Source organism: Eucyclogobius newberryi, unplaced genomic scaffold (assembly GCF_026437365.1).
Source record: "Eucyclogobius newberryi isolate DKJ021-1_F unplaced genomic scaffold, fEucNew1.0.hap1 SCAF_17, whole genome shotgun sequence".
Lineage (NCBI taxonomy): Eukaryota > Metazoa > Chordata > Actinopteri > Gobiiformes > Gobiidae > Eucyclogobius > Eucyclogobius newberryi.
The window spans coordinates 21,771,270-21,891,463 of record NW_027315801.1 but is presented as its reverse complement, the minus strand read 5'-3'; the positions used below and the strand labels follow the sequence as shown (position 1 = coordinate 21,891,463).

At 40.9% G+C, this 120,194-nt stretch overlaps 3 protein-coding genes across 6 annotated transcripts; 2 read left to right on the top strand and 1 right to left on the bottom strand.

Moving 5' to 3' along the window:
• Positions 1-9,344: 9,344 nt before the first annotated feature.
• Positions 9,345-30,097, bottom strand: gripap1 (GRIP1 associated protein 1). Of its 3 annotated transcripts, XM_072449432.1 has the most exons (30): positions 29,940-30,097; positions 27,873-27,939; positions 27,525-27,586; positions 27,417-27,443; positions 27,173-27,280; positions 26,753-26,915; positions 26,517-26,641; positions 26,347-26,386; positions 26,137-26,207; positions 25,971-26,018; positions 25,862-25,893; positions 25,687-25,734; positions 25,507-25,606; positions 24,997-25,074; positions 23,023-23,103; positions 20,654-20,695; positions 20,295-20,429; positions 19,906-20,001; positions 19,691-19,801; positions 19,045-19,146; positions 18,844-18,957; positions 18,377-18,454; positions 16,237-16,332; positions 16,049-16,105; positions 15,617-15,713; positions 15,258-15,385; positions 13,932-14,048; positions 13,729-13,822; positions 10,985-11,160; positions 9,345-10,047 (listed from the first exon to the last, which is right to left on the bottom strand). In XM_072449432.1, exons 1-30 carry the CDS (start codon positions 29,985-29,987, stop codon positions 9,979-9,981), a joined length of 2,610 nt encoding a protein of 869 aa, XP_072305533.1. In that variant the 5' UTR covers positions 29,988-30,097; the 3' UTR covers positions 9,345-9,978. The 3 variants fall into 3 exon arrangements, with proteins under 3 accessions (XP_072305533.1, XP_072305534.1, XP_072305535.1); XM_072449433.1 differs by lacking the exon at positions 20,654-20,695 and having other exon boundaries at positions 9,346-10,047; XM_072449434.1 differs by lacking the exons at positions 20,654-20,695; positions 23,023-23,103 and having other exon boundaries at positions 9,346-10,047.
• Positions 30,098-30,606: 509 nt separating this feature from the next.
• ptpn18 (protein tyrosine phosphatase non-receptor type 18) lies at positions 30,607-42,541 on the top strand. 2 transcript variants are annotated; one of them, XM_072449453.1, is made up of 17 exons: positions 30,607-31,024; positions 31,386-31,484; positions 33,591-33,693; positions 33,822-33,898; positions 34,000-34,089; positions 35,138-35,176; positions 35,402-35,470; positions 35,590-35,649; positions 36,917-37,095; positions 37,854-37,920; positions 38,005-38,082; positions 38,488-38,583; positions 40,172-40,218; positions 41,275-41,355; positions 41,534-41,700; positions 41,879-41,974; positions 42,399-42,541. In XM_072449453.1, the coding sequence occupies exons 2-17, from the start codon at positions 31,404-31,406 to the stop codon at positions 42,470-42,472; spliced, it is 1,404 nt and encodes a 467-aa protein (XP_072305554.1). In that variant the 5' UTR covers positions 30,607-31,024; positions 31,386-31,403; the 3' UTR covers positions 42,473-42,541. The 2 variants fall into 2 exon arrangements, with proteins under 2 accessions (XP_072305554.1, XP_072305553.1); XM_072449452.1 differs by having other exon boundaries at positions 30,610-31,024; positions 35,587-35,649.
• Positions 42,542-47,724: 5,183 nt separating this feature from the next.
• On the top strand, positions 47,725-107,105 carry plxna3 (plexin A3). The gene is made up of 38 exons (XM_072449428.1): positions 47,725-47,776; positions 61,477-61,863; positions 62,690-62,880; positions 65,446-65,993; positions 67,112-67,276; positions 68,911-69,093; positions 84,428-84,565; positions 85,642-85,742; positions 86,385-86,508; positions 87,332-87,476; positions 87,788-87,887; positions 88,183-88,297; positions 89,468-89,668; positions 92,371-92,467; positions 92,703-92,893; positions 93,679-93,827; positions 94,116-94,236; positions 94,650-94,786; positions 94,879-95,049; positions 95,126-95,219; positions 95,317-95,436; positions 95,548-95,667; positions 96,412-96,555; positions 97,404-97,638; positions 97,922-98,064; positions 98,135-98,290; positions 98,437-98,537; positions 98,948-99,014; positions 99,116-99,262; positions 99,692-99,851; positions 101,006-101,109; positions 101,276-101,372; positions 103,433-103,510; positions 103,722-103,834; positions 103,951-104,120; positions 104,304-104,516; positions 104,742-104,892; positions 104,973-107,105. Exons 2-38 carry the CDS (start codon positions 61,541-61,543, stop codon positions 105,066-105,068), a joined length of 5,709 nt encoding a protein of 1,902 aa, XP_072305529.1. The 5' UTR covers positions 47,725-47,776; positions 61,477-61,540; the 3' UTR covers positions 105,069-107,105.
• The last annotated feature ends 13,089 nt before the right edge of the window (positions 107,106-120,194 follow it).

Genomic DNA, 120,194 nt, shown 5'->3' with positions numbered 1-120,194 from the left:
GTTAGAGTGGTCTTCAGGGTTGGAGTGGTCCTCAGGGTTAGAGTGGTCTTCAGGGTTAGAGTGGTCTTCAGGGTTGGAGTGGTCCTCAGGGTTAGAGTGGTCTTCAGGGTTAGAGTGGTCCTCAGGGTTAGAGTGGTCTTCAGGGTTAGAGTGGTCCTCAGGGTTAGAGTGGTCTTCAGGGTTAGAGTGGTCTTCAGGGTTAGAGTGGTCCTCAGGGTTAGAGTGGTCTTCAGGGTTAGAGTGGTCCTCAGGGTTAGAGTGGTCTTCAGGGTTAGAGTGGTCCTCAGGGTTAGAGTGGTCCTCTGGGTTAGAGTGGTCCTCAGGGTTAGAGTGGTCTTCAGGGTTAGAGTGGTCTTCAGGGTTAGAGTGGTCCTCAGGGTTAGAGTGGTCTTCAGGGTTGGAGTGGTCCTCAGGGTTAGAGTGGTCTTCAGGGTTAGAGTGGTCCTCAGGGTTAGAGTGGTCTTCAGGGTTAGAGTGGTCTTCAGGGTTAGAGTGGTCCTCAGGGTTAGAGTGGTCTTCAGGGTTAGAGTGGTCCTCAGGGTTAGAGTGGTCTTCAGGGTTAGAGTGGTCTTCAGGGTTAGAGTGGTCCTCAGGGTTAGAGTGGTCTTCAGGGTTAGAGTGGTTTTCAGGGTTGAGGTGGTCTTCAGGGTTAGAGTGGTCTTCAGGGTTAGAGTGGTCCTCAGGGTTAGAGTGGTCTTCAGGGTTAGAGTGGTCTTCAGGGTTAGAGTGGTCCTCAGGGTTAGAGTGGTCCTCTGGGTTAGAGTGGTCCTCAGGGTTAGAGTGGTCCTCAGGGTTGGAGTGGTCCTCAGGGTTAGAGTGGTCCTCAGGGTTAGAGTGGTCCTCAGGGTTGGAGTGGTTCTCCGGGTTAGAGTGGTCCTCAGGGTTGGAGTGGTCCTCAGGGTTAGAGTGGTCTTCAGGGTTAGAGTGGTCCTCAGGGTTAGAGTGGTCCTCAGGGTTAGAGTGGTCCTCAGGGTTGGAGTGGTTCTCCGGGTTAGAGTGGTCCTCAGGGTTAGAGTGGTCCTCAGGGTTAGAGTGGTCCTCAGGGTTAGAGTGGTCTTCAGGGTTGGAGTGGTCCTCAGGGTTAGAGTGGTCTTCAGGGTTGAGGTGGTCTTCAGGGTTAGAGTGGTCTTCAGGTTTAGAGTGGTCCTCAGGGTTAGAGTGGTCTTCAGGGTTGGAGTGGTCCTCAGGGTTAGAGTGGTCTTCAGGGTTGGAGTGGTCCTCAGGGTTAGAGTGGTCCTCAGGGTTGGAGTGGTCCTCAGGGTTGGAGTGGTTCTCCGGGTTAGACTGGTCCTCAGGGTTAGAGTGGTCTTCAGGGTTGGAGTGGTCCTCAGGGTTAGAGTGGTCCTCAGGGTTAGAGTGGTCTTCAGGGTTGGAGTGGTCCTCAGGGTTGGAGTGGTCCTCAGGGTTAGAGTGGTCCTCAGGGTTAGAGTGGTCTTCAGGGTTGGAGTGGTCCTCAGGGTTAGAGTGGTCCTCGGGGTTAGAGTGGTCCTCAGGGTTAGAGTGGTCTTCAGGGTTGGAGTGGTCCTCAGGGTTGGAGTGGTCTTCAGGGTTGGAGTGGTCCTCAGGGTTGGAGTGGTCCTCAGGGTTAGAGTGGTCCTCAGGGTTAGAGTGGTCTTCAGGGTTGGAGTGGTCCTCAGGGTTAGAGTGGTCCTCAGGGTTAGAGTGGTCCTCAGGGTTAGAGTGGTCTTCAGGGTTGGAGTGGTTGAGGGATTAGTCCTCCGGGTGTTGGTGGTTCTCAGAGTGTTGGATTTGAGTGGTCCTCAGGGTGTGTTTTTTATTTACTCGAAAGTCCCTTGAGATCAGAGCCTCTTTTGGAGGGAGGATTAGAGTCATCCTCAGAGGGTAAAAGGGTGCAGCGTACGAGTGGTCTTTAGAGTGTGGGGTCAGTGTGGTCTTTGGGGTGTAGATGGAGTATGTTTTAGTGCAGCGTGGAAATGGGAGGAGACAGCAGAGAGAGAGAGCGAGAGAGAAGAGGAAGTACAGCTCTGACCCAGCCTTTATTATTTAAGACTGATTAAATATTTACTCTGCACTCATACACAAACACTGACTCGACTGAAGCTGCCGCACAGAGGAACGACTGGGCCAAAAAACAACCATGAGAGGACAGAAGGTCAAAAATAAGGGAGAAAAAAGGATATAATCATAGAAACAAACATGTTGCTCTTGATTGTGGACAGAAATGAAGTCCCGTCCGTGTATTCTTGTGTTTATGTGGTGTTCCAAATGAAATATTCTCCTAATTCTGGAAGTTCGTCTGGACGCTGCCATCCAACGTAATCCTCCTTCCAGTTTTATTAATTTACGTCTGACCTAGAGAGAAAATAAGTTCTACACAGACTAAAAAGTAATTTTAAGGCCGTCCAGGGAATCGGTGCAGTGTTGACTTGTTGGTCACGTGAACATTTTAAATTTAAATTTACTTTATAGCATATTATAGTGGGGAGACTTTTGTGCTGATCCATGGCAAAAAGAAGTCAAAGTGGGCGGGGCGGAAGACGGTGAATACATTTAATCCCGTAAGTCCCTTCAACATTGATTCTATTTAACAAAATATTAAAAACAAGCTTCAGCAAGGGCTTTGTGCACAGCAGAGCGTTGGCTAGCTAACAGTTTCTCACAGCTAATGCTAACTTTTCGTAAAACTTAAAATATAAAAAAAACAACCAATTAAAATTTAAAGTAAAGACTACCTGAATGTGTTTATTTATAAATTTCTTCAGTTTTGTTCTGTTTTTTTATTTAAAAGGCCTCATTAGCTAGCATTAGCATTAGCATTGACCCACAATCACTTCCCTTTCCAAACAGAAGTATCCGCCGGTGAAGTCTTCAACTCATTTGTAAAGTCTTTGACATGTCGTCAGTGACATCTCTGCCAAGTGCCTGATCTTGAAGTATTTATTAATTTCAGAGAACTCCATAGAGAAAGAATTGGACAGGAAGCAGTGACGCTAACACTGAGCTAGCTTGACGCTATTGTTCAGTGCCCATTATGTACTTTTTACCTGTTTTTGCTTGCATAGACAAAAGGGGAAACAATGGGGGGAATCTACAGACAAGTTATAAAGTGCACGTTTAAGTTAATTTAGAGCCAATAGATCTTTATTTTGACCCAATAAGTTGCAGCAGACTCTGGACGTGAACTGCTGGAGAGCTTGGGTCAGGGCCGGAGAGCAGAGCTTGTATCGATCTAGAGACCAGAGATTTTCTTCTGGGGCTGATGGGAAACCACATCCTCTCTCCCTCAGGGGTGAATCCTCTTTCTTCAAACTTGGCTCGGAGTGGAGTCGGATCATTTTGGTTGGAACACTAATCAATCTTGAAAAAGTCGACCAATCGCGCCTCAAACCTGACAACAAATCCCGGCTCTGAACAAGAGTGATGTCATTTTTGGCCCCTCCTCTTTCTGCAGGAATCCCCCTCTGTTTAGATAGTGGCTCTGCAAAGGTGAACCCAGGTAAATGTGTCGTTCATCCTATTTCAATGTATGGAATTCACACACACAGTAAAGCATCTGCCCCCTAATGTTTAGTTACTCTCATTAAATTTACATCATACTATTATCCAGGCTTGGAGCTGACACAAACAGGATGGACAGTTTGTAGTTTATGCTCTATAATTATGTTAAAACGTTGTAATAGACCCTCTGTAATGAACTCAATTTGAAATATAATGCCTTTAACCTCAATTTAAAATGACTGGCTGTGTCCAGTTTCTTCTTTTTAAACTTGCTCGTCTCATATGCAGAATAATTACCACGGTAACAGTCAAGTCTGATTGGTTTACAGATAAACCAGTAGATACAAGTGTGCGATGACAGGTGAACAATGGAAACACATGGAACAGGAGGTGCACCTGAACGCCTCGTGACACACAGATGAAACACAGAGGAAACAACATGCTGCTGATGTACAGTGTGATGTCAGACAAGGGAAGTGTCATTCTGTGGTGGAAGTAGGACTCAGTTTTGTTACAGAGCATATATATTACTCAAGTATCACATTTTAAAAAATATTGAAGTACTCCTTTAAATAAACTATATTTAAAGTGAAAATGTTAAAAATATTTTAAGTCAAATAGGGATTTTGATCAACAACGCAGCAAATGGTGTGTGATCATTTTGAAGTTTGTATGTCATAAAACCAGTGAAGGAAGTAAGTGTCTTAATTATCCGAGAAACAGCACATCTGTTTTCCTTGTTTTCCGTTTGAAGGATGCTCTGCTGTCTCACAGAGCAGGACGCAGCATGTTTTGGTGAAGTGGTCTTTTCACAGTCAGAATCCTGAAGGGAAATCCATAAATGTGGAATCTGATCATTTCTATTAGTGACAAAAAGGTCATTTATCCTCCTCTGTTTATTCAACCAAAACACAAAGTCCACCAACTGTCCCCAATAATAATGTAGGAATAAAGAATCTTTTAGGATTCTAGATTCTTAAAAATAAAGTAGATGTTGTGCTCACTGGTGGTGTAGTGGTTTAAGGCATTATGGACAATGTTTTGTGGGTTCACATCCCGTTCTCGATTGTTTGCTGAATGTCTCTCTCTCCCCATTTCACACTGTATATTTCTCTTGTCTAATATCTTCATGTCAGAAAAATCTTTAAAAAATATGAAAAGAAAACAATGCAGAGTAAAGTTTTGAAATACGGTTCATTAATACACTATTTAGAAGGCATTAATAAGCACTTATTTGTTTATAAGCGCTTCATAAGGCATGAACTAGCATTTACCATTTAATTTAAAGACATTTTTTTTTTTGCTTTACTAAGGCTCTTAATTAACAATTTGTACATGTACATGTGTTTACTTACACACACATGTTTTTGGTGAATGGCTTATTAACATTTATAAGGTGTTATAAGCCACTTACAATTGTCTAAATGCTTATAAACAAAACTAGTGCTTATTAATGGCTACTAAATACTTTATTAGGTGTTACCTAATGCATTTGCTGGGAGAAACAACTTTGGAACGTGTGAATATGTTACAACATTACCATAAATCTATATCCATAACTTAAACAAATCAAATTAAATCCAACAAGACTTCAGTCTTACTCACCTTGAACTTATTTCAGTGACTCAGACTTAACCTCTCCCCAAACGGGCCTAAAGCTGGAGTTCAGAGCTCATGCATTAGTGATGAGGCTTTCACAGACACAGGTCAGATTTCTATCCAGACAGGTGTAGGTTCAGGTGATGTGAGCAGAGCAGGTGACACGTAGGTGAGAAGAGCAGATCCTCCTCCCGTACGTACAGGCAGAACAGAGGAAAAGAGTTATGTGTCCATGGCGATTGAACCTGTGGGCCTCATTATCCCTGTCAGGACTCAGAGTACCCAGCGAAACAGAGTCAGGTGAACTCTGGGTGAAAGCAGTGCACTCCGTCCCTATGTCTTACCGTCTCTTAACATCAATACGGCTTTGGCTGTTGGGTTCATGTGACATACTAATACTGAGCTGGAGGTCAGGGTTCTATGACGTTTAATTGTCAGGTTGCAGATTTGTTGACCTAGTTTATAGTTCATATCTCTGTAAATAATGTATGGACCAAAGGCACAGCATTTTCTCTGTCAGCATAAATAAAGACTTGATGGTTGTCAGTTGAAAGGACTTTTAAGTAATACGATTGATATGTAAAATGTATGGCACCAATCCCAAAATGATAATATGGTTTGACGTTTGTGCATTTCTATTTTGGATATTTATTTCAATACGAGGCAAACCTAGAATGTGAACGTAGCCGTTTAGACCTGGTTTAACTCTGTTAATGCAGCGTTTCTCAGATTCTGATCCAGTATCCATGGAAACTCCCCACAACAAACCGATATCACTGGAAACTGTATGGTAACCATGGATTCCAATTCTTGGTTTAGTTTAGATAATAAGTCTCATTTTGGTTCCCGGAAAACCTTAAACCGACACAGAATGATGTGTTTGGGCTTCCTGTTTATAAGTGACATTTTGAGGACTTTTGACTATTGAAACGGTTTTGAATTGCTGAGCGCCATGGCAACCATTGCTAATTACAGTGAAACCCATTAATAACCCTCGACGTAATCATATACCTTCAGCAGTAACAGAAGCTCCAAACTTCTCCAACTCGCTTGCAGTTCTCAACCTGGTCCACTCTTTTGTAAAATGGAGCTTCTTCTTTTCTTTGGTCAATATTTAACATCCAAACGACAGTAAAGGGCTCCGATATGACTTCAGAGGAGAACATTGGGATCTCTGAGTGTATTGATGACAGAATAGTGCGTTATGTAAGATCTCGTGACAGCTGGCGTCCGTTGTGTGGTTTTAAATAAGCGTAAGAAATTAGCCCTGATCAATAATTCACAAGCATATAGAAGGTACAGTATATACCAAGTCTTTAAACATTCAGCCTGTTAACTTCGAGTCGAGTGAGGTGAAGAGACAAGAGCTGCGTCAGCACGGGAGAAGGCTGACCCAGCTACTATGGGCCTGAGGTGGGGTACAGTGTTACGCTTAAATATGTCCCTGGGTCACTTCTTGTAAGGTGTATCTTTGTGTCTGGGCGAGTTTCCTCCAGTTTATAACACGCACAATACTTATGACCATTTAAAATTGTACAGTACACTATTATGGACTGAAATCTAACATCATTTGCAAAGAACGGTTAAATTGTGACTGTAAAGAAATATAATGAAATGGAATGATCGAAAACCGTGGTATTGTACCGTATTTTCCGGACTATAAGTCGCACTGGAGTATAAGTCAAAAAATGCATAATAGAGAAGAAAAAAACATTTAATTCAAATTGGAACGGAAATGCGGTTGCAAGTGTGAAAAAAAAACAAATATATATTTATACTGCGGAGCAACTTAAATGTGATAAGTATAAGTCGCACCCCGGCCGAAACTATGAAAAAAGGTGCGACTTATAGTCCGGAAAATACGGTACTTGAAATGTCATTGTTTTTTTAATTGCAATGGACCGAGGAAGATTAGTCGATTGCACTGCTTTCAGCTAAAGGGATCCATTTAAATAAACCAATCAACAATCACCAATCACCTGATGTTCACAACACGCAGTCATCAAAGTGTCATGCCCAAGGACACAAGAGCAGTAAGAAATGGGGAGAGCGCGATCGGAAATACCAACTTCCTGGACAACAAAATTCTGGTAAATATGTTTGACGTGATTTAAAGCTAGGGAGTTGATTTAACAGAATATTAGGAGTTATTTGAATTATTATAATATTTGAACTAAAGTTTGTGCCAATGTTTCACACAATCTCATCGCTCAGAGGGAGGTTGGTGAGTTCCTGGAGGTCCTCAGAGGGGCCCGGACTAACTCTCAGGTTTAACGAGTTGGACCTGATTAAAGCAGGGTTAATGGAAGAAATGACGCAGAGCAAAAGATTAATTAATGTTGGAAAGATTAAGAACATAATATAAAATTATCACGCAAACTGAGAGTGGCTATGAATGTAGCTTTAAAAACATGTTCAGGACAAAAATCATGTTGTATTACTCAATAACAGACGCATCACTAGTTTATTTTAATCTCGGAAAAAAGTGAATTATTATTACGTGATACGAGGTGGCCATAAATGTTGTATGAGCGCGCTGTTGCCGAGGTGACATACACAGGTAGAACACGAAACTGGACAAGTGCCTTGACTTACTGTAAATGCCAGTGACAGAAATAAAAAGAGCATAAGACATGAAGGTAGAGACAAATTTAGTTTCGATTACAACAGTTAGCGTCATAATCATGTTCATAAATAATGATCAATAGATTTTTCACACGGATACAGTCATGTGACCCATCATGTGACAGCGTTATGTACAAATCAACAGGCCTCAAATAAAACACTTTTAAAAAAACAGACATAAACAGCAGGAAGAGCCGCCTGCAGCAATTAGACCGAGCCCAGTCCATACGTTTTTATACAGTCCGCCACAAATAACCTGTTACAACTTCTTAAGGTTTGGACAGAACAGAACGGAATAAAACCAGACGTTATCAACAATTTAGCAAATATATATATCAGAGCATTTACCTATGTCTATGTCTTTACCATTGCAAAATACAATAAGGGTTGGAGTTCTTGTTGATAATCCTGGCTTGGTCCATACGTTCATCTATAAACCTTTCGTTTTTGATGCAATGAAACCGTTTATGTGGAAGCCCTGAGAGGCAAACTAAATAAATAATATTGGCCAATTATCTATGTAAAAACATTTTCCCTCAATTTTAAGCTTGCAGGTAAAACAAAACTGTTAAGATTAAAAAGATATTAAGTATTTAAATGTGACTGGCTGGAGGTCAAACTCCTGTCAGACTGGGGAGCGATCTGATTGGACCTGCAAGCTCAAACTGGAGCGAAAATATTTAGAATTTGAAAATTGAGTGCCATAATTTTAATTATATATATTTTCACTTGCCTCACAAGGCTTCAGTTCCTTTTTTAAGCAGTTTAAGACAAAAAGCAGCAGCAGAAAATACAAACTTTTACCAGAGATATTTTACAAACAAAAACAAACAAAGCTTTTAAATCAGTTCACACCAAATCAGAAGGAAAAAAATACAGTTGATATGTATAAAAATAATAACAGTAAAAAAGTTTAAATGTATCGGACTGTATCACATTTTGTCAAGGCAGGAATTTATATACTATGTGTGATATATATATATATATATTCATATATGAATATATATATATATATATTCATATATGAATATATATATATATATATATTCATATATGAATATATATATACATTCATATATGAATATATATACATTCATATATGAATATATATATATACATTCATATATGAATATATATATATATATTCATATATGAATATATATATACATTCATATATGAATATATATATACATTCATATATGAATATATATATATATATATATATATATGTGTATATATATATATGTGTATATATATATATGTGTATATATATATATGTGTATATATACATATATATACATATATATATATATATATACACATATATATATGTATATATATATATATATATATATATGTGTATATATATATATATATGTGTATATATATATATGTGTATATATACATATATATATATATATACACATATATATATGTATATATATATATATGTATATATATACATATATACGTATATATATATATATGTATATATATACATATATATATACATATATATATATATATACATATTATATATATATATATATATATATACACATATATATATATATATATATATATATATATATATATATATATATATATATATATATATATATATATATATATATATATATATATATATGCTTGTGTGTTGGATGTTTGGTAGAAAAAGTCAGATTCACATTGTGTTTGGAGCGGTGCAGAGGAGAGAGGGTGAACGTACAGAAGGAAACCGAGGCCAGAGCTGCCATGAACCAAGAGGCCCGGAGGAAGACTGAAGAGGACACTTACAGATGTAGAGACGACGGACATGACGTCTGTTAGCTGAATGTGTTTGGTGTGAACTAGTTTAAAAACAATACATTCAAAAATACAGGCTCCGCTCACACTTGAAATAGTTTTTCACAGGATTTTACAGAGAGCCAATGTCAACATGCACTATTATGAGTGTTAAGAGGTGCACAATCTGGACTCACTCTCAAAGACATTCATTCTCTAATGTCTCACGTTCATCTGGACATGCATGTTTTTGGACAGAAGGAGAGAGAACATTCACACTCCATTCAAGAGATTCAGAATCCAACCCTCAACCTCCTTACAAACCTCTGCCTTTGTGCACCACTTTAGAATCATGTTAGCATATAATTCACATAATATTAAACCGATACTTTCTTATTTACAGCCCTCTCTGAAACCGCTGGGAAAGTGCGGACGGAGCCTGTTTGGTCAAAAAACAAAAATCCAGTCTGTTACAGTTTGAAAAAAACAAAACAAAAGGAAGAATCAGCTTCATCCTGAGGTGGAACTAGAACCGTCTTTACCGACCCGGACCAGCTCCTGGGAGAGAACCTCCAAGTCCTAAAGAAGAGAAAAGAAATGCGTCAAGTCCACCTTAAACTCACACCATCCCTCTAGACCCGATCCAAATCCACCTTAAACCTATTCAGGCCAAATAAGCTTGTCACAATAGAAAAAGTATGACATATTGCTACATACAGGTCAATTCACACCACTGACACAATAAGGCAGGATAATACATGTAAACCCTTTTCTAAATACACAATATTGTTAAAAACCTGAGCTGCGGGACATAAATAGCAAAATGAAACACTTGCATAGTTAGTGTCTAAAATGAGTCGTATTATACATTTATTCAATCCTCTGCACAGCTCAAATATCATCTAAAAAAGTAAATAATCTCCCTACGTTTGCAAAGAAAATTTACATCCAGAAATATTGTTCCATCTCTCATTTACTGAACAATAAGTTGATATAGTAATTATGTACATGACTGTTCTGTTTTTCTAATGACTTAGTATAGCGCCTGTGGTAAATATTTATCATAGTTTTACTTCTATTAAGTTGCATTAGGTGAAGACATTTTGAAAAATAAGAGTTTAAAATTACAGGAAGTAGCCGAGAACTAAAACAGAATCTCTGTGATGTCATCAATATGCGACGCGTCATTGAAAACACAATAGAGACAATTTACACTTAACGGATACGCTTTTGCTGACAGTTTACATGATCATTCAACAAAATAAAGGTGTTATGCTGTATTATTGTTTGTTAAATCATAACTATTGTGTAATTTATATGGATTTTGGCTCTCGTCTTCAATATGGTTGCTAGGTAACAGTTGTAGAATTACCTCTACCGATGACATATTTGCTGTTCATGTATAAACTGGGGACAAATAGGCTAAATGTTTGGTCAAATCTAACTGCGTCGTGTATAAACCTGTCACAGTGAGTGTCAGTAGACCTGTGTAACCCGGTGGAGCTGCTGCTTGTACCTTCTGTAAGTGCATGTTCTTGGTCAGCTGCTCCTCCAACATGTTCTGGAGCTTCTTGTTCATCTCTCGGAGGTTGTCGTCTCCAGGTTTGACCAGATCTCGCAGGACGGAGCCCAGTTTGCCTCGGTCCGTGTGAGGCGTGCTGTGAGCTGCTCCAGCGCCAGGACCCGACACGTCTGATGGAAACGGGCAAAATGTTAGACTATCAAGAACAAAATACATAACCTTGATGTGGTATTCGAAACGGTAAATGTCTGTCTTGGAACTGGCTGGGAATCGGTTTATTATCAGTCACTCCCATTATCGCGCTGGCATAACATTCTGCCCTGGCATAGCAAGTGTTAAAGACCAAGTTCACCATTTAATCCTGGGTTGCTCTGGTTAAGACCCGTTTTCAAGCTGTATTGGTCAGTTAGAAAATAAAACTAAAATGACAAAAAAAAAAAAAGAAAAGAGAATTGACAAAAAGACTGAACTAGACCTTTGCGCTGACAAACATATAAAAGAATCCCATGCATTTCAGAACGGGTTTGTACAGGTCGAGGCCACAGGGTTGGCAGTTTTGATGCAGAATAAAACCGAATAATTGTGTTGTTTGTGGAGGAAATTGTTGTAATAAAAAAATAATGCAGCTTTTGCGATTTGCTAATTGTGTTCAACTGCAAACTTGCTTCAGAGCAGAATCCTACTTTAACATAAAGACAAATCTTATCACAATTTCAAACCTAAAGCCGAGACAAGATGGATCTGAGCGGCTTAGGGAAATTAGAATATTCAGACATGAGGTTACAGAAGTCTATGAGGGTGTGAGGCCATTAAATTGGAGAGAATATGAAGGAAAGGTGAGGATTTAACACAGAGCTGAGCATGTGAAGCTGAGAGGCAGAGGAGAGGAAACCAGCGAGTCGTGAAATTAAGAATGAACCAAGAAGCGTGCAGTGGACATGTAAGAGCCAGGTCCTTTTCAAACACAAACAAATGTGTTCGCTTCCGAGCAATGTTTCGACTTCAAATTGTTTTCTGTCAAAAGCATAAAAGTGAAAGAACATTTGATAGGACAACCATATATATAATAATATCATATCCAGACTCACACAGGATACTTTGAAGTCATGATGGGGGAGGTTTAGAAAAAGGACTAGAGGTGAGCAATAAATAAATTAATGAATGTTGCTTTGAGCTGGAAGATATGCAAAATATGAATATATAATTTTTTTTTTAAATGATACAAAAAGAGCTGAAGAAATAAAATGAGAATAAAATAAGAGTATCAAGAATATTAACTTTTGTATTCATTTTATAGACATTTGCCCACTGTTTGATAATTAAACCTCAACTAATACATTTAAAGACATAATATAACCTACATATAATTATGGAAATAGTAAAAAATATATCGCTCAACCCTATAAAGGGCTGATAATTAGGGACAATTCACCAAGAAGCCTGAAGACCAAGTAGAATATTGGTGTGCGGGCCACATTTGGACATGTCTGGCTTTGTTCAATAGCACCCCCAATGGCCAAAACACGTACTGCTTTGTGTGTGTGTGTGTGTGTGTGTGTGTGTGCGTGTGAGAGTGTGTCTGTGTGCGCGCGCACGTGTCTGTGTGCGTGTCTGTGTGCATGCGTGCGTCTGTCTGTGTGCGCGCGCACGTGTGTCTGTGTGCGTGTGCGCGTGTGTGTCTGTGTGCATGCGTGCCTGTGTCTGTGCGTGTGCCTGTGCGTCTGTCTGTGTGCGCGCGCACGTGCGTCTGTGTATGCGTGTGTGTGTGTGTGCATGCGTGCGCGCGCGTGTCTGTGTGCGTGCGTGTGCGTGGGTGTGTCTGTGTGCGTGCGTGTGTCTGTGTGCGTGCGTCTGTGTGCGTGCGTGTGTCTGTGTGCGTGCGTGTGTCTGTGTGCGTGCGTGTGTCTGTGTGCGTGCGTGCGTGCCTGTGTGCGCGCGCAAGTGCGTCAGTGCGTCTGTGTGTGTCTACAATCTCTTGGGAAATTGACAGGTGTTTTACCAGTGCAATCTTTTCCACTCCACTCGTTTATTACAGCGAGTCCAAGTCATCAAACTGAAGTCTGATGAAAGTCAATTCAAGTTCAGTTGACGGTTAAAGTTTCAAATTCAACCCACATCTGTTTCTATGATCACAATTAGTTATACTGTTAACCAAGACATTATCTTTGCCTCACGTTGTCTGCTGAAGCATTCATTTCAATAAAATGTCAAATATTGTCTCCATTTAAAGTTTAAGCAATATTGTCTCCCTCTTTGTACATTACTGAATACCATGTTCTCATTACGATGGTCTGAAGTGAAGACAGCAGCAGCCTGGCCGCAGCTCAAACATTCCGTTTGTTTGATCTTATATTTATCGCTGTGTTTCTGTCCTGTTTTTAATAATAGCTGTGGATTATTGCCTCCCACTCGGCGTCTTCATCGACTAGGTTTGAAATGAGCCTCTTCTGTCAGAGTCTAATCACAGCGTGGAAACGAGAATCACGTGGAGGAGATGGACTTTTTTTTTTATGTGTAGCTCACGTGAGTCACTGTTTTCTAATAAAAGCTAAATATGTTTGTTCCTAGTCCAAAGCAAAGTGCCAGAAGTGCGAGTGCCAATTTTTCAATAAAAAATCTCTCTCGACGTTTGATTTCAACAGAAAGTATCCATTCCAAAAACCAGGCATCATCATCCCATTTTGAATTACAACAGTTTTGATGATACTACGACTGAAAATAAAGGTTTGAAGTCTCACCTCTGCGACTGTCCATGACGTACGTCTCAATAATCGCACTCTTTTTACAGAGGTCTTCAGCCATCGACGAGCAGCTCACCTCCAGATGTTTCACCTGAGTCACACAATCACACCATATTCTCACTTTGCCACTGTTCACTGCATTATTTTTAGAGGAGATTATATGAAGGTCGCAATATTGTATTCTAGGTGAAAAGCCCCACCTTCTCCTCGAGCATCCATTTCTCCTGCTGGACCTCGGCCAGCCTCTGAAACATCTCTCCCACCTCGTCATCAGAGAGATCGGCCGGGCGCTGCGACTGAGGGCTGCCACCTCCAGACTGAACACATTAACACAAATAACATTATTAATATTAGGTATTAGACAAAGTACAAACACATTTATTACAAACTAGTGTGGATATAAAGTGTTCCGTTTCTTTCCTTAAGGTAACAATACTCCAATCATTAGTTATTAAAAACATATACACATTTAATGTACTCCAATCATTAGTTATTAAAAACATATACAATAACATTCAATTTTGTATAAAGAATAATGTTGGCCTGTAATAGATACCATTCTGTTCATCACTCTCTCATCAGAAAGCTGCCAGCATTTTAATGGAAATACTGCATTACACAAAAATGTGTGCTTGTGTTTTAAACCTGTGATACCCACCTTGATTCTTTTCCCCAGAGGGTATACTGCAAAAGCGACACTTTGTGACCGCTGTGCATTTTTAGCATCTAATGATAAAGACCTTTTAAAGCTCGTAAACCCAAAGGTTTTGATGATTGACTGAGCCTCAGTTTCACTTTGCTGATCTGTTCTAAAGCACGCGCCCGCAAAAGAGTGAATATTATTAACAACGTACCATAGGGTTAATGAACGTTAGGAATGAGTTAAATTGATTTAAAATACATACTTCCTCCTTTCGGCGTTTGAAAATCCGGTACCTCAGCTTTAATATTGTATGAAGAAATAGAAAATGAATATCAAAAAGTATACGCAGTTTATAGTTGTTTTTATCCAGATCTCGATTCGAGGGGTTACAACAGGACTCGTCTTGTTCACGTGGAATTAAATAAAGTTTAAAAACAGCTTATTTGACAAAGACGGCTCAGATCTATTCACAGAGCTACTATCAATAGAACAAAAAGAGTAAATTTAGACTCAGTTCTAAATATAAGCCTGACGTCCAGAAGGGAGGCGAAAGTGAGAGACACAAACACGTGTCCAAAAACGACAGCACTTTTCTTTCCAAACACAACAAATCACTGTTAGCGTGGATTTTACTTATCACCCCAGACATCGTTGGGAATGGTTTTAAATATGCTCTTGATTGTCAGGTAGGATTCATTGATGTATTAAGACTCACACATATACAATTGGCTGCTTTGGAATAAAAAATAATACAAAAAAAATAATAAATAAACAAAAAAATAAAATGATCCGTATCAGCCCATATCGGTTGAACTCTAGTGTAATGCGCGACATATCTTACTTTGGTCATGCCATGCTCTGATAGGTCGCTTTAACACTATACCTTGCTCTGATTGGCTGGTTGCTCCTTCATCATGTCTTTGAAGGAGAAGGATGAGACAGAGGAGGAGTCGCCGGTTTGCTGGGTTCGACTGGGGCTGTGGATCTCTGACAGGTTCAGCTCTTCTAGACCTGGAGACATTTACACAAATATTCAATCTAAATACAAGCCAGCCGAACTCTTCTCTCTACATTCTGATTTACACAGATGAGCTCAGCCTGGTCATCACTCCCTCTTCATGTCTCGGGTCCAGTCACTTTGGGAGCGAGGACCCAGTAACAGACACTAACACTCTACTGCCCGCTATGAAGTGAATGATGGCACAATAAACTCGGCCTGTACGGTAAGTGAATACAAGTTACCGGCCGTTCTGGTTTTGGTGAGGATGTCCTGCAGTCTCTCTTGGAGTTTGTCAGCTCGCCTTCTCTCCAGCTGCAGCTGCCTCTTCAGGTCCTTTAACTACAGACACATGTTCATTTCATACACTGCTCTTCATATGCAACAATCACGATAAATAGCACAGCAAATATTCTCAGTGCAACATCACAGATTGATCAAATGTCAGCTATCGATGAGATTCAGAACGGAGAGTTTTTGACGCTTGGAGGGGATTTTCTAACCGTCATTCATCAAACTTGTGTGAAAGAAGCTAAATGCTGCTCCAGGTATGTTTTTGATGAGGGAACAATGTTAGAACATGGTTAAAAACTTTGCATAATATGTGCAGTGTGTCAGAATATTCTATCCAATTTCTATTATTGAGTTGAGTCATATTCATTGAATCAAAAACTCACCGCAGCACTTCCCTTCTTCTCTAGAATCCTCTGTCCGTCCACTGTGTCTTTGATTTCCTGAAACAAAAAACAAATTTGCATCACGGGTTAGTGGGGAGTTTTTGGTCCCTGTAACTCATATAAACTTGTTTACTAACCGCTGTGTTATATGTAATTACAATAATACAGTCTGATAGTTTGATTGTCACCTGTCTGAGTTTGTCGATGGTCTGGTTGAGTTCGTCCCTTTGTTTCTCCATCTCCAGAAGCTGCTGCTGCACCTGCTCCAGCTCCAACTGTTTCACCTAAAAAACAAAAGAGCAACGTTAACCTTCAGCAAAACTTGTTCAAACAGTCTTTAAAGCCTGAAATCTAGATTATATATACATTTGACCAAAAACAGGACTAAGCCAGGTCTAAACAAAGTCTAAACCAGGAAAGAAATTAAACCAGGAGTAAAAGAGGATTAAAGAGGAACCAGACCCGATTTTTTAAAACTACACAAGATCTTAGCCAGGATTAAATTGGGATTAAACCAGGTCTTAATTCTGCATTTGCTACTCCCTTTCCTTCAACAGTTTATAAAATGTTCTATATATGGCCCTTCTCCTCTGTGTGTCTCTAATCTCTGTGTTAAATTATTATTAAATTAGCGCTGTTCTGTATTAATCCTTGAGCTGATTAATTATAGACTGTGGTGTTCCCCTTAGACTCAGATAAGTCCGGGACAGACACGACTGTGCCACAACTCATCCAATCAGAACAATGTATTTGTTTAAACTGGGTACAATACATGGAGGGGTGATCGGGAAGATCTGCAATACTCGACCATCTCTATACTCTCCAGCGGGTGCTCGAGGCTTCATGGGAGTTTGCCCAGCCAGTCAAAAGGCCCTGGTGTAGTCTTTTGGGGGTCCCTTTGCTCAGGGCTGTCCAGTCATGCAGAAGCTGTGTTTGCCTTGCTGGGAGTAAGTCAGACCTGTTCCCAGTGCATGTTGGACTCCGCCAGGGCTGCCCTTTGTCACCAGTTCTGTTTATAGTTTTTATGGACAGAATTTCTAGGCGCAGTCAGGGGTCGGAGGGTGTTCGGTTTGGGGACCACAGGATCTCATCTCTGCTGTTTGCAGACGATGTTGTCCTGACGGTTCCATTAAACCCGGACCTGCAACATGCACTGGGACGGTTTGCAGCCGACTGTGAAGCAGCTGAGCCAAAAGACAAAGCTCTCAAATTACCGGTCAATCTATGTTCCTACCCTCACCTATGGTCATGAGCTTTGGGTAATGACCGAAAGGACAAGATCACAGATACAAGCGGTCGAAATGAGTTTTGTCTGCAGTAAGCCGCTGCTCCACCACGTCGAGAGGAGCCAGCTGAGGTGGCCTCTCTAGGGAGGTGTTTCAGGCATGAAAATTTGCTTTGCTACAACCACGAAAAAAATAAGGTGACTGCCAACTTCTGTAACTCGTTTAAGCAGTGAAAACAAAAGGCAACACAATGACAGAAAAGCTACAGCCGTTAAGACATAAGGCTAAATAAATTAATAGGAAGGAAAAAACAACACAGAACTGCTAGATAGGGTTAATTGAGTAAGTTGTGAGAGTGGTCTTCAGGTCTTCAAATGAGGAGCTTGCTCCGTCTTCTGTTTATCAAATGGACATTATCTCGTACAGGAGGAAGTGAGTGTGAAAAGTTAATTAAACTCTGACTCTCATTAACGGCAGGTCACAGGTTTAACAACATCGTCTGCAGACACACTTCAAATGTTTTACACATTGTGGGATGGTAATTGCACATAAGGCCCTGGTTTAGATCCAGGCAACTGGTAAGTGGGATTTTTCAAACTTAAAAAGGCTCCGGAACACCACTAGAACTGATATTTCCTACTTGTAAACTTTGAGATGGTTGACACTCCCATTTCACATAAGAGATGAACTGTGATGTATGACTAAAACGGTGATCACAAAAAAGTAGATAGTAATAGTAAACTTGACAATAGTCTGTTGGTTAACATGTTGAGGCAATTATTGAACGTTTATTTTTCTTATAATTAGCCATATTGTTGACAGACAAGTTAATTCAGCTGGAACGCTCCGAGGTCGCCACTCACAAAGTTTAAGGAAGAAATAACAAATCTCCCAGTTGCCAGGAATACAGGCAAGTCCTGGTTCACATTTTGGACCTTGTGATGGAATAATAATCTCTGTCTATCGCTATGGATACTCACTCCCACATTTACTGCCAGATTCAACTCTTACAGTAATGCTTCATGAAAATAACATGTCCAACATCAATCGGATACTTTACTTTGGTGACTCGTTGGAAAAAAGGCCTTATAGTTAGAGCTACCTGCATCTCCTCAGAGTGGTTCTTCTGCAATTTCTCAACCTGCGCCTGATGCTCCAGAATCTTCTGTTCCAGGTTCTCCTATGAAGAAAGAAAGGAAACTCATAGTTAAAAATACACAACTTAAAACTGTAAATTGTGAGACAGTGAGAATTGTTAAAGAGGTCATTGGTTAACCACTAAATCAAGTGCATGATCCAAACTAAACCGTCACCATTTTTCTATTTTCCTTCACTACTCGGTTACACTGGTGGCGGAGAGCTGGTTCTGCAACACCTCTCAGACCTCGACCAATCACACATTTAAAACATGGAAGCTGAAGTGTCTTGTCCAAAGAAAACCAGGGGAATCTATCTGCCAAAAGTCTAATAACCTCATACACAGGTCCTTATACTGTACTTGATCTTACCCTGTTCTTTAGCCTTGTTTAGTATCAGATTATTGTTTGTGTGATGATATTGTTTTCATACCTCAGCTTCCTTGAGTCTCCTCTCAAACCAGCCTTTGGTGCCCTCCATGGAGAGGACCTGGCTCTGCAGCTCCTCCACCTTCACCACCAAGCCCTCCAACTCTTTGGTTTTAGCCTGGAGAACAAAGAAGATATAGATACATGTCATATAGTAAAATGGTTTAAATCCCCATGTTCTAAAAAGGTACTAGCGCGGTAGTACTTTTTCCTCTCTGAGTTGCTGCCGAATCTCCTCCTCAGACCTGTTCTTCTCTTCGTGGAGTCCTCGGAGTTCTTTTTCATAACGAGCTCTCACTGCCAAAACCTAAATCAAAGAAAAACACATCCTTTTCACATTACGGACAGCCAAGTAATAGTGCTTACAGAATGACAAAAAAACCAACACCATGGACACAGTGGATGGCTATTTTTGGAACATTCTCCTGGGGGCTGGCATGAAGGCCATCACGAAAAAATGGATAACTCAAACCGCTCTGACTGTTAAGGACTGAACTAACATCACAACCAACAAACACACAATGGAAACATACCCCTGGACTCAACATGAAAATAGACAAATGGGACAGTTATTTTGACCTTTATATGCTTTAAACCTGTTTTTTTGGAGTTTGCAATCCCTTTATTTTCTAACTTTATTCCCTTACTTCCCTTTTGTTCCCTCGAGTCCTGCCAATTTTCTGTAATTGTTATTATTGTCCTCACTTGGTTTTTGTTGTTTTATGTTATAATAATAAAAATAATCAAATGTATATGGAAAAATAAAATGTCAAAACATATTACCATACAACTTAATAATAATAATAATATCATTAAACGTTCATTCATAAACATTTGTGTTCTGGTCCCACCTCCTTCTCGTGCTGCAGTTTGAGGTCTGACAGCGCCTCCTTGTGGTCAGACTTCTCCTGGGTCAGCTGCATGGCCATGTCATCCAGCATCAATTTCCTTTTCTCAGCCGTCTGAATGTTCAAATAGAAAGAGAAAGAGAGAGAAATTAAGAAACAAGACAATTTTTTGGACAGTATATTATCTCCATCTGATTTAGCTTCAGTGGTTTTCACACCTTTTTGGCCTCATCAAGTTCTCGTAGTAGTTTGTCCTTCTCTTGTCCCTCGTCTGTGAGCTGCTCTAGAAGCTTCCTATTTGCAAAACTTGACTCCTAGGGAAAAAAAAAAGCATTCACCACATTTAGTATATGATTATTCATGACGTTGCATGACGTGAACAAATTAATTCAACCCACGCGGTTAATTGATGAGCAGAAGCACATTAGTGGCTAAAACTACCAAGAAAACTGTTGATTCTGTTTATTATTATTAGAGAAAAATGATCGGTATCAGCAGATCAATATTCCGGATGATTGTATCGGTGATCGGCCATAAATATCCTGATGGGAGCAACTCTAATATCAAATTCTGAACACTCAATTTGTTGTATCAGACTTATTAGTACCTGTAACTGTGACTGCAGGTCGTCCTTCTGAGCAAGTAAACTCTCGTTCTCCACTCGTTTCTGCTGCAGCTCAGTCGTCAACGCCTCCTGCTGTTCACGAAGCAGGTTCATCTCCTGAGTCTTTGCAGTTTGGATCTGAACAAGGCAAAATACAAAGATTTTTCACTATTTTAACTTGCACAATATAATGAGTATTTACACAGAGTTAGTCTACTGGAGAAGAAGGTGGGAGCAGCTGCTACTTTCAGAGTTTGTGTGCAGGAAATCTAAAAAGGACTAAAGTTTTCTGTGACTAGGATTATGTTTAATTACTGCTGATTAAGTTATACAAGTAAGGGTTCTCTTAAAATCCATTTTACCTGTTCTAAAGCACACAGGTGACTCCTCAGTGCACAGTATTCCTGAAACAATCACCACAACTTCATACTACTGCAAATTAATACTATAGTTTAGTCTTAAAAATCTACATAAATGTGGGAGAACTGCAGTTAGTTGGGTCCTGGGGTCTCACATAATGGCCATCATACAATTTAACTGGGAGGTATAGCATCCCACCCTAGAGTATCCCTGGTGTTAGCACTTTTGGCTACAAATTATTATTATCATCATTATCATTATTATTATCATTATTATTATTAGGCCCGAGCGCCACAAGCTGGCGAGAGGCCTATTAATCTCGTAAGGCCGTGCGAAGCACGGCTGCGAAAGTGCGCACGTAGTGCGCACGAAATCGAGCGCGAAGCGCTCGCCCACTTCCAAACACTCACTAACGCACTCCTTCACTCATGCACGCCCCGTGCATACTAATTAGTAGTAGGAAAATGGAACTTTACCGTTGTAAACGGGCGAAGCCCGTGCAAAAGTACGCACTAAACGAGCACTTTAAATTGGGATGACGACCGCGAAGTATAAAGCACTCATTTGCGCTAAGTAGCTCACGAATACGTTCCCCATATCTTGCATGTTCCGTGCATATAAGCATGTAATGCAAAAATTGAACATTATTACTGTATAGAGGGCCAAAAACACAAAGTGGGCGGAGCCCACTCAAAATTAACGAAAGTACCCGTCAGTGACCAGGGACCCACACCATGAGGTAGGAAAGCGCGAGCGCCGAAAATGTATAGTTTATGATATTTGAAAAATGGGAAACATTGTTTTCGCATCGGAATATTATTCTTTCTTTCTTTCTTTCTTCTCGGGACCAACCCCCCTATTTTTCACCCAGTGAACATTGACGAAAAGTCACAAAAATGTGCACACCTCTAAAAATCGTGCCTCTCTACATTCTGGCTATTTCCCTTTTCTAAAATAAAAATAATTGGCGCGTCAGCGCCCCCAAATGTACCAAAAATGCATTGAGAGATAGGAAATGACCCCAAAAAAATCTGATCGTAGAATCATGAAATTTGGCGCAGAGGTAGATGGTGACAAGAGAAGTAAAAAATATTATTACGGCAACGCCGTCCACCCAACCAAATGTCGGCCATATTGGTTCAAAAATGGCTAAGCAGGACTCGGGAGTTTTTCCAAACGTCGTACTTTTACGAACTCCTCCCAGGGCGTTAGCTCTAAAAAGCTGAAATTTGGTGAAAATGCTACTGAGGAGTGGGACATCAAAAGTTATTCAAATTACATTGATACCTCTCACGGTCTCTGTGCGGCGAAGCCGCAAACTTTAGCTAGAATTTCAGAAATCTCCCAAATTTAACATTTCTGCCGTTTGCGCCGATAAAGTCCGAATTGCGTCAAATTAGAATCAGTTGTTAAACTCTTTGCGCTAAACATACTTGAAGTGAAATAAATTAATTTGGCACCACAGCGCCCCCTACAGATTTTATATGGAGGTTAAATGTTTAGTTTTGCGAAATTTTATGAAATTTGACACACAACTCAATTTTAGCATCCCCATCAAAAAAGTCAATGAGACCCATGTCATAATTGTTACGGTTTTGCCGTAGCGATGACCAAAACCTCCCATGTTATTCCAATGGGGAAATCACCAGAACATGTTTACACTTTAGACTTTCAAAAACTCCTCTTAGGGCGTCAGCCCTATTAACCTGAAATTTGGTGAGACTCATCTTCAGGGGTGGACCGTCAAAAGTTATTCACATTTTTATTCAAAAAGTCACGGTCTCTGTGCAGCAAAGCCGCACATTTTGCCAAGAATTCAAAATAAAATAGCTTTTTGATGGTAAAACAAAGGGGAGAAGATGTGACAGCGTCACAGATTCAGCAGTAGGCGTAATAAAAGGACAATTGGGGCGCGTTAGCGCCCCCTCCTCTTGCGGCGTGGCGAGGGCCGATCATTGCCGCTATTATTATTATTATTATTATTATTATTATTATTATTATTATTATTATTATTATTATTATTATTATTATTATTATTATTATTATTATTATTATTATTATTATTATTATTATTATTATTATTATTATTATTATTATTATTATTATTATTATATTAGGAGTAGTACTATGATTATTACTGCTACTATTATTTGTATTATTTATATTATTACTATTATTATTATTATTATGGAATTATTATTACGAAAAACTGCAACTTTGATGAGAAATCCCGAAAAAACTAAAAGAATACCAAAAGTAACAGCAGGAATCACACGAAAAATATCTACAAACAAAATCAGATAAGAAATGCGGTCCAGAAAACTCTTGCTACTATTACTAACTAGCATAAAGTCCTGCTCTTTGGCTTTACCTGTTCTAGCGCTGCCAGGTTGGTTCTCAGCGCATCGTTCTCTTGGAGCATGTGATCCACCTGCTTCTGACTCTCTGTGCTCTGATTGGCCGCCACAGGTAATAGACACAGAGGAAGAGCAGAAACCGGGCCGAAAGCAGAGGAGTTAAGAGAGAAAGGGAGGAAGGTGGTAGTAGGATTAGAAAACATGGGCAAAGCAGAATGAATGCACTAAAGACACAAGTTGGAAGCGAGAGTGGATCAGCCGAAAAGACGCTCTGATTGCTCATTGTAGAGAAGAGCGAGGAGAGCATCCTTCTCAGCTGAGCCAGTCCAACATGCACCACAAAGGCATAAAGGAAGGTTTTACTTCAGGAAGAGAAATAGAAACCCTACCAGAATACACAAGTTTTATTATTATAATAATAATAATAATAATAATAATAATAATAATAATAATAATAATAATAATAATAATAATAATAATAATAACTTTTATTTATATAGCGCTTTTCAGTGACCCAAAGACACTGAACATAATAAAAAAAAAAGGGGGGGGTATTTACAGACAGGGGGGACAACACGTACAGAACACATTAATATACAGATAAAATGAACAAGACAGAAGAAGTAGAGAGAAAAAGATGGGGATGTAACAGGGGGTAGAAGTGTAGGCAATGGGGGAGAGGAGGCTAGGGGTAGGGGAGGTCATAGGCTTGGGTGAAGAGGTATGTTTTTAGGCGGGATTTGAATGTTGTGAGTGAGGGAGAGTGGCGGACAGGTTGGGGGAGGGAGTTCCAGAGTCGGGGTGCTGTTCGGGAGAATGCTCTGTCGCCAAAAGTTTTGAGTCGGGATGTTGGTGCAGTCAGGGTGAGAGAGGAGGAGGATCGGAGAGCTCGGGTGGGGCGGTGGGGGATGAGGAGGTCAGACAGGTAGGGGGGGGGCAAGGTGGTGAAGAGCTTTGAAGGTGAGGAGGAGTATTTTAAAGTTTATGCGCTGCTTGATGGGGAGCCAGTGGAGAGAGCGGAGAACGGGAGTGATGTGATCACGGGACCGGGTGTGGGTGAGGAGGCGGGCAGCGGAGTTTTGGACCATTTGGAGTCTATGGAGGGAATGGGAGGAGATGCCAGTGAGGAGGGAGTTGCAGTAGTCAAGGCGGGAGGAGATGAAGGCATGGATGAGGGATTCAGCAGCGGGGAGGGTGAGGCAGTGTCTGATTTTGGCGATGCGGCGGAGGTGGAAGTATGAGGTCTTGACAATGTGGCTGACATGGGGAGTGAAGGAGAGGGTGGGGTCCATGATGACACCGAGATTGCGTACCAGGGTAGAGGGGGTGATGGTCAAGGTGTCGATGCTGAGTGAAAAGGGACCAGTTTTATTGAGAGTGGATTTGGTGCCAATGAGGAGGAGCTCTGTTTTGTCACTGTTCAGTTTGAGGAAGTTGAGAGTGAGCCATGATTTTATTGTAGAGATGCTAGTTTCAATGTGGCTGAGGGGAGGGTTTTGGGTGGATTTGGTGGTGAGGTATATCTGGGTGTCGTCAGCGTAGCAGTGAAAGTCCATAGTTATACCGTAATGATATATAGTATGAATATATGATAACATATTGTAATTCAAAGGTCTACAGCCAATCCTCAACCAAAGAAAGCTGTTAAGAGCAGACTTCAGACTTGAGGAATAAAATCGGAACGTTTGTTGTGTTAAATAGTGATTTAATGTTTATGTTAATATTGAAAGTAGTATTTTTTGTTTTTATTAAGAATTTAGAATTGAAAATTATGACTGATTCATTAGGGAAAAGTGATGATTTCCCCCATATTGTCACACCCTAAATTGTACTTGTGTTGTGTGCTCTAATAAAATGGGGAAATAGGCAAAACTTTTGGTTTCTAGTTGTGACTAATGAGTTCATAAGAAGCTTCTTCTTCCGCTTTCTGGTTTGTACTTTTACAAATGACTACATTAGGCGTAAATATAGTCAGTTCGGAGAGTTACCTGATCTCTGAGCGTGTGCAGTGTCAGTTCATGTTCCTTGTCTTTACTCTGGAGCTTCTCTTTCAGCTCTGACACCAACTGGAGAGAACATACAACCAAAGTCATCTTCCGAAAGAGGACAAACAGAACGTGCAGTGATCATTACAACATCACGTACAAGATCGGAGCAGAAGGGACTACGATTACATTAGGTTAAAATGTGCTTTGAAAGTGCAATCGCCTCTAAATCTGCATCGCCATAAACCTAAGTCCCAGAGTCTAAACTTCTTTAGAATCTTAGAGGACCCGACAGCAGAAGTAACAGACAGCACTGCTTTTAAATCCTAAAGCTAAAGAGCACGTGTAATCTGTAGTCCGATAACAACCAGTAGATAATGTGTGTCATTTACGCCATTGAACGCTTGTGAAATCACCTGACAGGACACACAAAGGAATCTTTCAGGCGTGCAGGAGAATGCTTAGACTCTGGGACTACAAACAAGCTGCAGGTCTCGAGTTCAGAGGTCCCACCTGATTGGCTGAGAGGAAGTCAGTCTGGATCTTGTGTATCCTGGAGTTGAGTGCCTTCATTTCGTCTTCTTTCTTCTGATTTATCTCATCAATCTTTGTCCTGAACAAAACATCAGATTATAACTATGTGATTTTTAAATGGACTTAAAAAGGGAAAAGAGGTTTGAATGTGCTTCTAACCTGCTGTCATTGTACAGAGCTTCCTTCTCTCCTTGCAAACGCTGAAAACTACATAAAGCACACAAGATTTTTTTCTATCCTGAAACTGAACTATAATCAGCATAAAATAGCAGCATTTGGCTCATTATGTTTGGATCACTTAATCAGTTACAGATTATAAATTCATGTGTTTTACCTCTCTTGTTTCTTTTTTAGTTTATCTGTGAGCTATAATAAAAAGAGTTTTAGTATTTAAATCTTCTCAAAAGTCAGCATGTAAATAATACTTAGATGGAGTCATTTACCTTTGCTACTTCCTCTTGTAGTTTAGAGGTCTCTGTGTGTTTGGACGACTGTGGAGCAATCAGGACAAAATAATGAGGTAAAATTGGAGCAATATCACATTTATTTCATGTTTTCAAATACAATATTCACATGCTTTCTTGAAATGCTAAAGGTTATAAATGTCACCTCCATAGATTTGAGTTGTTCCCTAAGCAGCCTCTGAGCCTCTTTTTCTGTGTTTAGGGACAGCTCCAGCTCTGGAACCGGAGAAGAGCAGTTACTACTATTACTATATGTGAGTCTTATAATCACATAGAACCAACATACAACTACGATCAGATTTGTTCCATATTCGTTTCAATGAAAGGCATAATACAGATTCAAAAATGAACTCACCACAAAGATGTCTGTCTGTGTGTTCAAACTGATCTGAAGTCTGAAAAATAATATTAATAAAAGAAATCACACACTTGATAGAATATTATATAAGATACATTTTAACTTGTACACATACATGTAGTTAGAATGTGATTCTTACTTCTAACATGTCTCTTTTATGATCTCACCTGTTCTTGTCTGTGATTGGCTGTAGGTTCTTTCTCTTTAGTCACATCACTGACTCCATTAGAGTTTGAGGTTTCTCCGTCTGCTGCTGTTCGTCCCTGGTCCCTGCCAAGCTGGTCCTGAAGAGCTGTAGAATTACCACAAAAAAGATCTAATGTTTACAGCATTCAAAAATACAGCATTTATAAAAGCAATATTGTTTGTTATAATCAAAAAAAGTTTCAAATCCAAAACTCACCTTTGATTTTCTTGTGCAGAGAGGTGTTCTCAGCTTGGAGCTGCAGAAGCTCGTCATTGACTGTAGGTGGCAGTGTGGAGGGGGCAGAGCTTGATGTTGGAGTTTCTCTCCCTTCCTTCAGAGCCTTGTTTTCTTGCTCTAACTGCTCGATCTGTGTGCACAGCTGCAAAACAGGTACATAGCCCAATTCATACAATATTCATACACTACAGACATAGACTATGACACTGACTTTCTGACTGAAAAGCTCTTGCCTGAAGCTCTCAGAAAGAGCTTCTGTCTCAGAAAGAGCTTCTGTGTCAGTAAAAGCAATCAGTGGTAAACTTTCATCACTCAGTCCTGAAGTCAGGACAAATCCGGGCCATGAATGGGACTAAACACAAAATAAATTGTGTAAAGTACACATAGTATATACTGCACCTTGGACAGTTCTGTCATCAGAGTGGAGTTCTGGAGTCTGAAGTCTTCCTCCTGACTGTGGAGTTTGGATTGGAGCATCTCATTCTCCCCCAAAAGAGCCTCTACTTCCTACAACATAATACACACAATAACAGAACTTTTCATTTGAACTTCTTCCTCTATACATTATCATTATAATCTAAAATGTTTCTTGAACCTATTCAAAGTAGGTGGGATTCTATTTTTAGTTTCCCGTTAGACTCACCTGAGCCTTTTTACTTTTGGTCACCGCCTGGAACAGAAACATTTAATTTACTTCCAATAACCTCAAAATATAAAACATAACATTATGCATATCTTATATTAATATTACCTTCTGAGCTTTAACAAAGTCTTTCTCCAGAACCACATTTTTCTGCCGGAGGCTGTTCAGTTCTGAAATAAACCATTCAAAAATCTGAAGCAGCAAACCATTTTTGGAGCAAATACAGATTTATTTATGTTACGTGACACGACATCAGTGTGACGACCGCCTCAACAGTATCATTCTGGTCACATAACGTAACATTTAGACATTTAGACCTAACTCCAAAGTCACTCATATTCATCCACTTCCAGTCACACTGTTGATGTAGCACAGTTTCCAGACATGGCTGCATTCGTGTCACTATGGCTTCTCTAACTACCAATACAAACTCTCTCCCACCCAGAGGAGTGTTACCTGCAGAGTTTTTCCTCAGGTCATCTGAGAGCTGATAATTCTGAGTCCTTAACTCCAGCAGCTGTGCCTTGGAGACAAAAGAGCAGAGTCAAATATGAATTAATACAAACAACTAAATACCCACAGCTGAAGAAGGAGGGCTGAAAGATGCAAAACATGCATTATGACATTGCTGCTGTCATAATTCTCATTTAAAATATTTTACCCCAACAAAAATATGCAGTTTAGCAGAATGAATGAATTAAAATTAGCTTCTCCTTCATGAAATCACCACTATAAAAGAACTATGTGCATTCCAGAGCATGTGAAAGTCTAATTCAACATCCAATCAATTTCAAGGGTGAAGTTCAGGAGAGTTTGCCCTCCATTCCTTACATTACCAATCTCCACCTCTCCAGCACTCACTTTCCGATGGGTTAAAAAGCAAACCACCACATAGAATGTCAAAAGCAACTACCGTATTTTCTGGACTATAAGTCACACCTTTTTTCATAGTTTTGGCCGACTTACACTTATATTTATACTTATATATTTATACTCCGAAGCGACTTATATGTGATAATATTTGTTATTTTCACACTTGCAACTGCATTTCATACTCGAGTGTGACTTATATATGTTTTTTTCCCTTCTCTATTATGCATTTTCTGACAGGTGCGACTAATGCTCAGGTGCGACTAATGCTCAGGTGCGACTAATGCTCAGGTGCGACTTATGCTCAGGTGCGACTTATGCTCAGGTGCGACTTATGCTCAGGTGCGACTTATGCTCAGGTGCGACTTATGCTCAGGTGCGACTTATGCTCAGGTGCGACTAATGCTCAGGTGCGACTAATGCTCAGGTGCGACTAATGCTCAGGTGCGACTAATGCTCAGGAGCGACTTATGGTCCGGAAAATATGGTAGTAATTCTGGAGCTGCGCTAATTAACTAAACAAAACTAAGATAAGTTTATCTTATCCAACCTAATATTATTTCAAAGTAAAGTGAGTTTAGGTTTTTGGTGTACATAAATATCAGGACAACTATGTTTTTTTCCACTTGGATTATACTATGAATGTATGAAGTTTTATTTTTTAAGAATAAGAGACGAGAACTTATGCACTTCTCTCTTGTGGGACATAGTATTTGCCTCACAATGAGGACGGCTAATCAAAAAACATTTAAGACTATAAAACCTAACAATATAATTTTAATTGTTGAGATATGGTTGTAATGGGACCAAAGGGCATGTTTACTGCTGCACAGAAAGTTATTCATGCTTTCAAGCTATGGAAACGGTGCTCTGTTGTTATAGTAATTGTGAAATTAAATTCAAAATATTATATTTTTTGAGGAAAGGTCTTCTCAAAAATCCCTCAAATCAGGAATAATTTGCCTGACACTCACGAAAAGTAACAGTACAAAAATCCCACGTTTAAATGAGAAATGTAGCAAGGTTTAAAAGTGTAACAAGCATATAATTATCCGTACACTGGAGACCGACTGTGTAATTAGCTGGAGGCAGTGGAAAATAGTGTGTCCATGCGAGAATCTACTTAAAAACAACAGTTAGCAACGCGTTAGCATCCAGATAATAAACGCGTATTTTTATTAAAGATCTGAATCTGGGTTTCATTTTTCACAAATCCTTGAAGATGCTGTTGATGTAATCGGGCAGTGCAGCAAACCCCGTGACTCTCAACTGGGCAGAACCTGGTGCTAACTGTCATACTAAATAATACGGGCTAGCATCGGGAGCTAACGGAAAGGGGCCGTGGTTATCATGATTTATCTCACTAAATCGGAGAACGGAAACCCCCAACAATACATGAATTGCATATCTATGAACGTTTTCTACGCATTAAAGCCACCAGACGCGTAATATGACATTCCGTTCGGTAATCGGTGAGGTTTGAACCGAACCAACCCCTTTAACGGTGGTTACCCTTCGCTTGGTTACACTGACGGGTTAGCACAGAGCTAACAGGCGTCGCACCCGACTTTCCGCCCTGACAACAGCTGCGACGAACGTGACAGTGAATCGAGACGTATGCGCGGGTAAAGGGCTTTCAGACGAGCGTGTTACCTGCATCCGATGGAACTCCTCCTCGGATAAAGCCTGCGACAGAGCCATGTTTGCGCGCGGAGCTAGCTCGCAGGCTAAAGCTAGCGGCGGAGACGGACGCAGCGCAGAGAGCAGTAGCCGGGCAGATGTCTCACTCTGAGCGAGATTCAGGAACCGAGGGAGGAACTGATTAAACTTTGAAGAACTAAGAACGGTGTCCGGTTTTTGTCAGAGTATATTATGCACACATGAAGACTAATTGTAGGTACTAACATGACAAAATTAGAAACAATTCAAAGTGCATAAAATGTTAAATCTGCAATGAAAATTAAAAAAAAGAAAAACATATTTATGTTTTGATATCTGGCTAAAATATTGAGCTATGAAAATAACCAGTGTTTCCCCCAAATGTGCCAGACCCTTTGTCATTTTAAACTTTTTGGTACTTGGTATGAACATTTTGACCTGTGGAGATGGCTGACATGAAGGTGCTAGATTATGCTTTTATTTGATTAATTCATTCATTAATTCATTCATCCATGCCTCCTTTCTCCTCTTTCATAAAATATTTTCCCTTTCTATTTTTTGTAAAGACAATTTCCCCTTTCTGTTTGTTTTTGGACTATACCCTTGTCTATTTAATAGGTGATAGTTTCACACATACAGCAAAATCAACCGGCTCGAGTAAACCAGGGTTATACGGATAAAATCTGAACCAAACCTGGTAAAGTGAATGAACAGAACAAACAACTATTCATTTTAAGAACAGTAGGGTTAAGGTTTGCAGGTTAAAAGTCTCTGGTTTCCCTGTGAGCCGGCTTCTGTCCGTGAACAGTTAGTCTTTACTTCCTGATGAGAGTGAATTATTAACAGAACTGAAGCTGCGTCTCACAGGCTTCAATAGATTTCACTTCTACCACTTCTGCTGAAGCAAAAACAACCACTGCAACTGATACCACTGACTGGACCTGTTCTGTCAAGATATCTGGGGATATCGCTGTAGGACGAGGCTGGACATTCATCTACTATTGCTACTGCTGAAAATACTGTAGTGCTTTCTGGACACTGCAATTGGGAAGTTGGTTTGGTGATAGACTGTAACACAGGTATGTAAACAAATCTAATGTTATCTTTGTGAATGAATTATAACATGATTCAAGAGGAAGTCAGAAACTGCAGATCACTTACCTACATTTTGAAAGACTAGCCACAGGAGAACGTGCAATATAAAAGTACTTTTGATCAACAGAGAGTATTTTGCATTATGTTGAATTGTTGTATGTAAGGCTGAATCCATAATATGCATTAAAAACAGATAGACAATATATTTTCAAGTAAGTGTCACACGCTGCACCAGAAAAACCATGTCAGTGCTGCCCGGTGGTTAAGGCACATTACACATATGCCATCTATACAATATGGTTTGTGTGAAATATGTCTGAAATAAATCTGAATGTGACGTTCCAGCCAGGTGAATGTTTGAACATGTCATATCTGGAGCAGCTCTCGTCCCTGCTGCTCTCTGTGGACGGCGTGACCCAGAACACCATCGAACAGGAGTTTACTGTGAGTGCACACTTCTGCTGCTACCGCTTCTGTGACTACTGTCCACTATTAGTGTAATAAGATCATACTGAGACTCTTCTTGTTCCTGGTTTTGTTAGTTCTTGTTCAGTCTTGGTTAATAGTCTTACTGTACATAATGATCTTGTCCTAGCCCACACCTGAGATACATCCACACCAGCTGAATTTATTCATTTCCACATTTTGTCTCATCACAACCACAAACTTAAATAGTATTCGTATATTTTGTAAAAAAAGCGACACAATAATATAATACACAATATAATTGTTCTCCACTCACAATCACTTTGTGTTGCTCTTTCACAGAAAAGTTCTGGGGGTACGAATACTATTGCAAGCCACTATATGTGTTGTTGTCATAGATTCTATTATGGTTCCCAAAACGAAATGATCGGTAATCAAATCACTGAAGTGTTAACTCTAACCCGTAACATATAGTTTCGATGCCTCCACATCTTTAATAAGACTTGGAACATTAATATTAGGTTGGTATAAATATCAAAACGTTTGCATTTTTCCAATTTTACATTAAAAAGTATTTTTGGTTGTTGTTTGGGTCAAGCCTGAGGGCCAACAAAAAATGGTGTTCCGGGCCATAGTTTGGAAACCCCTGGTTTATGCAAACAGGAGTCAGATTAACTTTGGCCACCCTCCTGGATTTCCTTCTATCCACATTGAATGCAGTGTTCAGTAGTTGTTTTATTAGAATATTCAAATGAATCCCTAGCTTCCTCGTAGTTTTTAATGCATTTACCTTTAGATATCTTACAAACACAGCTAATAAAACATCACGTTACAATTGATCCTTTTGTGTCACTGGGACATACGTAGTTGCCCTTGTATGATACTGGCAAAACAATGAATGCCTGTGATGCTACTGTTTAGCATAAAATACGGGTGACTTTTTCTTTTTTAAATATTTCTTTGGCCCGAAGGCTTTATCAGACAGAAAAGGTAAGCACTAAATGGGGGTGAGAGAGGAGGGAGGACACGCAGTAAATGATCAGAATCAGGATTGAAACTCAACACTGCGGCCGTCTGCACTTGGAGCCTGGTATACGTGTGCTGTGACTTATACAAATACTTTCTTTATATTAGTCTGAGTCTGACTAAAGAGAAAGGGACTCATAATTAACTCTGTGCTGTTTTTAGTAATTTCATTTATTTTGAAATATATTCTGAAACCTAGAACCTTGAGCAGAAAATCCACATGACACACGGTTCACCAAAATAAACCATGAGAAGCAGAGAGTAGAATGACGCACATTACATTACATAAATAGTGCATCTATGTATTTTTTACCTACCGTATGCACAGCTACAACTGTATATTGTGGGACTGAAATATTTCACAGTATGGCCCTATCTATTTAGCATTTATTCAATTACTCATGTATTATTCTCCTTTATTTCTCAAAATCCCTTGAAAAAAGATGGATTCTCACCGTGAGCGAGGTCATCCCTCCACAGATCTGACCAGTAACTTGACCTGGTGGAGTCACCTGCTTGTCTCCATGGCGATAGATTAATTTATTCTTGAACGTCATGTTGTGAACAGCCGAGGCAATAACATCTCCATGGAGACAAGCAATTTGCAGAGCTTCCACCAGAAAAGGTACAGTGTAGACAACAAAGTCACACTGACCAGGATCATGGCTCAGATCAGCTGCAATAAGAATAAGGACACATATGGCTGCGACCATTAAAGAATAATATTTTTTTTTATCCATTATGGTTGTAACATCTCTTATTTATTCATGAACAATAAAGTCAACATGTATTTTGATAACGTCTCTTAATACTGCGTGGGAGTATGCAGGAGTGGGCTCACCTCATTTGTTGGTGTAGCAGGAGTAAACCTAGCACGTCATGTGATCTGTTGGTTAATTTCCTGTTTCTCCAAAGCTTTCATTGTCTGAGATCACACAGCAAACCGTTATTCCATTTTACATTTTATATGTTTTGCAGGGAAAACAAGGAACTGTTGTTATAGTTGTTGTACTTGTACTACGTAAAAAAAAACAAAAACAAAAATTGTAATATAATACAATGCAGCACTATCACTGTGTTTTTTTTAATGATTTCTAGGCTTTGCGTTCTCATTCGGTGGCATGGAAAAAATCACAGTGCTCAGAAACTGGGGCGCAAAAAGAAAACATCAAGAAGAACAGATACAAAGATATACTGCCCTGTAAGTATTATAAGTACCGTATACTATTTGCCACCCTATGTATGTGTCAGTATCATGTGTCAGTACTACACACTGTTGTCTCTCCTGGCCTGGTTTATCCTTTATCCTTTATACTCTTCTGTGTTTAGATGATGAATCCAGAGTAATTCTGTCTCTCAGAACTTCAGAGTTGGATGGAGACTACATCAACGCAAGCTTCATTCAGGTTTATGCTCATATATTATTGGCAAAACACATTTCCTCCATGATACAAGAAGAGGTCCCTCTTTTGAATCATCAATTGTCATGTCTGTATCTCTCCTGTAGGGGTCACTGTCAGGTTATATTGCGGCTCAGGCTCCTCTCAGCTCAACCCTCACTGACTTCTGGAGGATGGTCTGGGAATATCGGGTGAAGGTATGACTTTGTTCAGGGCCATTTGGGTGCTCAAAGCAGACATTCTCAGTGGTGCCCCCTAACGCCCTTCAAACGTGTGAAAAATACATAAGAATTATTATTATTATTAATTAATTAATTAGTTACAAAAATTACAAAAACAACGAATATGTGAGGTATTGTAAGTCATGTTTGGATAAAAGTGACAACACTGTTGGGTTAGAAATGTCAACAGCGGCAAAAAAACATAACAAATCTTTTCATAAGTATTTTATTTCCAGTCAGTAAAAAATATAATATATGCAAACAAAAATTAAGGGCCGTTAAAATGACTCAAAAAAGCAAAGCGTATATTTACGTAATAAACACTGCATGGGTTAAAATCGAATTGTCAAAGACCGATGCTGAGGTGGGAAATGGAGAGTTGGCTCACTAAAAAGTGGGGAATTGGAGAAAAAAGGTTAAGAACCCCTGCTCTAATACAACTTAGTGACTATTTCCCACAGCCCCTAATTGTCCCTGCTCCGCCCCTGTTTCTTCTGCTGAACAGAGGCTTTAGAAAACACGACAAGCCGCAAACGACTGACGCTTTCTGATGCATTTATGAACACGTGACGTAAACATGTGTAAGAGAGAAGTTGAACTACTTTGGCTTTGCGCGCGCGGCGGTGTCAGCTCCGCGGAGCCGCACCAGCTCAACGCGTCGTGCAACTTGTTACATTCTCTCATTTTCACGGTTTCTAATTGAATATTCACATTTGCACAATCTAAAATCTCTTTGTGGTTCGTAGAATATGTATGTGTAGTTCCCAGCTTAATCCGTGTCATATTGAGAGTCCCGAGTCATACTTTAATGAATAAAATCTAAATACAGAATATGCCTACTGTAGATCCCCTGTTTAATTGCAAAAAGGAACAGTGCAGTGTCTGGACAAATAGTCAATGTCATTCAGTCCAACCTGTGCCTTTGGAGCCCCTGATGCCCTTCTACTGTAATGGGAGCAGCAGCACTGACTTTGAGTATATTATAATTCCAAATAAATGCCATTCTGTGTCTTTGTCGTTCCAGGTGATAGTGATGGCCTGCAGAGAGTTTGAAATGTCCAAGGTAATTACAGTCTGACAAACTTGAGTGGAGTAATTTAAAGAGTTTGTTGCTTTGGTTTAAGTCATTGAATTACCCAAGAAAGACGACTGTTGCTAAAACAATATTGCTCGAGTACATGCATGTTGCAGTAAATCTATTACAGGTTAATGCAGTTGGTGGATTCCCCTCACTGGTGTCAGGTGCACAGTTATGCAACACAGTAAATGTGTAATTTCTGTCCTGCAGAAAAAGTGTGAGGTTTACTGGTCACCTCCGAACCAAACCACAACATTTGGACCTTTCTCTGTTCACTGTGTGAGAATATTTACTACTATTACTATATCATGATAACGCACCTTCTAAAAGCTGGAGAGAAAATATATTCCAGTTGATAAAGTTGGATTCTGAGTGCAGTACATGTATGTGTCCAGCAGGGGGAGTCCAGTCCCACTCAACACCTCACAGTCAGAGAACTCCAGGTCTCATTTAAACAGGTAAAAATACATTGAGAACTTTACTGTCAATGTTGTGTGTTTGTTTGTTTGTTTGTTTGTTTGTGATTGATCGTTATTATTTCTGACACACCATGGATGGGCTGAGAAGCTAAAGGGCATTTTTTTAAACTTTACACTTCGTTTGAAATCAAATATTCATGCAGTATACAGGTGTAAGTATTTACAGTTTAGCTTGATTAGCATGTGCAATGGCAAAAATAAATCAAATGCTTGATATTATATTGTCCCAGGAGAAAATTGAGGGTCAGAGATTGAATTTCAGAAACACTTTTTCCCCACACATGGATGAAGTCATGCATCCCAATAACAATATTCAAGCAGTATTATTTGAATCCAACAGAAATATGTTAAAAAAATGTCTTTAAATGTATTAGTTGAGGTTTGATTATCAGACAAATGTGAAACGCCGGTCAAACTAATACTAAAAGTGCAGAAAAATCCCTTTGTACCATTTTTTGAAAGTTTATTATCTACATTTTTATCTATTGCCCACCTCTAGATATGTGTCAGTCAGGAGAACTTTTGCATTAATCCATCATCATGAATATCAGTTGGGATTTAATCAATTGGAATCAACCAAGTATTTAACACTTTCCAAACTGTTCCCAACGTTATATCATACAGCTAAACAGCAAACACTCGGGTGCAGGCTTTCTTTCCAGTCTCTTGTGTCTCTCAGTGTGCCATACTGTGTGGGCACATGTCACGTATGTGTTACATGCACAGACTAGTGTAGAGCATGTGTGTGTGTGTGTGCGTGTGTGTGCGTGTGTGGGTGTGTGTGTGTGTGTGCGTGTGTGTGGGCCGTGTCTGCTCTGCCTGGTGTCATATGTGCCATGTTTTGTATGTGTCAACCTCGTCTGAGTATGCGGTGATATGTGGAGGCTGACTGTGCCCTGGCCGTGATGAGACTTGTGTAGGATGTATGTGTAGTGACCCAGCTGTCCTTGTGTGATTTCTCTATTTTTGTGTTTCATGTGTTTAAATACGCTTGAATATTGGTGGCTTTCCTTTGACATCCCTGTGACTGTATGTATAACTAAGATAGGGGCATCTAACGGTGTGCTCCTTGTTTGGTTTGGTTCTTGTCCTGGTTTAGTTCAGCTTTAGTTCCAAGTTCAGTCCGAGCGTAGTTCCAATTTTGATGCGGTGCGTGGGATGAATACAGTGGGACGTTTTCACAAAGTAAGTCCCAGCATTTTGTGGATTTTACTGCGCTTACGGGTTCATCCATCATCATTTGCAGGACGTGCGTGTGGTGACCCAGCTGCAGTTCCTCTCATGGCCGGATCACAACGTTCCGCAGGAGGCCTCGGGGGTCTTGGACCTGCTCCACAGAATGCGAGCCCTTCAGCAGTCCAGTCCAGACCCGGTCCAGAGAGCCCAGCATCCTCAAAACCACGAACTGAAACTGGTGCACTGCAGGTGAGACTGGACTTCACGACCTGCAGGGATCTAATCTAGGCTGGGATCTCATGTGGCTGGCTGATATTCTGGTGAGCTGCAGACAGACGGGTCGGTGACAGAAGGAGGTGAATATGGATCAGTTCTCGCTGTTTGTAGAACAGTCACATCTGCTCCGTCTAAAACGTTCACGCATTTACACATTTACATGCATTTAGATCATGTTACACGATCCATCCTTTATCTTGGCTACGCACTCAGACTCGGACTCAAAAGTAAAGTCAAAGTCCTTTGTCCTTCCATTCATAAATAACTATCATTTTTGAATACAATATAGAATGTGTTATATAATCTCTCATTTCTTGCTCATTTTTGCTCTAATAAAGATCAGAGTGAGTTTTTTAAGAGTCCTACTTTGTCCCACTAATTTGAAAACACTAAAACCACAACAACTCGACGACTAATGAGATCTAATGCCGTCCAAATGAATGTAAATATAAACATGGCTCAGATGGTAATATATGTAGATGTATGTGCAGTCATAACAGGTCATATAATAACGTTTATCTGATATAAATCTATGTAAATACATGTGTCCCTCGAACAAACAGATCTGGTTTTGGTCCCAGTCAAATTTTTTGCAAATACACAACAGGAAGTTATGGGGTTATTTGAGTTTTTATTCTAAATTTGTTTCCATTCCGTAAGTATTGTGATTGTGTCGTATGATGTCATGGCTACTTCACCTCTAAAACGTGTCGATATTGATATTTTCTCAGTGCTGGTTGTGGAAGAACTGGAGTCATCTGCGCTTTGGACCAAGTCTACCAACTCCTGATACACCAGGTGAGAGAGCGGCAGTGTGGTTAAACTGTCTCCAGCCTCTCCACTCCAGTTACTCTGAACGTCTTTTGCTTTTTATTTTGACAGAAGTTAACCTCAGACTTCAACATCATGAGGGTTGTCATGGAGCTGAGAAGGCAGCGACCCAGCGCCGTGCAGACCAAAGTACGACACACAACATCGTCCATGGTGTACACTTACAACTGTTTTTTAAAAAAAGGGGGGGGAAAGAAAAAGTAGATGTAAACGTAATAGAAAACCAGGAAGTTCAACCCTCACACTTCTTCCATTTCAGTTTAGACAGCAGCATCTGGAGCAAGCTGGAAATCCCCAATAATCATTCAAGTAACAAGAATGTGGAGGTTTGCTATAGTTAGAATTGGCTATTTCTGTCATTATCATCTATTCAATGCTGTATATGCTATGGCTTAAGTAGACATACTGTATAAATCAAAAGAACACTAAGAGACTCACACGGTGCTGTCCCTATCTTGCAATGGTATAGATTCAAACATTGATACGACGTTGAATTACGCTGTTCATTTTCTGATTTTTATCCTATTTTGAAAGGAACAGTACCGCTTCATCTACACGGCCACTTCCTGTTTGATCAGATGGTTCCTCCAGAAGAACAGCTCTACTTCTGTTTACTGCAACTTACCACGGGTACTAACTACTGTCCTACTCCTACTGCTACTGTCCTACTCCTACTTCTACTGCTAGTACGTCACTGCTGCAATACTGACAATGATGAGTGCGCTCTGCTTTGGGTGAATAAAATGAGAGTTTCTGGCCCAAATTTTAAATGCCATTCTTGCCCACATATTTGGCTCCAATGAAGTCTTAGGGGAATTGAATAGATGATGTAATGTACAAGTAAAGGTGGGCAATACATCGAAATTTAGATCACATCGTGAATGTGTTATGGTACGCAAAAGTTGAATATGCAAAAGTAGAATACGTATGTAATATAAGTATATAATTTATGGTAAAAATTTCAAGTGAGTTAAAAAGGTGATTGTAAACGTTCAAATAAAATTATATAGTGATATTTCTGCACTTTTGTGATACAGTTTATCAATGTTTCACATTTGTCTGATGATTAAACCTCAACTAATACATTTAAAGACATGTTTGACACATTTCTGTTGGATTGATATAATATCGTCAGAAAATTGGGAAAAACTCATGAAATACATGTTTGTCAATTTTGCATAGCCCGACAGGCGATGTTAGATGTGATATACTTTAAGAGTTTCATTAAAACATGCACATATTTTAGTTTGTCAATAGCTGTTTTTGGTTGCTTGAATATGGATGTAAACTTGTATTGATATTTTAATGAATTACTTTAGATTTTACTAACAACATTATCCAATCTAATCATTATTTATGCTTTATTAACGTTTTATAAACCAAAAAGTAAAAGGTGAAAGGATTTCCCTCTTTCTTCACAGTGTTGTATAAGAAATGAACCAAAAAGCCCTTTTTGAGTATAGTTGTACATTTTGACATAGTCAATTCCTCTTTGAATCGTTCTCTGAGGTGAACCCGCCTCAGTCGGACTCACAGCTGCACAAGGACGTTTTCAAACGTGACAAATAAAGAGTGAGCGGAAGGCTAGCTCACAGAGAAGTGACACTTCCTGTTTCTGAGAGCAGTTAAACATAACATCACCACAGGACTGAACCAAAACTTAAACAAGACTGAACAAGGATTGAACCAAAACTTAACCAAAACTACACCATGACCAAACAAGGACTAAACCAGGGCTTTTCTAGAGTAGACAATTGAGGTGAGTTTTTTAAAAGTATTATTATAATTAATATATATATATATATATATATATATATATATATAAATATGTAAATATATATTTATTTATTTATTTTTTTAAAGAATTCTTCTTCATCGTTCTGTGTCTTGTTCAGCGAGATCTCATGCTATTTCAGTGGTATTTAATCATGATAATGTGCCACCTTATTCTATTTCAATAAACAAGCAGCAAATCGATGTACGCGTGTTTACGGAACGTATGTGAAAAATATACAGTAGTTATTGCAGTTAAAATGGGACACTTTTAGGACCACACCCTCCAATGTACACGTGGTAGACAAAGAACCTGTTTGAATCATAGTCATTAGTTTGATTATAGTGTGAGTGCACGATCTGCAGCAGGTTTTTGACGCTTCTTCATTTAAGGATGCATTTTGGCGAGTAGATTTTTACATCTTTGAATTTGATCTGTTTTCAGCCGAAGAAGCCTCAGAAGAGTGTCACCGCATCTGCCTCTGACGACAGGTTTGGTCCCTGTTTACTTCTGATTTGGTTTAGTTGTGTTTAGTTGGAAGAATAGAGCCGAGCCGGAGCAGCAGACAGGAACAGAGCTGCTCGATATTGGCTCGGTTTAATGAGAATGTGGTGCGAGATGGCCCATATGGAGGTGTGACCAGTTCAGAGTGAGATTCTCAGTCTCCTCAGTGTCACCCCCCCTCAAACCCACACACACCAACACATAAACCCCCCACCCCCTCCATCACACCGGTCCCCCATCAGCATCATGTTCATCGTCTCCATGGAAACTCTCGAATCAGGAAGCGAAGGAAAGACAACATCGTATTCTGTGGATGGAGCGCTCAGAATCGTTCCGAAATATAGCAATGGCACCAGGCTAAACCAGGAGTCTGCTCGTTTTACTCTTTTGCCCCTGTTCTCGTAGAATGGAGTTATAATGGGAAGTTACAAATAAAGCACAACATGTAGATATTTGTATCACCCAAGACTCCAAGAACAGTTAGCGCAGACATGGCTGGGAGAATCTTGATGTCAAAGCTGTGACGATCTGATATTTTAATCATATTGTCACACCATGATTCACCATTTCTCTATTTAATTCAGCTCTTGTAAATGTGAACTTTGAAAATGTTCATGTTTTGTGATAAAAATCTAGATCTGGCACCTAGAAAATTGTGAAAGTCTTCCTGGGGCCCTCGTAAAAATTGCCATCACATAATTTAAATGTATGTATAGTCAAAATATATCAAACACCTACTGTAATAATAAGAGTAATGGTTGTATTTGCATCAATAATACAAGAAAACGTAATAAGACAGAAAATTGAGAGATTTCAGCTTTAAACATATTGCCATCTGCAGTAATTGTAATATTAATGTCTCCACGAGTTTGTGTTTTACCTTCAGTTCTTCATGCCAAGCTGGGGAGCCAACTCCAATTAAATATTGGAAAATCTCACCCACCTTTAACAGACATATTCCCCAAAGAACCTCATGCCAAAATTCATGCTTTGTTTACAATGCACAGTTCTTGGTTTAACTATTATTTCTGTATTTGGAGCAGGTCCCAGCAGCAGAACATGGATGTGACGTATGCTGTGGTTAACAAGAAGAGCTCTGCACCCCAGTCCTCTTCCCTCCCCAGGTACAAGCTACAACCAAACTATATGTATCCATCTGTTTGCATCATCTCATTACAAGTGTTTTCTGCTGCAAATCAGTTTATCATTCACATATGCTATTCATAAGTTATCAAAAATGCATTGTATTCCAAAAAAACATGAATAAAGTAGAATATGTGAATGCCCTGAATCTGTCACCAGGAAAGCAGATGAGACCCATCACTATGACAACGCCCACTTGATGACCCCTGCCCCAGTCTACAGCACGGTCCGACCGCGAGCCAAGCCCCACTCCTCGGACACCCACCTGTATGACTTGGCCACGCCCACTAGCTCTGACGTCAAGCCGCACTATCACCTGATCTCAGGTCAATCACACTTTAGGGTCAGAATCAGAAGAGGGTTTATTGCCATTGTCAGTGAACAGGATCCTCAAAGTAATTGTGTAATAGTTATTTGATACAGTATGAATTGCAAAAGATGTAAAAAATAATAATAATAATAAAGTGGTATTTAAAGCCTCATTATCATTTTGTGTACTTGCAGAGGCCTCAGGGTCAGCGACAGAAGCAGACGATGACTACGAGGACGTAACTCCTTCAGCCTCGGCCTCCATCAGCTTACCCCCCTCTAATGGGATTGGTACGATCCATCATTTGATTGCATTGAACCCTTCCTCACTTCCTGGACTACGGATTCATTATCTCCCAACCAAACGTATTAATAATACCCAAACATAACAAGAATTCTAACCTCATATAAAACTGATATACAGGCTATTGATTGGTTTGTTGGTCCCCCTTTCTCTTTACATTAATTCATATGCACAGCTGTACAAAATTGTTTTTAGCTTGGATTCAAACATTGCAAAGGGAAGAGGCCTGTCTCACATCTTCAGTCTGTTCCACATTTTAGCTGCATAGAACTGAAACACAGATTCCCCATGTTTAGTCCTGACTAACACTTGCAAACAATTAGACGTGTCTCTTTTCAGACGTCATACATAATTAAATATCAAGCTGTAAATCTCTAATGTGTTGTTAATGTATTTTTGTATTTCCCCCAGGTTTCAATAAACGCGTGGCGAAACCCAGAGGACCCCGGGACCCTCCAGCTGAGTGGAGGCGCCTTGAGAGATGAGACATGTGCTCAAAGACAATATGCCTGACACTGTTAGATTATGCTATGCACTGTTTTATGTATTAAAAACAAAGCTAAAATGTAATAAAAAAAAATACACATATATATATATAAATTGGTAGGTAGTTGATAAGTACTTACCTTAAAGGCGGTATGGACGATTTTTCGGCGATTTGAGAACGCAGGTGGAAGTGCGCATGTGCACTCGCCCGTGCGGACTGATACAACACACACGTGCGTTTGTTTATTAGCGCAACGGAGCGCATCGCATCTCTCGTCTCCCGTAGATTTCTGTCCACTTCTGCGTCAGCTCGAACTGTCTTTCTCCGTCTTCATTTTGCCCCGTACACTGGGGAACTATATTATGATAGATCCATGCGCTTAGGCACGCGTAAACGTGGGCACGAACCGCACGCGGCTGCAGGTGAGCGGTAGGTGCGTTTTATGATTGATACGTGGCAGGACAAATTTATCCACGCCACGAGGAAATATGATAAAAAATTTGCTGAAAAAAATCGTCCATACCACCTTTAACAATAATGAATTCAGTTTCCGTGTTAAACTGTACTTATGGTTGTGTCCACAGGGAGGCAGCACTTTCACACATTTACCACATCTGGATTTACCCCTGAATTTACCTTATTCTGGCAGGTTTATATATGAGATCAAGATCAGACGTGGTTTGAATTTATTTGAGTCCTTCTTTAATTTTGCTTTAGACCTGAAATAGACCTAGAAAAAATGTCAGTTATTTCTATTTTTTATTCCAAGTTTTTCTTAGTGAGATGAACATGATATATTATTTCATCCAGACCACAGTGGACCAATGAACCACATTTCTTAATCAGATCTTTGACCCAACCTTGTTCAGTAGCGTGTTCTTTTATCTGTAGTAAATACTTTAAGGCTTCGCGTTAAGTGAGAACTAAACAGTGACTTCATCAGGTCACAGTGACAGGGCTTCCTGCTGGTCAAATCACCCAGCCTTAAACAAACACACAGCTTGAATGAGTCAAAAGGACTGTGTCAAGTTCTGAAAGGCATAATGGATTCATCTTTAATAAGAATGAACAATTTGCACAGGATTAGATTTGTGCACATTTTAAAGTCCAGGAGCAGTCACATTTGAGAGAGCATTGAAATATGAACAACTAATACGCAAATCCAATTTCCGAACATGTTTATAGAGGTTTAAACTACAGGGTTTGCAGGTTTATACACCATTTCATACAGGTTTATACAGTAGATATCACGTCTGGATATTTGTATTTTGTAGGACACTTTCTTACCAAAATAATTGCTGAATGTAAACATTTTTATCCATTCAAATTGCACTTTTAGTGAGATTAAAAATAATTGTACAACCTATTGAGCAACTATGGGCTTGAGGCAGTTGTTGACGTCAGTAACACCACTGCACTGGTCCTGTAATACAGATTTATTAGTCCAGATTCAGTTCTGCGTTAGATCCTGGCTGATCCCTCGTTCAGTCCTGGTTTAGAGTTGGTTCAGACCCGCTTCAGTCTTAGTTTAGTTCTGGTTTGGTTCAGGTTTGGTCCCGGTCTTAGGTGTTCTCTCTCCTGTTGCTAGGCGACAGAGGATGAAGCCTTTGAAGTCCTGGTGATTTTTTTCTGATGAATCAGGTCACAGTCTGAGTTTCCACGGCAACAGCAGAGAGGGGCGGGGCAAGGACAGAGGAGACGCGCAGGGAGGAGAGAAGGAGAGAAGAGGAGGGAAGGGAAAGAGAGAAGACGGAGGTGAAAGAGGAGCAGAGGAGTCCTGTGGTGGGACTAGAGGCTGTTGGTGGAATTGCAGGTTTGGATTATTGGTCTGAGAGAGAATCCAAAATGATAACAGAAGCATGACGAGCATGTTTATCTGATCCAGAGGTGGTTTGAGTTACTTTCCTCCACTCCTGATTGTCACGTTCAGTGCTTTTTTGAAGGCGCCAGTTCAATCCCAGCTCAGAGTTCATGTTGTGTCTATGGAGACACATATATATAAATACAGACAGAACAAACACAAGACCAGAAAGTGAAAAGATAAAATCAAGTCATGTTATTGCCTTTAATGCTGCAGCCAAAAGTACATTCCACAGACAAATCCGTCGATCATTTCCATTGTTGGAGTTTTACATCCAAGATACATGGTTTTAAAGTCAAATTAAATATTGGAATCTAAGATCTCAAATACACATGATAAAGATGAGCTGCAAGTGTGTGTGTGTGTGTGTGTGTGAGTAATTGGTGGGCGGAGCAGCCACAAGTGACTTTGAGTGTCTGGAAAAAGCATAATATTAGGCTATAACTAAAGCTCTTCTGGCAATTATTCTTTCAGTGAATATATTAGTTCGTTGACGAGAAGGACGCTGCTGAGGACACATATGTATAGAGTATATTTATAACAAAATAGAGAAACTTTAGAGGTCATTACTGCTTTGTGAGTCATAAAACCTCTTCTCTCTGCACATATGTTTTAAAGCCTGTGTGTAGTTCAGCAAATTCTTTTTCACTTATCAAATTAGTTGACATTTATTCATGTAATCGATTACTTTAAATTAACCAATGAACTTGTTTGCTCTGCTATGACATCACTATTTATTTTCGTCCATCATTCATTATATTGACTTCTTGAATTTGGGACAAAATAAGGAAACTTACTCACATTTACCATCGAAAACGTCTGCAATTTGCGCATGACATATATTTTGATCTCCACTTACTTTTCCTTCCTCTTTCTCCAGAACAATGCTCTTTAATATTTACATTAAACAATCTTAAAATAGAGGTAGATTGCACAAGTCCCTCTCAATGCGTAACTGTGGCAGAGTGGTTATCCTGGACTCTTCTGATCTGTGTACTGCTGTTTACAGACAGTGACCACAGACCCTCTTTCATTTATTTATCCTCTCCAGAAGTTTACCCGCTCATGTTTGTGCTCAGGATGCGTTTTAGTATCTCTTTGAGGACTTTGTCGTTCATTTGTAGACGTGTGTTTCTACTTTGAAGTTTTATTAAACAAACGGCGCAAACAGCTCATCATTAAACACTGAAAGATTATTTGTTTATGTAAATGACCCCACAATAAAACATACACAGAGTCAATTAATGAATACGGAATTAGGATAAAGAAACTGTTTTATGGGTTATTTTGAATTGTGCTGGTTTTACAGGTCTTGTAGAGGGTTAGTTCTGTGTTTAGTCCAATATTTGATGTGATATTCATTTGAACAATATGTAATTTACTGTAAAAACAAAACAAATAGTTGAAAGTTGATCGTAAGCTTTTTGTTTGTACTAAATATATTGTGTACTTTAGAAATTAGCAAGAAATCACCCAATCTCTGAAATGTCCCACACGTATTACAGTTTTGTATAGGCTTTGTAAATGCTGTGTCCAGATGTGAGAGGTAATTTTATTGTGAAAGTCTGTTATGTTTACAGCGGCTGCTTCATTTCCTATCTGTGAAGAGGTTCATCTAAGAAACCACACTCTTTTATCAAACACTTCAGACTGGTTTTACAGGAGTCTGGGGAGACCGAGGGGAAAAGGAAGCAAGGTTTTACTGTTGCTTCAAAAGGAAAAAAAAGGAAAAAAATTGGAAAACTTCAAAAAGAGGAACACAAGAAGTATTTCTCAGATCAGAAATGATAAGTGTTGTTAAAAGACAGAGCGACTTCAGTCAAAACAATCATGTCAAATGTGGATTTTCCAACTGATCTTGCATCAAATCAGGTGTATTTTAAGTAACACGCAAAGAGAGTGAACTTGATTAATTTATAGCGACAAATCAGACTTTATCCAACCACAAAAACAGCACGTTGACTAAGGACATTCTATTCCCTGCTGCCATCTCTGCAGTTAAAAATTAATTAAGACTTAACAAGGTCTGATGTTCGGTCTAGACAAGGAATTAGTCCAGGTTTGGGTTCTGACCTGGACCAGTTGAGTTTAGGTTTGTTTTAGAGCGACTGATGATGAGTTCTGAATTAGATCTGGTTTGACAAAAGTGAAATGCACTTGAGAAAATTACATATCGTGCACGTTCCCTCAGGTCACCGTGTACAGGACAGCAGCAGAGAAGACGAGACCATCTGGACTTGGGTTGGGTCTGGTCCTGGTCCAGGGTTGGGTTCAGGGTTTGGGCTCGATCCTGGTTTTTGATCAGGTAAATTACAGAGGGCCTTAAACACATCGGGATAATTACAGACGTCTACAAATACAGTGAATGCGCCGCACTCTATTCTGAGATCTGGACCAGGGGCTTCTGCAGGGACCAGAGCGGGCATGGGCTAGACCTGCTTTGGTCCTTGTTTCTCCCTTGGCTCTGCAGCAAATCTCAGCTGCTTTTTAAATACAATGTTCACTTTTATTTTCAGAAGAGCGGTAGGCATGCACACACACAGAGACTATAGTTTTTCAATAGTCTATATCAAATTAAAGATGATGAACAGATACAAAAAGCGACATAGATCCAGTGAGTGTGCTATTTTCCACTAGAGACTTTGTCAGAATGTAAAATAAAAACAGCAGCTTTAGTCACTTCCTCTGAGCATGAGACAGAGTAAGTCATTGGACATGTTGAAACAGACTAAAATAAGGACAAAACAAAGGAGACTAAACACAGGACTAAACCAGGTCTAAACTAGTAATAAACCAGTACTAAGCCTGGACTAAACCAGCTATAAACTGACGTGGCCAGGGCATGCATCAGGTCTAAGTTGAGTCGGAACCAAAGCAGGTCCAGTCCAGTCCATCCATCAGTCTGGTCCGGTCCACATCTGGCTGTGGAGCAGAAAAACAGCAGATTAGGACCGGACTCCTCCATTAGCCCGTACTCACAGGGACTCAATAATTCCACCTAAGAATCGACATTTCTCTCCGAATATGTCAATCAGAGGCTTAAGAGTAACTTCACTACCCTGGTACACATTTATAACAACAAACCCCCAAATGCAGAGTGGGCTTGTGTTACTGTACGGTGTTCGGAGACCCCTCCCCCCGCGCGGCCCCGCAGTGGTTTGCTCCACGCTGGGGGGCTGCGCGTCGCGGAGCAGGGGCAAAGCGAGCCGAAGCAGCCAGTGTGTGTGAGTGGGCCACCGCGCCGCTCTCTAACCGCGTCTTTTTCCCCGGGATTTACCTCCACTCTCCAACCCATAAACCTGGACCCAGCCCGCGTCCTCCCGTCCTGGTGCGAGACGGCTCCGAACGCGCGCGACTCACGCTCCGGAGGAACTCAAAGCGAGCGCGAGGCGGAGGAGACGCCGCGGCTCGAGCGCACTGGTTCTACGCTTCTTGCTCCAGGTGCGTTGCGGTTCCGACGCGGTCCGGGACGTGTGTTTCGGGGGGGGGGGGGGGGGGGTCGGGGCGCGTGTGCTGGGGGGGCCGTGGCGCGTGCTCGGCGTGCGTGAGGACCTGCTGGATGTGGGGGTGTCGGCGCGTGAGGTGGGGTGTCTGTGTGGATGTGAAATGGGGGAGAAAAACGCCGCCCCTGCCGTAAACCTAGCCCACCACCACTGCTCCTTTTACCGCATCTGCCCGTGTAACAGCGGCGTTTGGACGTGTTGTTTTGGATGGGTTTTCCTGCGCGTGCACGTGTGTGTGTGTGGGGGGTGTTCGTGCGTGTGATGGTTGAGACCCCAGGTGGAGCTGCGTGCACGCGCGTGCCTCATATCAGCCGAAGCGCACGCGCGGCTGTTGAGGTCCATTTTGAGGGAAGCGTAAAAGGGGCGCACACGATAACAAGATTCCCAGCGCTTGCGGTTTCGCTTTTAAGCAGAACCGCAGGCGATACGCCGCGTTTAGCGTGTGTGCACGCGTGTGCGAGAGCGTGTGCGTGAGGGGAGAGTGCTAATGGGGGAGGAAGGAGGGGGTAGTACATCCATTAAAGAAGAACAAAGGGGGAGGCTGCAGGGAGAGGCGTCCAAACGGGGCGAAAAGAGGTGGAAAAGGACGATAAACGTGGTAAATGGACAAACGTCAGGCCTTCGGACCGAGCCAGAACCAGGGTTCACCTGGAGATGAACAGAGCTGCTTCAGAGGACGGACTGGGGCACATGCAACAGAGTGTCTCATCTTCACTGGGCTGAAACATCACTTAACCCGAGCTCATGTGGGCAAAGAGCCTGAGTCACAACAGCAGGCCAAGGTCTAACCCAGGTCTAACCTGGCCAAGGTGGGCTACAGGTGTGACTCAGCTCGGCACAAACCTGGTACACTCCGGGTCTGTTCCAGGAAGTCTCTTCTACAGGTCTATACCAGGCATAAACTAAGACTGGTTTAAAACAAGACCTGGGTCCTGTTTCTGAGCAACGTCTAAGCTGGAAAAGCCTGTCACATTTGTGAGATTGATGGATAGATGTTGGTGATATCTCAGATCACTCATCAATCACTCTAATGGTTAATCCTGACTTTGGCTCCGGTTCAGATCAGAGCACAACAGGTTTTAGACCTTGTGTCATTATCGGGAGGCTAAAAAGATGCCCAAATGAAGAAAAACACATTATGACATCTGTTAATGCTCACTTAAAGTCCAGCAATATACATGAAACTCTGCACTTACCCAGTTCTAAAGCACAGGCCTGAACCTCTCTCATCATCAATCAGATATGCGATATTGATTCATGTATTTTGTAGTGTGCCTAAGAAATGCAGCTCATATGTCTGCGATCATCAGTCACAAAACTGATCAATCAAGACCTGAATCTGAGAGAGGCCAGAGTTTAGGTTTCACCATTGGAGTCACTTAAAACCTGAGCTCGAGAAGTATAAGTAATAGCAAAGATTTAAAAACAACAACAACAAAAAGGTGCTAAAAGTGAAATTAGTTTTGCATCCGTTATATGTGTATTATATGTAGTTAATGCACAATAGAACGAAAGTGTTAGAATAATAACATTTCTCTGCTTTCTCTGCCTCAGTCGAAACGTCCTGAAGCTTTTAATTCTGTTTTTGTTGAATCTGCTGCTCACAGTCTGAGGTCGGAATTTGTTAAAGGAGCCATATGTCACACACTAATGGGATTTCCTCCTGCAGTCCTGGTTTGGTACTAGCCGAGTCCCGGTTTAGTCCGGGTTTAGTCTTTGTTTAAACCAGATTTAGCTTTGCTTTACCCCTGCGATAAATAGTGGCACTAAAATGATGTTAAATCCAGACTTAAATTGGAAAGTGAGCTTGGTGGGCTCGATAAAAGTGGCAAAACTTCTAAACCAGGTCCAAACCAGGTCTAAACCAGGCTAAGTCTAGGTCCACACCCAAGAGTTCTAATGTAATTGAGTGGCTGGTTATGGGAGAGGGTCTTACATTAATATTTATGTTGTGTCATTCTGCATTTGTGAAACTGTACGTCACGCGGACTAATGGCTCCTTTAGTACCAGGTTTAGTCATCTTTTAGCTCTGGTCCAGTTCTCGGGCCGGATTTAATTCTGGTCCGGACCCGATTCCGTGTGATTTTTCAGTGCTGGTTTAGCCTGGGTTTACTCCGGACGTAGTGTCCCGCGTGTGGCGAAGGCTACAGTGCGGTACAAGCAGTCCTGTGAAGAGGTTATTATGGGCTATATGGAGCAGCGCTGACCTTGACCCAGGTGCGTCCCTCCTGCACACGCTCACAAGTATCGATCGGCTTTATGTCTGGTCGTTTTCATAATTCATTTATCGTATTTTTGCTTAAAGATTTGTTTCGGGCCGGACATTAAACAGATCCGACACTTTTTCTTTGCGCGGTGGACAGGAGAAAACCGTCCTCTCGTTCAAACACATCCAGGAAGCTATAACGGACCCAGACTTCCTCAAATCCCCGGACCAGGGACAAGAGTCTGGACTAGAGATTAGGCCAGAGAATGGACCATGGACCAGGTATTAAAGATCAGAGCAGCACTTCCTCCAGAGACCAGCGCCAGTCTCACAGGAGGGCCAGGTCAAACTCATTCTTTTCAGAACAGTTGATTTATTTATTTTGCTGTTTGAACCTTTTCTTAAAGACTTTAAAGCCACTGCACCTGATTTTTACTCTCTTATAAATGTGTGGGGGGAGTTTTTCTCACTAAGTAATGGTTGTCAAACACCAAAGTGCCACCAAAGAATAGATTTGGCTTTTCTGAGTAGCACCAGATCTAAATCAGGTCTTTAACGGGATTATTTCAGGGCTAAATTGGAGCTAAACAAGGTCTTAATTAGAAATACACCATTACCACCATAGTTATAACTAAGAAATGACTCAAGGAAGTGCAAGAATGTGGGGAAAAAATGCATTTAAATTACAGGAACATATATATCTGTACTGCAAAACAGATGATTATTATTTTTTACTGAAGAATAGTTGGTAACAGGTCCGTTTATTAGTTTCTTTCTTTGTGAAATGTCTCAAAATGTTAGCCATGTCTTGCACTCAGTTGCAGAGTGGGCTTTTGTAAGTGTATTACATCATGTCGGCACATTTAATCTCATTTGTTCTTAAAGTATTGTCTGAGTGCAGGTAGAAATGGAAATACTTTGAACAATATTCTAATTACATTGTTTTGTTCTGAAATGTGTTGTTCATTTAGAGATTTGAGACGGAAAGCCATGAATCGCTCTGTGGAGCCTTATTAGTCGACTAATCATTTTATTGGGATTTGATATGAAATCTTGGAATGAGTTTTCTGGAATGAATTGTAAATGTATTCTGCAGAGGTGGATAATACTTTACACTTAACTGTTACTCGAGTGCAGTTTTCTTCTGACACCATAGTTTTACTTCTGCTTGAGTAATATTTAGTTTGAAGTAACAATACTCTTAAGCTTCTCACCTCTTCCCTCTTCAACTATTTTGTGTTTGTTAGATACAAATATGCAATTTATTTGTACATATATGATCGGATCATAGAGATACTTTTGAGAGGTTCAATACACAAGGCAAATTAAGAATTTGTTGGCATCATCAGCCTAAAGTGTTAAGATCAGGGAAGTTAAACTGTGTCTTTATATACTGACATTTCTTTGGTTTGATAATCAAGACCTAGTCACTGAAATAAATGATCGTTTGTTCAACAATTGTGGATCTTGTTGGTGTGATAATTTGTCCAGGTTTGGTCCATGGTGGATAAGGTTTCAAAAGTTTCATTGTTTTTTAAGTTGAGACTTTTCAACTGCCATACTGATAACATTTGAAACTTTGAAACCTTTTCTTCCAGTTGTGCATCTTGCTTCGGATTTTTCTTTCCTCAGCCAATCTGAGAGAGACCTTACTAAACTGAATCTTTCTTACTCAAAATAACATAATATTTGATGAACTGGAATAGCTGAATGTCCCTGGCCTCTCCACTCCTCCTCGTTTGAGTGCACATGTATCTCATATCTGTGGATGTGTCTGTAATGACAGGCTGGGGCTGATTTTAGGGTGGAGTCCCTCAGCGTCAACCCAGACTCTGACCAGAATCCTCCCAAAATAAGTCCAGCTCCCTTCACCTCTCTCATACTCCCTGATAAACGTGCAGCACTTCAAATGCTCTAGAACACCTACATCCGTTTATTTACGCCATGGCACAAAACACAAGAGTTAGAATTTAGTGTGAGTTGTAGACTTTGGACGGAAGCCTCTCGAGACAAAAAGGTTTAAATATGAGCAGTGGAAGGTGGAGACGTTTCCTTTTGACCTTTTGAATTTACAATGCACAAAGTTATCTAAACAATGAGGTTTGCACAGCGCATGATTTACAGCGTCCTAAAGTAATACTGGCACCAATGGGGAAATCTGACCAGAGGGTTGGAAAAACAGTTTTTGTACACATTTCTGTCATTTAGAATATATATAATTTGCCTTAACTGATATGTTTAGTGTGTGAGAAATACTTGTCTTGTAGTTGGAGAAGATGCAACATTTTTTGTGTCATGTGGATAGACAGTCAGACTTTTCTGGTGGATGCTAAAAAATACTTTAAATGTGCTGTACCTGATTTGTACTGTCTTAAAGGAGACTTATTGTGCGAAGTTGACTTTTATGAGATTTTGACCATATTGTGATTGTTCCCCCTTCTCATTAAACTACTGGAAGTTGTATTCAGAGTGATTCATGCCAGTTGTATGAAGGGACTTTTGTGTATGAGAAAGCAGACTTGGATGTTCATCAATATTTAGTGTATTACATTTGCACACAAAAGTGAAAAACATGCAACATCCCAGCCTCCCACATGAGGGTGAACACCTATCTTACTGAGCTAAACTCCCATACCTGTTACAACGGCTGAATGGTGTAAATGGGTTTCCTGACCAGGCAAGACCACACGCTTTGAAAAGAATTTACAAAGAAGTTTTGGTCTGGAATCCAACCCAGTCGCTCCAGTTTCCAAAGGGAGTGATTGACAGGCAGATTAACCAATCAGACAAACGCATTGTCCTTTCGTGTCTAAACAAACATGGTGGCTTACAAGGAAAAAATAAAACAGACTGAGAAACGTTGCCGACTTCTGCTGAGTCAACAAGCGACGCACTAAACTCGTATTTGAGAGATGTCTTCTGCATTTGAGAGACACGTGACACAAATTAGCGGCGGTGGTTGGACTGGTCCATGCTTGAAGACTTTTTTTGACGCCCCCCCAATGGTCCAATTCCAGACCTTTCTGCATTTTAACAGAATGTAGGAGGGACTGGCTGGTCAGGGAAGTAAATAGGCTCACTTCACCAAATTCATTTAATAAATTAGCACTATATTATTAAAATAATGCCTGTATCTCTAACAAACACCTAATCATTAGAATAAACGTCCTACAGAGGGTGAGACTCATGGACATGAATTTTGCTCATGGACCCTTCTGTCCCCCCCTGCACCGAGTCCAGAGCACAGCCCAGGATGGAGCTGGACTTTGTCCAGCTTCTTCCTCTCCCTCTCTGTGATGCTGCTGCTTCAGCAGGCCACACCGTACAGGAGGGCTGATGCCACCACAGAGTCGTAGAAGAGCCTCAAGAGTGAGCCTCAAGCGGTCACTGGCTGACCATCCCCTCTTCCTTTTGTAGTTTGTGTGCTCTTTAAAGTCCGGGGCCTGCTTCTCAGCAGACAGAGACCTCCAGCACTCTCCCATCACTTGTTGACTGCATCTGAGTTAATGGTGCTGAGTTCTTCTATGATTTGCTGCCTCTGATCAGCGATGAACAGCATGAAGGCATCATGTGCTGGATTGTCTACCGGAAACCAACATGTCCTCAACGGTGACAGTGAGACAGGCCTTGAATTTGTCCCATCCCATTTCTTTCAGATAGGCCTCCACATCCATGCTATTGTCTGGCTCAGAGCTGACGGCAGGAGAAGATGGAAGACCAGCTCTTAACAATGTGAAGCCCAAAAAGTGAAGCAAAACCATCCAGGACAACCTCCAGAAAGGAGTCCAGTGCATTTTCTGACTGTGAAGATATAAAAAGTTTACTATCGATTCATGGAAAATGATGTATGTGATGCTATGAATTTTACAAATTCTATTGTCAATTATTTTCAGAAATCATCTTCTTGACAGTATATTTAAGTACGAAGACAAAAAAAGTCTGCAAATTTTAACAATAAATCACTTATCAACACAGAGGGGATTTTCCCTCTGGTTTATCAGGACAGGACTAAAAACTGTGCACTCACCAGTAGTACTCCAGTAGTTCTGACAGGACAAAGTACTTTTAGCCAACTGTTCGGTTGTTAAGACAAACAACACAGGAGTAAGAATACTATTATGATTTTTTTTTAGATGATTTGAATAATTATTTTGAAACTTGAAAGTCACTTGGACTGAAACAAACAAGAGTTTTAATGTATTTGTAAAGTCTTTGTTCTGGATCCTGTCCAGGTGTTTAAATATACAAACATATATAATATTATAATAGTATAATATTATACGGTTTAGGTTATAGTAGTTAATATGTTAAAGTTAAAAAAGCACAGGATGAATACAAACCATGTACAGCAGATAATCTCTCATTCACATTATGGTTTAAATTGTAGCCGTTTACACAGGATGCCCTTACTCACTTGCTTACGCCCTTACTATTGATTTTTACAGTATCCGTTTTTCTTCTTGCAAATACCAAGTTGGCAGTAGTTGTGGAGGGCCGTGTCCCCTCAGAGCATCCAACATTGAGGGTCCACTTGTATTTGAGCAGTTTGAGTTTGTATCTGAGCCACAGGGAGAACAGCCCTATCATGACTCAGAGATGTGACTGAAGTTAACACCAACTGTCCCTAATGTGCCCTGAATGTGGCCAACTCCACATATCACCTGGAAATACTATTCTTTCTCTCACATACACCAGTACAACTACTATATTGTCAGTGACCGGTGCAGACGGGGAACACTCCACAAGAGCTGCAGTTTAGGAGACGTTCATGTAACATGAACTTCTTGTTGACTTTTTGTTACTAACATTATGTTAATAACAAAAACTGTATGATAAGTCACTGTAGTGCACGATATACATTTATATATAATATAGGCTTTATATAAACGATGCTTTCACAATATATCTGTTCCGGGGCAGAATAGATTTTACTTTGGGTAAAGCCCCTTTAATGAAAACATGCATTATTACTGTGAAGGCTCGTATCCACAGATCTGATTTGGCCTGATGGAGTCACCTGCTTGTCTCTATGGAGTTAATGCCAAACTGTTGAGCAATCCAGACGAAGCAATAACATCTCCATGGAGACAAGCAAGTGACAGACCCTCCACCAGAAAGGTTATATAGCGCATCTTTACACATCTGCATTCTGAATCTTTAACTGCCGATTCTACCACAGAACCCTGACGTATGTGCGTGTGCGTAATATAAATAGTGGCTCTATCCAGTTTGGCATTTGCGATTTCTTGTGGTGTGGCTGTGGATGATAAATAATAAATGTCCCGTTCTCTGTGTGGGTCATTAAACGCCTCAGTCTTAAGCACAGCAGGACGCTTACTTTTCCAGACAGTGAAGGGGTCCGAAGATAATTAAAGACCAGCTGACACTTTCCCACCAATTCAGACTTTTTAAACTTTTGTTTCAGTTCAATTATCAATACAGTCTATTTATATTTGCTCATTCATATTTTTACTAAACTTGATTCATATTTTGAACAATTGTTTGGAAGGATATTGGGGGCAATGCATTTAACCATTCAGGTTAAATCCAGGAAGCTATCAAAGACCAGGACTTCCTCAGACTGGGACCAACCCGAGACGAGCTGGTCCAGGGCCCGTCTAAGACCAGTATAAGACCAGTCTGAACTCCTCAAAGTGGTGACAGGACTCTATTGTGTCAAACCGGAGGAAATGAGAAGTGCTTCCTCTGTATCGGGGCTGATGCAGTGCAGTGTGGAGCTGTGAATATTACCTGCTATAGTTGGTGTTCAGAGATAATGTTCTATTATTGTAAACTATATGTTTTTGTGTAGGACTGATATGGTGCTGTGGGTTAAACATTTGCCAAACAATCGGGGGGTCAGCGACAGTTCTATTTTCGCCAAAGACCCTTAGGCAAGACAATTCACCCACAATGACTAATCAAGTCTCTGTGAGGGGCCGGTTGTGGAAGGGTCAAATCACCATGAGACCCATCCATTTTTGGGACCATGAAAACCTCTTAACTATTTCCCCCCCATTCCTTTGTATTGTTCCAACACTGCAGCTAATGTTACGATTATTGTGAGAAAAACATCACGATTTAACAATTATTCACGATTATTATTGAGACTGTGTGAAATCTCCTCTCACACATTACTATTTCTCAAGTTTGTCTGAATGACACAATAAAGTAAATGTGACAAATACAGCGAGATAAAAAAGTACTTTGATGTATTTTTGAACAAGAGATTGAGTTAAAACCACTTAATTGTGCTTCCCAAAAAGTCACAATTATTATTTTATGTCTTTAAACGTGTTATTTGAGGATTGACTATTCAAATAAACGTGAAATGTCTGTAAAATGTATCCCAAAAGTGCAGAAACATCACCATCATTATTTGAAAGACGATATACTCAATATTCATTTAAACTGCAAAGATAAAAAAGCATAACAATATTATCTAAATTCTGATTTATTGCCCATATATATATTATAGTTTTTATAATATCCGTTTGTGCTGCGCTGGCTGCTATTGGATATTATGTAACATTATTCTTCACTGATTGAGATTGATTAATGATTTCCCCAGTGCTGAAAAGTGAAATGTAGAGCTACAACATTCAAATCCAATCGAGGGGTGCGGTCGTGTGCCCGTGTGATGGTAAGGCAAAGTGGCCCCTACGACGCAGAATTCCACGCACAACCTCGTGAGTGCAAAACGAGAGTAGAGCAGTTATTTAATCGCAGCAGTTGAGCTCAAGTGAGAGAGGAATCGTACTCGTAATGAGTTTAATGAAAGAACAGCTCCAGCGTAATGAGTGAGCGACAGAAGAGTTAGACCTGATTAGCACCCAACAGGAAACAGGAGCCGGACCAGCACATGCGGAGCTCTTGGCGGGGGAACGCGGGGGCGTGGTGGTGGTGTCCGGGGTCAATGTGTCGGTGAATGAGTGAGGGCCCCGGTGCAGCTGGACCCCGGACTGTAGTCTCCTCAGATCATACTTTTGAATACAGCTGTGTGTTTTCTAACGGGGAGTGTGAAAAGGCCACGTCCAGCTGGTGTGTGTGTGGCGCGCATCGGTCACTTTATACTTGTTTTCTGTTATAAAAAGTAGGAGATATTGGAAGAACTGTATTGATTTTGGGAAATTGAATGCGTTCATTTAAATCAGCTCTTAATGAACGAACCGCAGGAAACATGTAAGCAACTTGAGATATTTATAGAAATGTCAGTTAGTGTGAAGGCGGTGTATGTATTCTTCGTGTTCTTTGAGGTAAGAGTCAAGAGTGCTGGCTTTTATAGTTACTAGACCAGTGTGCTCTGTATCTGCGGAGCGCATCTCTTTTTGAATGAGAGGATTGATGGATAAAGACGATGAGTTGAGCGGATTCTCCCGAGGCTCTGGTCGGTAATAGATTTAAAGAGATCTGATCAGCTCGTTCCAATTGCCTTACTTCATGTTTTTTATTGCGATTGAGATTCATAGGGCGCGTCCAAAACGGAGAATCGGCTAATTCTTGCTTGTGACTTTAAACTTGTTTGACACCTTACCTGCTACATAATCATGGTCAGATTTTGCCCAAAAGGAACGTAATTACCTCACCTTAAATGTAGAAAAGTAAAAAAACATTCAGATCTGCCCTGGTGCATCACAACGCTGCCAAATTAGAACTTTAGACTGAAATTTGGTATTGGACAGTACAAATATTCATCCATTCACAACAATTTTCTCCAATTTCCTGTCTCCAATTTACTATTGATTGAATTACGGTACATATCTCTGACTGAGTGGCACAGTTTTGCCCCACACTATATACTGTGGTCTCATCAGATCCGCTGTATCTCCTCGGCGTCTGTGTGAGTGAGTGTGAATGAGAGCGCCTCAGTAACTCCTCACAAAGCTCCATTGTACTGCTTCCTGTTTCACACACGGTTTACACTGAGGGAGGGGAGGGGGGGTCTGAGGACCGGGTGCAGTAATGGGATGAAATGGGGCGATGTGCAGTGCTGTACGTGTTCGGAGGGCTCTGGTTTAGCAGCGGGTTGACAGATGGGGTAAAGGGCCGGTCGATACCCGTGCCTCCCTCGTCGGGCTTAAATCACGACCACCAATCACACAGTCGCCTTACACGTCACAGGTAAGGTGGGTGCTGTGATGTAGTGGGGCTTGAACCGGCAACCTGTGCGTAAATGTGCATGTCTCTCCTCGCACTGAGCTACTTTTAACGTGCAAGGACGAGCAATGTATTAGTAGTGCAGCTCGTGATATTCGTACATTGGTATAGGGTTGTCAAAAGTATCGAAAAGTAGACACTAAACGATACTAAAACTTGTATTGGAGCTATATATTCAAACATGTATTGATACTTAATCGTTTTTGAATGGACTTGACCTATTTTAGAACTAGTAAAAACTACATGGTAACTTTAATGAAACTATGACGTTATTTTGTGTTGAAAATTGTATTATGTTGTTTAAAAAAGGAGCTTTTTTTTTTTTTTTTTTACCATTCGTACTGAAATTGAGTTTGAAATTTTTGTATATTTTTTGTTAATATCTTTTTTTTTTGTAAACCAATCAGATGGTGAATTCCTGATATTTAGTCATTCCCAGTTTAGCTGAATCAAAATGGAATCAATTAATGGAATCAAAAAACAACACAAACAATTTATATCATGACAGTATTTTGTAATATGAAAAAGATGAAAAGTTAATTTGTTGTTCATTCCTTAATACATTGATGAAGTGGAAGTCCTATAAAAAAATATATAAATACCACAATTGTTTTTTTTTTTGAGATATGCAGTCTATGATTAAACATGAGCTCACAAAGAGACGGCAATATCTAATGTAAACAGTCATTGTTTCCTAAAAACGGAGTCCAGATGACTACAACTGAATCTTTTTTTTCTACAGTTCAAACAAAGATATGAAGTTATATTTCTGCACTAGTTAATTTTATGGTCCATTCACTTTTCGACGAGGCACATTTCAGCACGTTCCCGAAGCACTGCTAAAGTAACGTCTGCGATAATCCAAATGTTTGTTTTTTTTGTCAACATCACCCACTCCTATTGCCAAATATCAGATATAGGCCACAACTGCAAGACAAATATCGGATATTGAAAGGAAAAAATATCAAAAATATATTTCTATCGGCCCATCCGTGAATGAATGTGGCCTGGTCCGTTCTCACACTCATTACCCCCTGAACCCCCTGAACCCATATCCAGCCCCACCCCCCCGTGTGGACTGGTCTGACCCAGTTTCGGATCCAGTTTCTTTATTGAAAATGACAGAACAAAGAGAACGCGACCTCCTATCAAAAATGGCACACTCTCAAATGACTACATTGGCCAGTTCTCGTCTGCTGTTGGCTCATAAATCACGAATATTGACCCTAAATGTGAGTAGGTGCGATTGCAGACAGCGAATCCCCGCAGACGGCTTTAGTCCAGATCTGATCGTTCAGGGGCTTTTAGATTCAGAACCATCATCCCATTTGAGAGTCTGAGTGCGTCGTTCTGTCATCCTTTATCTTTCCACACCGAGTCCCGCCCTCGGCCCACAGTAGCAGTATCGGGTGAGATCCTTGTCATTGTCCGGGGGCCGACGGCGCGTCAGACGGGCGAGATCGGAGACATCGATCGGTTTGGTCTCTGATCTGACACCGCAGTTCGATGGAGCCGTTTTTGGCAGAGGCTCCTGCTCCTCGCTTCTGTCCAAACACGCTTTATTTACAGGATACAATTAGCCAAAACATTCACATAAAAACATTATGACCACTTTCTCTGTTTACTTTCAGCACATCGCCGTCGTTGATTCTGTTGTGATCGGAGCTACAGTTTATATTCGCCGTTGGGAGATATATTGTTGCTAGTATTTGTATTAGTGTGTCGGGGGAATGTGTTTATATATTGTATCGGTTAAACGACCCAATATTGAGAGATTTCTAATGGAAATGGAAGCGCAAAAGAGGTGGCTTTTTATTAAACAATCATAAACGGTACAACAAGAAATTATATTCTATCCAAGAATGCATTTTATTGTTTTTATAAAGCTGAAAAGTGAATTAGTAAGTGAACTTAAATGCGCTATACCTGATTTTTTACTGTGTTTTGAAAAAGGGAAAAATGTCTAGTTCAGTTTAAACTCTTTGCACTCTTTGTATTTCTCACTTACCTAATGCATTCTGAGCATACTAATTATATACTTATGAATATATATGAGTTTTTCACAACTCTCTGAGCTCAGAGCGCGTTTTGCTGTCACAGTAACGCTATGAACAGCTAGCATGCTAACAGTGCATTTCCTGCTTCACGGAGAATAAAATGCTCTAAATTAGATGAAGATGGCGCATTTTTACCCAAATAGATGCTTGAACAATAAATCTGTACTGGGGCAAAACATATTTTACTTTACTAAATGTAAAAGAAATGTAGGTACAGCCACTTTTACTACAAGATTACTGAAACTTCAAGATGGGCAAATGCCAGTCATCTGTATACGCCAAAATAAATGAATACAATTCTTCTTCTTCTTCGGTGTTTTATGGCGGTTGGTATCCAAGTGTTACATTACCGCCACCTACTGTAGTTGTTCGTCTTCAAAGTACCGTATTTTCCGGAGTATAAGTCGCACCAGCCAAAAAATGCATAATAAAGAAGAAAAAAAATATATATAAGTTGCACTGGAGTATGAAATGCGGTTGCAAATGTGAAAATAACAAATTAATATCACATATAAGTCGCTCTGGAGTATAAGTATAAATATAAGTATAAGTCGCACCCCGGCCAAAACTATGAAAAAAGGTGCGACTTGTAGTCCGGAAAATACGGTATGTGTTTTACGCTATACTGTATGAAAAAAAAAGAACAAGAATGAGAAAAAGAGAGAGAAAAAGATGGAGCTTCATACAATTCCTTCAGTTCGGATCACAGCGCACATTTATGTCCTCAAGCTTCAAGCCTTACTGTGGCTTGCATCTCCATAAACCTGACTCTTACCTGGGATTGAGAATGTTCCAAAGTATCGTTTTGACTTTCTTTTTCCGTGGAATCGTGCAGGTGCTGGGCCACCTCCGGAACGTTACATGAGACTGAACTATGAACTGCTGAACTTACTCAAGAATCATGCATTTCAGAGATCTAAATGAACCAAATTGAAATAATAACAGTTTAAATTGCATTAGCGATGTTGAGGACAGAATAGTTTTGGCCACTGTCCGTTAACATTAGCATTCACAAACTAGGCTGTCAACACAGCCTAGTGCAACACAAACACAAAACAGTTAATAAAATAGTATTGATGTGATGAAATAAGGCATGCAAAAAAAGAAGAAGTGTAAAATAGAAAATATGATATTGCGTTCCAATCCATTTCACCACAAACATTCCAGGATGATTTGTCGTTCTAACCCGTGTCTCTCTTCATTCTCTCTCGTTGCAGAAATGTTTTCCTGAATCTCCTGCGCCGCTCCTCCTCTCTCCCTCGGCTCCTCCTCTGCTCCACCATGCCCCCCCGGCCCGCCCTCCGCTCTCCCCCCATCCCGCTGCTCTCCCTGCCCCTGGTACTTCTGCTCCTTCCCTGCACCTCCTCGGTCCCCCTCTCCTCCTCAGCGGCGGACCCCGGTGGCAGAACGGTGTACCGCGCCTCGGACACCGCCTTCACTCACCTCACCGTCCACTCCAGAACCGGGGAGGTTTACGTCGGCGCGGTCAACCGGGTTCTCAAGCTCTCCACCAATCTGACGCTGCAGAGAAGTCACATGACCGGCCCGGTGGAGGACAACAACAAGTGCTACCCGCCGCCCAGCGTCCGAGCTTGTGCACACAGGTTACATTTCCTCTTCTCGTCCTCCTCTCTCACCGTTTGTAAAAGTCTTCCTCTCTAGCTTCTATAGTTTCCCTTGCAACTCCTCATTTAGATTTTTTTTTTAGACAGTTAGAAAAACAACGCAAACTTCCACCATTTTGTTTTTTCTCTTTTTATGTTATTAAACAAACTAAATGAACAGACTGAGTGACTATGCAAAATAAAAAATAAATAGATTTTCACCATACACCCGGGTATTTGGTTTGCAGTATTCTTCATTCTTCGGACAGTTCATCCGGAACATATTCACAGTGCGTCACTTTTCCCACATTTTGTTACAGCCTTATTACAAAAATTATTAAATGTATTATTTGCCTCAAAATTCTACAAACAATACCCCTTAATGACAATGTGAAAGAAAGTGGTTTAAAATCCCTGCAAATTTAAAAAAACAAATACTTTCCAGACGTATTGTACTTGTGCTTTAGATCTTCAGTTTGACAGTTTTTGATTCAAACTGGGATTGTTTGTGCACATTTTACACGCTTCTTTGAAATTAGTTTGTAGAGTCCTAAATTTGTATTTTGTTGTTACGGCAAATTACTAATAAAATAAAAAAATTCTGGCCTTAAGATTTATACAATAATTTACAAATAAAATTGCTTGAACAGCACTCACTCGATCCTAATTGTTATGAATGTTTCTCTTTGTCTAGATTTTTTTCATTGTTTAATTTCAGTGCCATTTTTCTCCATTTTGACACACAAATATTCAAATTCAACCATCCAGTTACTTAAACATGAAAGTTGCAGTGAAGTAAAGTGCGTCCTGCTTATCCCCGCCTCAGGTTGGACTGGTCCGATAATGTGAACAAGCTCCTGTTGGTGGACTACAGCGGGGACCGGCTGGTGGCGTGTGGCTCCATATGGCAGGGCGTTTGCCAGTTCCTCCGCTTGGACGATCTTTTCAAACTGGGAGAACCACACCACCGTAAAGAGCACTATCTCTCTGGAGCCCGCGAGGCCGACGGGATGGCAGGTACGGGATGCTTCTGTTTATTTAAAGTGTAAATGATGGGACGTGCCATTTTTACAGGTTTCAGAAGCGTTTGAAAAGTATTGCATTTGATGGTGCCAAATGTACTGTAAGGCCTCAAAAGCATTCAATTCTACAACAAAAATGTTACATTTCAAGTGTCTTAAATGTTCTTGCTTCTTGTATTTGTTGTAGTATTGTCTGAATATGTTTTAATTTTTTATGTTTTATGATTACATTTATCCACTCACGTGCATTATCTTGGTTCAAATATTGCTTTCAAATCCCATAACTTCATTTGAATGGTTATTACATTTAATGCCTTATAAATATATTTAATATCTAACACATCTTAACTTAAACTGATTTTCTTTTGTATATAAATTAAGTTTATTAAGGGGGACACAAAATATAGAATCTTTAAAACATCTTGTTCTAGTTAATCTGCATATTTTACAATCTATAATACTACTATCTAGAAATACTTTTTTTTAATGCCATTTCTTTTCAGTATTTATACCTGCTCAAATGACTCCCTAGTTTTGATTCTCGTTTTAAGTATCGATCGTATACATTTTGTTGTGTTGTTGTTTTAATGTGGAAAGATAGTGCATTCAGCCACTCATAAAGATACATTTAAAACACTGTGATTGATCATGGAAAACTGTGGGGGCCTAGTGGTTAGAACTACAGCACGTAATCAGGGCAATTTAACATGTCTCCTCCACGTTTTCACAAGACAACACGCATCACAACGTCAGCTATAGTTGAAAATACAAAAAAACAAGAACAAATTAGCAGTGCGGTGATGGCCGACGTGCAGACTTGACTGTAAAGTGACGACGCGGCGATGAAAGCGCACAAGTCCTGTGGCCTACTCGCCGTATCTTGATCCAAAAGGACGTTCTTGCTTCTCTCCTCACTTAAAAGCGTCATTTTGCCTACCCAGCGTTCTCCTCGCAGACGGAGTAGATTAAACCACCAGATTTTTTTCTGCTCGCGTCAGTTCGACAAAGCGCTTTGTAGTCGTCTTTGATCCAATCGTCACTCTCGCGTCTAAATATTTATGCCGTTCGGGGAGGAGAGGGCGTTTTGGCAGATTTTGGAGCAAAATGACAATCCGTGAAGAAGATGGACACGACTGACAGAAGTGGGCCTAACGCTCACTGTCTGGTGGGATAATGTTTTCACTTCACAGAGGGACGGGGAAGAGGCTGTTCTCTATCTTACGAGAACTGTTCATTCAAGCTGTAATAAAAGTGCATAGAGTTTTTGACTACTCACTTCACTAACACATAATTAATAAGGTTATATTTTGTATCTTGCTAAAAATAAATCCCTTGTCTGACCATTTTTGTGAAGTTTAGGATTTACCTTTCAGTTTTGACATGGGTAGCAGATGGGGCGGGACCTAACCCTAACTTGACCCTAATTGTGGAATAATATATTAGTTATTATTATTATTATTATTAATATTATTATTATTAGGGAATCATGTCATGCATCAACTGCCAAAGCGTGTCTAATTTAGCCAAAATACCGTATTTTCCGGACTATAAATCGCACCGGAGTATAAGAATAAGTATAAGTATAAACATAAGTATATGTCACACCCCAACCAAAACTATGAAAAAAGGTGCGACTTATAGTCCGGAAAATACGGTAGCTGTCTGACAATAAATTTTCGTCACTTAATGACATACTGTAGATGGAACAATATTTTTCAACCATTTTTCCAACTTCTTTCCAACTTTTTATCACATATCACACATTTACGACAACTATGAAGACCGTTCATATGTACCGTATGTTAAATTGAACAGGTTTAGACATTAGCTCACATTGTTTTTACTTGCTTTACCCATCAAAGGTCAGATCTGATAAAGAGTTTATCTCTCTGTTCCTGTGTTTGGCGGTTACTGGACACGGTTATAGAGCGTAGTGCAAGGGTGAGGATTTAAACCAGGGCCAAATCTATTAAAATTCTCTGCAGAATCTCCGCAGGCCATCTCTCCAGGTTCGTGTTTCTCTGTGGGGCCAATCTGCTCCTCTGCAGAAGCATCAGAAGAGGCCAAATCCCCTGTACACGTCCCTTTGTTTGCCTCAATTGCATGATTAGCAACTGTACCGTTCTTTCCCTGAACGTGTCCTTGTTTCATGATTAACAGTGTTGCCTGGGTGCAAACGTTCATCTTCATTCCTTACTGTAATTACAGAACGTGGAAGAGCATCTGGCTTAAACCGTACGAACTGAATTAGAAAGAAAAAAACAAAAGAATGTCAGCCCAAAGTTTAAATATAGTTTGTGTTTCACGTACGTTTGTTTGCAAGGAAAAGCATTGGAAAAAGCACAAAACTTTGTACTAGTACCATAAAGACCTGCCTGTTGTTCGTGGGTTTCAGAATGATAAAACATTTGCGCCGTTGCCATAGCAATCAAAATTCAAAATCTCTTGTGAATAATGAAAAGTGCTCAAAATGGCACCATGAAACAAAAAGCTAAAGCCCAGGACTAAAACTCTTCTGTTTACGCAGGTGTCGTTAACCTCTCTCTTTATTGCCTCTCAGGTGTTGTTGTGGGCGACGAGGACATGACCCCCGACCCCCGCAGGAAGAAGCTGGTCAAAGGCGGGAGCAGACTGTTCATTGGAGCCGCAATCGACGGGAAATCCGAATATTTCCCCACGCTATCGAGCCGCAAGCTCGTGTCCGACGAGGAGAGCGTCAACATGTTCTCTCTGGTCTATCAGGACGAGTTTGTCTCCTCTCAGATCAAAATCCCGTCCGACACGCTGTCCCTCTACCCCGCCTTCGACATCTACTACGTCTACGGCTTCTCCAGTCGCTCCTACGTGTACTTCCTCACGCTGCAGCTCGACACGCAGCTCACGCAGATGGACGCCGGGGGCGAGAAGTTCTTCACCTCCAAGATCGTCCGGATGTGCTCCAACGACACCGAGTTCTATTCCTACGTGGAGTTCCCGCTGGGCTGCACCAAGGACGGGGTGGAGTACCGGCTGGTGCAGGCGGCGTTCAAGCAGAAACCCGGGAAGAAGCTGGCTCAGGCACTGGGGCTGAGGGAGGACGATGATGTGCTGTTTGTGGTCTTTTCACAGGTCAGAGAGATTTCAAATGGACTTATTATTGACCCTGTTTTAAACATTCTAAAATCTGGAGTGGAGGCAAAACTGAAGTGGAACATGTGATCTCAATGGGGACATTAACAGATGAATTATACGCGATTTGTTTTTGAATAAGCAGTTATTACACATATTTAGCATTCTTGACAAAAGGTTTTACTGGGCAAATACTACAACTAATACAACTAGAAATATTAATTTTATTAACAGCTATATGACATACTTTACCACAGATTATACTTTTTGTGAAGGTCAAAAGCTCAAAATACTCAAATAGTATTTTTTATCAATCCTTTGCACCATTTCGATCCTGTAAATTTGAAATTATTACTAATTTTTGTTAGAAATATTAACAATTCTTACCATTTAGATTTGATGATAGTTAATCAATGAAAATGATACTCTACTTCTTTTTTTGCCTCCAGTCGCCTCCATGATTTGATGATTAAAGCTCTCAGTTGTGGTAGGACTTTTCAATTGGTGGAATTTTGATTATAATTACTATTACATTATCCACGATTACATTATTGCCCCATTGATTACAAAACTGGTATAATAAAAACCTCATAAACATAAATCATGAATCGCAAAACATTACTACTGGATGATAATGAGTCTTCCTCTAATTGTATATATTTTCCTCCTTGATTGAGCAACACTAACCAGTCGTCAACAGGGATGTAATCAGATATTATGTACGTAAATCCAATAGAAATGTATCAAATCATGTCTTCAGATGCGTTAATTGAGGTTTGATTATGAAACAAATGTGAAATGTTTTTAAATGGAATCACAAAAGTGCAGAGTCGTCACCTTACACCCTTTTTTAATCAGCTCTTTTCTTTTTGTAGCTTTTTTTTCCTCGATATTCAAAATGTTTCAAATCTTCAAACAACATTCACAATAATCTCAAAAGTATAAATATAGAAGCGCATCAGACTGCGAGCTCCGAGGCAAAAATGCAAAGAGAACGGCATTATCCACGGCCCTTTCGGCGCAGACAGCGCGACGTAACTATCGAACTGCGATCTGTTTAGTCCGAGTCTGACCTTTGTTTAGTCTGGTCCTAACCCGGGTCTCGGTCTGGTCTTCAGGGTCAGAAGAACCGGTCCAACCCGCCCAGAGAGACAGTCCTATGCCTCTTCACGCTCCACGACATAAACCTGGCCATGAGGGAGAGGATCCGCTCCTGTTACCGAGGGGAGGGCCGCCTCTCTCTGCCCTGGCTGCTCAACAAGGAGTTACCATGTATACACACGGTTAGTACCACACAACAGCGCTACACACAGTACTACGCAGAACTGCACCGCATTCTCTCAAGTATCTCACCCTGCGTTCACTTTGGATTCGAGTGTGTTCAGGTGTTTTTAGCTACTGTTTTTTTTTCTTTGCAAACCTTGTGCTAGCTTTTTTTCTTTTCACAAAATGCTTCTGGCAGATTTGAACAAACACAGCGGTATCTTAACATCTCAAAAAAAGACAGATAAAAGCCTTCGCAGTGTCATAATGTTCTTTCTGGACGCTGATCTAAGGAGAGTGTCGCAGTCGTTCCAGCTCCTGTTTTTTGTCACGTCTCTCCGCTCCTGTTTTGGTTTGGTTTCTGCCGCTTGGACTCACCCCAGTGGGCTTGTGCAGTATGGGATCTCGTGCAGTGTGTGTATGTGTGTGTGTGTGTGTGTGCGTGCATGCATGAGGGACTTTCCCCTGAGCTCAGTAATAACAGGCTGGTTCCACTGCAGCACGTGCTCTACTCTGTCATTAAACTAACTCCACTAAGGGCAGACCAAAACAGACCCAAACTAGAGAAACACGGCAGACTCAAACGCAAGCGAACGTGTTAAGAAAAAAAGGATGACGATATAATGTTGCAATCCGTACGGACTCGAAAGGAGATAAATGAACGCTCCGAGGCAAAAGTTAGGAAGATGATGACCCTTAGATTCACACACACATTAGCACAGACTGTCATTTACTTCCTGCTGGTCAGGCTCTGTCATGCTCTGAATGTCGACTTTCAGAAGAAGCTGTGACAATATAATACACATTGTACATTTAATAAAGATAAAAATCCCAAATGGTTATTATTATTTGATTGTATTATATGCATTTATTTGGCCGCCCTTAATCACACATGAAACAAAACGGTTGGACTTGCACCGGACTGAAACACAGTGGAACTACAGGTTTGGAGTCGGCGAGCTGACTCTGCAGATTGTGTTGTCATAAAATTAAAGCTCATTGCCAACTGCAGCAGAAATGTACAGAATCGGCCACTGCAGCAGCACGTCCAGTATTTATTTAATTGTGAATGTAAAATCGTTGCGCGTTACGTACTACTGCGCTAACTCAAAGGTAAAGCTATACATTTTAGGTGGAGTTTGCTGCAGTTATATTTAGTGTAATAACAGCCTGTATTTTGCCCTGAGCAGAGCCGCAGAGTCGCACTGCTGCTGCCAGACTTCAGACTCACAAATGCTTTTTTTTTCCCTGCCCAAAATTTTATCTGTAACTTTAGCTCTTTTTGGTTGGGGGAAAAATGTGGGAACGGTCTAATCCAAAGAACAGAGGATTGTGGGAGTTGTATTGCCTGGACTGTTAAATAGGCCATGGCCATTGATGACAACATTTGAATAATTGAATAATTCTATCTTATTAAAGAGACTAAAGAACAGTGTTTTCCTGGTGACGTTTACCCCACTGCAAAGCATAACTGCGTATTATCTAAACATCTTTGTTTTTTCTATGTATTGTGTGTGTCTGATTAAAATTTAAAAAAGTCTTGAGTACTTTTTATATATATTTTGCAAGGAGCATGTCACAAAGCTCAGTACAAGAATAAGTAATATTCTATTATCACACCAATATTTGCTAACCCAGTTCTGTTTTATTCCAGCCGAAGCAGATTGGAGACGACTTCTGTGGCCTGGTTCTGAACCAGCCTCTGGGAGGGTTGCGTGTGATCGAGGGACACCCCCTGTACGAGGACCGGACCCAGGGCATGGGGGCCGTGGCCGGGTACATCTACGGAGAGGACACTGTGGTGTTCGTGGGGACAAGGACCGGACAGTTAAAGAAGGTAAGAGATTAACACTGAGGTAGAGCCGAGGATGTGCCTGTGTTTATAGTTTCTGATTGAGAAGCTGTTACTGCGTCAGTTTGACTGATTGAACAGCAGTCGTGGCACAGTGGTTGATGAGCAACATTCAACGTTTTGGGATTTGAGTTTGCATATTCTTACAGTTTTTTGTTGGGTTTCCTCAGTTTCCCCCATCAACATAAAATGCCCAATCAGTTTGAAGAATGTTCTGCTTTTTCCAATCCTTTCAGCTAGAGCCAGGGCAGATTAGTACTTGACCACTAAAACTCGAGTCATAAGTTATGCCTGACCAGTGTCTGGAGAATGTGGTCCAAATGCTTGAAAGGACTGTCTTATTTGTCTATTTTCATTTTGACTATAATCTACATTTATCGCTTACGGTTAGTGCGAGTGAGTTTCATGCCGCTGCTTCATGCGTTTACACGGGACGGAGAGGTCGCACCGCTGAGGCTTGTTGGAGCAAAGCGGCTGCTCAGCATGTGCTGAAAGTGGAGCTACTGAACAGAGCGAGTGCCAGAGCGTTATCTCACTAAAAACACTGTTTTTATTCTTCACAAAGCTGTTTGTTGACGTGAGCCAAAGGAAAGTCACTTTCTCAAAGTCTCAAACCCCTGCGTGTTACCATGGAGCTCATCTCATTAACAACTGATATAATACTTAAAAGAGTTACAAGGAGGGGCCAATAAGCTTACATTTATATTATTTAATCCATTTGTGACTCTTTTTTTTTTTAATCTGCTGTATTAAATGGCTGGCAGATTAACAACTGTTCTTGCCGCAGGAATATTTACAGGTGTAAACATGAAAAAAAAAAACAATATGTTTCCTTATTTTTGCTGATGCCTGTGATTAATCATAAAATTGCAATATTTGTCCTCATGATAATTTTGATTTTTTTTTTTTAATTTTTTTTTGGCCCGTCGGCTTTATTAGGCAGGAAAGGAGTGTGAAATGGGGATGAGAGAGAGGGGAGGACATGCAGCACATTGTCGGAGTCGGGATTCAAACTCACAACACTGCGGCCGGCTGCCCTCGGAGCCTAACATACGTGTGCTGTGCCTTAACCACTCCACCACCGGGCAGCAAGACAATTGTGATTCTAAAGTTGATAGCGTGACATCCCTAGTGCATTTATAAGACAATGTTTGGCTTTCATATGCAAAATTAAATCAGGCTGTCCTCAACTCTACTTACAATGTGTAATAGTGATTTGTGTGTGTGTGTGTGTGCGCGTGCGTGCTTGCGTGCGTGCGTGTGTTTGTGGACTGTAACCTGTTTAGAGTCCGTCAGCTCAGCCTCATGTGAGTTTGAATACATTAGATTTACATTTAAACTCTGGGATGCAGCCTCTACTTAACACAAGACAGTAACTAACACAGACTAACCCAATCTGACAGGAATGGGACAAACATCTTCTGACTTTACATTTGAGGAGTTCTGAATGGAGTTATTTTTACATTTTACATTTGATTTATTTTGTAGTTGCTGTAAGTTTATTACCGCATGTGTGATTGACAGCTATTCTGACAATCAGTGGTTCTGTTACACTTAAATTAACAAACCAGCTGTGTAAAATGTGAACCCCGAACGTAAACCAACGTTTTACTTTACATTTTGTGCTGTGAAACAAAAAATAATAATTAAAGCTGTACATTTAGTCTAATTTCAACTTGTGGAGGGATGTGTTGTGCTGCCATTTGTGAGTGACAGCTGTGTTGACACTTGATGACAGCTAATAACTGCATATTTTTTTTATTTCAATCACAAACTCTGGATACTAGACAATCAATGCAACAGGTGTCTCCTTCAAACTCATTTATTTCACGAAATATGATCCACTCCTCTTCCATTCTCCTTCTCTGGCCTCCCTCCGTCCCCGATATTTTGCGTCAGTTTTCTCTCAAGTCTCATTCTGCTGCAGCTGTGGAGCATTCTGCCTCAGATTTCGCGAAGAAAGGCGCTGATTGTTCGGCGTTTCCTGAAGTCGTTAAACTCTTTGTGTCTTAACAAAGGCTGCGGGCTCCGGGCCAATCAGAATGCTCAGTTTTTTTATCATCCGTAATAACAGCGAATATTACGGCACCTGCTGCTTCTTCATCTGCATTTGATACAATTAGGATTATCATTACACACCTGTCGTCTTTTTATCAGCAATATTCACAAATGTCTCTGTGGAGCGGAGTATCTGCTGTATATTCTGTAAAGATGAAATGACTTCCGGTATTTGCCACGGTTTTCATTTGGGTTCAAGTTCTACCAAAACCAGCCCCACGAACTGACAAAAACAACATGTATAAATGTATTAATACATGTAAAATCCTCACATTGTCTAGTGAATCACCATTTCTCTAGTTTAAAGTGTCTTAGGAAATCATAAATTAAAAGTGTGACATCCAAAAAACAGTTTAAGTTGTTGTTGACCAAAGTTGAAGTTGTAAATCAACCAAATAATGTTGACTTCCTGATTTTTAAACATATTCAGTAGTTTAATTGTTGCGTGGTAAAGATCCTGAAAGACTGTCCTTATTGTAAATTGTAAAACAGACTTTTTTTGTTTTGATGAATAGTCGCAGAAGCAATCCATATTTCCGTCACATTTTTACAAACTTTTTCGAGTATTAAAATGTTATTCAAAGTTTATTTTTGAACAGGAAATTGATAGACTACTATTAAATCCTTAACTAAATAAAACATATTTTATTCATGAATTTGTGCTCACCGGATAGAAAACATTTACGGTGGTTTGTGTGGTTGTGTCCTGGTTTTAGTCTTTTTCTTTTTCATATTAGCCCTGGTCCTTGTTCCAGCTCTAATCCTATTTTTATTTGTTTTTAGTTCTTTAGTCCTGGTTTAGACCTGGTTCCGTTCTTTCTTAGTTCTTGTTGCCGTGGTGTTCTTGGCCACACTTCTCCCCTCTGATCCAAACCACATTAGTAGTTCTTTTGACACTCACACCCTTCCCCATGAGGCTACAACTTCCTGTTTACCCCTTGGGAGATTAACTTCCTGTTTTCTCCGGTGACATCACGCTCCTGAGCCAATCAGCCGTCAGATCACGGCTCCGGGCCAATCAGATCACAGAGATATGTGAAGGGACAACAGCTGGAGGCAGTTTGAGAGATAAACAATCGCCCCAGGGGCACTAGCACATACAGTTTGCACTCGGAACACAATATTATGTTGAATAATAACACGGTGTATGTGTTTTTACAATTTTCAAAGACCAGAGCAACGTTTGCCTTCATGGTAAAGCTTAAAACAACTTGTATCATGCTAACGACGCACTCTAAACGCTTTTTAATCAGATGCCAGAGGTCTCAATTTCACCCCATTAGCAGCTTTTACATTGCATCTTTAGGGCCGGACATATTGTTTTATATTACGTGAAAAAAATTATGTATAGCCACTTTTCCGCCACTTTTCCTCACTTTTGTCATGCTGACGTCTAGTACCAGTATTGTATTTAGAATGATTTAGCAATACTTATTTTACCAATATTTTTGTGTGGATGTCTATGCTTATAATTGAAGTGTGTGAGGACTACGTGGGATGTCAAGTGGAAGACTGCAAATAAAATGATAAAAGTGAAGTGAAAGTTGGCGGTGACAGAAGAAGGTGCAGAGGAGCGGGTCAGAGGGAGCAGAGGATGCACTGGACGCTACATGAGCTGCAGTCTCGGTGTGGGCTGAGAGAGGATGACAAAGCCCCTCGGGGAAATGACTTCATCTGTTTATGACCGGAGTCAAATCCATAAAGTTTGACCCTCACTGCTCCCTGTAGTCTCCCGCCTCACTATGACACACCCAGAGACGGCGCAGCCTGGATTAGACAAATGCAGAGACATCTAACCTAAGATAAGATAAGATATTCCTTTATTGTCCCACATGGGGAAATTTCATTGGTGCAACGCAGGTAGATACAAAGGTAGATACAGAAGAACAGATCACTTATAGGAAGTCTGAAAAACACTTTCAGTAGAAGATCTCCTATAAATAAATAAATTAAAACTCCCATAGACAAATAAATAAATAAATAAATACCATTGCATGTGATCCCGACAGTAATTGCACATGAATATGTGTCACGACAGCACATAGATTGCACATGAATTCCAACAGCAATTTCACATATGACAGAATTGCACATCAGTATTAGGTTGGGTCAGTATTGCGAGTGTTCAGTACTAACAGTTTTTGTTATAAAGTCTGACAGCAGCAGGAAGGAAAGACCTACGGAACCTTTCCTTCACACATCGAGGGTGGATCAGTCTCTCACTGAAGCTGCTCTCCAGAGCGGAGAGAGTGTCCTGCATGGGGTGACAATCATGGTCCAGCATAGACGTGAATCTAGCCAGGACCCTCCTGTCCCCCACCTCCTGCACCGAGTCCAGAGCACAGCCCAGGACGGAGCTGGACTTCTTGATGACTCTGTCCAGCCTCTTCCTCTCCCTCTCTGTGATGCTGCTGCTCCAGCAGGCCACACCGTACAGGAGGGCTGATGCCACCACAGAGTCATAGAAGGTCTTCAGGAGTGGCCCTGTCACTCCAAAAGACCTGAGTCTCCTCAGGAGGTAGAGCCGACTCTGGCTCTTCCTGTACAGTGCGTCTGTGTTATGAGTCCAGTCCAGTTTGTGGTTCAGATGAACACCCAGGTACTTGTACGAGTCCACTCTCTCAATGTCCCGTCCCTGGATGTTCACTGGTGAGGGGGCAGTGGGGTGGCGTCTGCGGAAATCCACCACCATCTCCTTGGTCTTCCCCGCGTTGATGAGGAGGTGGTTCCGCTGACACCAGTCCACAAAGTCCTGCGCCAGTCCTCTGTACTCCGCGTCATCGTCGTCCGTGATGAGTCCGATGATGGCAGAGTCGTCAGAGAACTTCTGCAGGACACAGCTGTCCGTGTCATGTCTGAAGTCTGCAGTGTAAAGGGTGAAGACAAAGGGCGCGAGGACAGTGCCCTGGGGCGCCCCCACACTGCAGGTCCGAGTGTCAGACACACAGTTCCGGGCTCTCACAAACTGGGGTCGGTCTGTGAGGTAGTCCAGGATCCACTCTGCCAGGTCATACTCCACACCAGCCGTCTCCAGCTTGTCCCTCAGGAGCAGCGGCTGGATGGTGTTGAAGGCGCTGGAAAGATCGAAGAACAGAATCCTCACAGAGCTGCCAGGCTCTTCCAGGTGAGAGAGAGAGCGGTGCAGCAGGGAGATGACGGCGTCCTCCACTCCGATGCCAGACCGATATGCAAACTGCAGCGGGTCCATGGCTGAGCTCACGGTGGAGCGGAGGTGGTCCAGGACTAGCCGCTCCAGTGTCTTCATCAGGTGGGACGTGAGAGCCACTGGCCTGAAGCTGTTGAGGTCTTTGGGGCGCGGTGTCTTAGGCACAGGTACCTGACAGCTTCAGGCTCATGTTGAAGACATGCTCCATAACTCCACACAGTTCATCTGCGCAGGACTTAAGGAGCCTGGGGCTGATGCCATCAGGTCCTGCTGCCTTCCTCACTTTAATCCTCTTCAGCTCACTCCTCACCTGCGCTGCTGTGACAGTCAGTGGTTGGCAGGGGGACCATGTGCTGGGGGGATGGGTGAGTCCAGGCGAAGTGGGGAGCTGATGGTCCGGGGCAGATAAGCGAAGAGGAACAGATGCAGGGCATTGTCCAGCTGTGGAAGAGGGAGCATGCAGCTGTGCAGGGGGAGGGGCGGGTGACTGATCAAACCTCAAAAAGTGAGCATTTAAATCATTCACCCACTGTAGATCCCCCTCTGTCTGGGCAGGGGGGGTTTTGAAGCCCGAGATGGTTTTCAGGCTCCTCCACACTCCCTGAATGTTCTTTTGCTGCAGCTGCTCCTCCATCCTCCTCTTGTAGCCGGCCTCAGCCTGCCTGATCTTCCTCCTCAGCGCCTTCTGCACAGTCCTCAGCTCCTCCTTGTTCCCTGACCTGAAGGCTCTCTTCTTCTCCTTCAGCAGAGCCTTCAGTTCACGGTTAGTCCATGGCTTGTTGTTTGGAAAACACCGCACCGTCCGGGAGGGAACAATGTTCTCAAAACAGAAGTTGATGTAGTCCGTGATGCACTCTGTGATGGTGTTGATGTCCTCCCCATGTGGGTCATAAAGCTCAGTCCAGACAGTGGTGCTGAAGCAGTCCCTCAGAGCCTCCTCGCTCTCAGCAGACCACATCTTCACCTCACCTCCAGGCTAATTTGTATTCAAACATGTGTAACCTCTGAGCGTTTGTGAAAGGATAGGTTTGTTTTGTTTATAGAATTGTTTTATTCATCGTAACACCTTTTTGGCCCTTGTTTAGTACGGATAGTGTTCTAATTTACAACATTTTCTTTCACTGTGAAGTCCTGGTGTAGTTTAGCCCTGGTATAGTTTAGCCCTGGTGTAGTCTAGTCCTGGTTTAGTCCTTATTTTGTCCTGGCTTAGTCCTTGTTTAGTCTTGGTTTAGTCCTGGTTTAGTCCTGGTTTAGTCCTGGTGTAGTTTAGACCTGGTTTAGTACTGGTGTAGTTTAGTCCTGGTTTAGTCATGTCCTGGCTAAGTCCTTGTTTAGTTTTTGTATAGTCCTGGTTTAGTCCTGGTTTTGTCTTGGTTTAGTCCTTGCTTAACCCTGTCTTAGTCCAGTTTCAGTCCTGGTTTAGTCCTGGTTTAGTCCTGGTTTAATCCTGATTTAGTCCTGGTGTAGTTTTGTCCTGGTGTAGTCCTGGTTTAATCCTAGTTTAGTCCTGGTTTAGTCCTGGTGTATAGCAGTCTAGTCCTGGCTTAGTCCTGGCTTAGTCCTGTTTTTGTCCTGGTGTAGTCTAGTCCTGGTGTAGTCCTGGTTTAATCCTAGTTTAGTCCTGGTTTAGTCCTGGTGTAGAGCAGTCTAGTCCTCGCTTAGTCCTGGCTTAGTCCTGTTTGTCCTGGTGTAGTTTAGTCCTGGTTTAGTGCTGACTTAGTCCTGGTGTAGTCTAGTCCTGGTCTATTCCTGGCTTAGTCCTGGTGTAGTCTAGTCCTGGTCTAGTCCTGGCTTAGTCCTGGTGTAGTCTAGTCCTGGTCTAGTCCTGGCTTAGTCCTGGTGTAGTGTAGTCTAGTCCTGGCTTGGTCCTGGCTTAGTCCTGCTTTAGACCTGGTTTAGTCTAGTCCTGTCTTAGTCCTGGTTTAGTCCTGGTTTAGACCTGGTGTAGATCTCCATAAAGTGCCTCACTTGTACCTTGAGTCCTCCTGTTCTGTTTATTTCTCGTACACTTACACTACATTCCTGTGAGCTCTGCTTTATCTCACTGTTTGTAACACGCTGGACAAAAGGTTCATCAGAGAAATTCACCCTGATTTGTTATTTCAAAGTACTTTTGCAAATGTCAGTAATTATAGTTTACTGGTTTGTTTCATTGTATCGTTCTAGTTCTCTGCGTTACGTCAAAATGTTTTTTTTAATGATTGGTATTTGGATATTTCTCTAAATATATCAAATGGTATCAAATTCATTCTTCCATTTGACAGAGGCATTTCCATCACATTTGAAATTGAACAAAGACAAATAAAGTCTGTCAAAATTCCCTTGCACGTTTTGCAATCCTGAAAGAGTTCATTTGGTCCTGTTGGCTCGCTGCAGCTGTGGCAGTAGTTTTCCTCATTCAGATCTGGAGCAGAAAGTGCAGATTTAGTGGAAAACGGAGGACGGTTCCAGAAGTATTCCCTCAGAGATGGCCTACTTCTCCTCCATGAGTCACTCGCATGCCACCTCAGACACTCACAGCTGCACCATGTTGCCCATGGAGTTGATCAACCCAATTTAAGGACCAAACCCTTAGCGGGAACCAAAATAGGCTGAACTAAAACGTGACCGGGATCAAAACGCAGGACTGAAGACAGTGACATGAACGTGCTGAATCAGAGTGTGTAACCTCTGAGCGTTTGTGAAAGAACAGGTTTGTTTTGTTTATAGAATTGTTTTATTCATCGTAACACCTTTTTGGCCCTTGTTTAGTACGGATAGTGTTCTAATTTATAACATTTTCTTTCACTGTGAAGAGTAGTTTAGTCCTGGTATAGTCTAGTCCTGGTGTAGTCTAGTCCTGGTATAGTCTAGTCCTGGTGTAGTCTAGTCCTGGTGTAGTTTAGTCCTGGTATAGTGTAGTCCTGGTGTAGTCCAGTCCTGGTATAGTGTAGTCCTGGTGTAGTCTAGTCCTGGTGTAGTTTAGTCCTGGTATAGTGTAGTCCTGGTATAGTCTAGTCCTGGTATAGTGTAGTCCTGGTGTAGTCTAGTCCTGGTATAGTGTAGTCCTGGTGTAGTCTAGTCCTGGTGTAGTTTAGTCCTGGTGTAGTCTAGTCCTGGTATAGTGTAGTCCTGGTGTAGTCTAATCCTGGTGTAGTTTAGTCCTGGTATAGTGTAGTCCTGGTGTAGTCTAGTCCTGGTATAGTGTAGTCCTGGTGTAGTCTAGTCCTGGTGTAGTTTAGTCCTGGCTAGTCCTGGTATAGTGTAGTCCTGGTGTAGTCTAATCCTGGTGTAGTCTAGTCCTGGTATAGTGTAGTCCTGGTGTAGTCTAGTCCTGGTATAGTGTAGTCCTGGTGTAGTCTAGTCCTGGTATAGTGTAGTCCTGGTGTAGTCTAGTCCTGGTGTAGTTTAGTCCTGGTATAGTGTAGTCCTGGTGTAGTCTAGTCCTGGTATAGTGTAGTCCTGGTGTAGTCTAGTCCTGGTGTAGTTTAGTCCTGGTATAGTGTAGTCCTGGTGTAGTCTAGTCCTGGTATAGTGTAGTCCTGGTGTAGTCTAGTCCTGGTGTAGTTTAGTCCTGGCTAGTCCTGGTATAGTGTAGTCCTGGTGTAGTCTAGTCCTGGCTTAGTCCTTATTTTGTCCTGGCTTAGTCCTTGTTTAGTCTTGGTTTAGTCCTGGTTTAGTCCTGGTGTAGTCTAGTCCTGGTTTAGTCTAGTCCTTATTTTGTCCAGGTTTAGTCTAGTCCTGGCTAAGTCCTTGTTTAGTCCTGGTTTTGTCTTGGTTTAGTCCTTGCTTAGACCTGTCTTAGTCCCGTTTTAGTCCTGGTTTAGTCTTGGTTTAATCCTGGTTAAGTCCTTTCTTAGACCTGTTTAGTCCTGGTGTGGTTTAGTCCTGGTTTAATCCTGGTATAGGCCTGGTTTAGGCCTGTTTTTGTCCTGGTGTAGTTTAGTCCTGGTTTAGTTCTGGCTTAGTTCTGGTGTAGTCTAGTCCTGGGTTTAGTCCTGGTTTATTCCTAGTTTAGTCTCGGTTTAGGCCTGTTTTAGGCCTGTTTTAGTCCTGGTTTAGTCCTGAATCAGAGTTGGCTCAAAAGTAAATCCAGACTAAGCCACATGACTAGCCCAGGTCCTTCCCAGCTGCAGTGTTAGCGATGTTGGATGCGGGTCGGTGCTGATGCTGATGCTGAGCTCATTGTGATGCAGTTTCCATAGTGACGGAGGGATGTGGTCCACAGAGATCGAACCGAGTCTGTTCTATCCCTCAAACGCTTATCCGTCCCAGCGCTCGCCTTCACGATGCTGGTTTTACTGTAAACGAAGAGATGTCAAACACTACTGTTCCCATGACGATTCATTTTTTGTCAGATACCATATATTTATAAAACGATGGCTAATAATAACTCTGTACAAGTCTGTCATGCAGTGAACCGAGTGCCCTGAAAGCTGGAGATAAAATGATTTCTGCTTCTTCTTCTTTTTTGTTTAAAATGATGTTTTATGGGAGACTTAATAGAAAACTACTTGAATTAATTTGCCAATATTTCTGCACATAACGTTTTCCACTTCACTGTCCTGGAGAGAAATGTCCTTTTTTGTGAGCCCGTTGTATCCGGGCCATAACTGCACGCTATGAAATTGTCCCAGCAGAAGAGCTTTTCGATTTTAGCCTTAAAAATTATGCGTTATTGTGTGGCGTGTATTCATTTGTGCCGTGACGTGTACAACGCTTACTCCTCATCCAAACGCTGCATCGTTCCCCCTGTCTCACTGCCTAACACAGTCCTGAGTCTTCTGTCGTGGCTCCTGTTGGTTTTGGGGGGGAAGGGCATTAATAGGATTAACTACACCCCCTCTGTCTCCTCTTTCCTAAGCATTCTCCCTTTCTCCTGTCTCCTCTCCTAAACACTGTCTTCTATCATCCTTTTTCTTATCTCCTATCATTCTTCTTTCTTTAGCTGACGATCAAAAACTGTTTTTCATCCCGGTTACTTTTCCACCTTTGACCTTTTCTTCTCACCACTGCAGCGCCCTCTTTACGGAGTTAAAGTAGTTAGAATTACCTCGTTAGCATGATCTTGTTAGCTGTATCTTGTTAGCAGTTAAATGCCTTTGCTAAACATCTGTGTGGCGTTCCCCGTTTGTACTTGTTTGCCCACATTTGAAAGGGTTTCATCCGGTGCTCCTCCTCCGGACTTTCTCTTTCTTGTTAAAACTCCTTGTTACCACCACTCTGTTACCCTGACGGAGTTTCTTAACAATGACGGGCTCTGTTCTCATGTTTCCCCAGCTGTTTTTACACCTTTTCAGCTGCTGTTTTTCAGCGAGGAGGCCCATTAGCATTGACCTCCTTGAACTTGTTAACTTTTTAAAAGCAAAGCTCAGAAATTCTTCTCGTTTCTTATTCCCTCCATTCAACCCCCTGCATTTGGGGATAAAGCTGTCCTGGATAATCTAAAGTCCCTTTGATCTCCAGCTTGTTGTATGTCTCACCACAATCTGTCAATTTCTTCTAACCAAATGTATTTTTGGTCCTAGAAATGTCGGGAGAAGATGCAGGACACCCTATTATTCCCACAGAAACTCATTTAACCGTCACACAGACTCCCCACCAGTTAATTGAGAAATGGAATAGAAATATGGCATCCACCATTTGCGCGTTAACAACAATAATGAGTTCGCTAACAGACCGTGATTGGATCTTTCTGGCCTTGTCCGCACTCAGTCCAGGCCTCGCAGTTCTCCGGTTTCTGCAGCTGCCACTGTTCCTCTGTCACTGTCTTCAGATCCTGGGTTAGTCCATCTCTGAGCCCAGTTCAGTCTGGAAGCTCAGTTTAGTTTGAGCCAGCTTCAGTTCTGTGTGTGAATTGTTTGTTGGTGAATTTAAGGTTATGCATGTTATGATGTTTGAACCTGGTTTAGTCCTTCAAGTTGCCTTTTTTTGTGTTTGTTCAGTTCCTCTGCAAAGTGTCTGTGGGTCAAATGGTGTTATGGTTTGTGTTGTAGCCCAGTGATGACGGAGGCTTGATGACTGTTTCCTGTGAAGTCACATGATACTTTGAGCTGACATCTATAGCAATATACCTTTTCTTTCTTTATACATTTTGCCACTTCTTTGTAATCGCTTCAACTTTCAACTTGTTTCCTGTTTGTGATGAAAAAGCAGGGGGGAACATGCTTCTAAATCTGCACCTCCACCTCCAATGATAAATAGATCTGGACCTTACATCAACAGCAGTATTTTATTTTGAAACAGTAACAATGGACACAAAATACAACCATGGCAATGTTTCAGGGCCTGCATCCAGTTGGCTTTACTCCTGCCCAGTCTGGTCCCAAGTAAATGTTAGCCTGTTAGCCCTGGTGCAAATAAATGTTAGCATTAGCGTGAGCGGTTAAGAATAGCCTTTAGCAGCAGCTGACAGACTGACCCCAGATCAGTTTCAGAGTGAGCTCATGTGTCTGAGGCCACACGCTCACATTCACGGACCTGCAAAGTGGTTCCAGAAACAGAAGACTCACAGGCTTTAGGATCATGCAGATTTTATGTTAATTATCCCATATTCACAAACATGTATGAGAGTAGGGACCCTTTTGACGTCTGGGCCCGACCTTTGCAATTTGAAGTAACTTGGGACCCGTTTGCATGTTAAATGATGTGTTTGTGGGGCTTGAGGCTCTACTTTGGGTCCAGGCCCAATGGTTCCGGGTCACAGAGGCTCGTATGATGGTGACATTAATAAAGACATAGAATTACAATTTTGTTTTGGGGTAAATACTGTTTAAAAAATGGGCATACTGTGATAGTACTTAAACTATGCACATAGAAATGAAGTCTTAGGACATTTTAACTGCGCACACAAAGATTGTATGCCTTTTTACTATGTATTGAATAGTATCATTTCGTTGATCAAAACTTATGACCACTCAATAGAATTTGCTCTTTCTCATTTGAAGAAATAGCAGGGCATTTGTTACATGCTGTGTTGACAAATTGAGAAGTCTCCGGGCCACAGACCACACGGGAGCAAGTCTGCGCTGAGAGGGATTCAGTTTCAGGAATGTGTGGCATCTCCCTCCAGCATTTACCCCCCGACTAACACTGTCCACAGACACACATCTACAGACACTTGCACAGGTGAAACGTCTCTAAATGTCCACAGACACATGTGAAACGTCTCCAAATGTCCACAGATACCTGTGAAACGTCTCCAAATGTCCACAGATACCTGTGAAACATCTCTCAATGTCCACAGACACATGTGACACGCTTCTATATGTCCACAGACACATGTGAAACGTCTCTACATGTCCACAGACACGTGCAGATGAAGCGTCTTCATGTACAGGTGCAGTGTGTTTCGTTCTGGTTGTTGATCACATGATGTCTGTCACATGACTCCCCACAGCAGAACTATTGTCTCTAAGGTCAGGGGTCAGACTCCTGCTGACTCCAGAGGTCAAAGGGCACTTCCTGTGACACTCTTCATTAACTTGAACAGCTCTGCTCCCTGAGGGTCTCTCTCTCTCTCCACATGCTCCAGACTGTATCCTTATGTTGGGGAAAGTTTCTGTAATGTGAATGGAAGTTTTTATTTTAAAGAAATTAAAGATATTTTTTTTGTTGCTTAATAAGTGCATTGTGCTGGGTTGTTAGTTTGAATCCAGCTCAGACAGTTTATTGTTCGTCCTTACCGCTCTCATCCCCATTTCATGCTACACGGTCCAGTCCAATAACGACTACAGCCGTGTGAAATCAACACAAAGAGTATTGAGCATAAGTTATGTTATGTGAACAATATATGTTCACTGAAAAGCTCAATAATTGCAGTAAATGGTGTGGATGTACCTGTTTCCACTTCCGTGCTGCCAATTTGGTGTTCTTGTTTTGATGGTTTGAGCTCAATAAAAGATTATGGTTATTTTATTTTTTTATATATGTATTTATTATTGGTTTAATGTTGCATCAGAGAACATCCCTTCAGATATATTTCACAAATCCCCTCTCTATCCCTCCTTCCCAAACCCCTCAGTATTAAACATTTCACACTTTTCACTGCAGTGTCCTACTTTCCTCTCGTCTTCTCTTTTCTCAGAAAGATGTTTTGGAAAATGTCACTTTTTTCACATTTTGCACTAAATGAAAAGTCTTTAATGTAATGTTTTACCTACATTTTCTTTGATCACGGCATAAAGTCTTGATCTCTTGTTTGAAGGGAGGAAATAAGGATCTGTATGTATGTCACAGTAACGCAAGAACAACTAAACCAGGCAGGAATAAACTGGGATTAAACCAGGACTAAACTGGGACTAAACCAGGACTAAACCAGGACTAAACCAGGACTAAACCAGGACTAAACCAGGACTAAACCAGGACTTGTATAGGGGTTGTATAATGGTGCGGTTGGTTCCATTTCACAGTGGTTTAGACTCTTAACAGGATTAACTCATGAATCTGACTGACCCAGAAAATATGGAGAGAGATTGAGGAGAGAGGAAGGAGACTAGGAGACACAAGATGAAGGGAGGAAGGAAGAATGCAAGGATGAGGATGTTAGGAAGGAAGGCAGGAAGGAAGGCAGGACTGGAAGTTGGAAATGGAAAGTGAGGAATGTCTCAAAGGGATGAGAAAAACATGGACGTCAGGTAGAGATTATATGATGAGTCGGAAGGAACATAACGAGCGTCTTGTTTTTGTTGGTACTTGTTCTCCTCATTTGAACCGTACATAAAAAGTGAATTACAGTAAATTACAGTAAATGTGTCCTGGTTTGATGGTGTCATTCAGTCTTCAGGTTTTAGTTGAGTCAGGTTGCTTTTTAATGATGTATTTTGTGTTAGTTAATGACTCCGAAGTCCTGATTTACCTCCTGGTCTGGTTTTGTCCTCATATAGTCCTGGTTTAGACTTTCAATACTGATTTTGTATGGGTTCAACTGTAGTTCAGACCTTTTATTTTTTTCATTATTAATCCTTCTCTTGAGAGCTCTCATTTTCAAGAGCTACTAGTATTGAGGTGTGCTGTGTACGTTTTCTAGTGGGAGGTTCCATCTTATCCTGTATTTTTTTATTTAATTGCAGTGATTTTATGGCCAAAAATATACTTGAGTCTATTCGAATCCATGGAGAATAGAAGGTTTTCGGACCCTTCACCCAAAATGTTACGTTGTGCCCCATGTTTTAGTAGGCTACTGGTTTTAGTGTTGGTCTTGGTTTAGTCCAGGTTTAGATGGTACTAGGTTTTAGGATGTAGGGAAAGTAGGTCAGAGGAACAAAGGAATGGAGAAGCCAGAGTTAATGGTGATTAGCCCTGAGCTTGTTAAACTCGTTAGAGCCAGACTTTAATTAGAACAGACACACACACACACACACACACACACACACACACACACACACACACACACACACACACACACACACACACACACACATGTATCTCTGTGGGGACTCTCATTCACTTACACTTAACCCTGTTTTGCAGCAAGACAGTTTCCAGTGTATTTAATAGACGAGCACTTGTTTCGTTTTACTGGACGAGGTCTAGCCCTGCTTAGACATCTCTATAGTAATTAAAGAGATTTTTTTGCATGAAATACAGTTTAGTGGTTTATTATTGAATTGAATTCAATTTATTATAACTTGCTGATGTTAACAGACACTTAACATCGTGTAGTTCTGGTTCTGTTCTTTTTTCCCCCTGATATAGTCATGGTTTAAATTTGGTGGGAAGGGGCGATAAATTGCCTCCAAAATCGGTATCAGTTTAATATTGAAAATTAAATTTTTGCACCAATATTTTTTCGAAGCTTTCCCAATCTAGGTTCGCCCAGGTGTCGTCAGTCCCTCAGATTTATCTTTTTGAATAGGCAAATGAGAAATAATAAATGTTAACGTAACCATAACTTAACATAAATGTAAATCTATTTCAGATCAACCTTTAAATCTGGTTTAGATGTATGGTTCTCTGTTTTGTTTGTTTGTTTTTTCATATATTTAGCCCTCTGGTAATCCTTGTTTCTAAATTCATAATTCTACAGGTGAAAACGTGTTTTTAAACAATGGTTGAACACAATCATTTGTCTGTGTTCTGACGATGATCCTAAACTTGTTTTTGTCTGTTTTTCAGATCCGCGTGGATGGCGTGTCAAATTCCCAGAGTGCACTGCTGTACGAGACTGTGAGCGTGGTGGAAGGGAAGCCCATTCTGAGAGACATGGTGTTCAGCCCGGACCACCGCTTCATCTACCTGCTCAGCGACAAACAGGTGACCAGACCAGATCCTGAAACATGTAACATCTATAAAACCAGACCGGTTGAGACGTGTTTATGCCGCTCCTCGTACACTGAGCCCGTCCTGAAGTGCTAATGTCCATCAACACTATTCCACAGGGACAGTGTCTCAAACAGAGCTTTCATTCAAAACCGTCTACCCCAAAGCACTGTGGGAAGGGCCGTCCACTGTCCAGTCTGCTGTTGGGCATTCTGGGAGATTGAGTGTATAGTTTCTGACTCGGGGTCAAACCACAAGCCGCAGTGAAATTAGATTAATGAGGAAAACAAACGAGGACAGAGGGACGTGACAGAAATGTGTTTGGACAAGTTAAATTGCGGTACATTCTGAGGCTTAAATTAAATGAACATAAAGTAGTTTCATAAACATTAGTCAAATTTACTGAATGTCAACAGTGCAATAGCTTGGACAGTAAAAGCCCATACAATATAGTTTTTACATGATTGTAGGTTATATAGTTCTACAAATTATTTTATATTGAAATAGTATTGGACTCAAAAAGAAGGATCAGGGGTGATGTAGTAGTGTTGTGGTTCTAAACCTTTTTCAGTTCAGCCCCCATAATAACAACCATTGGTGTTCGTGGCTCCCAAACACAGAACATTGGATACACTGCAAAATTATGAAGTAGCCCTATGTCCAATTATTCAATTTATTTGTTACATGATAAATTAATTTCATTGGCAGTCTACATTGCATACATTTTCAATTTTCCTCACATCACCCGGGGACCCCCTGAAATCATTTTTTGACCCCCCGAGAACCACTAATATAAAGCAAAGGCAAAGTCAGCAGTCACAGCGTGTTTGTCCCAGCCCCAATGCCCTCTGTATGGGCCACTATAACTATACTATAAAAAACAACAACACAGCACTTGACGACCCCTGCCCACCCTTCATGAGCAGAGCACACTCTCCGTGCATCCATGTGTCGTGAGTCTAGTGCAGGATTCTCCTAGTGTCCTCTTAAAGTAGAACTGTTGACAATCTGAGAAAACAACCATCAATGAGGCCTAATACTTCTGCATGTTTTAATCACGCCTTCTGTAGGTGAATCGTTTGCCTGTGGAATCGTGTAACCAGTACGACAACTGCGCCGAGTGCCTGGGTTCTGGAGATCCACACTGCGGCTGGTGTGTCCTCTTCAACAAGTTAGTACCATTATGTATTTTCTTACAAAACCAATGCATTTTACAAAAAACACGCGCCATTTTGATATTTTTCGAAAAACATATTGTGTTGCGTTCGACTTGCTCTGATTCGTCGATCATCCAGACGAGGTGCGTGTAAACACGAATGCGCCTATTGTTAGTCTTTGCAGGTGTCAGCTGATAACATCTGTGACCTCTGATCCCTCCTTGTCAGTGACCAATCAGAGCAGCCTCAGGTCACATGCCAGTGTTTATGATCAGGATCTGTCCATAATTTACACTTTTCACCGGACATGTGCAATTTAGATATATGAATTATACATTTAAAAACAAATGTCATCATTTATTTTGTTTTATTTTAGTTTCAATATTACACCATTAAATGTAAAGCAGATTTTACACACACACACACACACACACACAAATCCCTGTTAACCTTTAAAAAAAACTCTACAAAGGGGTGAATGCAAAGTGACAGGTTCAGAGAAATGTCCCTCGAGGCGTCATTATCCTTTTACCTTTTAAAAAAAAGCCTCAGGGAAGTTCCAACCATTTAACAGTTGGCCTGGCAACAACAGAATAGAAGAGTTTGTCCTGAACTGTCTTTAATCCTGTGTGTTTTGTGTCGAATGTTTGCTGCAGATGTTCAAGACGTGAGTCGTGTGACAAGTTTGAGGAGCCTCAGCATTTTAACACCAGACTGGACCAATGTGTGGACATCTCAGTGTCTCCAGGGAACATGTCTGTCACGTCTCCACCCACTCAGGTAACGGCTCACCTGACGACACCATGGACAGAACTGTGATATTTGGAAACAATAGGGATTTTTTTGCAGCCAATAGGCCTGTCTCGATAATTAATACATCATTCAGTACTTATCGTTCATTAAATGGAACAATTATATTTTCGGGCTCAGTATTATATATATCATGTGTACTTGTTCTTTGCACTAGTTTTTATTATTTATTTTGTAGTACAATAAGATTTGGGCTATATGACTAATTATCATTTTTATTCTGCTATTTATTTGTTGCAGCTCATTCCTTTTATTTATTCAGCTTTATTGTTGTTGTGTCAGTGGATTGAATGAGTTCAATATGATTGTTTATCGTGATATTTTTCTCTTACAATATATCATGCTTCAGAATTTGTCATTATGCAGCTTATGTATGTGATTTATATATGTTGTGGGCAATAACTCATATTGGTCAATTTTAAGATAAATACCAAGGCCTACAAATTAATGTCAAGTTTTAGTAAAGTGTATTTTCTTGTACTTTTTTTCGATGATTGTATAAATATACCACCACTTCTCTTTAGCTCCATTGTTGTTTCCATTCAATATAGTAATTATTCCTTTGAAAAATTATTGATCTGATGCATCAGGGATTTTTTCCAATACCAATGTGTGAAAAATACCCCAATATTGCCAATATTGATTTGCTCAAACATTGTCAATGTGAGGTCATAGATACACAGGTAAGACCACGCCTGGTGCATCGTTCTAATCCAGTCCTAGTGTTTGAAACCATAATTATTCAAATTCTTTAATCTCCTCCTTCCATGTTTTTTCTTTTCTGTATTTTCAGTTGACAATCCGTGTGCAGAATGTGCCCACCCTCTCTGGAGGCGTGTCCTGTGTGTTTGATGACATCACTGAAACAGCTGGGGATGTCACAGGTCGACAGGTGACCTGCATGTCTCCATCTCTCAGGGACCTCTCCCAGCAGTACGGTACGACATTCTGCAAACTAAACTTATTTTATTATCGTTATTCTGGGACTATATATTTCTGCAATTCATTTCTATCTTATTCTCTAGTAGTCATGTGGTGTGTGTAGTGTCTGCTTCAGCAATATTTTAAGCTTGAAAAATAAACTACCACTACTACTATACTGTAATAAATACATAAAAAATAATAATAGAGAAAACAACCAGTATTTGAATATATTTATCTGTTTTCTTGTTGTTTTATTTAGGAAAGAAGTAAGTTTATGTATAGTGTTATCAGTGTATACATTTATATTTTATATTTGTATTTTCAGGAGAGAAGCGAGTGGTGAAGCTGAGTCTAAGATCCACAGAAACTGGACTCAAATTTATCTCCACCGACTTCATCTACTACAACTGTTCAGTACTCAACTCGTAAGTACAGGTTCCGTTTAGGTTGTATTTCTTTCCAAAACCTTGATTCCTGTATTAGAAGTTCTACAGTAGTTATTCTCTTGTGCTCGTGTGTGTTTTTAAAGTCTGTATAGACACACTAACAACAAACTTTATCAGACTCGTATCATCATTTCAACACTCAAAAAACATGTCTGTTTTTGGCCTATACACGAGTCCATTAGTCCTATGTTCGCTTAGAGTTGTAGTCCTACTGAGTTTCTGTTTTAAGTTATTTAAGATTTAGTGTAATTTATGTTTAAATTGTGTTTGGCAGCTGTACGTCGTGTGTGAGCAGCGAGTTCCCCTGTCACTGGTGTAAATATCGCCATATCTGCACCAATAACCTGCAGGACTGTTCCTTCCAGGAGGGACGTGTCAGCAGCATGGAGGTAATGAAACCCTTCTTTTACCTTAAATCCTGCCTTGCTGTTGCAATGCTCTGGTCTAAGTACATGTGTTCTTCTTGTAAACAGTGATTTGGTTCAGATAGGAGAGTTTCTGGCGCAGTTCAAGTGCTGCTTTGATAAATGAGTTCAAATGAGACTTGGACCTGACACACTATAATGATTCTAAGCCCCTCTCTCTCTCTTGTATTCCTTTTAATTAAAGTAATTATCTCTAATTACTGTGATCAGCCTCTTCACCAATTAACACTCTATTTAGGAGCTATTTCAACTACAGCCAATCAGAAAATAAAGAGTTACTGTAGAATCCAACCAATCTGAACTCTGTGATTGAATCACTGCCTGCCAGAAGACGAGCTCTCCAACCAATCACAGGCAGTTTCAGCCAATCACGTGATGTGTTGTGTGATGACGACGCTGTGAAAAGTTGTTTCTGCAGTAGCAAAAATGTATTTTATGCAAATCAATAATTATTTAGGGAAGCAATTCATCTCTTGTTTCCCCCATATATAATCCATGAACGTTCCAATCAATCGAAAATTAAAGATTTTTTTTTTCCAAATTATACAGATTTATTGATTACTCCAGTAATTTACAATACAATTATCTGAGTTGGAACCATAAAAAATATAAATGAAACAGTTCATTCAGTGAAATACTATGAGAGTAGGCGTGTTAAGGATAAGCAGATCCGATCAGTGCCAATTGACAGTGAAGTTTCCGGTTTAACCCTATTGGTCTGCACAAGGCTGGACACAGCGAGCCGCAGCTAAACACAAACGTGCCTAGTGATTCAGTGAAGAGAGTTTGGAGTGTCCCTGAACGCGTTGTGTGGCCTTCACTGGCTGTAGTAAACAGTTTGAAATGTTCAATGAGTGACCTTCGTCTGTTTCTATAAAAAGCTGTTCATACTAGAAAAACTGAGAAACTCTCAGAGTGGACAGGGACAGATGAAACCCAATGAAAATAAAATCTAGTTTTAAAAAAAGTTGTAGTGTATTTAGTTTTTAATATTGTAATACATATTAAATTAACAAGAAATGATTCATAAAATAATGTAAAATAACTAAATGGAGAGAATATGACATAACCAAGCTGTAAAGACAAATGACACTAGGTTTAATTAGTAATAACATTGTGTAAACCTCTTTCCAGGGCTGTCCTCAGATCCTGCCCGCGGGGGACATCTTGGTCGCTGCAGGAATGGTGCGTCCGATCACGCTGAAAGCCCGTAACTTGCCTCAGCCTCAGTCCGGACAGAAAAACTACGAGTGCGTGTTCCACATTCAGGGCAGAGTCCAGAGGATCCCTGCTGTCAGATTTAATTCCTCCTGCATCCAGTGTCAGAACACATCGGTGAGTGACTACAACTCCCACAATGCAACACGGGTCACAGTGTAATTATTCATATTTGTTTTATCTGAGGTATCTCTACTTTTCCTGAGGTATCACAGCTCACACACACGGCCGAGAAAATGATGGATATAACATAGAAAAGCCACAAAACACTACAAAGTAAAACATCATACTGTATTTAGTAGTACTTAGTTTTTTTTGCATAGCTTTAGGGAGGAAAGTAAAGCTAGCTTGAATTATTATTGTACACGAGCTAGAATACAACAAATCACCCCTGAACTTTGAGAAAACTACTTGACATGTATTATGGCTTCCACAGTTCAAAATCTCGTCGTAAATCTCCGTTTGAATGCAATGGTTGGATTGACTTTCTTCTCCAGTAACTACATTCCCCAGAAGCCTCTTTACTCTTTATGTCTCCTGACCTTGTGCTAATATCCTTTTATAATGTCTGAATGACATCAGAGAAAGGACCCGTCAGATGTTTGACCCCGTGAACCGTGAGCGTGCCGTTACCTTGGTGCAGAGGTCATGTCCTGTCAATCATCTGTGCGACCTCCACGGGGTCAGGGTCAAAGTTCACAGGCGGGGTCGATACCGCAGACAGGAATTCGATCCGAGACGGATTAATGTTGCTCCAAGAGAAAGAGATGTACCGCATGTTAAAGAGCAATTCTGAAATGTTTGAAAGGGTGAAGGAAGAGTTAAGAGATGAATTACCGCAACAGTGTGCTCTATGGGTTTACTGTATTTTACATTTGTACAATCAATGCTGTAAACAGAACATTTAGTTGCAGTGGAAGTGTGCTTGGATGCCTCGGGGTAAATGGTTTGCAACTACAAACCGCAGCTCTAGTTTGATTTATTTCTTCAAACATTAAAATGTTCCTATACTTTGCTTTTTTCGACAGAGCTCAGTAGATTAGGACTGAACCAAGACCCTCTTTGTTCCTCACATTCACGGCCATAGCTGCATGTAAACTACTGTAAAATGACCAGACCGCTGAACCACAGAGAGAATACTGTCTGGTTATTAATGAGGTCTTTAACTTTAACCCAAATTGTCTGACAGCACAGAATGAAGCTTAAAAACTGTCTGTGTTCCCTGTGGTTTCAAAACGGGGGGCTGTAAAAAATGTCAGGCCTATAGTGTCACCAGGAAGAATAGCAGCTCAATTTTTAAAAAGCTAATGACGATCTTAATAAAGGGAACGAAACTAACCATGGCCCTAAAAGTAGAAACACTCTTGAGTTGATAATTGCCCGTCTTGGCTGTCTGCTTCTGTGTCCAATGAGCGTTCCATTCACAAGTTATTATGCAGCAAGTGTTTAACATTAAAGGAGACACGTATTGTGCATTTTTCAGGTCACATAAGTAGATAATCATTTTACATTTTGTTCTGTGGAAACCATAATATTGATCAAGAAAGGCTTGATAATAGATACAGGTCCATTGACTTCCTGTTCACAACTGATAAGCTCCGCCTCTTTATAATGAGGCTGCGGGTTGTTGTTCATTTTGAAAAGGGGCCAAGTGGCATTTTAGAACTCTACATATATAAGTAAATACAGGGATATGGGCGGGGCAGGTGGACACTAATTTTCTGAGCACTGGAGCCTCAGCCACAGGATAATACAGGATTAACTCAACCATGTAGGAATCGACCAATATCACCTTTGAGCAAACTAATGGTGAGGAAATGCCGTTGTAATGAGGTTAAAAGCTTATTTAAGTAGCATGTCCCCTTTAAGATAAAATAATTGTTCCCTCATACAACTTAGTGAAACAGCAGCAATAATCCCTTTTGTTTTACCGATGAACATGATAAAAGTAGAGACCTTTGGAGAGAAGTGCTTGCCACATGAGCTGGTCTTGTTGTGTGGCCTTCACCTCGGGCACCTTCCAGACCAAAATCAGACGATCCCAGACTGGATTGTATCAGATTTGATCAACAGAGGCTACCGTCCTGGTCTAATGTGCGTCTGTGAAGTGAGGGTTTCCGGGCACTGCTGACCCAATGGCGACAGGCCCCAGCGTCTCCGTGGTAACGCTGGCCTCACCTCCATGGCGACGGGGCCTGGTCTCCACGGCGACGGGTCCGGCTCCAGTCTCAGCTCTGCGGGAAACTCACTCTGGACTCGTTAGACTGAACAGACACACTACCGTCACATGAATATACCTATCCAAAGGCCTTCATGTTGAGAATTCATATATGGCACAAAATGCATGGATCTAACCAGGACTAAACAAAGACTAAACCAAGGCTAAACCAGGGCTAACCTAAACCAGGACTAAACCAAGGCTAAACCAGGGCTAAACTAAGACTCAACCAGGACTAAACCAGGGCTAAACCAAGACTCAACCAGGACTAAACCAGGACTAAACCAGGGCTAAACCAAGACTCAACCAGGACTAAACCAGGGCTAAACCAGGACTCAATCAGGTCTAAATCAGGACTAAACCAGAACTAAACCAGGGCTAAACCAAGACTCAACCAGGGCTAAACCAGGACTCAACCAGCACTCAACCAGGATTAAACCAGGGTTAAACCAGGGTTAAACCAAGACTTAACCAGAAATCAACCAAGGCTAAACCAGAGCTAAACCAGGACTAAAGCAGGACTAAACCAGGACTGAAAAAGAAAGAATGGGTCATGGGTGTTGTTAATGTTTAATATTAATCCTGATATATTGTGTTTCAGTACTGGTATGAAGGGGATGAAGTGGGGGACCTCCCGGTGGACTTCTCCATTGTGTGGGACGGAGACTTCTTTATCGACAAACCTCTCTCTATGAAAGGTACAAGCTTCTGAATTACTATTAACCATTATAAACGCCCACTACTTTTGTTTGTTGGTGGTTCATGGAGATGTTAATGACAAATAAATATTATAGTTATTCAGTTTTAGCCCTGCTGATATTTAAATTTAAAAATTACAGGTAACATCTTACACATAATAGAACTAATACACATTTTCATTCTGGTAACGTAACATACAATGCATTAGTCCCACTATATTTTCCTATGTTTTAGCCCTGCTGTACAAGTGTGAGGCGCAGAGGAGCAGCTGTGGGCAGTGTCTCAGAGCGCCCCCTACCTTCGAGTGCGGGTGGTGCATGGATACCAGGAAATGTCTTCTGAAACAGCACTGTCTCTCTCCTGAGCTGAACTGGATGCACCACGGGCGGCACAATCTGCGCTGCAGCCACCCGCGCATCAGCAAGGTGAGAGAAGACGGCCTGATCATGTAAAAAACACACACGGACAACATCTCTGGTGCCGGGTTTTCAATCCGTGAAAGGAGAAAGTGATTATTTACATCTACGAACTTCTGAGCTCAGGCAAACCCTGTGGCACATCACTAGTATTCACTTACATGGAATTTCTAGAAAAGCTTTAGAGTGAAAAGCAGTGATGGACCACTCATGCACAGACAGCTCTTATGCAAAGCTCTTTCTCACAAGTTTGCGTAGATGCTGACAGCACGCATCGGTCTGATTTTGACACTATATGGGAGAGACAAAATTACCTATTTACAAGAAAGAAGTTGGTAATACAGCTTTCATATTAAACAGAAGAAGACTGTATGCTTTGCATTTGGGAACATGGCTCTAAAACCCTTTCTCAAGTTAAAAAAGAAATGAGCAATACATGATTAGCAAATATATTGATGCCCAAAATACTTGAATAATTTTACCATTTAGTTTATTCTCAAAGGAGCAATACAAATTGTAATAAAGTATGGCTTTTGTTTAAATTGTTGGTCCTTGTTTACATCAGCATTGCCGCTCATATCCAATTTCCAGAGATTTTTGTGACTCACTAAATTGAATTGCTGCAGGAGACCCATGGGAACTATATCTCGGAAAAAGATTTGAACAATGTCATATATTGTGAAGACACCCTCAGGCATTCAACTTAAAATTCTGACCACTTTTCTGGAAACACAATCCTGGATCATTCTGCCTTCTCCTTTTTAAAAGTTGCTGTTTTCTTTGTGTTTGTGTAGATCGAGCCTCTGACTGGGCCCAGGGAGGGGGGCACTCGCGTCACCATCGAGGGGGAGAACCTGGGGCTGCAGGTGAAGGAGATCTCCCACGTCCAAGTGGCAGGCGTCAGGTGCACTCCAGTCCCAACGCAGTACATCAGCGCTGAGAGGTGAGCACCGCATTAGCACAGCATTAGCAGATACTCTTATTATCGTCTGCTGTTACATACTACGCCAAATAGAGATCCACTTTTACTACCTCGTTTGAAAAGTAAGAGCATTATAAACTGCCAGATTATTATACCCAAGTGTGGTCAACAGCTTGCATTTTTGGTGAAGAAACGAACAGCCTTTTTATGTATTCTTTTGACTGCTTTAATTTAATTGTGAAGTGGACCTGATCAGTCTCGTCTGGTCAAAAGTAACAATATTTATGGTAAAACCTTCTTATCTCACAGAATTGTGTGCGACATGGCCGAGGCTTTACTCCCTCACTCCCCCGGCGGCCCGGTTGAGCTTTGTATTGGCGTTTGCAGCGCGGAGTATCGCACGCTCTCAACTCAGACCTACTCCTTTGTTGTACGTATCCTCTCACATTCATCACTATTTATTTATTCACAAAGTCATAAACGACAAGCCCATTAATGCACTTAATGCGCAATCTATTTATCCTTTATTAATTTCTATTCATTCGTTGACAAGGCTTTATGCTCAAGGACGTAAACAAAATGGCCTCCAATATTAATGCACTTTAATATCTGTATGAAAATGGATCAAGCAGTAGATGAGTTTGTTCCAGACTTATTTATTTATGCGATGCTAATAGGATCCTTTGCATGAGGGGCAGTGTGCTGTCAGTGGAATGAAACGGAAAGCAGGTGCTATCGTTTTCATATCATGGCTACGGTATATAAAATGTTTTTGCGCCATTTTTGATGAGCTGAAATGGCTCTTACTCTTTTGTCTCCTAATGCTGCGCTTCCTTCCTGTAGAGCCCGAGCTTCAGCCGAGTGCGCCCAGAGATGGGGCCTGTTTCTGGGGGAACGCGGCTCACGGTGACTGGCCGACACCTGGACGCGGGGAGTGCAGTTACAGTCTACATCCACAAGGAAGAGTGTCTATTTGTCAAGTAAGGCCTGGTTCGGACCCGGTTTAGACGTGGTTCATCCTCAATGTCGCGCGCTCTTAACACTTTCACTAATCAGAGCTGCTACATTTCAGACGAACCAACCGCGAGATCATCTGCATAACCCCCGCCTCCATGCCCGGCACTGGCCCCGCCCTGATCCGCCTGATGATTGACAGGGCTGAGGTCGCGAACCCGGAAACAAAATACATTTACACAGAGGATCCGACCATCGCGAGCATCGAGCCCAACTGGACCATTCTCAAGTCAGTTTGTTTGTGAATAAAATACAAAATTGCAACATTATTTGTGTGAATTTAAGTATTATATTTGTTTGTACAGTGGGAGTACAGTGATCACAGTGACGGGGACAAATCTAATGACCATTCAGGACCCCAAAGTCCGAGCCAAGTACGGAGGAGTCGAGACCAGCAACGTAAGGGATCATTTTTATTACTACTCCTGTTACTTCTTCTGCGTCTATCACAACTGTTACAGCCCTAAGCACGAACTTGACCTTCCCCGCTCTTCAGTTCTGTACAGTGGTGAACGACAGCACCATGACTTGTCTGGCTCCTGGTCTGGTCTACACTAAAGCCACCCCACCTGAAGGGGCGCTGCGGCCTGACGAGTTTGGGTTCATATTTGACCAGGTATGTCTCGTTATCCTTCTCTGAAATAAGAATACGTTTTCATTCATGGTTTAGATCTGGTTTGGTCATTGAAGATACCTGTCTCATAATGGTATCTTGTTGTCTCTGCAGGTCTCGTCTCTGCTGGTGTTAAACTCTACCTCCTTCACTCACTACCCAAACCCGACCTTTGACCCCCTCGGCTCCTCTGGGATCCTAGAGGTCAAACCAGGCTCACCTATCATACTCAAGGTAAGCACTAAACTCATCCAATAGACCCTTCAAAACATTTGTGAGTAAATTATAATTTGGGGAATGGAGGCAAAAGGAGGCAGAAGTGAAGTGGAGCATGTGATTTCAGTGAGTAAGCAGCAGAATATCTTACAATGTGGCAAATTAAGGAGGTTTTGGCAAATGAAAACGGCTACATGTTGAGTAATATCACAGCACGGTTAGAAATCGTCAGAAAATGTATTTTAACGTATTTGTTCATTTAAATAGAGAAGTATTTTGAAGCACACAAAGCATTTTGATCAAAGCTAAATATAGATTTTTAGGTTATACTTGTTTTATAACATCCTTCACCACAAAGTACACTTTTTGTGAAGCTCAAATGCAATTTCAAGCATCCTAAACTGTACATTTTTCAGTCCCTTGTAATAGAAAAGTAATTGAACATTTCACACTAGAAATTGTATCTTAATTTACTTTAAATTAAAAGTACTTAAAATTGTAGCATTCAGATCTGACGTCAGCTAATCGTTGAATATGGTTTTTTCACCTTTCAGCATATTGAATTGAATCTCTTATGACATTGCATTTTAAAGAGGTTTTTATACCATATCACACACAAATCTCTCTAAAACCTCTAAGATGCTTAACCAGAACAAACACATGATAAAAGTGCCTAAAGTGCCTATGTGCCTGTTTTGAGTTTGTATTCTTGTGTCATTACATTACCTACTCTGTCATATGTTTGTCTGTGTGTTTTTGTAGGGTAAGAACTTGGTCCCTCCGGCTCCTGGGAACTCTCGTCTGAATTACACAGTTCTAATTGGAGAATCCCCCTGTGTCCTCACCGTGTCTGAGAGCCAGCTCCTCTGTGACTCGCCGGACCTTACAGGAGAGCACAAAGTACAGGTGAGAAACTCCACGTCCTTCTAGCCACATATTCATCTTTATTTCGTATAACTTAATCTACAACGCATCTCATTCTCAATTCAGTTGGATCTCTGCTGCTCTGGCTCCGCTCTCTATCCATGTGGCTCTGAAATAAAGGACATTCATTCTGTAGCTCAGATTAGTGCGCTAAATGTCAGATCAGTTGGAGGCGCTATAGGGGATCTCCGTGTAATTGGTCTGAAGTGACTCGTCTTCAAATAGACTCTTGAATAAAATATTAAAACTATTATCGACCTACATCCTTGGGTATTCTCATTTATTAATTAGCCTCTGATAATATTGATTTAAAACACAGTAATGAAAGGCCCGAGGAACAGATGTGAGTCAAAGAACTGCAATGGTTTATAGGCACACCAAAAATCTGATCATTATCTGAATTATGATTTATGGATGGTTGAAAAGTCGTGTTTGATGTGAGTTTTCTGATTTGTTTCAGATTGTTCACACTTCTGCAGCTGGTCATTAGGAAAAATTAAGCAAAAATGGCAAAATAACATAGCAAAGTCAAAACGGCTACTCTAATTATGTGGCGTATTATTAAATGTTTGTGATGATCAGAGTTCTTGTAATGTAGAGCAGTCACAGTGTGGCATTTTGATCTCTAGAGTATGATCCCTGACTTCTTGAAATATTCTGAGATCCCAGTTTGATTGAACACATCATTATGTTAACTCTGTCTTTGGACTGTGTCTAGTAAGAAAGGTGCTGGAGCTCAGGGCCTGAATATATTTGTTCGTAGCAGAACTCTCTCTCATGTGTCACCAGCACAAAGCCCTTCTAAGCCCCGTCTCTCTCCCTTCTCTCAGATCCTGGTTGGCGGTCTGGAGTACTCCCCTGGGACCCTCCATATCTACTCGGACTCGGCCCTGACGCTCCCCGCCATCATAGGGATCGGAGCCGGAGGCGGGGTCCTGCTGATCGCCATCATCGCGGTCCTCATCGCGTACAAGCGAAAGACCAGGGACGCGGACCGCACACTGAAACGCCTGCAGCTACAGATGGACAACCTGGAGAGCCGGGTGGCGCTGGAGTGCAAGGAGGGTGAGACACAGAGACCGTTATGGCTCATTTGTTAAAAGAAATATTAGGATTTTTTTTTGTAATTGTATGGGCTTTTTTTTTTTTTTTTATTGTAAATGTATGGAAAACATCTGTTACTTTTACTTAAGCAGAGTGTTTTGTTTAATATTATTTTTTGTCACACTATTAGCTTTTAGTTTTTTAATACAATTCAATAAATTGATAAAAGCATTTATTTATTTATTTACTACACATTTATTATTTAGTTACATCCTAAGTATGTTTTGTCCATTTTGTTTTCTAGCTTTCGCAGAACTACAGACTGACATCCAGGAGCTGACCAATGACATGGACGGGGTCAAAATTCCGTTTCTGGAATATCGCAACTACACCATGAGAGTCATGTTCCCCGGGATCGAGGAGCACCCGGTCCTCAAAGAACTGGACGTAAGTCACACTATCGCCTGGTTCGAACCCGGTTTTTGAGTTCTAACCTGTTTTTCATTCCCGTCTTCAGTCCCCTGCCAATGTGGAGAAGGCGCTGCGTCTCTTCTCTCAGCTGCTCAACAATAAGATGTTCCTGTTGACCTTCATCCACACTTTGGAAGGTCAGAGGTCGTTCTCCATGAGGGACCGAGGGAATGTGGCGTCTCTGCTCATGGCCGCGCTGCAGGTATGTGACATTATGGACGGATTTCCTTCAAAGCCCCGTAAAGACTGGTACAGACGCTCTCTTATTACATCGTATCCATGGACTGCACATTGTATTTTACGGAAACACTATGTCATTCATAAAAACGTAATGTCTTGCTTGTCCAGGGTCGCATGGAGTACGCCACGGTGGTCCTGAAGCAGCTTTTGGCCGATCTAATTGAGAAAAACTTGGAAAACAAGAACCACCCCAAACTGCTGCTCAGGAGGTGAACTTTGAACCTTAATCTAATATTTCTACAGTAATTAGTTTAAATAGCTTATAGTTTCAGTCCTGCTTCACCACGTTTCAAAACAGTAAAAATCAAGTACAGCATCGTTAATGTTGAATGTCACTTGCATAAAATCACTTAAAAGTTCATGATCGATCAGTAAGTAGTGAGAGTAAATATTAACTGGCATTAAAATGATTTATTTTTGTCATATTGCCCGACTCGAAGTAGCATTGTGTAGCGTTCCTAATGGGGAGAATGCTATAATGTTCCCTTGAACCAGAAGCTTTGCCTATTGACAATTTCTACAGCCTGTTCCCTTCAGACTCACTACAATAAAAACTCATATATTATCATAAATTACTGTTTGATAACAAACTCTCCTTTCTCCTCCTTTGCGTGTCTAGGACTGAGTCTGTGGCGGAAAAGATGCTGACAAACTGGTTCACCTTCCTCCTGCATCGCTTCCTCAAGGTAAACTTCAGTAACTGTCACGAAATTGCTGCAAAACTAAACGGCGAAAATGACAACGAAACGAGCGTCGACATAATCCGTTCCTTCTGGTTTGTGTCCAGGAGTGTGCTGGAGAGCCCCTGTTTATGCTGTACTGTGCCATAAAGCAGCAGATGGAGAAGGGTCCCATAGACGCCATCACGGGAGAGGCGCGCTACTCTCTGAGCGAGGACAAGTTAATACGACAGCAGATCGACTACAAACAACTGGTAAATACGGCGAATGATCTAGATCTACGGCTGGATTTCAAATGATTTCACTGCGTCCACAGAAGAGATTGATTGAGGCGGGTCAAATGTTTGCCGTTTCCTTTGATGCCATAAAATCGATACAGGAAAACTGGCATCTGCCCAATCTGAGAGAGGGACATAATCAGATTTCAGAATATCAAAACAATTGGCAGCTCTTCCAGAAATAAGAATGAGGGGTTCAAGTCTGCATTCACACTTTTACACACCAAACTTAACTGGAACTAAGCTTGGATTAGTAGACCATGACTAACCACTAGTAAATACTTACATCGTAGTATATTGATCAAAGTAGGTCACTATACTATCTCTGCCCTCCTCAATCTTACTTTGCCTGTAGATTGTTTGATACAGAACACTATTTATACATAATGAATCATGTCTTTTCAGACCCTGATGTGCATCCCTCCGGAGGGTGAGGCTGGTACTGAGATCCCTGTGAAGGCGCTGAACTGTGACACCATCACTCAGGTCAAGGACAAACTGCTGGACACCGTTTACAAGGGAATCCCCTTCTCCCAGAGACCTCAGGCAGACGATATGGATCTGGGTAAAATATACTATTACTATTACTTACTATTGTTTGCTTCAACAACATAATATTAAGCAGAGCTCACAGGCGGCCCTTAAATAGATCTGTGCCCCAATTTTAGGCCCATATTAGATGTGATTGATCCCAGTTACAGTTACAGTTAATGAATAACACAATGTGATTTAAACATGTTGCAGTGAGGAAACAATAACAAACAGTATAAAATAACTTACAAAGGCAAGGCAAGTTTATTTGTAGAGCACATTTCATACACAATGCAATTCAAATTGCTACACACAACAGGAAAAATGCATTAAAATCACAAAGAAATTACATAAATCACAGTTTAAGACATAAAAGAGAAGAGTGCAAAGAAAAATCCTTTCAGTCAACAAAGAAACAATAAAGGAACAAATAGTATGTTAAAAACATGAAAACATAACTTAATAGTGTAATTTTTTCATTTTAGATTTGACATTTGGTCTGATTTTGATTAGAGCTGGGTTTTGATTCAAATTTCAAGAATCGATTCGATTCAGATTTTTACGTTTCAAAATCGTTTTTTTTCCGATTTCTCAGATTCCATCCAATTTCGATCTGATTTCCGATTCGATCCGATTTTGATTCGATCCGGGGGTTAATGTTGTTAAAAATGAAAAATGTATTTGAACCGTTTCCTTCACTTCATGACTGTATAGAGAAGCAACATATTAAAACTAGTATTATATCAATATTAAACAGCAAATCTTACAAGTATTGGTAGTTACTGATGGCTGGAAGACTGATGAAAAGGTTAAGGGTCAATCTACCTTCAAGAAAGATAATTCAGGACATCATTGAGGTGACTACATCTGCAACAGTGGATTCTACTGGGACACTAACCAGTGCATTATTATTATGCTTGAAAATAATTAAGAATTCACCCATAAGCGGTTGCTACCAAAAGCATTTTTATTTTAAAACTGCTCACACACTGCCAGTACTGAAACTGGAAGTATAACATGTAAACGTTGAGCATTTTTCAATTTTTTTTTAATTAAAAACAAAAAAAAAATGAAAAAAAAATCGATCTTTGGACGTACGAATCGATAATCGGTCATTAATATGCAAATCGATTAAAAATTGGAAAATCGATTTTTTTCAACCCAGCTCTACTTTTGATGTCATTTCAGAATGGCGCCAGGGCCGTCTGACTAGGATCATTCTTCAGGACGAAGACGTTACGACTAAAATCGAGAGTGACTGGAAGAGACTCAACACTCTTGCACACTACCAAGTAAAATACTCTTTCTGCATTATTAACGCATGGTGGAATTAAGTACCTTTCCTTGTTACTTTGGAGAAGCAATTCAGTCTTTCTCTAGTTAAATAAAACATGTTGTGCCTATGGATTAAATAGAGTAATTGTAACGGATCCCTCGTTTTTCTTCTTTTTTCTCAAGGTGACTGATGGTTCTCTGGTGGCTCTAGTTCAGAAACAGGTGTCTGCCTACAACATCGCCAACTCCTTCACTTTCACCAGATCTCTCAGCCGATACGGTACAAATACATGACTATTATCACTGCTACTGCCACACTACACATCACAAACCGCACTCCGTATTGGAACTCTTCTACCACTCCTCAAATATTTCAGTATCAAAAGATCTCAAAGCCCTACACAATAATAATAATAAATATAGCCGCAAGCGGCAATGATCGGCCCTCGCCACGCCGCCGCCACGCCGCAAGAGGAGGGGGCGCTAACGCGCCCCAATTGTCTTTTTATTGCGCCTACTGCTGAATCTGTGACGCTGTCACATCTTCTCCCCTTTGTTTTACCATCAAAAAGCAATTTTATTTTGAATTCTTGGCACAATGTGCGGCTTTGCCGCACAGACACCGTGACTCTTTGAATAAAAATGTGGATCACCTTTGATGGTCCACCCCTGAAGATGAGTCTCACCAAATTTCAGGTTAATATGTCTAACGCCCTAAGAGGAGTTTGTGAAAGTATAAAGTGTAAACATGTTCTGGCGATTTCCCCATTGGAATAACATGGAAGGTTTCGGTCATCGTTACGGCAACGCCATAACAATTATGACATGGCTCTCATTGACTTTTTTGATGGGGATGCTAAAATTGAGTTGTGTGTCAAATTTCATATAATTTCGCAAAACTAAACATTTAACCTCCATATAAAATCTGTAGGGGGCGCTATGGCGCCAAATGAATTTATTTCACTTCAAGTGGGTTTAGGGCAAAGAGTTTAACAACTGATTCTAATTTGACGCAATTCGGACTTTATCTGCGCAAACGGCAGAAATTTTAAATATGGGAGATTTCTGAAATTCTAGCTACAGTTTGCGGCTTCGCCGCACAGAGACCGTGAGAGGTATCAATGTAATTTGGATAACTTTTGATGTCCCACTCCTCAGTAGCATTTTCACCAAATTTCAGCTTTTTAGGGCCAACGCCCTGGGAGGAGTTCGTAAAAGTACGACGTTTGGAAAAACTCCAAAATCATGTTTAGCCATTTTTGAAGCAATATGGCCGACATTTGGTTGGGCGGACGGCGTTGCCGTAATAATATTTTTTACTTCTCTTGTCACCATCTACCTCTGCGCCAAATTTCATGATTCTACGATCAGATTTTTTTTGGGTCATTTCCCATCTCTCAATGCATTTTTGGTACATTTGGGGGCGCTGACGCGCCAATTTTTTTTATTTTAGAAAAGGGAAATAGCCAGAATGTAGAGAGGCACGATTTTTAGAGGTGTGCAAATTTTTGTGACTTTTCGTCAATGTTCACTGGGTGAAAAATAGGGGGGTTGGTCCCGAGGAGGAGGAGGAGGAGGAGGAGGAGGAGAAGAAGAAGAAGAAGAAGAAGGAGAAGGAGAAGGAGAAGAAGAAGAAGAAGAAGAAGAAGAAGAAGAAGAAGAAGAAGAAGAAGAAGAAGAAGAAGAAGAAGAAGAAGAAGAAGAAGAAGAAGAAGAAGAAGAAGAAGAAGAAGAAGAAGAAGAAGAAGAAGAAGAAGAAGAAGATTCCGATGCGAAAACAATGTTTCCCATTTTTCAAATATCATAAACTATACATTTTCGGAAAGCGCTCGCGCTTTCCTACCTCATGGTGTGGGTCCCTGGTCACTGACGGGTACTTTCGTTAATTTTGAGTGGGCTCCGCCCACTTTGTGTTTTTGGCCCTCTATACAGTAATAATGTTCAATTTTTGCATTACATGCTTATATGCACGGAACATGCAAGAGATGGGGAACGTATTCGTGAGCTACTTAGCGCAAATGAAAATGTAAAGTGCTCGTTTAGTGCGCACTTTTGCACGGGCTTCGCCCGTTTACAACGGTAATGTTCCATTTTCCTACTATTAATTAGTATGCACGGGGCGTGCGTGAGTGAAGGAGTGCGTTAGTGAGTGTTTGGAAGTGGGCGAGCGCTTCGCGCTCGATTTCGTGCGCACTTTCGCAGCCGTGCTTCGCACGGCCTTACGAGATTAATAGGCCTCTCGCCAGCTTGTGGCGCTCGGGCCTAATAATAATAATAATACTGCTGTTGTTGTTGCTGCTGCTGCTGCTCCTACTAAACCTTTCTCTCTTGTTTTTCCAGAGTCACTGTTGCGAACGTCGAGCAGTCCAGACAGTCTCCGGTCCAGAGCTCCCATGATCACACCAGACCAGGAAACGGGTGCGTCAGATTTGCATTTTTACCGTGGATGAATAAATGATAATATTGAATAATACATTGGCTTTAGAGATGCTGCTTTTTTCATACACTCAAAGTCACTTAACGTCGCATTTTTCATTCGCTCCCCGCCCTTAAGTCACACTTCAACCACCACAAATGACATATCGACACACTTACGAGGTTATGAGGTTTAACTAAGTATTTTCTTTAGGTACAAAACTGTGGCATCTGGTGAAGAACCACGAACACAGCGACCAGAGAGAAGGCGACAGGGGCAGCAAGATGGTGTCCGAGATTTACCTCACAAGACTACTGGCTACAAAGGTGCAGTAAAGATTCTAATAATCAACATACACGTTTAATTATTTTTGATATATTCAGCGTTTGGCTCATTCTGCCGTTCTGACTTATGCATTTGTTGTTTTCTTCTGCTCCTGTAGGGGACGCTGCAGAAGTTTGTGGACGATCTGTTCGAGACCGTCTTCAGCACCGCACATCGAGGGTCAGCACTGCCCCTCGCCATCAAATACATGTTTGACTTCTTAGACGAGCAGGCGGACAAACGGCAAATCACAGACCCCGATGTACGGCACACCTGGAAGAGCAACTGGTGAGATGCGGCGCAAGATATGTTTAAATGGAACCTACACCTCTGTTAGAAATATCTTTACATATGTATGAGCAGAGAAAGTGGTATGGAATCTGCTGACATTGAAACAGGTGTCTTACCTTTGTTGCTTGTTTATGACCTTCTCCTCTCTCTCCCTTCTCTCTCCCCCCTCCCCCCATGCAGCCTGCCTCTCCGATTCTGGGTAAATGTGATCAAAAACCCACAGTTTGTCTTTGACATCCACAAGAGCAGCATCACGGACGCCTGTCTGTCTGTGGTGGCCCAGACCTTCATGGACTCCTGCTCCACCTCAGAACACCGGCTCGGCAAAGACTCCCCTTCCAATAAACTACTGTACGCTAAAGATATACCCAACTACAAGAACTGGGTGGAGAGGTAATACTACTACTGACACTGCTACTATCGCACTTGAACTAGTCAGTGAAGTTGGGGGACAACTTGAAATGTTTGAACACATAATTAAGTTAACTCTGTCTTCTCTCCTTTGGACTGTGTAAGAAAGGTACTGGAGATCGGGGCCTGAATATATTTGTTCCCAGCAGAAGTGTCTCTCACGTCCCCAGCACAAAGCCCTTCTCACAGACTGTTTCCTGTTTGTAGGTACTACCGGGACATAACAAAGATGCCCAGTATCTCAGACCAGGACATGGACGCCTATCTGGTGGAACAGTCCCGTCTCCACGGCAATGAGTTCAACACTCTGAGCGCCCTCAGTGAGCTCTACTTCTACATAAACAAGTACAAGGAAGAGGTGAGTCTCGTGCTGTGGACTGTATATGGACATAAAGCCAGTTTTTAAAGTCTGACATGTTCGTGTTTGTTCTTGTTCAGATCTTGACTGCGTTGGACAGAGACGGTTATTGTCGCAAACACAAACTGAGGCACAAACTGGAGCAAGCCATTAACCTGATGTCGGGGAGCAGCTGAGAGAGAGAGAGTCGGGACTGAACTGAGACCACAAGGACCCCCATTTAAATAATCACCAGGAGTTTTTCTGACTGCTATTCTGACCACACTTTCAGCCAGCCCATAATTATTTATTCCCTCTGGTTTGGCTGCTAATTGTGATCGGGTGGACCCTCTACCTCCATCCGGGGGTGTTTGGGTTCAAATGCAACTTTGAAGAATCTTCAAAAGACTTTGAAGGGGAATTATTTCATTTTTAACCTGGATTCAGGTTTGAAGTAGTCCAGATGTCACACCAGGATCCACATGAACAGGATTTGGATCTCAATCTAAAACTGGAACAAAAATACATCAGGAATCTACAGAAACGCATTTGAGGAGCTCACCTCAGGATTAACAGCTTTGGTTTGGAATTTCTTTATCATTTAGTTTGAAACACAATAAGAAAAAGTCAAATGATTTTAATCGGTACTGTTCACATTTGTAACAAACAACTTTCTGTGGTGTTTATTAAACGTCTGGAGTGGCAGAGTCCAATACAAATTGAGAGTTAAGATTGAACTATTTCTAAAATGACTCATGGACACATTTTGAAATTTTGCGGGGTATTGTTAACTTTACCCATAACCAGTGAAATACTAGTTGAACTCTAGTAACAGTTAAGTCGGTGGTCTCGGACATGTATAAAGTCAAGAAATATCCAGACTAAAGGTCTGTTCTTGTTTCATGATAAACGTGTCAGAATCTTCACTCTATTGCTACTTCAGAGGCTTGAAATCCACAGAATCTTTCTTACAAATGTTGAAATACAAAAATGTACTCGACCGGAGACAGTTTCAGTTGAATGGAGGAGTTTTTGCTGTTTTTGAGAACCACTTTTTTCTCTGGACAATCACAGCCACAGCACACTGAGCCCGATGCCTAAACTGACCAGTTCCTGTGTCCATTTTATCAAACCAAGTATGGTTTCTACTGAAATCATGTTTATTTAACTTAGTCGTTTTTAAATGAACTAAAAATGTCACTTTAGACTCCACACATCATGTTTTTTGCACCAACTGGGATTAATTGTTTGAATGTTAGAAGAAAACGTTGGCGTATATTGTCCGTTGTTAAGGAAGAGATTTAGTTTTTCAACAATAACACATACATGCATTCATAATTAAACATAGTGACATCATAATGAAAAAATGTAATGCATACATTTGTCATTTTGTGCCAAAAGGCCTTGAAGCAGAGAATAGAAGTAGAAGTGCTTCTGAGCTGTCGACATGTCAAGATCCTTCAAATTCAAAAGTCAATTTATTTAACTTGCGTTATGTCAACACTATTAATGACTTCCTGTTTTAAATTAATCCTTGTTGGTGCACTCCAGATATAGTTTGTTTAAATTTCTTTCTACATTTTCTTCAGCCATTTTCTAAATTTCTCTCATTGCCTTTAGTATTTTTAATAACCATGTGTCACTTTGGCCAGTGTTTTTGGCCAATATAATCTTAAGTAACGTACTGCCCGACCAATCGAGACTGTGGAAACTTCGCGAGTATAAAACGCGGAAAATTAATTTTAAAAAAACTGTTTTTAATATACATTCCAGCACAGGCACACTGACACTCAGATCTGTAAATATTACCAGAGAAAAACCCTCAATTTTACAAACTTTTCTTTTTTGTTTTTGCAAGAATTCTGGACTTTTTTTCTGGCACCGTTCACAAAGCTCTTAGTTTTTGTTTTTGGTGAAAATGGCTTTAACATGGGACTGAATAAACGATACAGCCATGAGGCTACAGGTGCCCAGGAAGGACAAAAGTGAAGAAAATCCAATACTGTGCAAAGCTACAACAACAAGACTAGTGCCATGTACAAACATCCGGATCAGACCCGGAGCTTTCTGGACCAAAATATTTCCAGGATTTCACTTTAAATACCTGGATTTGAAAGACTGTGGCCATAATTGTAAAAGAGACATTGAAAAAATGAAAGATAATAATAATTATGTATGGAAAAAATAACAAAAAAATGCAATTTATCGTAATAAAATGTTGTGGATTTGAAAGATTTTACGGGACTTGTACAAAGCTACATCTGCATCACATTTTCTGGAGAAAGGAGAACCACTCGATGGAAATTTTGTGAGAACATTTTCATGCATTTTTGCCAAACAGAAGCAGAATTTGGCTTGCTCTCAAACTTGGGCGGTGCTATAGGACGATATGGTTCAAACGCTTGTTCGCTCTCACCACAAAGTTAGGACAAGACATATTTGCAACATTCAGAAATGGGTTCAAAACGTTTCCCATGAATTACAAAAGGATTATTGATTATTATTGATTGCCATTGTGAAAGTGAAATGGCCAAAATGTCAGCACTGCACCATGTTGAGGCAGAATATTTTCACTGCATCTGATAAAGGAATGATGATACTGTACATTCAGTTATTTTACAAACGTTTGCGTCTAAAACTGGTCTTTGTTGTCCTGGTTTAGACCTGATTTGCTACTTTTTGGCTTTTAATTTTCATGAAAATCTTCTGCCTCGGTTCGTTTGGTGGTTCTCTTTTTTTTTAATCAAAATTTCACTTTCATTTCGCTGTTGTTCAGTAATTTAAATCAAACCCTTTCATTTAATGTTACTTAAAATTAACTATTTTACCGAAACAAAGGGTTAAAATAAAATGGGGAGAGAAACCCCTGATTAAAACCACTAGAGCTGATGGAGTTTGGACCGGCGCCACTGCAAAACCTGAACTTTATTAGTCTTTATCAATCGTTTCTACTCAATATGAAATTAAAATGTTTACATTCAAAAGCAAAACTAAATGTATTTCTCAATGGATTCCGGCACATGATTGATTACTGCTTGCATATCGCCTTGATTACTTTAGTCAAGGAGAATAAATGGCGTAGAATAATCATAAGCAATAAAAATATGTCAGCATAACTTTCAGAATTTGTATTGACATAATAATTATGATCATGCTCGAGCAATAATTTAACCATTTCATACAAATGAATGTAAATAATTGAATGTACATTTCATTGTTGCAGCTTGTATTTCATCTTCTAATTTGGTAGAAAAAGCTTCAGTTGTAGTCATCTGGACTCAGTTAGAAAAAAATAGACGTTTCGACTCTCATCCAAGAGTCATTGTCAATAACGACAATGACTCTTGGATGAAAGTCGAAACGTCTATTTTTTTCTAACTGAGTCCAGATGATTACAACTGAAGCTTTTTCTACTATGGAACACGCCTGGACGAATGAGGGATTACACCGACATCTTCTAATTTGGATTTATCTTTTTTCTATAACTCGTCTAATTTTGCTCAAGTGAGTTTTTAATTTCAGAGGGAAATATCCAGGATTGAAGGTCAGACTATTGTGTATCTGAACCGCATTTGAAATAGAACTAATGTCAAAGAATGCACTGCTTTCAGAGGCGACTTCCTTCCTCTTTTCATATTGAATCTGAATTAATGACATAAGCCACATCTGCTCTGAAATGTAATCAAAAACAAACAGTAAGCCGACATTTCAGCTTTGGAGAAATATTATTATGTTTTGGTGGAGTTTTTTGAGGTGATCGGATTTAGAAGCAGTTAGTATATCCCTGGATCAGACTTTAGGTTGAAAATAGATATTCAGTTTGCGTGAGGTGATACAGACGGATACAAACTGCCATAATAAGTGGTCATATTGTTGTGGTAGATTTTAGATGGAAGAGAACATCCTGTTTTATTAAGATAGTCCAATGGCTGCTGCGTTCAGAGGTTTATATTTGTATTCTACAGAGAAACAGTGCAGACCTCAGGCTCAGACACGGAATACAGATGAAGACTAGAGTTACGCAAGTCCCAAATGAGACCTGGTTTAGTCCTGTTTAGACCTGGTTTAGACCTGGTTTAGTTCAAATATCGTCAGGTAACACGTCTTCAATCAGTTTAATGCTTTGTTTTGCAAAATAAAAGGGAAGTATGTAATCTTAAACTAAACTTAACAAATTACGGTCCTTTTCCGGAAATGTCATCAAAATTTCTCTTCAAATTTGTAAAATCCCATTCAAAGTAAGCAATATTGTATGGAAAATACTTTTAAAAAAATATTCTGCAGTTTTGTTGTGGTGCCACGGTGTCAAACTCCTTCAGCTTTGACCCAAACCTCTCCTCTCAGATATTTATTTGATTTGTTTTATTTATGTTTTTATTTATTGACAGTTTTTACGTATTTTGTTGCACTGGAAACTGCTTATCAGCCAATCAAACGGCTCTGTTGTAACCATAGCAACGGCAGCGGCCAACCACAGGGCTCCAGTGCATTTTGAAAGGAGTCTACTGTCTTTTCTGTAACATATTATATTACTGTTCTGAATATTATTAGGAATCAGAGCGGTGATTCTCAGACAAACTCACTTTTTCCTTTTCTTTTTTTTTATATTTTTTCTTATTTCTTTAGAATTTTATATTTTTTAATTGTTGAAAGTGATTGATTTGAGAAGCACCGCTCGTTATGTGTCTTATTTCAGGAAAAAGCAAATGTTTGCAGAGCTTTGGGCTAAAACGGTTTGTCACGGTTTGTTTCTTTTTGGAAGTAAAATGAATGTACACTGTGATATAAAGTTGAGCAAAAACGACTTTTAGTTAACAATACAATGTTACTTTGTTAAAATTTGTTTATTTTTTGTGTTCTTATATACATTTTTTAATGAGTTTTAGCCCAAACTCTGCTGTGATTGGCTGTCATCCTGAATCCATGCATCTCATTGGTCCACAGTCGCCTTGATGCACCAATCAGGGCCTAACATTGCCTTCATTTGAATTTTGACTCTTTGAGCTGTTTTTGCTGTTTTAAAAATGTATTGTACCATTCTGCCTTTTTCAGTTTTCACTAAAGTCTCATCCAACATGGACTTGCTGAATCTGTGTCATTTCTCGTGCTTCCCGCTGGTTTAGACCTGGTTTAGCTCTAACTTGTTTCCATCTCAATGTCAAGGTACTTTCTTTTTTTCCTATTTATTTTTTTATCGAACAGTAGGTAAAAAAATTCTCCGGCTCAGGGCCTGTTTTATACTAAAATGTGGCTGAAGTGTTGGGAATTGAACCCCAAACTTGATCACTTCTTGCAAAAGCAGAATTATATATATGTACAGAATATGCCATTAAATTACTTCATTACTGACCGAGAATTATGGGCCACACAACTGATAAAATTTCGCTCAAATTAACTACACGACAAAATGGAAGCACTCGGTTCTCTGTGCAGATCTTTGCTAGCTTGTTTGCCAAGGCCAGGGGGAGATAAAGGACACTTCAACTCGCCTCTCAGCAATTCATTTCAACACACAGGCTCAGAAATATCTTATTTTTCGATATGTTTCTACAACCGTTAACTTGATTTTCATTATTTTTTTATATGTGATACAAACACAATATTTAGAAGTGTTATAAACCTTTATATGTGTTATTTGACTGAAGCTTTTTTATATTTTACTTTATACTGCAGGAGAAAATGTCATTACTCACTATTGACGTGAAATTGCCAAAACGCATAATGCTGTGATGTCACCAGCATAACTTCTTTAGCAAAAGTAAAAAGTACTCCTTGTGCATAGTTGAGGGCCGACAGAAGGTGCTTTCAGGTTCATTCTTTCCATTCTGTTATCTTCTCTGCCTCAGCTGTTTTATCACATACAAATTCACGACTATAGTATTGAATATTATCAGAGCTGCAGCGTTCAGAGGCAGATTAGAGCTCACATGAGACACACCTCGGCTTATTGGGGAACTTCGTAAAACTTTCAAGCATTTTAGAGGTCATACGTTTTGATTCTATAACTGGAGTGGCTCGTTTTTAAAATGCATGCAATGAAATAAACAAACAAAGGTCAGTGAATCATTCTACCTGCTGCAGACTCGTGTTTAACAAATATAATAGTGATAAACAATTGGCCCGACTGAGTCATTATTAGAAACATAAAACAACGACTTGGGCAGTGTCTTCAATCTTTTTTAATTGGCGGGAAACACTTTTTGCTGAAAAGACGCTGTGTCAAACCATCCATTCAGCAAAGCATGTGTGTGGCAGGGGGCGTGGCAGGAGGGTGTGGCCTGTTTCTCACAGGGTTGCAGTCGAAACACACCTGCACTTCATTCATTCATCCCCCTGCAGTAAATCAGACTGGTATTCTGCTTTTGTACTTACCTTGTTTTTGGATACCAACTTACCTGCTGCTCCTCGTTTGTGTGTCTCCCTCGTGTCGTCCTTCTCCTCGTGTCGTCCTTCTCCTCGTGTCGCCCTTCTCCTCGTGTCGCCCTTCTCCTCGTGTCGTCCTTCTCCTCGTGTCGTCCTTCTCCTCGTGTCGCCCTTCTCCTCGTGTCGCCCTTCTCCTCGTGTCGCCCTTCTCCTCGTGTCGTCCTTCTCCTCGTGTCGCCCTTCTCCTCGTGTCGCCCTTCTCCTCGTGTCGCCCTTCTCCTCGTGTCGCCCTTCTCCTCGTGTCGCCCTTCTCCTCGTGTCGTCCTTCTCCTCGTGTCGCCCTTCTCCTCGTGTCGTCCTTCTCCTCGTTTCGTCCTTCTCCTCGTGTCGCCCTTCTCCTCGTGTCGCCCTTCTCCTCGTGTCGTCCTTCTCCTCGTGTCGCCCTTCTCCTCGTGTCGCCCTTCTCCTCGTGTCGCCCTTCTCCTCGTGTCGCCCTTCTCCTCGTGTCGCCCTTCTCCTCGTGTCGCCCTTCTCCTCGTGTCGTCCTTCTCCTCGTTTCGTCCTTCTCCTCGTGTCGCCCTTCTCCTCGTGTCGTCCTTCTCCTCGTTTCGTCCTTCTCCTCGTGTCGTCCTTCTCCTCGTGTCGTCCTTCTCCTCGTGTCGCCCTTCTCCTCGTGTCGTCCTTCTCCTCGTTTCGTCCTTCTCCTCGTGTCGCCCTTCTCCTCGTGTCGTCCTTCTCCTCGTGTCGTCCTTCTCCTCTTCGTGTCGTCCTTCTCCTAGTGTCGTCCTTCTCCTCGTGTCGTCCTTCTCCTCGTGTCGCCCTTCTCCTCGTGTCGTCCTTCTCCTCGTGTCGTCCTTCTCCTCCTCCTCGTGTCGTCCTTCTCCTCGTGTCGCCCTTCTCCTCGTGTCGTCCTTCTCCTCGTGTCGTCCTTCTCCTCGTGTCGTCCTTCTCCTCGTGTCGTCCTTCTCCTCGTGTCGTCCTTCTCCTCGTGTCGCCCTTCTCCTAGTGTCGTCCTTCTCCTCGTGTCGTCCTTCTCCTCGTGTCGCCCTTCTCCTCGTGTCGCCCTTCTCCTCGTGTCGTCCTTCTCCTCGTGTCGTCCTTCTCCTCGTGTCGTCCTTCTCCTCGCGTCGTCCATCTCCTCGTGTCGCCCTTCTCCTCGTGTCGTCCTTCTCCTCGTGTCGCCCTTCTCCTCGTGTCGTCCTTCTCCTCGTGTCGTCCTTCTCCTCGTGTCGTCCTTCTCCTCGTGTCGTCCTTCTCCTCGTGTCGTCCTTCTCCTCGTGTCGCCCTTCTCCTAGTGTCGTCCTTCTCCTCGTGTCGTCCTTCTCCTCGTGTCGCCCTTCTCCTCGTGTCGCCCTTCTCCTCGTGTCGCCCTTCTCCTCGTGTCGTCCTTCTCCTCGTGTCGCCCTTCTCCTCGTGTCGTCCTTCTCCTCGTGTCGTCCTTCTCCTCGTGTCGTCCTTCTCCTCGTGTCGCCCTTCTCCTCGTGTCGCCCTTCTCCTCGTGTCGTCCTTCTCCTCGTGTCGTCCTTCTCCTCGTGTCGTCCTTCTCCTCGTGTCGTCCTTCTCCTCGTGTCGCCCTTCTCCTCGTGTCGCCCTTCTCCTCGTGTCGTCCTTCTCCTCGTGTCGTCCTTCTCCTCGTGTCGTCCTTCTCCTCGTGTCGTCCTTCTCCTAGTGTCGTCCTTCTCCTCGTGTCGTCCTTCTCCTCGTGTCGCCCTTCTCCTCGTGTCGCCCTTCTCCTCGTGTCGTCCTTCTCCTCGTGTCGTCCTTCTCCTCGTGTCGTCCTTCTCCTCGTGTCGTCCTTCTCCTCGTGTCGCCCTTCTCCTCGTGTCGCCCTTCTCCTCGTGTCGTCCTTCTCCTCGTGTCGCCCTTCTCCTCGTGTCGTCCTTCTCCTCGTGTCGTCCTTCTCCTCGTGTCGTCCTTCTCCTCGTGTCGCCCTTCTCCTCGTGTCGTCCTTCTCCTCGTGTCGCCCTTCTCCTCGTGTCGTCCTTCTCCTCGTGTCGTCCTTCTCCTCGTGTCGCCCTTCTCCTCGTGTCGTCCTTCTCCTCGTGTCGTCCTTCTCCTCGTGTCGTCCTTCTCCTCGTGTCGTCCTTCTCCTCGTGTCGTCCATCTCCTCGTGTCGCCCTTCTCCTCGTGTCGTCCTTCTCCTTTATTTTTGTAATGCCCAAAATTACAACAGCAGTTGCCCCAAAAGGCGACAGTGGAAAAACTGAGTAAACAATGTTCAAAGGAAATTAGCAAATGTCCCAACATCCCCTGTCCTTAGACCCTCCTTCTCAGCGAGGAAAAACTACAAACCCCTTGAGGTGAACCACAGTGGAGGACAGACCTACTCCCACAGACGGACAGATGAATGCGCTTCAATTTGCAGATAAACTGTGGAGCCAGAACCATTTGATTCTATAACTGGAGTGGCACGTTTTTAAAATACATGCAATGAAATAAATACAAACAAAGTGAATCATTCTTCTACCTGCTGCAGACTCAGGAGAGAGTGTGGTTCATCTAGCACGACCAGGTAGAAGAAGATGCGTTCATCTAGAGTAGAGAGCGTTCCTCCAGGCAGTTGAGGAGCATCCAGATCTACAGGTCAGCATCGGCAGTGTCTGAACTACAACACATCTCACCTCTCCATAGTCCCGCTTCAAACTCAGCCCAGACATTGGGGCCAGCTCTCCAGGCTCCGGCTCCTGCCCTTTCCCAGCCTGCACAGCCTCATGAATCCTGCATCCGTACTCCCAACAGGTTCTCTGGAGCAGTAGGGTCATGTAACCACATCCTACATCATTGTAGGTTAGTTTTTGATCAGCAGCCTCTTATCTGCTCCACTGATCAGTCAAGAGTAGCCCTTTGTTATGAGTCTACTTTCTTTAGCTTTAGCTAGTGGCATCTCCTCAGTTTGTAACACCGTCTCGTCATTTGAGTGTTTGGCCATCCACTGCAGGGCAAAGAGGCTAGTAATGGGTTCCTGTCCTTACGCCAAGGCTCTGGTTCAGTTTCCACATACTCCATTGATTTCCGCATTTGAGCTGCTGAGTGTGGGTGGGATGATGAGGCACTCCAGGGCATCTTTTTCCGGGGTCTTAGTGAAGATGTCAAAGACCAGCTGGTGGCTCGTGATGAGAAGGCTTCTTTAGAGGAGCAGGTCGACAGAGCAGGAGCAAGATGACTAACACCTAAGTCTAACTGCATGTTTTTCATGTTTATAGTACTATGAAAACAACTGCAATAAATGATTTACAGGTAAGTAATTGGGTAAAATCTTACAGGGTCGGTAAAATGTGTAGGTAGCTGTACTTTGTACATTTTTACAATGACTACTTTTTATTATTACTTCACTACATTTTAAGGTTCATGCTGCATTTGTCATTCAAACATGAAAAAACAACACGAAAGAACAAAATGTGTTTCCTAAGGCTCAGTGACACTTTAAAAGTATGTGGCTCATGCAATGGGTTGAACAATAGTGTAGAGGAGGGAAATCCAAAAACAATGTATAAAACAACAAATGATCTGTATGATCACATTTTTGGGAGCTAGTTAAGCTGTGCGGACTTCATTTTGTTGTTGGACAATGGTGTAGACAGCATTGCCTGATTATTAAGATAAGACCAAAGAACTCGTCCTAAACAATGCGAACACTGTTGAGTCCCTCTGCAGCTCTGATCAGGTCATTGGTGTTGTGGGTAACTTCAAGTATCTGGGAACTTACATTGATGACAAGCTAAACTTCAGACAAAAGGCAAATGAGGTCTACTGTATAAAAATGCAACCAAATATGACCAGGAAAGGCTTTGGTGTGAGCTAAGCTCACATATTCTGGAAAGAGTTTATATTAGCTTGACTGAATGTGTCCTTATTTTTAACATCTCGGTTTGGTTTGGTTTGGTTTGGTGTTTACAGAATTGTGAAAATAATGCTGGTTAGTTTACTGGCAAAGAACAGAGAAACATTGAGCTTCTTTACCGGTCGGCTGTGAACAAGATGGCCAAGTTAATGCTGAGCATCCTGTGTGAGTTTAAGATGATGTCATCACGACCAGAAAGGTGCACAGAAGTTTATTTGTGCTGAATGCATTCAGTTTGATGATTAAGCACTGATGTGTTTCTGTGCAGCAAACGTTTCTGACACTCTTGAACTCTTGAGCTTGATGGACTGATTGTTGGTGTCACGTGATGGTGAACCAAAGACAAATTTGCATTATGTTGGGCAAAAAATTCAGGAGGATAAACGCAATATGAAATGCTAAAAGCAATAATAAAACACTGCCTGAATTATTTGCATAAAATAACACAATTCTTTATTAACAGGAAAAGTAGCAGGGTCGGCAGCCAAAGGCACTCCACCTTTTAACTGGACTGAAAAGTAGAAAGTAATTTTCGTACAGAAAGGATTGAAGTATAGTCACCTGGACACTTGAAAATCAAGACGTTTCAGAATGCCAGTCACAGTGTCATTTTGCAAAAAGCAGAGGTGTCAAAGCTGGGGCCAAATGTGGCCCTCAAGCCTTCTGTGGTATTGGCCCAAATAAGTACACATAAAACTGTTTACTGCAATTTTACTATACTTTCATTAACATCCTGTTACTCTGTGACATACTGTGACATTCTGTAGACCTGTGATTAGTTTATTGTAAATCCCATTAAAGGGGCAGTGGCTCTATCAAAATAAAGTGGAATGCATCGATCTGAATGTAGCGTATTTTGTACATAACATTCACTTGACACATTAAAAAATTTATGCTTTGTTGATTCCGCACAATTCTTGACCAAAATCACTACATTTAATGCTTTAACAGGTTTATTTTATTATAACTGTGCAACATCTGACTTGTTCACATTTTTTAATGTGCAATTTACACTTTGCTTCCGTTTGTATATTTTTTTTTATAAAGTAACAAAATTGAGTACTTCTTCCTATACTTTACTCGTACGATTTACTCAACAGGACAATGCGGCGTGAAATGGGAATGAGACTGGGGAATGACATGCAGCTAATTGTTGAGAACAAGATTCGAACTCGAAGTCTGAATGTCGGAGTGGAATGTTGGAAATGATCAAATGAATGATGAATGACTAAAATCCAGGCAGTTTGGACAGAAGATATTTCTTGTGCTGCTTGTGAGTGAGAGTTGTGAAAAACAGCAGTATTTCTGTAAAGTGCTGACTCATGGTGAGTTATGACGAGCGTTCATTAACAAAGTGCGTCTGAGTCGGCGCTTTCTGCTGAGGCTGGTCATGTGACACTAGTCATGTGACCCACATAGATTAAATGGACTTTATACAGTCACTTATTATCCATCACTGACTGATTACAGAGCACATGCAGCAGGGCTGATTTAGTTTAGGCTTTAGTCCTGGTTTAGACCAAGCGTCGTGGGATCATAATCTAACCAGGCTTCTGTTTATTGTCACTTTGAGCTCCTAAAAAATCAAACCAAATCTGTGCCGTCTCACATTTAAGAGCAATCTTTCATCATAGGCTATTTTTACACAGTTAATAAATACTTTTACCTGTGGCAAATGTTCTTTCCCGTCTGTATCAGCAGTACAAACCAGCACAGTGTGAACTTAATTAAATCTTGCAGCTGTCTCCACAAACTGATGTTTGTTCTGGTGATAGTCTCGCTCCATCGGAGTGCTCTAAACTGATCAAATCTGGCTCCAATAGTCCAGAGTGAATCCAAAAAAAGGAATGAATAAACCCCCCAAACACTTAAATTGTCTGGAGAAAAAGAACAGTTTCATGGTAGGTTTAGTTCCTAGATTCCTGGTTTAGTCATGTTTGGATTTGGTTAAACCCTGATTGAGTTAATATTAAATGGCCACCATTTATTAAACATTAAAGTGAAGCCCAATGACAGCTGCTGCTCTGGTGAATAAACCATGAGCTGTTACTATGACTAAATAAACTGGGAAATCTGAGCCCATAGGGCTGTGCGTTAAAACCTGATGGGTTTTTTAAAATAAATGAGTGAATGTTGTATTATTTCCAAGAGTATTGTAAAAGCAGTTTTTTGTGACAATATGAGACCATTGCGCATTGTCTACAGCGAATACAAAGCTTTTTATTTCTTGTCCACCAAAAGATTTGGAGTTGAAAGCAGCGCTCTGATTGGCTGTGCTTGGGTGGTCAACCCTAGTTTCACTTAACACCAAGCACAAACCTTAAAATAAATGTATGAGCCAAATGAGTTAGGAGCCAGTCGGACCTACTTCTGTACATTTGAATTGAACTAACAATAAAATAAAAAGGACTGTAGTCATTAATGATGATGTTACCTCCAAACACCAAAATATCTAGTCTTTTTTATTAATTATTATTTAGAAAATAATCCTTAAGTTTCTTTTGGAGTTCTTGGAGTTTATTCTGCAAAAACGACTGGACTGTTTTTATCTTGTTTTTTGTTTCGCACGCATCAAACAACTGGAAAAAGCAACATCTAAAAGATCTAGGAAAGCAGACTGCAAAATGGTCACATTTATACGGCGCTTTTCTCCCTCTAAATGCGCTCTACGTCAAGGAACAACTCACCCATTCACACACACATTCACACACCAATGTACGCAGACACTTCTCAGGAACATTGACACGAGCAGTGTTTTAAGCCATTTTCACATCAGCATAAATTAACTAATCGGCAGCAATGCAAATATTTGTAGGCTAAATTTAAATCTTCAAAAAGGTTACACAACAATTATTAATTATTATTACTGGGCTGATTTGCGTTAAAAACTGATCAGATTCAAATTGTGCAGACCTGAGCAAACAGTAATGTCCTCTATAATTCAATATTTCAATAATTTGATAAGAGGCAGACCTGGACATTAGAGACACAGACACAGAGGCGGACCTGAGGACAGACTGTTTTAAGAAGACAAAATACAAAATATACAAAACGTTTCGGTCTCTCAAGCTTTTCTATTTTTTTAATAAACAAAAAGAGCATATTACAAACATAACACACAGGGTTTGCTCTGTACGGACAAATTGACTTAAATTCAGTTCCTGGAATCTGATCCTTGATGATAATTACTACACATACTTGTCTAACCATAACCTCAGCCATAATTACCCATATCTCAGCCATGTTAAAGATCTTCTCTCCTCGATCTAACTCTGTATTAAGGCTGCACAACTTTGGAAAAATATCGAACTGCATTGTGATTGCGATTAGCTTTGCGGTTTATGCCATGTAAATAATTGTGTTCAAAGTTTTAAACGTGTCCAGGACTGACAAAACAAATGAAATCTGAAATACATTCTTTTATTAGTTTGTCAGTTCATAACATGTTTGTACGGATCTAAACTACAGGGTTTGCAGTTTTTAATGCAGAATAAAACAGGATATTTTTGTGTAGTAAATGATGGCGCTTTATAAATAGCAGCTTTTGCGTTTTTTTTAATCACATCCATTCAAATTGGGAGCTCAATTTGATTGCAATTATTCTTGAATGTCTGCTGTGTAAAGCCTACAGATTTCAGTCCCAACACGCACTCACACACATTCAGTTTATTAAAATGAAACTTTATTTATAAAGTGCTTATAGCATTTATAAAGAATGTGACACAAACACACACAAAACTACCCTACCTAATAAGGCTGAGTACAGATGCCGATCACCCTTATTTAATTGAAAATAGAATAGATAAAATTGAAATTAAATACTAAATATAAATCAAGCTAAAAAAGATGGGTCTTGAGCTTGTCTGCGGCCCCGGGTCCTATGGCAGGCTGTTTCATAGACAGGGCGTTTACAGACACACGTGCTCAGTAGGACTCAGACATACAGAGAGAAACTGAGAGAAACTGAGTGATGTTCGTAAAAGGTTTAATCTAATATTGATGAGAATGACCTCACTGTCACAGACATGAGTCATACAGACATGTGCAGGCTCTAGACCTGGAACAGACCTGCACAGTATTCCTATTCATCTGTCTTTTCTTTATTCCGGTTAAGAAGCCTACATCCTCATATTTATGGGCCTGAGGCAGACACAGCAGCAGTTATAATATCAGAGCTCACGCAGACACAAACATGCATTTTCACATTCAGTCTATGAGTTTTAGATTGTTTTAGTTTTAGTTTTTTTAGTTTCAGATGCACGTAATTGGTGGTTGACCATGTATCGATAAAGATGATCACAAAATGCCTATGTTAATTTAAAAAAGAAAATCACTATACTCCAGGCCTGCAAATACGTTCTATGTTCAGTGACCCAAATATGTGCATTTTCAACTTGGAAAAATATCAAAATGATAAATGGCTAAGGCTGTATCTCTGCTAAACCTGAGTGATTTAAAATGGCCCATCGCTCACTTTTTCATTAGGTTAAGTGATTGTTGATCTTCTAAAAAACTACCTTCACCTCTCTTTACTGCACTGTGATTGGCTGAGTTGTAAAATATCTAGTCCAATCAGATCGCTCTTAAGCATTTTACTGAATCCTGCCCAGCCACAAACAGCTTTTAATGGTTCATTATGGGATTTAGGACAAGACTGGGAGACAGGCAACAGGGAGGAAAAGTGAAAGGCAAGAGGCGAGCCAGACAAATAACATGAAGCATTATTATTATTATTATTTGTATTATTGTTATTGTATTATTATTATTATTATCATCATCATCATTATTATTAGTTTTAAACATATGTTGAATATTTAAGTTTTATTTTAAAACAAAAACAGGATTAACAGTCAATAATATTGATTTAGTTGTGATTGTGTTCCTATGGCCTATATTACAATAAATCTTTTCCATTCTGACTGTTGAATACATACGTTTTAAATTAAGAAAAAAGGCTCAGGTTAAAATAGATCAATAAGTAAGTTAGAAAATAGAAGGAAAGAGAATTAGTACATTACAAGAGATACCTGATATCCTGATGTGTTTTATTTCAACACAATTTTTGGCAAAGAACTTTTTTAAACTTCAATCTATGTCTCCCTCTCGTGGCAGAAAGTGA

Bases quoted from the DNA above. Each gene is read 5' to 3' on its own strand.
- gripap1 (XM_072449432.1), bottom strand. From the start codon at position 29,987: ATGGCTCTGTCGCAGGCTTTATCCGAGGAGGAGTTCCATCGGATGCAG. The intron at 27,281-27,416 runs GTGAGTCTAACG...ATTATGTTGTAG, and splicing joins CCAAAAGTAAAAAGGCTCAG to GAAGTAGAGGCTCTTTTGGG. The intron at 23,104-24,996 runs GTAACTCTCCGA...GCGGCCAATCAG, and splicing joins TGCACACGCTCAGAGATCAG to AGCACAGAGAGTCAGAAGCA.
- ptpn18 (XM_072449452.1), top strand. From the start codon at position 31,404: ATGTCATATCTGGAGCAGCTCTCGTCCCTGCTGCTCTCTGTGGACGGC. The intron at 31,485-33,590 runs GTGAGTGCACAC...AATGATTTCTAG, and splicing joins CCATCGAACAGGAGTTTACT to GCTTTGCGTTCTCATTCGGT. The intron at 34,090-35,137 runs GTATGACTTTGT...TTGTCGTTCCAG, and splicing joins TCTGGGAATATCGGGTGAAG to GTGATAGTGATGGCCTGCAG.
- plxna3 (XM_072449428.1), top strand. From the start codon at position 61,541: ATGCCCCCCCGGCCCGCCCTCCGCTCTCCCCCCATCCCGCTGCTCTCC. The intron at 85,743-86,384 runs GTTAGTACCATT...TGTTTGCTGCAG, and splicing joins TGGTGTGTCCTCTTCAACAA to ATGTTCAAGACGTGAGTCGT. The intron at 87,477-87,787 runs GTACGACATTCT...TTGTATTTTCAG, and splicing joins GGACCTCTCCCAGCAGTACG to GAGAGAAGCGAGTGGTGAAG.